This window comes from Abrus precatorius, unplaced genomic scaffold (genome assembly GCF_003935025.1).
Source record: "Abrus precatorius isolate BTA unplaced genomic scaffold, Abrus_2018 Scaffold7, whole genome shotgun sequence".
NCBI lineage: Eukaryota > Viridiplantae > Streptophyta > Magnoliopsida > Fabales > Fabaceae > Abrus > Abrus precatorius.
Window position 1 is genome coordinate 1,104,424 of NW_020874417.1, and position 109,835 is coordinate 1,214,258.

Below are 109,835 nucleotides of genomic sequence, written 5' to 3' on the forward strand. Positions count from 1 at the left end.
TTGTTTGTTCCAGAGATTTTAGTTCCTAGAAGCAAAGGAACTGGAGACCACCATCCTCAGCAACCATCATAACACTCCTGTTCACCGTCGTCAACATTCCCAACTCATTGATAGAATCTTCGTGTTTACCTTCCTTTTCCTATGAGTTAAATAATGGCATTGCTTGATATAATGCATGCAATTACAAGGATTATGCTTCTTAAGCATTATAATTTCTATCTAAGTTGTTGGGTCTAGGTTTCTTGTTTGGTTTTATGTTTTTCCCAAGTAAATTTTTCTGTTATGCTTGATTTCACTGTAGTTTTTTTAAAATGATTTTTCTTTCTCATTTTCTCTTGTTTCAAGAGAGCAAAATTAATGTAGGAGTGAGAGGCATATTCTGCGTAGTGCAGAATTCAGAGAAAGGATGGTGGAAATTTGAATGTAGAAGGCAAAGCTCCACATTATCTGAAAGTAGATTGGGATAAATGGGTGGATGAAAATGAAGATGAGGGTATGCACGTTTGAACCATGCTATTCTATTGAGCCTTTTGAATGTAAGTTATGAAAAGGTATTATATTTTTATGTGCCAACTGATTGTCTTTTATTTATCATTAGGTCTTGGTGACTTGGACTTTGGAGGGATGGATTTCTCGGTACCCAATGTGTTCCTGTGATTTTCTAAGTTTCAACTACCTCTCTTATTTATGATGTTATTTGTCCTAATTATTTTTATGCTGCAAATTTTTGGTGGGATGGATAATGATGCAATGGGTAATGATTTTGATGACAATTTGGCATTTTATGATGTCTTAATCACCTGACTATTTATCAAGAATGCTTTTAGAAGTTATTGATGGTAGTTGAACAAATTGTTGCTTGTGTTTCTCACATGTATATGGAAATATGCCTGTATCATTGGGTGGTTTACTCTTGGTGGAACACTAAATAGTTTATTTCTGTCGATGAGATGATTTTTGTTAGAGTTGTATGGACATGTTTGTGAAGTTAACATGATGCACAACCTAACTTGGAACAATCTTGCACCTTCTCATGCTGAAGTGGAGGATTACCTTATATATATTGTAAAGAGACCCTCTTAAATTTAATAAGTAGTTGCTCTAACTCGTGGTTTTATTCAGAACTGTTACAGCGTGTTTGTATCACTTTTGAAAATTAATTTTTTGTTTTCAAAAATAAAATTTAATACAATTGTGAAACATACAAGTGTTTAGTTTTTTTCCACTTATGAACATCATGTATATCCATGTCATTAAGAATGACTCTTAACAACTAATATGTCAAAAACCACACTATTTTAGTGGAGCAACACATAATTGAGTAATAGTGTAAGGAAGTGCACAAGTAACAATGTATTCATTAAACTCTATTCAGAAAGCTGTCATTTTTGTCTTGTTCATAGCCTCATTCTGGAACATAATTAGCAGGTGCACAATTGTATATCCATGGTTTTTTCAAAGGAAATCAAGCTAATAATGTACATGTGACAATGCATTTGTTTGCCTAGCTACCTAATCTTCTTGTCACGTGCTATAAAAACTCTTATTCGTTGTCCAATATATTGCGTGCATTAAACTACTATGACAATGGCGATACTTCTTATAGAACTTGTTGCTCTGACTCTAGCTAGTTTCATTACTTTTAGTCTCTTACAAAATAAACAAACCTTATTCTCTGCTTCAGAGATGTATTGATATGCACAATTGATATCAACTTCTTTTTACTAATTTAATTTATTTTATGATCACGTAAAACGTACGTCTAATCAATCTGGACAAATGACCAAATGGCAGCTCCTATACTCAGAATTGCTGTTTAACAGTTTACACAAAAAAACATTTTTCTTATGACTCTACGAATTGATAAGATGGGCTGAATGTTATATAATGGGTTTTTACCAAATTACTTTCAAAATTGTAATGGTACAAAAAGCATTTTGTTGTTTTGACCTAAAAAAACATTTTCTTGTGACATTTTTGTTGTAGAAGCCACATGATTAAATCAAAATCCTAAAATTAACAAACCAAAACTAAGGGCAAGGTATATAATTCACAGGAAGAAGCCATAAAAACGATTAAGCAAAAGCTCCACCACACAAACAAAACAAATTAAGCCACATGCCAATCACTTTAATGATGACTACCCCAATCACCAGTGACAAGAACTACGGCCTGTTTAGTTAACCTTAAAAGAAAAAATAATTCCATTTCTCTTTATGTTTTTATCCACAAGCTATTATTTGTAACTTTTAACAAAACTTGCATACTTATTACTTTTTAAAACATGTTATAATTAAAACAAATCTTTGAAAAAGCACAAACATGCTTCAGATTTAACATGACAACATTTCTAAACATATAAAGCTTGGGAGATATTTACTATTTAACAAGTAACACGTAATGCCACCATTACTTCTCACTGAAGCTATGTTTGAATTGATAGAAAGGAATGTAACAGTGGAATGAAATGGAAAAATACTAGGTTCCAATATTTGGATTGTTCAGAATAGGATGGAACGAGACCTCATGGATTGTATTTCATTCCATCCGTTAAATACCCCTTCTTTCATTCCCCTCTAATTTGGGAATATGGGATGTAACCAGCGTTTTTATATATCCCATCACAAAAATATCCAAATAATGCAATGCTTAAGTTATTCATTCTACTATATGGATCCTTTCCATACCATTCCATTTCACTCAGCAATAAATATCTAAACATAGCCTGAGGAAAAGGAATAAGTACAAATTTTCAACAGAAAAGGCATTAGAAAATGATGTTTCACAGAAGCTTTCGTGAGGTCTATAATACCAGCATTTTATGACTCTAAATGCAGAAAACTAACTGGAAACCTAAAATCAAATAATGCACAAGGAAACACAAACAGTAAATGTGCTGAATGGGCACCATTGCCTCTAAAAGCAGCAAGTGGCCCATCTGTAATTCCATATCAGTGCTCAAATCAACCTCTACCTCGCCCTGCACCTACCACGAGAAGAAAAACATTGGATGAGATTTAATCACAATATCTAAGTAATATGTTGGATGGGAGGTAAAGATGAGGAAGAGAATGAAAGTGGCCCAAACTTGTGTTTGGAAGATTTTTAAGGAGAGAAAAGAAATCCACTCCTTCCCCTCAAAGTGGAATTGGAGGTAATTATTAAATAACATGTAATTTCCCTAGGTGTGTGACATAAGATTACACAACATGAACTATACATTGGATATTTAATTTATTGACTTAAAACTTCTCTAATATCACTGAACTGCCAAATTCCTTTTCCATAAACACCAAAACAAGGAAGCGTAAGATCTTTGAGGTGAAAATAAAAGCATAATAACATAAACCTCTTTCATGTTGAATTTAGAGACAGAAACCAACAAAAGAATATATGGCATCCATGTAATACTGGGAATTTGGAATGATGTAAGGGTATGATTTACCTCTGTTTCCACCAGGCTTTCCACCAGGGCCACCCCTGCCTCGGCCTCCTTGTCCCTTAGCTCCACCTTCATCAAGGCCGCGCCCAATTCCTTTCACTTGACGTCCACCAGCACCTTCCTCCCTACCTCGTCCCCTTCCTCGTCCCACACCAGGTGGTTTTCGATCTGAAAAGGGTTACATCAGTAAAAAAATATCATAGTTGTTTCTGTAAGTGGAAAAGAGCACCCAGATAGCAACTCATGCTATATGCACAACAAAAACTAGTTCACAGTGATGAAACTTTCATTTGCTGATCTATAAAAGAAACAAGTCAGGCTTTAAAACTGTTAGGTTCAAGCACAAAACCATATGCATCTTTAACAAGCATAGTGATCTGTCTTTATTATCCCCATTGTCCCTCTCAGATCACCTAATTAATTTAAATATCAACATGAACAACCAGCAAGATGTCAAATCAAGGCTTACCAGCACGGCTCTTTGTTTCTTCCTGAACTTTGTCAATAACCTAAATCAACAGGCAGAAATGCTAGATTAGTTGATAAATGTATGTATGGTTAAGAGCTCAAGACAGTCACAAAAAGTTCTGAACCCTATTTCACTAAAAGAGTCAAAATAGACTGAGCAACCACTACACACCTCATCAGGAACCCGAAGATACTTAATGGTATTGCCACGAATGTAACACTCGGGCATTCGCCAAAATCTATCTCCATCCTAAGTTGCCAATTTCAATCAAACATTGTAAGTTGCAACAAACAACATCCAATGAGATGATAAATGAGAATGAAAACAAGGAGGGCTGTCAAAAGAACATTACCTTAGAGGTACAAATAACTTCTCGGAGATGGATGTTCATCCATGTATCACAATTAACCAAATGGCCATTATAAGTCTCCCCATTTTTCAGTTCCACCAACTGTTACAACATGTCACAAATTACAAATCAAACAGTATTCACAAGTTATGAGTAAGGTAAAAATAAAGCAAACAACTTTCTCTCACCATTGGGTGGCCTTGGGCAGTCTTGAGAAGGGAAAGGGGCAACTGCAACAAAGAGTAAACAGTTAGAAAAGGGGCAAAACAGCATGAATGCAACCCTAACGGTAACAAACCCTATTGTTATGCATGATTAGTTAAGGGGAGAATTTGAAGCCTATTGGGTATTGAGGTTTGGGGTGAAAAATTACATTTTTTGAGAAAAAGGAATGAACTTGATGAGATCTAGGTAACCATCCATTCAATCACTGTTAGTGGTGAAAGGAAAAAGCTAAAGAGAGTGAAAGAGGGTTACCATGTCGTGAATCGGTGGTTGAAGTGGGTGTGTTTTTGGTTGGTTTAAGGGAAGAATGCGAAGAGGAAGAGGCGAATGCTGCTGTGCTATCTTCCACTGTTGCCCTCTTCTCTCTTCTTCGTTTACTATTAATCACTCTCGCTCCTATTTTCCATTCCCGACTCAATATCTATTGTCAAGGACTCAACTCTACTTTTAAATTTCGTTTATCAAATCAATTATGCTAGCGTACTCCCGAGATTTCTGTGATTTTCTTTTAATTTTCAATGAAGATTAGAATATAAAATTTATTATAGTTATAATTGGAAATTTTTAAAAGTTTTGCACATAAGTTTATTTGAGTTAGTAGCTTATAAAATATATGAATACATTTTAATTACAAATAGTTATAAAAATTATAGACAAAAAATTAATATGAATCTTATTCTTATTATAATTTTTAAGAATTTATAATCTGTAATTTATTAATATTATAATTTTTTGTGAATTATCTAAATATTATTTATCAAACTAAGTTTATTGAATAAAAAATATTATATATATATATATATATATTTCATTTTAAAGAGTAAATATTGTTATTATAATAATTAAAAGTTCATCATATTAAAAAGGATTAAGTTGATAAAAAAGTAAGATTATGTTAAAGAGATAAAAAAATTAAACTTTAGAAAAATTTAAAATTCAAATCAAAATAAAATAAATATAAAAATATAAATTATTGGTAGTTATACATTAAATACTACCATAAAAAGTTAATTTAAAAAAGTAAAAACTTCAAAAGACTATACTACTTTTTTTTTTCTTAAAAGTTATAAATTCTTAAATAAATTATAAGTTGATGTTACTAAACATAACTTAATTAAAAATGCTTTTACTTAATATAACTTTAAGTATGATCGCCGATCAATGAATGGTGTTGTTTACTATCAAAATAGAACTAGAATCGATGTCAGAGTAGTTGGCTAACAAAATTAAAATGCTAAAGGTTCATTCTGATGTTTGTTATATTTATTTCCCTTTACTTAAAATAAAACATTTCGATTCTCCTCGCTGGGTCCACTCCACTAGAAAATAATATAAATATAAATGCATGTTTGATGTTATTCGAAAAACATAATATGTATGAAATCTTATTTTACTTAGTAAAATGCGTTAAAAGGGAGCCAACAAGCCGATTACGCGCACTTCACTTTCCCCGTCGCACGCATTAAGGTCATGCTTAATTTGGACCAAAAAAAGTTTTTTTATTTTGTTGACCATTTTTTAAAAATAGTTTTATAATTATAAGAATTTTACTTCATTATTTTTTATTTTAAAATTTTATTTAGAAAATAAAAAAATAAAAAGGTTAATTTATTACTTTTTATATACATTTTGAAAAAAAAAATAAGATAACATTTTCTCGTAGACTATTGGACTAAAAAATGCTGCATTGGCAATAAATTGGTTAAAATATTATACTACTTATAATCATGGATATAGTTCTCTTTATTTTTAACTTTTTAAGCATTCATGCTTCAAAGGAAACTGCATCACAGCAAAATTCATCTTAAATGTATTTAAGAAAGAAGGTAACTGGAAAATTACAATACAGAAAGGTGGAAGAGCTAAAACAACCAGAGTGAATTAATCAAGTTCCAACCATTACACTTAAAAGCGGAAAATTTGGCTTGTAAGGTACTTTTATTTATCTCAACTTCCTCTTAGATTTTAAAAAATTAGGTACTTTTATCTCAATTTATTCCGAAGTTTGACAAAACTTCAGTCTAAACTTGCAACATATTTTTTAAAATATTTTTTAACAAACTTTTAACTATTAACTAAAATTTATTAAAAATTATATAAATTTCACTTTTTCTCGCTCCTAATTTAATATTTCATCATATTTTAATAATTTTTAATAAATTTTAACTAATAATTCAAAATATATTAAAATAAATATGTTAAAAAGTACGTTGCTAGCAATCTTTATAGTCCGATATACTCTAATTTTAACTGTTAGATTATCTTTTATTTGCATTCCATATTCCTCCCTCATTTTAAAACTTTTTTTGGGGTCATTTTTAAACTTTACCAACAAAAAATATAAAAAAACTACTCCGTACAATTTTTTCCACTCCCAGATAAAATAACACCAATCCAAAACCAAAGTTCGCTAAGGAGGAAGTCTGGAGTAAAAGGAAGGCCCAGAAGTCATGCAGCTATAGCATTTTACAGCGACGCAAAGTCACGCAGAAAGACAGTCCAATAAAAAGCGCAGCACATCAAGTATGCTAATGTAAAAATACATTTCCAGGATCATTGAATTTACAGCAACGTTAGAGTACAAGTTATTTTGTACAAAATAAGTTAGATAATTCCCTTAACTTCCTAAATAACAACGGCGATTAGAATAAAAGTCCATTATTAATTACATCTGCATTGTTACTTCTGACCTCTTATGAATTTTTGTTAAGTCGACTAAATGGCGCATGGTCGGTCTGCCATGGGGACAATTCCATGGAGATTTCAGCTCAGCCAGATGCTCAAGTATCTGAAACAATTAGTGTAAGCTACAAACTCAGTCTGCAAGTGTGAAAGATATGAAATTCAATTTATATAGATTTAATTCCCAATAAACCAGAAGTGATTACCATTAAACTTTTCTACATGTGTTATTAATGAAGGGAAGGGAACAGTGCTATAAGTAATGTGTTTTACTACCTTCTGCATTTCATTTCTTCCAAGTGCATCACCAATCATAATTGATGATCGACATGCACGGGATGCTAACATTGCACGGACTCTTGAAGGGCAAATAGAATCTGAGCTGTCCAGTTTATAGCTACCAATAATGGAACATTCCATATGACCATCGCCATCAGACAGGGTAGAGATTAGCTCCTTAACATCTGTTGGAAAAATGCTTATCATTAATCAATAATCACTTCAATCCATTATTTTTTTTTCCTTAATTACAATCTTCAATCATTGCACAAGCAAGTAATCAACTCTAATTAAACAGAAACTTTAAATGGAATGATTAGGTACAACAAGCAAGAGCTCTAGACTTTCACAAGATTTATATATGTGTGTCAATCTTTAGATTAAGGCTTAGGCCCTGGCCCTAGGATATATATATATATAACTTTGGCATCATGGAAAGGACAAAATCTCAATTCAAATGGCACTAATAAGTGCATCATAATGATTTCTAGGGTGAAAAAGGTCAGGCACCACACCTTTACAAAAGGGGGGGGGGGGGGGTAACTTTTCTGAAGCTTAAAGACAATGCGAGTGTCATTTATGCATCCTAAAGCATGTTCGTGCAGAATATTGTAGATTTAACATGCATCATAAATTAGTTGAGGATGTTTCCAAATATTCAGTTACTGTTTTGAAGTACCAAAGCCTGATGGCGAAAAACCTACATTTGTTAAGATCCTAAATTGTCGTCTTGATATTACTTGCATGAGTAGCATCATATATCAACTTAAACCCATATTAACTATGCTTAGACGTCCAGCTTTGTGCAAGTCATCTCCCAATATGAATACAAAATTCAAAAAATAAAAAGGAGAATATTGGATGGAGAATTACATGTCCAATGCACACATGAATATTTTTCCTTGACCTACTGTAATCATATAAACCATCAAAATTCCTGAATCAATCACACAGATAAAATATACAAAATTCAGAGATAAACTACCTTCAATTCCAAACATAATGTTTTTACTGAAGGGGACTGACTTCAATTTATAACGGCTTCCAGGTGGTGCATTAGGATCTTCTTCCAAAGTAAATCCATTCTTCCTGAAAATGGAGATAATATAAATGCATGTAAAGATGAAAACCTAGACAAAAATAAAGCATAAGATATTGTAACTAAACATTGAATTCAAATTCAATGAAAACTTCAATAACCAGTTAGTGATACTACAAGATGGACTAGATCAAATCATGGCAAACCCTTAAGCACAAGACAATATTTCAGTGATTACGCAAAAGTTTAAATTTCTAATGTGCAGCAGCAATCATAGCATCTCACGATGATAATTAAATATACTAGCTTACAGGAAACAGCCGGTTAAATAATTCAGAATGTCCCCAGCTCAAATTTGACTGTGAATTTTGTTCATACATGTCACTTTTGTCAGCACTTCACAAATGTATCTGTTAGGTACTCTGACATGGTTAGGGCTAAAAAAGGAATTTATGTAGGCTACAACAAAGTTGCAGACATGTTAACAGCTGTAGGAAGCATTGTGGTAAAGTTAGAGGCTGCACAGGGTATAAGCGAAGTGGGAGGCAATCATTTAAGTAGTTTTGGGTTGCTATTGCCACAGGAAAGAGAAGTTTTCCTTCTCTCATTTGTTCCCTTTCACTACATTAGCCTTGTAATCAGAGCACTATTTGGGATTGATGTACATTACACTTTTGAATGTGAGATGTGAGAAGAGTAAATCTTGAATATAGAATCATACTGTAAGGAACTGGTTCAATTTTGTAAAGTAGAAGTAGAAATACTGAATGTACTTTTATTGAATGTTCTCTGTCAAGAGAAATATCCCAATCTGAGAGGAAGAATCAAGAATACAAGAATATCCAGGACTTTGAGAGCCTGGTCTCTCCCCAACAGACCAAATATTAATCCACCGCTAAAAATTCCCTTTTTCCCCCTGACCCTATTTATTCCCTGTTCTTTACATTTTTCTCAGCTAATTGGGCCTCTTTTCTTCTATTGGGCCTTCTTACATAGACTTTACTAATTGGGGATTTGGACATATTACTAACACATACATTGATGATCAAGGTTAAAAGTTATTTAATAGTCACATGATTATTTTAAAATGTTACATGTCTTAATATTTGAATCTTAACCATTCATGATTAAATCAAGTAGTTAAGATTTATCCTTCTCACTCTCATTAGAAAATCCTCTCATTAAAAAATCCAACCAAATTCTCTTAGCATTAAAACAGTGCACTAGTGCAGTATTCTGAGCACAGCTCTCATGAGGGACATGAGTGATACTGCATGTTGAGTTTTATATAGTAGAGAAAGCCATGACTGGAACATCACGCAAGGGTTTTTCAGGGTGACATTAGATCATTGCTACTGCTTAAAAAGATTCTTAAATACACATGGAAAAATAATCAATACGGTCATTTTGTAAAGTTGACCATCTGAGGCAACTTGTTACGACAATCAAATTAATCAAGTGAGAAAGTAAATAAGAGATAATGGTGCAGCATCATTTGATTCATTTCTGTACTGGCTATAGCGCACAGGAAATATAAACGGTCTGATTATTGCAGGATTGACATCAGGATCTATTTATGAAATCTTGTTTCTTGCAAGAACCTGAAATGAGTAAAATCAACATATCACCATTTAATCAATATGGCTCTAGTAATACCTGATTATGTCCATGTGCATTGAAGCAACTATTTCTTCTTCAGGGGATAACTCCAATCTTATTGGCCTACATATGCATTTTTTAATCAGTAGAATTTAGATCAGGAACAAATAAAGAGAAGAGACAAATTATGCTGTCATGTGCCATCTACACATTGTAGGAAAAGTATCATCCATTAACAGTAATTGAGCTTTAACCATCAAAGTTCCTGCTCTAAGCATACTCTGTAACTTTTTTACTTCAATGAGTCCCTTTACCTTCTCCAAAAGTTTGCATCAGATCAAGCAATGTCCTTGTACCACAATTTTGTAAGTGAACGATAATATAAACTCCTCACCTAAGCAAAGGCTGTTGGTTCAGGATAGTTGATTGTGACAGACGCTCAAAATTATACTTCTCATCAGCAGCATGCTGAAAATGATCATTCTCCATTACAAATTATGCTTTGCAAATGAAATGAAATTTAATTTTAGCAAAAGGATGCATTTAAATGAATTAATCATTCAAGGAGATGGTGGAAAAATCCAAAGATTCAATTTTCCAAAAAAATATTGGAAATTACCTGATCCACAATAAATAAATCTTGATCTAATTTACCAATGATAAATCCAAGATTGAATTGCCCAATCACCTGTTAAAACATGTTGTCTAAGTAACCCACAAGAAATTACAGTATATATGTAACCTGAAAGTGTTTGTAAAATTGAGCAGCTAAAGAATTGAATTGAATTTTAGCACAATACATTAGATATTGAACCGTGTATTCCAAGAACGAAATGACTAGGGTTTTATGGAGAGAAAAAAACCTAAGAAAGCCTATTAGGCAAACAACCAAACAGCACAGCAATAACCATTTAAAAAAATAGCATCAAGTATTGACATTTGTGCAAAGCCAAGCCTCCCATAATGAAAAGATAAAATAACTAGTAATGTCCTTATAAGTTTATAAATGGCAGTATGAAGCATAATAACGACCTTCATTCTGCTGAAGTCTTCCTTCTTGAAAAATTTTTCAAGTTCAGTAGCCGCAGCTGCCAAAGTCCTTTCTTTCTGCTCTCCAGTTTCTGATGGTGAAAGCTCCAAAGTTGCAGCAGAATAGCGACTGGAAATAATTGAGACAGAGTCAGCACATGGGTAATTTTCCTATTTCATACAAAGGCTTTTGAAATAAAAAACCTTTTGACTTCAGCTTTTCCACATCCATATTCACTGGATTGAAACAGAGAAAGCCTCTTCTCTCTCCTTTTCTTAAGATCTTGAAAAGAAAATTGCATGTTGGAGCATATCTTCCGATCAGAAGATTTAGAAGAATCTAACCGTACAGATGATGAGAGTAATGAAGGATCTGAGGCCACAACATCTGCAGTGATAGGATCATTGCTAGATGGAGTAACCAATGCTGTCTCAGCAAGAGGTGTATGGTTCTCTTGATCTAATTCCTGTAAATCAGCACATGCACATATGAAAATTGAGAGACAATAATTTATTTAATTTTCGATTTTTTTAATTAAAGAATTTTTAATGGAAAGAAAGAAGTAGTAAAATGGAAAAGAGGATTGGTCTTCTCCAAGGATAAAGGAGCATAAAAATGTACATGAATGAGGGAAAGACATTAATACTGCATTTAGCTATTTTCTTTTAATAGTATCTAAGTTTCTAAAACATAAATTTCTAGAAATGTCATTGTTAATGATAAAATGTCAAATAATTTGATAAATCAATATCAACATATGGTACAATCTCATGCTATATTATACTTCAAGAACTAAAAGTATGGATATATGAAATTTTAGCATTTCAGACTAATTTTTCGAATGTTTGACTGCAAAGCCACATACCATTTTAGTTTTAGGTTCTGTAACTGTAGAGTCAGCTCTCAAAGAAACTGAATTTTCGTTTTTGTGTATGATGTTATCAGGACTAAGTTGCTGCAAAGATTCAATCTCACTCGCACTAGCAGGTCCATCACTTTGGTCAAAACAAAATGATGACTTTGTAGTCAAGTCATGTGTTTCAGTATTTGCAGTCTTCAGTTGATGACTAGGAACTTGATTTCTAAGGACAGGCACTTCAGATAAGGTTGTACTAATGCTATCACGACTTCTTTTATTTACAGAAACAAATTTGCTTAGAGTGGACTGAACATGTCTTGAATGATTGAAAGAATATTTATTACAAGTGCCTCCACTCTCAACTGTCCTTGTGATGGAGGTAGCTTGATCAGGTATAATACTTCCAGGACATGCTGACTGTCTTTTACTCTTGTCATCCTTTGAAGTGTTGTGTGCTCTGAGTGTGAACCCCCGCCCCATTAAACTCCCATCATTCTCCCTACTTAACTCTTCTTCAACAAGTGAGTACTGATCTTCATTAATAGATTCGGAAACATTTTTGGAATCAGTAATATGTTTCTCTTTATGCTCATCCTGAGAAAGACTATCATTATTGCATTCAGTATTAAGCTCATCCAGAGTAATACTACCTTCATTGCGTTCAGTACAATGCTCTTCCTGAGGATGATTGCCATTTGGGGACGATGGCTTCATTATGATTGAAGACTTCCTATGAGAGGAACACAACTCAATGCAGTGTTCTTCAGCAGGCAGCATAAATTCATTAACAGAATAACAGATATCACTGGCAGAATAAATTTTCTGTAATCCCTCTCTCAAGGCTTGCAAAATGGCAGTTTCTTCAGAAAAAAATATTTTCCTCTTATCAGGAGTCACATTGACATCATATGCTCTCGTAGGAACTGTAAAATTTAAGATTGCAATGGGATATTGTTTGGAGTTTGCACCTTTATACAACTCATTCACAAGTTTGCTGACTTTAGGCATGTCCACCGGTCTACCATTTACAAAAAAATACTGCCTGTCCCCCAAATTGCGTCCATTACCCTGTCCAGACTTGGAAAGAAAACCTTCAACTTGGCAACTATCAGATATACATAAAGTCAGAGACTCTAAGCAGCTGAAAGTGTTCATGCCAAGTACTGTTATGATGTTATCTTTAAGAGAACCACTTCCTTGCGTCTTAAGTACCACGGACCTTACATTTTTGCCAGTGGTGTTGGTGCAGACAAAACGAACACCTTTTGCTATAAGGGCATATGCCTGAAGAAAGTTCACATCAACAAACTCAGAAAGTAACATACAACAACTAAACACTTATACACAGAAAATAAAAACTCACATTCAACAGAGAAACCAACTTGCCATATTCCCTACGTATGTTACGACTAAACTCTTTGCTTCGGACAGGTAAATTGGAGAACAACTTTTTAACAGTGACAGTGGTACCAATTTGTCGCGCAGTTTTCCTTTCACCCACAAGAACACCGGAATTGTCGAAAGTCAAGTGCGTAGCAACCGGTTCGCTCACCGTTCTCGTTTCAACGGTCAAGCTCCCCAAAGCACAGAGAGAACTCAGCGCCTCCCCTCTGAAGCCAAAAGTGGTGAGAGACTGAAGATCTTGAAATTCCGCTAACTTTGAGGTGTGGTGTTTGAGCGCAAGAACCTGCAATCATTTACCTTAAAAATGGTAAAAAAGAAGAAAAGAACCCTAAACGAATTTAAAAGGCGTTTTAAGTAACAAACACCTTGAAATTGTTAGGGGAAATGCCGCAACCGTTGTCGATGACTTGAAACAATTGTTCACCGAAGTCCTTGAGGGCGATTTCGATGCTGGTGGCGCCGGCATCCAAGCTATTTTCGACGAGTTCCTTAACAGCAGAAGAGAGATCGAGGATGACTTGACCGGCGCAGATTCTGTGAACGATGCCTTTGCCGATAGGCTTGATTACTTGAGGTTCAACCGCCATTGCTGCTTCGCCCACTCGATCGCCACAACCCCCATACAAATCCAGACACCAAATTTTACCGCCAAAACTGAAGCGGGAATCAAACTGGCAGAGAGAAACACACAGAGGGGAAATTAATTAAATACTACCGTTGGGTAGTCTGCCTGACAATACCTTAAATTAGGTTAAATTGTACATTCAGTTAATATTCCCTTTTCAATTATTTTTTATCTTAATTTATTATAATTTAAAAATATTACAAGATATCAAATTTAGTTAAAAAATATATCATAATTCAATTTTATTATCTTTAAACTAATTGATTTTTGACTCAATAAAATTTTTATTTAATTTTATATTTTTACTTTTTATTTTACCTTCAAAGAATAATAAAATATTAAATTTGACATGTTGATTATAATTTTTTAATACGTAACTATATTAATTTATGTATATTATATTTTATATAATAGGTTAACTTTGATGTAATATTTTTTAAAAAATTATGGGAATAAAATATTTTAGATGTGAAATCTTACTATTATTCAAACCTTTAAACTATTAATTTTATTACATTAGTAAATTTATAATATTTTTTTATTATGATATAAGTAATAGTTTTTATTATATTAATTCAAAATTCTATCAGTTGATTTTTATTGTACTTTTTTTATTAATTAAACATTGTATCTATGAAAAAAATAAATAGATATATATAGTTTTTTCTATAATAAAAAGTTTTATTATATGTAAGTTATTTTTAATATTTTATTAATTGTAGTTATGACTTTTTTATTGATATATGTATTAAATAAATCAATAAAATTTATATTAATAAATATGTATGATCTTGAACTATAAATAATAATTTAACTTAAACGTATGAATTTTCAGGTTCTTAGAAATTCATAATTCTTTAATTTAATATTTTATTTTAAATTTTGTATAGTCAAATCAACTAAAAATATTTTTAAATTAAAATATGAATTTGATTTTTATAATTAGCACTTATTTTTGAATTAATTCTTGAACTAAAAAAAACTCATTTTAAGTCATTGTATAAATATTTTATTATGTTTTAGTCATTTTTATTATAATATTATTAATAATAAGTATCAAAATATAACTTTTTAAAGTAGATTAATTAATAAACGAATGTTAACTTTAAACATTATTTCTTTCTAACGCAGTAAAAGGTTTTGGATATATTACCATTTTATTATTCGACTCAATTCAGTTTCATTCAATTTTTTAAAATTAGTCATAAATTATGAAGGTACAAGATGGGCAACTTAACCAATTCGGATCAAGTGAGGACATTGCATGCAATAAAATTTATGGAGACTAGTAAATAAATAAATAAATTAAAATTTTGCACCAAATATAATTAGATCAAGGTAAAAAGATTGATTTTAATTTTAATTCAAAATTTAATATAAAATCCATGTATTTTTATCAAGCAAATTCAAATAAGCTAGGTTGGATTGACATATTTTACTGGGTCAAATAAATTGTAACTTTGTTTTTTGTATACTAAGAATATTAATTTTTTAATGGATAACATTTTATGTGAATTAGATCATAAGGGTCAAAGTATGTCTTAAAGCTCAGAGCACTTGTAAATCGTTCATCAATGATGTCTTCATATCAGAAGTGAAATTTTAACCTGCATTCTTGTGCGATATGTTTGATATCTAAACCATTTTTTAGTCTATAGCAATCCCTTTAATACATTCAATCCAAAAACTGATTTCCCGTCAACATAATTAAGGAGCTTAACTATTTACTAACCATGTTAAATTTTGTTTATTAGGTTGACTTTTATATTAAAATAATATTTTAAATGCATGACTTTATCTTTATTGCCTTTATTGTTTCTGCTAAATATTGCACTTAGACAAACACTATTGAGAGTTATGACATGTACGAATCGAAGTATCTTCAAAAGTATTTAATCGTCATCAGTAACGAATATCATGGACGGATCAGACGCAAACACATCACAATAATATAATCGTCTCTCATAAACTCAATCCATGAACTAAAACTTAACCTCAGTACCCGCAGATTTATTTACTGAACACAGTAGAAAAAATAAAGCTCCGGCAAATCTTGAATGAATCCGAATAAAAACAGCATATTGACTTTGAATTCAAATAAGTAAGGTTGATATATATTAACAAACAAACACATACTGCAAATAAAAAACATAATGCCATACATGATATATACGAAAGCAGCAAATATAAGAATTATTTAATTTTATTTGATTTGATTTTAAAGAAAAAAGAAACTTGGTATTTACAAGCAGAAAGCCCAAACAGGGAAAGAATAAGGAGGGGGCCTAAAATGAAGCTCTTGTATCTGCAGAGAATTCGTCAGCAAATTCTACCAACATATGAAAAAATTTGGAGGGTTGGAAAAAAAGGGGGAGAAAACCTATGATATAATACAATAGAGGCAGAACCAGTGATGGATTTCCACATCCACTGGTAGTTACACCGTTTAGGTGATATAAGAATAATTGCCTAAGCAAGAGAAACGCTATACAGAGAGAGGTTTACATGAAATAGCTCAATGATCTCATTTTTCTTGATCCCCCTTCTCCGTAGAGGTCATTCCATTGGAGTAACTCATTCATATTTGTTGACTCTGATGACACGCTTGCACACACCTGCATAAGCATAAATTAATCAGTGCATATACATCAAACATTGTACATTATTATTATATTATTACCTTTGCAGGACACAAAAAAGGACTCTGTCAAATAAATAACTGATTTCCACCAATAATACACAAATGGCTTTTCCACCAAAATTGAAGGGGAAAAAAAATGCATTACTTAAAGGATGTTTCCCAGACTAGGTCACAAGGTAAAAATCTTATTTTCAAGGACCCCAAGTGAACACAATACTTAAAAAGAAAAGCAATGGAAATGAAATTAATATACCTGCTCATGTGCATATTTAAAATCATCCATCTTTAAAGGACGAATGTCGGCACTGCTACACAATCCAGGTAAAGGTTTGTTCTCAGACAATGCTAAGCTTCTCTCCTGAAAGACATTTCATGTCAAAATACGGAAGAGATCATCAATCCCAGGACTATTAGGCAACCACATTAAGGTGCACAGGTTCAAACTTAGTACTGAGATGAAATATTTTGCAAGAGAAACACTCAACCAAGAAAATTATATGTATGTATCAACATGTGTATATATGCATGCATGTATATCACTAACCCTCTTTTCCTTCTCCAAGATCTCTCGTATTGGGCAGTGAGCTGCTGTTACACACAGATTCTGCAATCAAAAGATAACGATGAGAATATCTCACGCAGAAGCAGATGCTCCTTCACCAGCAAACAAGAATGGAAGTGAAAGATATATAGAAAGAAAACCTTAAGGTCACTCCCTGAATATCCGTCAGTCATATTAGCTATTGCTTCAAAATCAACATCAGGTGCCAAATCTTCTTTCGCCAAAATGACTCTCAGAATTTTTTCTCTATTTGGAGCATCTGGCAAATTAACCATCAATCTAGAGAAAAAAAAAAAAAATGAAGCAAGACCATGCATTAGAATAGAGCTCATCTATAAAACTTAAAAATACAAGTTAACATCAAATACAACATGCTTACCTCCGAGGCAGCCTCCTTATAACAGCCTCATCAAGATCAAAAGGCCTGTTTGTAGCAGCAAGAACAAGTACACGCTCTTTATCTTTTGTGCGCAGACCATCCCAATTAACCATAAACTCATTCTTCATTTTACGCATAGCCTCATGCTCACTAGGGTTTTCTCGTCTCCCTAACATACTATCCACCTGCCACAATTGCCAAAATATATCAACGCAGATAATTGAAACTAAGAAATTGTTTTAAAAAAGAAATAGAATTGAAATATGTTAGTCATGGGAGTTCAAAAAGACTCCTCCTCTCCTTCTCACATAAAAAAGGACTCAATATATTCACCTAAAGATATATATGTGTGTGTGTGAATGTTCAAAACAAAGAAGGGAAGTTTAAAGGAATAAAGGGAGATAAACATATGACATGTTACAGCACCTCGTCAACAAAAATAACACTTGGAGCAATTTTGCTGGCCAGAGAAAAGACCGCCTTGACATATTTTTCTCCTTCACCAAACCACTGCAACAAACAAAACCATATTTATCCCATCAGCATAGCATAAAAGGAAATACACAACAGAACAAAAAAAGCTATTTGCAATATTAATACCTTTGAAGTAATGCTGGACATTGATATGTTAATGAAATTTGCTCCAGCTTCAGTTGCTACTGCTTTTGCAAGCATGGTTTTTCCAGTGCCAGGGGGGCCAAAAAGCAATATTCCCTTGCAAGGCTATATACAAAGTGATTAAAATGAGGTGCTACACACACAATATGATCTATTTAAAAAATGTGTTTCCACAAGTCATTTAAAGTAACTATAAAGAAAGCCAATTCACCTTTGTCAACTGTCCTTTGCAAAACAATTCAGGCCTCTGAAGAGGAAGCATGACCAATTCCTTTAATGTGTCCTTAACATTTTCTAAAGCTCCAATATCGTCAAATGTGACCCCAATATCAGTTGGTGGAATAACATCACCCAGCAGTTTTTTCTCAAATTCATTCTCAGTAACCACATCCTGAAAAAACGATTCAAAAAATACAGGTGTTAATTCCATAATTCTAACTGTAAGTGTAAATAAACCCAATGGACACTAAGTAATGAAAAATATATCCACAAGATACACGGAAAAAGGTTTATATTTGTAACAGCTTATGTTAAATTACCTTCAGTGATTTTTTCAAGTTCTTGTTCTCATTTTGAATGCCCTGTAGAATGTTAATCCCATATGTAATGCTGCACCAGGGGAAAGAAAACTAGTGTTAAAAAAATAAAATTCAAGGGCAGCTGACTTTGTTATATATTGTCGAAATTATAGGGTTGATATTGATAAAAAAAGATGAGAATGACCTTTCAGCAGATATCACAAGCTTAGAATCTTTGATAGAAGCTTCAGATGAATGCATAAAATGGTAACTAATAGCCCATCCAATGATCTTCTCCACACCTAGCAAAAGATAGGATACTATCAGTACTATGGCAGAAAATCACATCATCTCATATTTAGCAGGAAAAATAACTTCAAACATTAAATTTTAAAAAATAAATAAAACAAAAGAACCGACTTTCAGCTGTTAGAGTTTGGTCTTTGATGGAAAGAATCTCAATGTCAGGGCAATCCAATCCAATTCTGTTGAGAACCTGAATCATTAAAGGAATTTATCAGAATTTGAGAAATGGTGAGCCAAGAATATCAATATTGAAAATTTGAACTTAAGTCAGATATAGGATAGAATGGAGCTCTATATTTTTTTGAAAAAAGAAAATCAAGTAATTATTTTATTATTTACATAAAAGGTTTCTGTATCTATGATAGCATTAATCGGCCGTGTTAGAAAGGCTTGTAAGTCAAACAAAAATGGATGGAATAGTCAGGACAGGCAAGGTTGAAAAAGCCAAAAACAACAAAGAATTTTAGCCACATAAACAACTTTTAAAATGACATTAAGCATTGTTAAGCCCAGTGGGGGAAATTTTCACAAAGCAAATGCAAGTGATGCAACATATTCCAAAGGCAATAAAAACATAACCACAAACAACTGAAAAAAATTGAAACATACAGGAAAACTGCTTGTTATTAGAGGAAGTATAGAATGATAACAAGTAAAAAAGGCACATAAAATGATCAGAAGATGTTGCCAGACTCACTGAGCGAATGCTGACAATATTCGACTGAGCTTTCATAGTTTCAATATCATGTTCTAATTGCTGCTTCCAATCAGAAAGTAAAGCCTCATCCTATACAAGTTTGGAGGTAAAATGAATATATGCACTATAAATAGCAATGGAATAAATTTCAAAATAAAATTAATCTAACATCATACCTGAGGCAGCTGTATTGTCACTTTGTTCGGGAAAAGGCGACTAAGTTGCTTCATTACTTTAGGGGTTTCTTTGCTCCTATCATGCAGTCTACTAAAGTTATCCTGAAAAAAAAGAACCAAATGGTAGTAGATTGATAACTAGTTCCTTAAAGAATTCGAAACAAAACAATATTCACAATGATTCAGAAATCCATCTATCTCAAAGCCATGAAAAGAGTGAAGTTACATAAAAGGACAAGCTTTTGTAACTTCCATGCTAGAACTACACCAAGCTTTAAGTCAAGTTATGAAGAGAAATGACTGTATACCGGAAAAGCAAGATCAAGTAGTGCTGTCTGATTGCTCCCAAACTTGGTAAACAGAAGGCCACCAGGTTGGGTCTGGAAACAAAAAATATGCAGACATCAAATACATCAGTAAACTTTCCTCTAATCATGAGATTGAGATCACTACAATTAAATGCTAGCTAACAAATATAATAACAGAACAGTACCTTCTCCTTACGATTGTCCAGCAGAGTATGAGAGCCAATTACCACAACATTCTGTGGCAAGTTTTCAAATTTACTTTTCAAAACTTCATAGTTCCCAACCATCGCCTTCTCTATATCTTTAATGAACAACACTAGTGGACCACTTTTACTCTGATTAGAGGTAACCTATGTACAAAACAGAAGAGAAGGGTGCTCACTATACTACTTCAGGAATAGAGGCAACTTTTGAACAAGTATAGAGCTGGGACAACCTCAAAGATTTCATTTATTGCAACTTTATCTATGTCATCCCCTCCAGAACCATCAACACGTAATAAGTGATTTGCTGCAGTATACATCATCAATAAATCATGCATGCTTTACAGCATACTAAATGGTATATGCAGCTAAGGCAACAAAAGTTCAATCAAATACAACAAATTACCAGAACAAAAGAACCCACGATCATCTTCACAAATGCCTCCAAGATCATTGCCATCTGGAATTGATTTATCAAACCTAACCCCAATTTTTGAAGACCCGTTATCTTCAAAAGGAAGGAGAACTTTGCCCCGAGAGCCATAGCTTGGTCCCCTGCCCAAGATAGCAGAAGAATAAACTCTTAATTTCATAGAATACAAAAAATTTAATAAAATTAGATATAAAAAAACTAGCAAGAGGATAAAATATCAACATAAACAGATTATTAAAAAATGTAAAATGAAATAAATAAACAGCAAAGCTGTTTAGTTAGTCGCTCTGCATAATAGAAATAAAAAATCCCTTCAAATAGCCTCAATGCACCAGAGAAGTGCATAAAAACAATCATAACGCTGTAAATCCAGAGGTCAAGTGCATTCAGCTCCAATTAAACACAGGAGAAATGACAAAAATGCAAAATGACTAAATATCTGGAGTATTGAACTACAAGAAATGGTTTTGAAGTGAATTTTTTTCTTTTTCTATTTTGGTCCAAAATGTGAAATTTTTTGCAAGTTAAAACCTCTGAATATGATGACTGTCACTAGAATGTCATTATTCTTTATTAAAAGTTCTTAATACAATCTAAAGCCATACTAAAAGAATTTTCACGTGCATCTTCCTCAATAAAAAAGGGCTTCACAATTTTATAACTCAACAAGACCAGATCTACCTCTACTAGTCATAAACTGTAAATGTATCAGTAAGTAAAATTATTCAATAACTCAAATTACCGTGAAGGATAATTTGGTAGCGGGGAGACAGCAGAAGGAAAGTTACCAACAAATTTTACTCGATCACCTGCAAATTAAGCAAGCATCATGCCGTTAAAGCCTTAAAAATGTCACCCATCATTCATAATAGGACAAGATAATAGGAAGTAGATTTGAAGATAAGTACTCATTTCTACATCAAAAGTCACAATAGCATACCTGTTTTAAAAGTTGTTCCTTTTGATGATGCAGTAGAAACCTCTTGCTTTAGCATAGCCTGAGAACTTAACGTGGATCCACCTATTATTTCAGCATCCACACTAGAAGTTGGTTTCTTATGCTGTAATGTGGCAGTCTGGGCACTTCTCTTGGCAAACACAGATGGTCTTTCAGGCCTAGAACTTTCTTTAGCAGAATCAACCTCCTTTGACGGTGCTCCCTGAAAAACCAATTGCACAATAAGAACAATTGAGTGTACATGAATCCACAATTCCTGATTTAGCAAGAAACCATCTCAAAGGAAGTGAAAAAATATTCCCAGCAAAGACCGTGAAACAGGAAAGAGTTTTAGACTAGTAAGGCACCATTCTACAAAAAAAACTATAATAATAACAGAACAAGTATATCTAACAAAACATACACCAGGCAACGAAAGAGAATCCACAATTAGTAGCCTAGCATCAAAATGCTTCGCAAGTGCTTTGGACAAAGTCTCCTGATATATTTCCGAACCTACACAACAAAAATATAAAATTATATCACTTATCTGTTACAAAATGGGGAAAGTAGAAGCATTAAAAAATGAAGGAACCACCTGTAGGACCAGATAACAATATCCGTGGGGCCACTGATGGGAGGTCTGAAGCATATTTTCCAAAACCATTGCACTTCAAATGAATAAATGCAGAAACAATCAAAACGTTCTTCGTTGTATCACTGGAATAATACAAAACATCATAACCAAATACCCATAAATTATCTCTTCTGTCTCAAAGCAATAACTAAAAGCAATTAAACCCATCAATATAGTAATAAAGTCCACCTCAATGCATTAACAACCTGAAATTCAACATAGCAATAAAGAATATGAACGTAGCTATAGTCTGCAATGTATTTGTGACCATACTCAAGGTTCTATACAGTTCAGGTAGCAGAATCAAGATATAAATTAATAACAAAAGTTACTTGTTTGCACCTTAGATAATATGGGAAAGTTTCAAATGAGACATCAATATTCTCAGATTTGAGAATTCTTTTTTGTAAACTGTCCTTAAATGCTTCCCGTCTGGTTGATGCCAATATTGTTGGGGTATCAACATCTTTAAGGAGTTCTCTTAATTCCCGCTCTTCCAATATCTTGGAAATGCCACAACTTAGATCAAGTTCAGGACATGAGCCAGCAAGCATGCGCAGTAATGGCCTCAATTCATATGCAGCAGCAGGCATCTTCCCAACATCTGCATCCACATTGGGGTTGGTTTCTACGGGGTCAATGCTAGTACTTTCATTAACATTGTTAGCAGATGCAAGAACAGTTTTCTCAGCAGAGAAAACTCCAGCTGGTTCATCATTATTGGTGGTATCCTTCATTTCATTCTCTGGAATATCATCTGTGATGCCAGAAGGTAATGATGGAATGTCAGTGTTCTGTTCCACATTATCACCAGTGTTGGCAGGGGGTGAAAGGAGAGATAAATCTTTATGAAGATTAGATAAAGAGGCCAGTATTGATGCTCCAGCAACAGCCGAGGTGTCACCAGATCTAGCTTCAACTTGCGTTCTATTTATCGGAGCACTCTGGGCTTCTAAAATACTAACAGAAGGTATACCAGCAGCACTAATATTGTCATTCGTCAGCTGCTGAAAGATCTAATTCCATGCTAAGGAACCCATAATATATTAATGAATGAACTGTAGAAATGAAAAAATACATAGAACACATGACTAACTTATATCCTCGTAAAAGTGACCACAAATGCAGGCAAAGAAAGAAGGTAGGAGAAACAGGAACTACAGGGGAAAACAGATAAATTCTTCTTGGGGAAGCAAGTGTAAGACTAAAGGATACATAAGCATGCTTGCCAGAAGAACCAAAGACCACCTCGTCACCTCCGCTTAAAATCAGACGAGCATTCTTCCTATAAGTCTTGCCATTAACTTGAATAGAACCTTTACCTCCTGTGATTTCGAGTAATGCAACAGATGAACCTCCACGCTGTGCAGAGTTTACAACAACCACGATCAGTAATCTTAAGAAGCATGGGAATGTTTAACAGTAACTTTCTTCAGTCAGGACATTTTGTAAGAAGCATCTACCATAACTGAACAAACACTCATTTTCCTCTTAAATATCTTTCACCAAACATCAAAAATAGATTGGTCTTTTGCTTGAGAAAAGACTTATTTGACATAATAAAGCTGGAAAGCAGATGAACCGATAGTTATTTGTCTGATCATTCCAAGTTTCATATAATAAAAGAGGAAACTGTACCTCTATGTGACTCAACTTGCACAAAATATTACCAACAGTGGGATCTTTGAGCCATAAATTACAATGACGACCTTGACCAACAGTGAAGATAGGATCACTCATGGCCACGTGAGGATTCTGGAGAAGCATGAATAATAAAAAGATTAATGTCAAACCTACAATAGTATAATGAGAAATAGAACAGTTAAAAATAAGACAGAAACATAATTCAGCTCACAGTTCTACACAATTTAAGCCAACAATGAATAGAACATTTTTAAAATTATATGAGAATACTACTCAATTCAACCATTGATGTTATTTTTTACAATGACATCAAATACAATATTTGCTTTCACTAACTCCAAACCTTCTCTGCATAGTTGATGAAGCATTCTATAATCTGAAATTGAAATTACAATACAACCGCATGTTTTGTTGTGTTTCTTCCTGTCATAACATATCTACCACATAGTAGTCAATAGTGGCCGTTATCATGGTGTAGCGTTATTCCAAGTGCATAGTGTCACGTTTTAGTGTAGCAGCTGGAGTGGCACGAATCGCAGCTGTCGCAACCTCTATTTGATGCACGACTAAAATATCAAATTTATCCTTGTTTTCTTAACATTAAAGGGCTTTTAAAGGGGACAATTTTGGGATTTTGCTCCCCTTTTACATTGTCAATTTCTGCATGTTGTATCATTCAAACTCGGTACTCTTGAACCCTAAGTCCTCCCATTACCATCTTTGGCAACTTCTACTTTGTCCAACAAGCTTCATAGTAGTCAACGTCCTTTTCCAGCCAAATTTCAGTTATCTTCTTTATCTCCAGCAAAACCTACTCATTTATGATGTGATTCATTTGTGTTAGGGGCTACTTTCCAACCAAAATTTGACTATGCTCCCTATATCCAGCCAAGTTATAGTCATCTTCTTCATTTCTAATAAGACCCACACATTTTCAGGTGGGACCACACTATTTTGTTCTATTTTTCTTCTCTATTCTGTTCTGACTTATGAAAATCCTTACAAATGGTTAAAATTTGAAATCTTCAGCACATATATGTGTAGCATAATCTATATAGTGTACTTTAAATTTTTAGAACAGTGGTCATCCTGCTGTCTCCTATTCCATTATAGCATTTTTTCAATCAGCTGCTCCGTGCCGCTATCCAAGATTGACTACTATGATCTACCGAATGCACTTTGGGTGATATAGTATAAAACAAGATCTTCTCTTGTCAGCAATGCGTGGTAAGACACTCAAATTCCCAAAGTTATTAAATTCAACCTCAAAATAAAATGATATTGACTTCTTTGTTGAATTGTTATGTTAATCAGCTCCCACTAATTTGCTTCTCCTGCATGGATTCTCATAATATAAGACAATACATGTTAAGTTCTAAACAGACTAAGTCATGTAATTAGCTCTCACTATTCTACTAAAAGGAGAAAAGCGCCCCAGACAACCAAGGCCTGTCATTCCAACCTTATAAATTTGGGTTACATACTTGAATCTCCCATGAGATTAGTGCTTATTAAGCACAACATTCTTCTTGTTTGGGAGATTAAATCTGCATCCCTTACTTTAGGTGCTTTACTAGTGGGCAAGGATCCATATATTCTTTTGTTAGTTTTCTATATAGTCCTTTCTTTATGAATCATTTGTATCTCTACATCTTGAAAAACACTTGGGGTCCAGCCACCACTCCTCAACATCTCTCCACCAAACCACAGCCTTGAAAACAGCACCACCACTTCCCTCACTTGCATCTTGTGAAATAACCCTCATTCATGTCCTCTTCCATCTGCAAACGTGCTCCCCTCTGACACCTAATTCATAGTGCCACTGCCACCTACAACACTGACCCCCTATTGCTGCTGCCTGCCACCCTTGCAAACCACACCTGCACCTCCACAGTCCACACTTATCCTGAGCTGCTGCACTTAGACTGGATTCTAGCTCTGGCATATTCACAGCCCACCTCCCCCTTGGGTATATCACTATCCACACTCCCTTCCTCCTCCTCTAGCAACATTGCCATCAAGGCTGTCTGCAAACACGTGCAAAGGGGTTCACTGCCATGGTGGTGAACGGTGATCAGTTTGAACTGGAAGAGGAGTATGCTATAGATTGGTTAAAGTAGTAGAATTTTCCACCCTTTTTATTTCTTTAGCCTCTGACCAATCTGTCTCTGCCCACTCGCTTCCTTTGCTTCTTTTCACTATGATTATTTTCCATATCCTTTCCTTAATCCCCTCCCCTCAATCCTCTTCTTTCCTTTCTTTTGCACGTATGTGCAACTTGTGTGAGTGTTTAATCGAGATTAATTCAGAGGAGTATAACAGCACATGACAAAGAAAAGAGAAGCACCTTTTACAACCATCAGAAGAAGCAAAATTATTTCACCATATTTCAGTCAAGCACTTGAAGCTATAACTAGCACACAAATTTGAGTTTCCTTCCCCTTCCAAATTTCCTACATGATGATGATTTAAACTAGAAGAGGGGTTAGCCTCAAATGGTGTCACCCAGACTACTTCTTGGTTTCTACCGTCCATAATGGGATGAGCTTCCAGCAGAAGAGATCAATAGCCAAAATCAAGGTGGAGCCCTTGATAGCCAAAACACTTCTCTCCTCTAAAAAGGGCATGAAAGCTCTCTACTGTTTGGGAACATTTTCACAGTAAATTCCAAGACAATATGTCAAACAAGTTTCCTAGCTAAATTTCTGATCCTGATGTTACGTGTGCTCTTCCCTCTTTCTTATTTTTTTGACAAATTTGTGCGTCAAAATGTGCAATTACAGTGTGGTAGTTCGAATTGGGTTCTTTTTACTTTTTGGTAAAGTTCTGCTTGGGACAATAAGTTGTCTCATTGTTTATGCATGCTTCCTACATCATTTTCCCTAATAAATAATAACTAGTAAGGGAGATAGGTGTAATTTTTCAAACAACAGGGCTGTCAGCGTAGTCTAATAAATGCTAGCCTCATGTTGTAATTACCCTGCATTCAACAACACAACACAAGGCATTTAGGATACTTGAGTAGGCTTGAAGAATATAAGAGCACAGAATCACAGATATCAATACTACGGTGGAGTGGCCTGAAGCCAATATCCCATTACCCTAGCAGAGAATAGGAGCAAATGTTGCGGTTGGAATCACAACCACTATTCCAGAAAATTGTGGCCCATGCTGTTGTTGTTGGAAAATTCCCCCTCCCCTATTTAACCACTTTTTTCACACCATTAAAGTGCCTTTTGCAGTATTTTTGCCATTTTCCCATGTTTTACATCAGCAAACCTGTGTATTTCAGATTTGACAATAATGCACCTTTCATTCACGCCTGTATTTCAGAGTTTAGACCAAAAGCCACTCATACAGAATATGACCTCCACCCTTTCCAGACAATAATGAGTCCCTGCTTTCCAGGACACAGTACTCCCGCATCATTTCCAGCCAACTTTCATTTCATGGATCACAGAACAATCCTCTTTAAATCTTTGTTTTGTTTTTATTTATTGGTAGAATTTCTTTGTTGTGTCTCCTTTTTTTGTTTCTCTCAGTGTTGTGTTTAGAGAGACAGTGAAGCCTTACATGTTATGTTGTGTTTATTACTAGAAATGTCTCAATGTGCTCCTCTGTTTTTCAAAGAGGTCTCTGTATTTTTAATTTGAGAGGACTCCGCTCAGAATTTTTTCATATATGTTGAATAGTTATCAAGCTCAGATATTGGAGCATAGTGGCTGACCCCAAAAATACTATAGTGGATTAGCACACAGTGGGATGACTTCTATTCAGAAATTTTACACAGATTAAATAATTTATACTATATACATATGCATGATCAAAAATTAAATAAAAAATACTCAATTTTATGACTTCTATAATTAACAATAAAAAACATACAAGTAAATCCTTAAACAATGGAAACAAACAAGATTCAGAAGACATATTCATATTCAAATACACGATATCTTAAAAAATCAATAAAAAGCAAGGGTGGGGGTTGCACAGAGAACAGAATAAGGGAGGTTGATGGTTCAAAATTCAAAACAGAGAAAAAAATGGAGGATGGGAATCATAAAAAATAATGCACAAGATGGGTGACTGCTGGTGGCACAAAATAGACAAAACGGCAGGTGGGTATTAGTCCAAGTGTGACTGTTGCACAGTAGACAAGTATGGGAATTGGGAAAGCACATCCAATTAACCTCCCTCCCCAAAATATACTGTTTAGAGGGGGAAAATGATTTTTTTAAAAACCTCACTGTAGCATGCTATATCTGCTATTTTGGCTACTACGGCCACTATTCAAAAATGCTCTGCTTCTGAAAATTTATAGCAGCCAATGGCCTATCAGCACCATTACACTACTATAACGTCGCTATAGCACACTACTGATAATTTCCTTGACTTTTGCATTCCTGTGTGTAGGTATATGACTTTTGATTATTAATTACGAATATGTCTTTTAGTCTCAGGTGATCTTTAAATTTCTGAGCATTTACATTTGTATAGTATAAATCATTTCCCTTGTATTTATAATCTTTAGAATTGTGGTGATTCTCCGCCGCAATTTGGGATTGATAACCAATTAACCATAACCAGAATGTAGAATTTATTATATCTATCAATACACGAATATTAAAAGCACCAGACAACAGCTCCTAGGCCATCAAAATCACTAGTCTCCGAACAACAGTCAACTTCAACGATCAAAATTGACCATGCATTACACTTGCAAAACATGAAACAGAAGCACTCTAAGACATACACAACACAAGCATGCAAAATTGCAAATACTCAACTATAACAGTAAGACCAAAACCTGAGAACACTGAGAAAGGAGCTTCCCCCACGCAGTCTTGGGGCTAAATTTTGTAGGACGTTTCTTCACCCGACCAGACGACGGTGCGGCCGCCACTGTGCCGGCCACCTTCGATTTCTCCGCTGTTTCACCTAAGGTTTCCACAAATTCATAAATCCTAACAATCCAGAAACCACATGCATGCATAGAAACAACAACTCCACACAACACACGACGAAAAACAAACGAAAAAGGTTGCAACTTTCACACCTAAACACTGTGGGGGCTCCAAGACCTCGCCTTCAAGGGGCACAGAAGGAGATTTATCTGGTGACATCGCATCACAAGTATCCACAGCCTTCAACGACGCCGTATCTGGTAGATCAGAGGGTCGCACCTCCGGTTCGCCAGATTCATTTCCGGGTCCAGATTCGTTGACCGGAGCGATAATTTCCGCGGAGGGAAGGGTAGTGGATGAGGAATCCTCCGACACCTATGGCATCACAAAAAGTCGATCAACACCAACCCATCTCGAATTGAAATTGAATTTGAATACCCATATGAGGAATAAGGAAATTCACATCGAATTAGAGAGGTGGGTAGCACGAAAAAGGAGTAAAAATGGTACCTTGGATCGTTTGGTGTTAGGTGGAGAAGGAGAAGAGAGAGAGCGCTTGGAAGAAGAGGAGCTGCTGCGTCTGGTTTCGACCATGGTGGGGTTGTGGAGGGTTCTGGGGCGTGTCCTTTTCGGGCAAAGAGAGATAGGAGAGGGGAGAAACAGGTTATGACTAAGAATGATTGAGGCAGATCATGTAAATGTTGTGAAGGTTTGTGTGTCGCTGCTTTTATGTGGGGAAAATGAATGAATACAAAATAACAATAATATAATATTTTATAATAATCTCCTTTTTTTGACGATGTTTTTCCACTTTATTTATTAATTGTTGTATACTATACTAATACTATAGAGACGGGGAAAAGGGGTAGAAGGGTGTGATTTGTTAAGAGGTGGGAAAGGTGGAGTGGGGAGTAGGAAAAGGGAAAAAAAGGGTATTGGGTTTGGAGTGTGTGGGAATTGTAAATGCCAAATGGGGAATGGCATCATCGCTAATTAGTGATTAGGATTTGAGATACCAATTTGGCATTTGCAAATGGCAAAATGGAAATATTGTGGGTGGGTGGGTGGCTGTGACTGAAATTTATGCTGAAAGAAAATGGATGAGTCGACATAAGAGTTTGGACTTGAGAGTGTGTGTGAAAGGGAGGCCACATGCATCATGCATGAAGTACCCAACCCTTTTAGGATGAGATTGGTCAACGTGTTATCCAAAATTAATCTTAATTCAAACCCAACAGCACATGATGAGTAATGTTAAATCAATTCATTTTTTAAAAATCCCCTTAATAATGCTTTTCAATTAATCAAAAATAATTCTTAAAATTTCAAGATTTTAAACATTCTGTTTTTTCACACGAAAATCTTAATTTCATATCTTATACAAAATTGCTTATACGTGTGTGTGGCGCATGCGTTAATACGTAATGACACATTTATACTTAAAATAAAAACATCTTACACTTTTATGCTTTTAATTTAACCATATATGATTTTAATCTCATAATTTATTTTCAGTTATTTTTATTTTGTCTTTGTACCATCAATATTTTATTAAGGTATTTTTTTATTTATATAGTAGATGTACATCCCAAGTTTACAGAAGGTAAAATGCTGGCCAAGAAACCCAAATCAATTCACATGCTTTTTTTTTTAACAAATTCACTGACTTTTTGATCATTTAAAGAAAAATAATATTTGTTAATTATCAATATATTAAATACTTTTAATTTTATTTAATATTATTTTTATTCCTAACTTGTATAGTAAAAAAAACTAAACACCAAATTTGATCAATACGTGTATAGACTTGTTCTTACGTGTTATACTATCTTTCTACTTAATTGTAAGCTTGCGTATTTATGTAATTAATTAGTATCTTTATTTTGTATTTAGATTAAAAACATTATATTGTCGTCTAACTACATGGGTGAATTTAATATTTGTCTCAATGTATAATTGAAAATGTTAATACCTTAAAATTTAGGTTATATATGATTTAGTTTTCAAATTCTTAAAACGTATTTTTTGACTCTTAAATTTTTCGTAGTGTGCAGGATAATCCCTCTGTTAATTTATTTTCAAAATTATCCCTTGAAAACAATATACAAATTAACACTTTTAAATTTAAATTATCCCCAATTTCTAAGTTCAGATATTAAATTGCACATAATTCAAACTTCATATGGCAATAATTTGTATTTATTTCAATTGTGTTTTTAATTATTTAAGGTTATCTTTATATTATATTTATTTTAGTGAGACATATTATCAATTTATTTTTATTTAACCTCATTCAAATAAAAAGGAGGAGCGAAGAAATTCACACTAAATTTTACTTCAGTTGATTTAATAATTTGATACATATTGGGATTCATTTTTTCAGAACTCTCATTGGCAGTGTCACAATGTGGATATTCATACGTCATTATTAAATTTATATTGGGTTATATATATATATATATATATATATATATATATATATATTCATGGATTAATTAGTATTTAATCATAAAAATATATTTTGTTTTACTTTATCACAATTATTATAGTTAAAAATAGTCAATATAATGAATATAGAAACTGAATATGTATTTTAATTGTTTAAGATTATATTAAATTTTGTGAAGTTAATCTATTTAATATGAACTCTTAATTTAACAGTTATATTGATAAATTTTAATATTTTAAAAAATATTAAGTTATTCAGAATATATATATATATATATATATATATATATATATATAAAAGCGTTAATATATTATAAATGCCTCCACTTTCAAAATATAGCCTTCTGTTAATGTTTTTTCTTTACTTAAAATTCCTAAATTTCGATGGAATTATCTTCTATTTAAAACTACCAAATCAAAATATTAAGTTTCACCTAATGTTTTTAAAATGCTAAACAATATTCTATTTAAACCCTCGCACTTCCAAAATTTAAAAATAATTTTATGTTCAAATTCCGTTACAAATCTTGTAAAAAATTAAAAAAATTGGAAATTTTCTGTAAAATGAAAAACAAACAAAAAGGCCAAATTTGCACAAATTTCTACTCTTAAAAAATGCAAATTAAAACACGAGAACAAAATCACTTAAATAGGATGTTATACATAGATCTTCGTTTATATCATAGTTAGGTTAACAAGAAATAAGAGGGGAAAACACACAGAGCACAATTTTTAACACCAAATGAATGATGGGTGGAGAATTCGAGAATGTTTCAATGAATATTACAAACTAGATCCAACATCTGCAATTATTCCGACAAACTTTTTGTTTGGTCTAACGCCCAAATATATACATTATAACAGATGAAAATCAGATCCATCAAACACAAGATGCTTAACCACACCACACCCCAAGTGAATCCGATTCCACACAAAGACGCAGAAACGGGAATAAATATTCTCATGTCAAATTTTAACATGGCATAGTCACGTTCAATATTAGTGCTTATCTCTCTATTAATAAATAGTAAATAAGATTAAGCTCCACCTATTTATTGTTTACCCAGAGACAAAGAAACTTTAAATGCTATTGATAAGGTCGCTGCCTTAACACAATACCGTATAAACAAATTCAATTTTAGAAACATCTCGTACACAAAAAACAAGCACAGGAATCATCCAAGTCATACAGGGGACAGAATCAAACAGACTTCAAGTCCTAGAAAAACAATGTCACACATAAAGGTAATTTTTAAATAAAATTAAACAATAACAGCATATTCACTTTCAATGATTTGTTTATGAAATCGAATTTATTTTATATTTTTTTTAAAAAGTGGGTATTTACAAGTGAAAAGCCCAGAACAGGGCACCCCATAAAGCCCGGGGGATGAATAACGGGAGAGGGAAAGAGCAGGGAACCTAAAAAATAAGCTTTATCTGCAGTGAAATTGTCAACAAATTCTACCAAGAAAAAATTTTAGAGGTAGAACAGAGGATGGTGAGGGTTGGAGGGAGAAAAAAAAATGGAAAAACCTATGATATGATACAAATAAAGGCAGAGCCAATTATGGAATTTCCACATCAATTGGTTACACCATTTAGGTGATAGAAGAATTGCCTAACCAATAAATGCTATACACGAAGCTTTACATGAAATAGCTCAAAGATCTCATTTTTCTGGATCCACCTTCTCCATAGAGGTCATTCCATTGGAGTAGCTCATTCATATTTGTTGACTCCGATGACACACTAGCACAAACCTACACAGAGAATGTTTCCAACACTCAAATCCAGAACCACCAGGTCACAAGGCAGCAAGCAATCTTACGGTTGTGCTATGCCATGGCTCACCAACTACTCCAAATAGAATTGAATATATTATAAAGAAAAACCATGATAATGAAATAAATATACCTGCTCATGTGCATATCTAAAATCCTCCATCTTTAAGGGGCGAATATCAGCACTGCTACACAATCCAGGTAAAGGTTTGCTCTCAGACAATGCTAAGCTTCTCTCCTGAAAGACATTTCATGTCAAAGTGAGCAAGTGGTCACCAACCCTGAACTGTTTTGCATGCACATTAAAGTGCAGAGGTTCATATTTAGCACTGAACTGAAAGACTTTTGTAAAATTCAACCACACAAACACACATGAAGATTCAGAGAGAGGAGCTAATCTTGAATATACAACTATAGTGAATGGTAAATGTCTGATTTAAGTAATAATAATCTTGACCATCCATGTAAAGTTATATGTGACCAAGACTAACTCCTCACCTCTCACTAGATACACCCTCTAAACACACACACATATCACTAACCCTCTTTTCCTTCTCTAAGATCTCTCTTATCGGGCAGTGAGCTGCTGTGACGCACAGATTCTGCAATCAATGGATAACAATGAGATTATATGATGTAGAATCAGATGCTATCTTCTTCAACCACCAAGAATGGAGGTGAAAGATGTGTATAGAAATACAACCTTTAGGTCACTCCCTGAATATCCGTCAGTCATATTTGCTATTGCTTCCAAATCAACATCAGGTGCCAGGTCTTCTTTTGCTAAAATAACCCTGACAATTTTTTCTCTGTTTGGAACATCTGGCAAATTAACCATCAATCTACAATTTTTTTTTTTCAAGAAAGACCATGAATTAGCATATATCTCATTTGTAAAACATGAAATAAAAGTTTCCATCAAATATAATGTGTTTACCTTCGTGGAAGCCTCCTAATAACAGCCTCATCAAGATCAAATGGCCTGTTTGTAGCAGCAAGAACAAGTACACGTTCTTTATCTTTTGTACGTAAACCATCCCAATTAACCATAAATTCGTTCTTCATTTTTCGCATAGCCTCATGCTCACTAGGATTTTCACGTCTTCCTAACATACTATCAACCTAGCACAATTGCCAAAACAAATCAAGCAAATGTTTGAAACTCAAAATATCCACAGTAGCCACCATAAAAAAGATTACATTCAAATAAGTTAACGGGCTCTAGGCCTTCATTTCAGCCTTTTTTTTTTTTATTATTTGCACTTGTTTTAAATGTTCATTTAAGTTTTTCACTAAATAGTGCAACAAAATTGAAAATCTGAGCTGATCTAAAAGAATTGTCTGCAAGACAATAATCACACAAAACTATATACCTAGGGTATTCAGTAAACAAATCTGCTTTCCTTTTGAGCTTTTGGTTCAGATCTGTTTGGAATTTATTCCAAATCACAATTCACCAGCTCTTAAACTTAATGTATCACAAACAGTGTAGGATATACCATTGCTTCCCTCCTTCAGATACACAATTCCTTAGGTGGCTTAGCCCTTCTTTCAACCCACAATCTATTAACAAATGCTAAACCTAACATAGCATGTCAAAGCTTTCTATTATTGTCCGCATCACATTGCAAGCTATGAATGCCTTCTGCAAATATCTTTACCAAACATTCCTTCATTTGATGGGCAATACTGATCCTCTCAAACAAATCCACCCGAAATAATTTTCTTAATTTCTTTCTCAAAGGCTTGAAAACTATGGACCCAACGGAAAAATTTAATCTATTTTTGGGTTTCAGTTCTCTTCATCATCAATTGGATCTATAATTAATGGTTGAGAGTTTATGCAAGGTGTAAAGTGAATTATAACTCTTATGTAAAGCCCAGCCACCTCTACAGTAGATAATACTTATAATTTGGAAAGCCAAGGAAACTCCAATCAGATTTGTTAATTCCACCAGCAACAATTCAATTTTCACATTCATGTTCAGGAGTTTACATTGGTATCTGTGTACCAAGATATATTGAATTGGCAAGCTATCCTATTTAAAGGCACAAAAAAGCAGTTAAATGGAGGGTAACAGCAAAATGGGGTCATTTACATCGATTAAACCATTTACCATCCTCAGCTATTACAATTTTCCATGTCATGCTGACATGCCACATTAGTATGCTAGTCAATAACCACTTGTTACAAGAGCATAAAACCACCCTTTAAATAGCAAGAATGATAAAACAAATACATATACATAGATGGACATGATAAAATGGTCAACATATAAAGAGATATAGAATACTAAAAACAGAAAAAAGAACAGGAAGATATACAAATGACATGATACCAACCTCATCAACAAAAATAACACTTGGAGCAATTTTGCTGGCCAGAGAAAAGACTGCTTTGACATATTTTTCTCCTTCACCAAACCACTACAAAATAATAATAATAATCTATCCTGTCACTAAAACATAAAAGGAAATACACAGTTGAGCAAAAAAGTTTCAATAACCTTGGAAGTAATGCTGGACATTGAAATGTTAATGAAATTTGCTCCAGCTTCAGTTGCTACAGCCTTTGCAAGCATTGTTTTTCCTGTGCCAGGGGGGCCAAACAGTAATATTCCCTTGCAAGGCTATACACAAAGTAACAACAATGAGGTGCTACTCACATGGCATGATCTACAAAAAAATGTGTTCCACAAGTCATTTAAAGTAATATAATGAAAATCTTTACCTTAGTAAGCTGACCTCTAGTGAATAATTCAGGCCTCTGAAGAGGAAGCATGACCAATTCCTTCAAGGTGTCCTTCACAGTTTCTAAAGCTCCAATATCATCAAATGTGACCCCAATATCAGTGGGTGGAATAACATCACCAAGTAGTTTTTTCTCAAATTCATTCTCAGTAACCACATCCTGGAAAAACAAATTCAATTCAATTCGTGACAGTGCAAAAAAAAAGCAAATTTAAATCAGTACGGCTAAATACTTGCTCCACAAGATACGGTGCAAAAAGGTATAAATTGGAAATAGCTTTTGTTAAATTACCTTAAGTGATTTTTTCAAGTTTTTGTTCTCATTTTGAATGCCCTGTAGAATGTTTAGCCCATACTTGATGCTGCACCAATGAAAATATAGAGTTAAAAATAAATTTTGAGGGCAGATAACTTTGTTATAGTTTATTGCTTAATTTTTAGCATGGTTGACATCATGGTAATGACAAAAAATGATGAGAACAACCTTTCTGCGGATATCACAAGCTTAAAATCTATCATAGAAGCTCCAGGTGAATGCATAAAATGGTAACTTATAGCCCATCCAATGATCTTCTCCACACCTGGTAAATGGAATTGACAGGATATTGTCAGTAATATGGCAGCAAATCTCAAGATTTCAAAATTTGCAGGAAAAATAATTTCAAACATTAAACAAATGGGAACTGACTTTCAGTTGTTAGGGTTTGGTCTTTGATGCAGAGAGTCTCAAGGTCAGGGCAATCCAATCCAATTCTTCTGAGAACCTGAATTGGTAGAAGAATTTCATCAAATGTGACAAGCAAAGAAAAAATAAAAAATAAACCTGAATATACCAAAGTCAAGTCAGAGACAGGACTGACTGGAGTTTTGTATATTGTGCAAAATGAGAATAAGTGTGTCATTTATTATTTAAATAGAATGTTTATGTATCTACGATAGCAGCAGTAAGCCCCGGTAATAGCGGACTGAACGAATGATCAATTCATTCGGAAGGCTGCGATGGGCAACTTGAAAAGCAGGAAACAAAAATTAACTTTATCCATGTAAACAACTTTTAAAAAGGCACAAATTGTTGAACCCATTGGGGAAATTTTCTCAAAGCAAATTCATGTAATGCTACATATTCTGAAGTCACACAATAACTAATCTCGACCATGAACAACCACATAAATTGGAACAAAGAAAAAAGGAGAGCAGCAACAAGATAAAGCATCGAATAAGAAATGTAGAAAAGGCACATAAAAAATGATAAAGCAATGTTACAAGACTCACTGAGTGAATGCTGACAACATTTGACTGAGCTTTCATAGTTTCAATGTCGCGATCTAACTGCTGCTTCCAATCAGAAAGTAAAGTCTCATCCTGTACAAGTTTAGAAGTAGAACGGATATTTGAATAGTAAATAGTAAGTTAGCAACATGGTCAATTGTAAAATCAAATTAACATGACGTGATACCTGAGGCAGCTGTATTGTCACTTTGTTTGGAAAAAGGCGACTAAGTTGCTTCATTACTTTTGGTGTTTCTTTACTCCTATCATGCAGTCTACTAAAGTTATCCTAAACAAAAGACCAAATTGTAGATTGATAATTAATTCCTTAAGAAACCAGAAACAACCAAACTACAATGCATATATAATGTTATTGACAAATATTCAGAAATCAATCTATCTCAAAGCATAAAAAAATGAGGGTATAGACAAACACAAGCACAGTTAACTAACTTCCATGCTAGAACTTCACCATGCTTTGAATCAAAGTATGAACAATGAAGAGCAATGGATATGATTCTCATACCGGAAAAGCAAGATCAAGTAGAGCTGTCTGATTGCTTCCAAATTTGGTAAACAGGAGGCCACCAGGTTGGGTCTGGAAGCATAAAGGGGTAACCATCAAATACAAAACTATCTCTAATCATGATATAACTAAAACCAAATACTAGCTAACAAATTATCATAATGAAACAGTACCTTCTCCTTGCGATTGTCCAACTGGGTGTGAGAGCCAATCACCACAACATTCTGTGGCAAGCTTTCAAATTTACTTTTTAAATTTTCAGAGTTCCCAACCATTGCCTTCTCTATATCTTTAATGAATAAAACTAGTGCACCACTTTTACTCTGATTAGAGACAACCTACGTACAAAACAATAGAGAAAGGCAATAAATAATAAATATACCTCTTCAGAAATAGAGAAAACTTTTGGACAAGTACAGAACTGGAGCAACCTCAAAGATTTCATTGATTGCAACTTTGTCAACGTCATCCCCTCCAGAACCATCTACTCGTAGTAAATGATTTGCTGCAGGATAAATCATGAATGAATTATACATGCAAAAATTATAGCATAAAAATGTACTATTATCCAGCTAAAGAAACAGAAGTTCAATCAAATACAGCAAATTACCAGAACAGAAGAACCCACGATCATCTTCGCAAAGGCCTCCAAGATCATTGCCATCTGCAATTGATTTATCAAACCTAACCCCAATTTTTGAAGATCCGTTACCTTCAAAAGCAAGGAGAACCTTGCCCCGGGAGCCATAGCTTGGTCCCCTGTCCAATGAAAAAGAATAAAATCCATTTCTGAGAAGTAATAAAAAATTGAACTAATGGATTAAATATAGAAAGAAGTTTTTATCAGACAAAACAGAGGGAAAGAACAACTTGCAGGAGAATAATATATGGACCAACAAAACAAATAATTAAAATATGTAAATATGAATAAATAAATAAATAAACAAACAAACAAACAGTACTGTCTAGTGTTTCTGCATAAAAGAAAGTGAGATTTTTTTGAAACAGCTAATAGCAATGCACCAGAGTGAAGCCACAAACAAAACTCTCCCCAAAGTAAATTAAGATATTAAATTATTTGCATCCAGTCCCAAATAAAATACACAGGAGAATTGAAAAAAAAATTCACGATATGATGAAACATCTGAATTGAACCAAAAGAAACTGCTCCAGAGTTAAATTATTCAAAAGTTATGACTGCTGGAAATGAGGACATTTCAGTCCCTTAATGATCTACTGTTTGTAAAAAAAAAAAAAAAAAAGGCATGATGCTTTTCAAAGTCTTATTTAAGGAATGAATATGTATATCCTCCACAATATGAAATATTACAAAAATCTTACATCTCTACAATATCATATCAACATCTACTACACCAACTGTAAAAACATTACGATGTAAAATTCATCCATGACACAAATTACCTTGAAGGATAATTTGGTAGTGCTGAGACAGCAGAAGGAAAGTTACCAACAAATTTTACTCGATCACCTGCAAATGAATAAAGCATCATCTCCTTAAAGCCTTCAAAATGCTACCTAGCATACATAAAAATAACAAGAAAATGGAAGTAAATTTGCAGATAGGTGCTCATATTCTAGGAAATAACAGCTTACCTGTTTTAAGAGTAGCGCCTTTTGATGATGCAGTAGAAACCTCTTGCTTCAGAATAGACTGAGAAGTTAATGTGGATCCACCTATAATTTCAGCATCAACACTAGAAGTTGGTTTCTTATGCTGTAATGTGGCAGTCTGGGCACTTCTCTTAGGAAACACAGATGGTCTTTCAGGCCTAGAACCTTCTTTAGCTGAATCAACTTCCTTTAAAGGTGTTCCCTGAAAAATTGATAGCAAAATAAAAACAATTATGAGTAAACTAATCTTGATTTAGCAAGAAACCATCTATAGAAGCAAGCAAATAATGCCACTATAGATGAAAAGACCATGAAGTAGGAAAGATTATAGACAAGTACAGTATAGCACAATTCTGCAAAACCTCAATAATTATAACAAAAGAAGAATATCTAAGAAAACATACACCAGGCAGTGAAAGAGAATCCACAATTAGTAGCCTGGCACCAAAATGCTTTGCAAGTGCCTTGGACAAAGTCTCCTGATATATTTCCGAACCTACACAAGGATCATATTGATATCACTTCTCTATTAAAAAAAGGGGAAAGCAGAAGCATAAGGAAGAAATATGGAACTACCTGCAGGACCAGATAACAATATTCGCGGGGACACCGATGGCAGGTCTGAAGCATATTTTCCATACCCATTGCACTTCAAATGAATAAATGTCGAAGCAATCAAAACATTCTTTGTTGTATCACTGTAATAATAAAAAAAATCATAAATTATCTCTTATCTATCTCAAAGCAGTGACTACAAGCAAATCAACCAAACAACATAGCAACAAAGAATATCAATGTAGCTAAATTTTACATGTAATGGAAACCATGCTTGAGGTACTGTACAGTTCCGGTAGCATAATCAAGAGATAAATTAATAACAAGTAATACTCATTTGTACCTTAGATAATAAGGGAAAGTTTCAAATGAGACATCAATATTCTCAGCTTTGAGAATTCTCTGTAGTAAACTGTCCTTAAATGCCTGCTGTCTGGTTGATTCCAATATTATTGGGGTATCAACATCCTTAAGGAGTTCTTTTAATTCTCTTCGCTCTACCAATATCTTGGAAATGCTAGCACTTATATCAAATTCAGGACATGAGCCAGCAAGCATGCGTAGTAATGGCCTCAATTCATATGTAGCAGCAGTCATCTTCCCAACATCTGCATCCATATTGGTATCAGTTTCCATTGAGTCAAGGCTTGAATTTTCATTAACAGTAGTAGAGGAAGCAAGAACAGTTTTCTCAGCAGAAAAATCTCCAGCTGGTTCATCATTATTTGTGGTATCCTTCATTTCGTTGTCTGTAATATCATCCCCGTGGCCAGAAGGAAGTGATGAAATGTCAGTATTCTGCTGCACATTCTGTCCACCTTTGGCAGCAGGTGGAAGGAGAGATAAATCTTTATGAAGATTAGATAATGAAGCCAATATAGATGCTCCAGCTACAGTAGAAGGGTCTCCAGATCTGGTTTCAACATGCATTCCATTTATTGGAGCACCCTGGGCTTCTAAAATACTAACAGAAGAAGGTATACCAGCAGCACTAATATTATTATTCATAAGCTGCTGAAAGATCTAATTCCTAGCTAAGGAACGCATAATATATTATTTATCAATGAATAAAGTTTAGGAATGAAAAAATACAGCAGTTTACAATGTAAATACATAAAACATGTGAGAGGCATGCAATGAAGGAAGGACCGAAGGAGCAAGCAGGAACTAAAAGAGAAAGCAGATACATTCATCCCAGGGAACCATAAGTAAAGGATACGTAAGCATGTTTGCCAGAAGCACCAAACACCACTTCATCACCTCCACTTAAAATCAAACGGGCATTCTTTCGATAAGTCTTTCCATTAATGTGAATAGAACCTTTACACCCTGTGATTTCCAGTAATGCTACAGATGAACCTCCACGCTGCAAAGAGTTCATATAAAAACTGTGGTCAGTGATCTAAAATTACATAGAAATGCCTAACAGTAATTTCTATGGTTGGGACCATTCTAGGAAGCACTTACCAGAATGGATCAAAAATCTGTTCTTTTCATTAATATCTTTCAGAAATAATCTAAAATAGATCTGTTTTGCTTGAGAAATGATTTATTTTTCATAACAAAGCTGGAATCGGACGGGATCTTTAGTTATTCAGTGGGTCATTTCAAGTTTCAAAAGATTAAGTAGGAAACTCTACCTCTATGTGGCTCAACTTGCACAAAACACTACCAACTGTGGGGTCTTTAAGCCATAAATTACAATGACGACCTTGACCAACAGTGAAGATAGGATCACTCATGGACAGGTGAGGATGCTGGAGAAGCATGAATAACAAAAAGATTAATTCCAAAACTACAACAGTAAAATCAGAAATGGAAGAGTTAACAAGGAGACAGGAACATAAATCAGCTTACAGTTCTCCCCATTATAAGCCAACAACAAATAGAACATTATCCTAAACATCATGCTTTTAGCAAAATCAAATATAATTTTTCTTTTCACCAAGCAACACCAAATGATGCTTGCTGCTGTGCATCATTGATTATGCAACCTATAATCTGATAGTGATTACAACACGTGATAGAGCATAAAATAAGATTTTATCTTACTGGCAATGCACAATATGAAATTCAAATTTAACAAAGTTGCAGCATTTAACTCCAAAATAAGAGGATGTTGAGACTGCTTTGGTAGCTAATATATTAGTTAATCAGTTCCCACCAATTTGTTTCTCCTATATGGTTTGTTAGTTTTACAAATAAGCTCCAAACAGAAGTAACTAATTCATTGACTCCTCTCTCATTATTCTCCTGAAGAGTTAAGGACCTGGACAACTAAGGCCTATCATTCCAATCTTATAACTTAGGTCGCTCACACCAACCTCCCCTGAGCTCATGCTTAATATGCCACAATTCCCCTCTAGTTCAGGAATTAAGCCTCCATCCCTTGCTTAATATATTGTTGTTCTCAAACGCAAAAACTCTTCTGTGTCTGAGAAATTACACTTTTTCCACTTCTAAAAAACAATGCATGTTATGCAACAAAGCAAGGAAGATCAGCCTGGTTTTTCTAACAAGTGGGATATCAGTGTACTGGTAATAAACAATGATGTCAGGTTGTTTTTACCCTGCACTGTAGAATGCAATGCGAGGCTTTAGGAAATTTAGTCAGGTTGAAGAATTTCCGTATGCAGAAAGTATTATATATCTGTAATACTAGAATCATAATTTCAAAGGCAAGCCTTGGCACGATGCAAAGGTTTCAGGCTTGTGCCCTGGAGGCCATGGATTCAAATCCTGGAATCAGCCTCTCTGCTTCCAAGGGTAAGGCAGCATATACCTACCCTCCCTGGACCCCACTTGGTGGGAGCCTCGTTGACTGGGACACCCTTGCTCACTAGAATCATAATTTCAAAATCACAGCCACAATGTTAAGATTTTGGAAGCCTCTGCAAGAATGCAACCACAATTGCATCTGCATCATCCACTTTTACCTGCGATTTTCCATGATTTCATTGATTGCAAAGCAACCACAATTTAAAAGCTTTTCTAAATTATAAAAATGCAACACAATGGCTCACACGTCATCAAAGTCACTAACTATACTTTTGAGAAGAGTAAAAAATCCAAGGATCAGATTTGACAATGCATCCAATTCCCAGAATGCTAAACATAAGCACCCCAAGACAAGCAGCAAGCATGCAAATACTCAACTATAACAGTAAAACCAAACCTGAGAACACTGAGAAAGGAGCTTCCCCCACGCAGTCTTGGGGCTAAATTTTGTAGGGCGTTTCTTCACTCGACCAGAAGACGGTGCCGCCACCGCGCCAGCCACCATGGATTTCTCCGCTGTTTCACCTGAGGCTTCCACAAATTCATAAATCCTACCAATCCAAAAAAAACACATGCATGCATAGAAACAACAACCTCACACAACAATGACGAAAAACACACGAAAAAGGTTGCAACTTTCACACCTAAACACTGTGGGGACTCCAAGGCCTCGCCTTCAAGGGGCACAGAAAGAGATTTATCAGGTGACATCGCATCACAAGCATCCACAGCCTTCAACGAAGCCGTATCTGGCAGATCAGAAGGTCGTAGCTCCGGTTCTCCAGATTCATTACCGGGTCCAGATTCGTTGACCGGAGAGATAATTCCCGCGGAGGGAAGCGTAGTGGACGAGGAATCCTCCGACACCTACGCCATCACAAAAAATCGATCAACACCTACCCATCTTGAGATTGAATTTGAATACCCCAGATGAGGAACAAGGAAATTCACATCGAATAAGAGAGGTGGGTAGCAAGAAAAAGGAGTAAAAACGGTACCTTGGATCGTTTGGTGTTAGGTGGAGAAGGAGAAGAGAGAGAACGCTTGGAAGAAGAGGAGCTGCTGCGTCTGGTTTCGACCATGGTGGATGTGCGCGCAAAGAAAGAAGAGAAAACAAGCAAAGACCAAGGATGATTCAGGAGTCAGATCATGTAAATGTTGTGCTGTTGATTTTATACCAGGAGGAGAGAATGGATGAATAATACAAAATACGAATAACAAATTATTTAATATGGTATTTAATTTATATGATAATCACTTTAATTTTTATTTTTTTTTTCCTTTTGCCGCTTATTAACACGCAGAGAAGAAAGAGAGGGTGGAGTGTAGAGTAGGAATGGAAAATGAGGCTTTGGAGTTAGGAGGTGTGCGTGCGGTGCAACTTGCCAAATTGGAATTGCAATTTGCACACAAGCCTCCTCCGTTAGAAACTCAGATTATATTAAATGGAAATTTGGATATTTACGTGAGTAGAGAGAGAGAGAGAGAGAGAGAGTTTACTTTGGACAGAGTGTGTGTGAAAGGAAGGGACATGCAGCCAACTAGGCAGTGACTGAGCGGCGGTTCGAGGAAGAGTCGGTCAACGGATAATCTAATTTTTAATGAAGTTTATTGCAACCTATCAAACAAGTAATTTTAAATCTTCAACCCCTCGTATATTTATTATTAGTGCGATATTTTCAAAATATATAAAATTTTTAAAGTAAAATCAGCAAGTCCTCGTTATTGATGGCCACAATCCTCTGCTTTTTTTTATGCATGTTTTTGTTATAATTTACCACTGAATTTTATATTTTAAAATATTATCATGTTGTTAAATTGTAAGAAAATACTTCAATTACTTCTGATTTTTTCCTTTTAAAACTTCAAAATTAACTATTAATATTATTGAAAGTTATGTAAAAATTACAATATAAAAATTGATATAATGTAAGTATATTCCTAATAGGGAAGTGTAACTTAATCTTATTTTTATTAGTTGGATTTTTTGCCTTTTTAATCTTATTGACCATGGTTAAAATTATTATCATTTTTGTTTACTATTTTATTATTTGTTTTTGAGTCAAAGATTCATTCTGATCTTATCTCTCCATGACATCCTTTTACCCATTAGATAAGAAGAAACTTTTATCCTTGCTATGCAAAGGAAAAAGGATTGTTTTTTTTTATAAAAAAAAGGACTACTTTGTTTTTTCAAATTAGCTTTTCTTAATTTCTTTATACAAGTTTAATTCATCCGGGTGCTCCACGTTGCACAATTTTCAACAACTTTTTTAGCTGATACTTTGCCTTTTATTTATATAGTTTTTTAATTTGTAAAAAATTATACGGATAAAAAATTAAATTTAATAATTTTTTATTAACCAAATATTTAATAATATTAGTGTATTCAGATATCTTAAAATTTTTTTTTAACAAAAAATAATTATATCTATTTTTTATTGCATATAATATTATATAAAATGGAAACTTTTTTTATTTATAGCTAAATTTTGTACTTAATATACGAATAAATAATTATTTAATATTTTATATTGTATTATACTATAAACAATATTGAATACTTTATCTTATTATGTCAAACATACATTTAATAAAAATATTAATTTTTATTTAATGCTAAAAAATAGTTTATATTGTTTTAATTATTAATAAATATTAAAATAACCATAAAAATAAAAATATGGTAAATAATTTATTAAATCAATAATTTATAAGAAATAAAAAAAGAAGTCACATTTCAATGAAAAAATATTTGTAGAGAATATAAAATATCTAATAATACTAAAATTATAAAGTTATGGATAAAAAGGGTAATAAATTAATTAATTTCATTAATAATTATATATACTTAAAAAATAAAAGAAATTCCATGTGACAGTAACAGAGAAATTTATTTTTTTTTTAAGAAACATGCTATGTAACATTAATAGTGAATAAAAATTAATAATATATATTATGAAATTGAAAGAAAATAAAAGAACGAAAAATTGAATATTTTTTAATAATATTTATAAATCTAAATTTTGTAAAATATTAGATATATAGAGTAAGAATAATAATATTAAAAAATTATACTGTTTCACTTACAAATTTAAAGACTATGTCCAGTTCCTCATATCATATCAACATTTTTACTGTTTGATAAAGATTGCAATGGGTATTTCATTTGTGTATGAATTTTTATAGATTTAAGTAACCACAAATTTTCTTATTAGCAATAATAAACCACGCTCTACGCAGTTCACACACTATTTCTTTATACAAATAATAATTCTTTTTACAAAGTAAAGTTTATATAAAAAGATTAATAGTTGAAAATTAATTTTTATAAATATTTTGAGTAATTCTCTTATCCTTATTTTTGTGTGAGAATTTCTTCGGTCTAGAGAATCACAGTAATATCTGTGTTAGACACAATTATATGTCCGTAGAACACGTTCAATTACTTATTTATAAGGTTTTCAGATTTATTTTTTTTTACTAAGTGTACTTGCAGTATCTTTTGTATTTTTGACCTTTTAAAATGTAAAAATCTAAGATTAATGAAATTAAATAAAACAATAAAGTGATATATTTAAAAAAAAAATAGTGTACATAGATTAGATTTTGTATCTTTACGATTTTACGAGTTTATAATATATGTTTAAATTTTTTATTTTAACATTATATTATTTATTAATATTTATTATTTCCATGTAAAGTATATGTTTAATAAAAATAAATAAAGCTTACATAATAAAAAATAATAAATATTTATTTTATATTTTACAAATTCACTTAGAATTAGATATCTAAAAATATAGAAATATAAAAATTAAAAAAATGTATTAAAAATAATATATTAAAATTGTTGTAAAATAGCGAATAAAAAATTGTCATATAATAGAGACATTCGTAATATTTATTTTTTTGCAAATACCTCTTAGAGTTCATCTAAAACTAATTTAATACATGAAAATTCTTGCTCACTAATTTATTTTTTATAACCCATTAGATTTAGATATAAATTTTTAATACATTCTTTAAATTGTTCTTAAAGAATGGAAACTTCGTGTTGAACAAAAAATAAAAACATGGAAATTTCCTTACCGACTATGCTTTTGTCAAAAACATCATATCTTTCCAAAATTTGCCGTCACTGACTATTCTTCTTGGTCAGCAAAGCTTTGCCTATAAAAATGTCGAAGATGCATTTACCATTATTTTTTCAATGAATCGATTTTATAATACAGATATTAAAAAAAGAAAAGTTAAAACCAAGTGCTTGTTAAGTGAAAAACGAAAAAACAAAAAGAGAAGTGTATGAGCAGAGCACTAATTTAGGAGAAGCTATCGCCGTCACGTAAAATTGGGCCAATGTTATCGCACTTGGCCGACAACTTTCATTCACACCTTTTCTATGTGTTTTGGTCAATCCATTACTCATCCTGTCTCCAGACTGAAAACATTATATTTGAATGTTCATATATGCATAATTACTATAATTTAAATTTGATCAATAGTTAAAGCATATTGGGAGAAAATAATGTCACATGCATCCCTCTTAATCAAAGGTTAAAAAAGGAACCCACACTGACTCACAATCATGCAAGGTCTTGGATTAGGTCCAATCATTGTCATGTTTAATTACGTGGATCTAACACATGTGAAGACTTTGATTAAATATAATTACACAACGCCAATACAATGATTAAGCATGTGCATGGGGTGTAATACACAGCCAAAAAAAAAGACTTCAAAAACCGGAAGGACACTTTCGTAATTACATCTTTTTATCCCCGAGTCAAGTCCTATTTAAGTGTGGGCCATCTGTATTCGCACGCACTTCATTTCGTTTTGAATACAAACTGTGGAACCGAGTAATTTGCTGCTACATCGATCATCACCTAATGGTTAGGGTTCTTTCGTCGATTGTTTCCACTTTTTAAAATAAATTTGATTATCTTCTTCGCTTTGCGTCTTTATCCAATGCAATGTGAACACACAAATCTGAGTCTGCTTAACTATGATATGAGATTAGGGTTTTCCATTTGGGATATTGTTCATCGATGAATCTTTTTGTTGAGTGAGCAGAGCTATTGCGCATTACGTTCATTTGCTTCCTTCGTGATTGCAGGAGGGGCACGATTCATCAGACTACCCGAATCCCGACCTTGCTAAAACGGAAGCCTCTGTAAGCTCATCGTTTTCGTAAATCAACTAACGCTTTTTGTTTCTTGCTGGAATTCTTGACATCAATTCCACTGTATATTAACTCTGATCGTCGATGCAATTGATTTCCCTTGATGTGTCATTGTCGCTACTTTACGTTGCTAATAGTTGCGGACTTTTGTCGATCTTGCTTTTCGCTTTTTTTCAGGCTTCTTCGGGAAGTGGTGAGTTATATGCTCTACATTCTTAGAGTTGCATCTATGACTTTTAGAATATGTTTCGTCGCTGCTAATTAAAGGTTAATTTAACATGCAACATAATATATTCAGATGATTAGGATAGTTGTTGTAATTTAGTGTTGGACTTAAAATCAATGAACTAATAGAACAAAATAAACAAATAAATAAAATAGCGAAAAAAATTAAGTATCAGAAACTAACCAATTGAATTGATGAATTTGTTAATTCATTTGTGTTTGAATTTAATTTGAATTAGTAGTAATAAAATATTTTTAACATTGTATACTGTATTAACAAACAAAATAATAGTATTTTAAAATATAAGTTATCTAAATTTTTTAAATTTGCATAAACTATAAAAGATCTTGTTATATGTTTTAAAAGATAAAAAAATATTTTTTAAAAATAGTTAAATAATAGTAGTTTACATGTCGATAATATTTATAGTTTTTTATTTTAAGATAAAATATTTAAAAACATCTTTTTATGAAAAGACAATTCAACCCAATTTTTTTTTTGCAAAAATCAAAATTAAAATTTCATATCTTCAAAAAGAATATCCATTTTTCCGTTAAAGATGGAAAGGGAGAGAAAGAAATAAGAAAATTAAAATAAAATATCTTTTATTAAAAAAAAAAAACTTGTTATCGGCGCTAGCATTAATCTTTATCAATGTTAAAAAAATAGAACTATAAATTTCAGCAATCCAACTTCTCAAATTGGATATTTGAATAGAATTGAGAATGCGAGAATAAGGGAAGATCGATTTTTAAGAAATCAAATAAGAAGTTGAAGAGGAATTAAATGAACACACACAGAGAGAGAGAGAGAGAGAGGTTGAAGAATTCCTTAAGTTATATTGGTGTCCTTATTCAAATATTGGAAACCTTTGGTGTATTGAGAGATGGAGAGAAAGTTTACAATATGTGAATTTATAAACATTAATCGGAAAAATGAAGGATTGATGACTATATAAGAACAGTAATTGACACTCGTCAATAAATAAAAGTATGTTTTAAACATGGTCTCCTCAATTGATTACACTTATGCGGGTAATGAAAAGTAAAATGAAAAATGCTAACCAACGAATGCCTACATTCAATTATTAATTTTTATTTTGTAATTATTTGACTAGTGTTTTAAGAAATTAATCAGTAAGACAAAAAAATATTAATACTATATCAACTATCCTCATTGTCATAAAATTGTTTATTTGAACATTAAAGAAAAATAATAAAAGTCTCCATTTACTATTTATATATTTCATAATCTGAGGTAGGAGTTGTACAGTCGTGGAAATGTATAATAGTTTTTTTAATAATCAAATAAAAGTAACCGTTAATTTTTTTAAAAAAAGTAATAAATAGCAGACAAAATATAAAATTATATTATCGATTTTTCTTAATGACAACATAACACGTGTCAAAAATTTCCTAATAATAAATTTATAATTGTAAATGTTATAGATAGATATACACCCTGGAAGTCTAAGACATACTCAACTAATTGTTTACAAAGCATTTAAAGTCTACGCTGACTAATACTGTTTAATATTATTATTGTTATTATTTAAAGATTGCCATGTATGCATGATATGTGTCTAACTTTGAGAAAACAAAGAGCTTAATATTTACAATAAAGAAATAAAAAAGCATTCCATGCCAAGATTTGTTAAGGGCCCAAGCCGGGTTGGACACCAAACAAACCAAAACGTACAACACCATGCCCTTATATTTTGTCCCGGAACCAGACGCGATGGACTGAAGGTGAGGTGAGCCTAATATAGGAATAGAGAGTTAGGAGAATCCCTTTGTTGTCCAAGAGCATCTATACATTACTTTTTGGTCTGACAAGGGCATCTATTCTAAGACTCATCAAGAAGATGGAAGGAGCCCATGGGCCGGGGGAGTTAGTGTAGAAAATTTAGTCCACGTAAGAGGAGGGAAGGTCACTGTAATATTTTTGTTGGCCCAAGGCAGTGGTTGGCCATGGTATAGGTGGAGTGTGAGTATAGGAGGAGAATATGGATTTTTTATTTTTTTACATACTAAATTTTTTTTACACTATATATATATATATAGAGAGAGAGAGAGAGAGAATATACTATATAACAGAGATTCTTTGAACCTAATGACGACAAAAATCCGTGCTCTAAATAGAAAAACAATTTTTAGTGAATGTATATTACATTCACTAAAAATTTGACTAATTTTTAGTGAAATTTGACTAATTTTTTAAATAAATGTATATTACATTACATTGTTTTAGTGAAATTCACTAAAAATGCATGAATGCATATATTAATAATAATTTTCATTAGAGCATTTCTTCATGTGGGGGACTTGGAGAAATAATGGCGCATGATTGGATCAAATTTCTGGAGATTGGATATTCAGTGTGCCTAAAGTTTCAAGATATAGTCTATCCCTCTATTTGTTTTAAAGGGAAAAGAAAGTTGAAATTTTAATTGAAGAGGAAACGAGAAGAGTAAAAAAAAATTAAACTTTTCATCTTTGACATTTTTTTTTTAACCAAATGAAAAATAATATTTTTTTTTCATTTTCACTCAAATATAGTGTACATGAATTGCAATACTGACCAAAAAACATATGAATTGCAATCAAATAAGAATAATCGGTTCAGAATACAAAAATAATATTATTATTTTTAATATATTTTTAAGGATATATAACAGAAATAGAAATAAGAAATTTTATTAAAATTTATAATTTTAAATATATATATATATATATATATATATATATATAAACTTTTGTTGTGTATATATACACATTAAAATAATCACATATACTCTTTAAAAAAAAGCTGTGCAGAACACAATCGCTTTAAAATTGGATAAAAAAAATGTGGTATTTAATATTTTAGAAGAATGGCGCCATCCAGATTCAAACCCGTTTCAACAGCAAAAAGAGAAATGTGTTCTGCCTCCAGATTTCGCAATGTATTTTGAGAACACACGTACATACGTACGTCTGTATATATATATATATATTAAATAATGTTATAAATAATGTCAAGGACCTCAAAATCTGGGAGGGCGTTTTAGTAATTACAAATGGGTTCCGATCAAATTTAAATGGGTATCGTTCGCATTTCAATTCATTTTGAATTGAAACTGTGAAGCAGAGCAATTTGCAGCTGCATTGATCATCATCTCATGGTTAGGGTTCTTTCGTCGATTTCCTCCCCGCTTATCATTAAATCTGGTTATCTTCTTCGTTTTGTTGCTTTATCCGACACAATGTGTTTCCATACACAAATCGGAGTTTGCATATTTATGAGATTAGGGTTTTCCGAAATTTGCATCTCTCATCGATAAATTCTTTTGTTAAGTGAGCAGAGTCATTGCGCATTATACTCATTGGTTTCCTTCGTCATTGCAGGAAGGGCACGATTCACAAGACTCAAAGCAAAGCGCTGCTGATATGACAGCCTTTGTAAGTTGTTCATCGTTTTCATGGATCAACTAATGGTTTTTGTTCTCTTGCTACAATTTTTTCACGTCAATTCTGCTATTTATTAAATTTGATCTTCAATGCTATCGAATATTTTCGATGTGGCTACTTTGCGTTTCTACTCCGAGTTGGTGTACTTGGTTTTAGATTCATGATGATTTAACTAAGTTTAATAAGTTTCTGACCTTGTCTATCCTGTTTTTTCTCTTTTCAGGTGCAAAATCTTCTTCAGCAGATGGTGAGTTGTATTGTCTAGATTCTTAGAGTTGCATTTCTGCCTTCTAGAATATGTTTCACTGCTGCTAACTAGAATTGTGTTTCCAGCAAAATAGGTTCCAGACAATGTCCGACTCTATTGTAACGAAGAATATCCTTTTGCTATGTCTTTTAAGTTCTTAAAATAACCTAATCTTTAAGACTGGAATTTAAGGAAATTAGTTTTAGGCAGTGGCAATTTGTGCTTGTGATTTTTTCCTCCCTCCAGAGTGCAAGCTTTGATTAGAAGAGGTTAGTCTGGTTGGATGATAGGAGATCTAAATTGACTTACATTTTGTTAACGTATATTTTTACTTAACTATCTTGCTTGGAATCACTTTGGACATCTAGTTGGGGAATTAAATGGAACCTTCTAAGTTTGATTATGTTTAAGCTGTACTTTGGCTTTAGTTTACATTGTTTCATTTATTGTTTTTGTTGCTACTTACCAACAAACGAATGTTTGTAATTCACCGGCAACTCCACAATACCCATCAATGCTCAAACCAATCACATGATGGCATATATACACTGTTAGTATCCATTCTCTGTGTCTTCATGTAATAGCTTAAGCTTTTGGGAGGGGTAGTTAGTCCTGGAAATATGCAATAGCACTGGTGATGAATTACAGTTGCGCACAACTGCATCTTGACCCTTTTCTTGTAAACTCAATGTAACTTCCCATGCAGTTGTGCACAACTTGTGACTCATGGCTTAGTGCTATTTATGTATGGTTGTGTATATGTGATGTTATGTTACTGGCTAAGGCAGGATGGACAGTGTTTCCAAATTTATTACATGGGTATTGCAGAGTTGCCAAGTACTAAAACTGTGCAAAACATGTTTTTCTTGACACCAATGCACTTGATGATATGGGAAACCGTATAAATGAGTTGGAACAAAGCCTCAGCGACCTGAGGGCAGAGATGGGAGTGGAGTTGTCTCCATCACCTGCGGCCCCTGCTAAGCCAACAGAGGAGATGACCAAAGAAGACGGTTCAGCTTAAGTGGCATTCTGATTTCAATTGCTCATTGTTCATGTATTGCATTGCATCTGGATTGGTATTGTGCATCTAGCTTTGTCTACAGTAGTGGTTCAGAAAACAGATGTGCTCTGTAGCTATGTGTGCAACTGATCATTTGTCTAAATCTCATTGTTTTTTTACAGTTTGAGTATACACCTAAAATTTGATATTGCAATTACTTTGTTGATCCCTGCCCCTTATTACCATGCATTTTTTCAGCCTTGCTTATTTTCAAACTTTTGAAAGAAAGCTAAGGCTAAAGACACGTATGTGTGCTGTATGATGCAAGGTGTTGGTAATTTCTATTGTGGTAAAATCGTTTGTTAATTAATGCTATGTGAGTATCAGCTAAGAAATTAATAAATCGATAACTTTTATTTGAAATTATGTTAGGGTGCAATAGCAATCATAGTGGAAGTGCATTAATAACACTTTTTAATAGTTTCTTTTCCACTTTCATTCCCTAACCAGTGTTTTCTGAGTACTTGTTAAACTTGTCTCCTACAATTCCCCGTGGTACTGTCCGTTACGAACAAAGTACTTCTCTTTGACCTTTCAGCCCCTGTATAGTAATGCGCGAATTTGTGTATGAAGTTCATTCTCTTCTCAAATGTTCTTTTACAAGTTTGAAGTAAATGTTTAGATATAAACTTAAGAAAACTTGTCTCCTAGGTCGTTGTTAATGTGAAATTTTACGGGTTTGAGAATTTAGACTTTTGAAATACACACTAAAAATTCAAGTTCAAATGCATTCCAATGGCTGAGAAAATCGCTGCTTGCATATGTCATAACGAGACTCTACCACAAGGTGAAGGGCATCCACTATTAAGATTTGACTCTTCTAGTGTTTGGTCAAGGTAAGGTCTTGCCTTCTTATTTAGGATTGGGATCCAAGGAAAAATCAAAAGGAGTGTTTGAAGATGAGTTAAAATATTTTTAACTCGAAGAATCATGAAGTTATAGAGAATACTGAACACTCCTGTCATGGGAGACTTGATCTTTAAGAAATGATATTGCTAAAGGAATCAATTCAAGTAAAAATCTGTGCTTTTACCGACAATTATATATCATCACAATATTTTACAGGCTATCGTGCTTTATTCCTCATCAAAATACGCAAAGCATGTGTATAAAACATATATAGTCAACACTTGTCCATAGGCTGCAAGATTTTGCTGTTTCTATTACAACTTTTGGGGTATGAGAAGCAGCAAGAAGAGAGTAAAACCTGAACTTTTTAAGTTGATGTAAAAGAAAAGCTCTGTAAAGAGGAAGCTAGTCTTGTTCGAGTTCATGAATTTCGTTGAGGCTGAGGATTTGCTGGTGTAGAGCTGTACACAACTTTTGACAAGTTTCATCTCATTCTTGTGTTAAATTTATCTATCCAAATTGTTCAGCACTAGATTGTTGGGTACAAGCCAAACGCAATATCTTGTGTTGGTTGCATTTATCCTTCAGTGGCTAATCAATGTTGTGAGTTAGGATGATTCGATAATGGAGTTGAAGGGAGTTTTTATGCAAGAAACAGTCTAAGGGTTCAAGTTAAAAAAATTTTAGATGTTGATATTTTGGGGTGTCAGTTAGAGAGAGTAATGTACTTGAGATCCTTGTGCCGTTCACTTTATATATGTGTTGATTTCTTTGAGTTTTAGGCTTTCATCATAATATTGTTGTTAGTCGTTGGGCTAATATTGTGTGACGAGATTACGTGATGGGATTGAATGTTTTTCACTAATGTTTTAGATGACTAAACTCTGATAATTGAGGGTTAGACGCATGATATACATTGACTAATGGGAGTCCTGGAGTGCCTACTTATTCGCATCATTGAGTGATACAGGTCTTTGGTCTAAGTTAGAGTGATCTTACCCGAGGTGAGTATGGTTACTGTGGCGTATGATTTGAGATGAGATTTCTGATAGAATGACATCAAATCAGTTGCCTCCCTCCCCCAACTTGGTGCTGTTGTTAAGCAGTGCCAAGCTAATCATTGCAATTGTTTGCATAACGCTAGATCAAGCTGTTGTCGAGCAACGGTGTTGAAATAATCACTGGTTGTATATATAACGTCGAACTAGCGATTAGTTATTTTACGCTATATCACAAACAAATCTCAATCATAACAACATTGATGATTCTTTAGTGTAGAGTGCTCCCTAATACAATATTTTTCTTTTTGCTTTCTACGCCATTCTCACCAAAGACTAATCTTTCATGCTGAAACAAAATATATATTTTCACATACCAACCAATTATCATTTGCTTAAGAGACTTAGGGTATTTTAATTGCACAAATACATAGCTAGATGAAATCAGAAGTTGCTTTACTTAAAGCTGTGTCTAGAATGGAAATTTTCATAAGGGTCAGTCTAAATTTAATTTTTAAATAACGGAAAGGTTTGGATGGAACCTTTTTAAATTAATAAAAATAAATTGTCGAAATTACTAAAAAAATTATTTGAAATTTATCTTTCAATTTTTTTAGAATACAAAGTTGCTTATTAAAGTATCACAATAAATTTTGTTTATCCTTTTTGTAATTGAAATTAAAGCTGTAACCCTTCTCAAGGCATTCTTAATTTTAAATAAGATTGTATTAGTTTTGATTTTAAAAAATTAATTCATTAATAATTAATCTTATGTAATATAACTGAGTTAATCATGATTTAATCTATCTCTTTAAATCAGTAATTTTAATATCAAACACTCATTTTTCAGTTTGTTAGAGATCTTAAATTTTGTAATCCATATTTATTACTTGTTACATAGTAAGATAAACAAGAAAGGACATTACTGATTTTTTTATTTAATATAGTTACTCGCACATGACACTAAAATAAATTAAATCAGATTATGAATTACTGAAAAAAGAAGAAGAAGCGCTGTGTATTGTAAAACACTAGAACACAGGAATAAAGTATTGCAAATAACTTGCAAAAAGACTCTAAAAAAATAATTTACTTTTTTGAGTGTATATCATATTTAATTTAAAAAAGTTTCAAGCTGTAACCAAAAAAGGTTTAAAGTAAAATTTAAAATTAATGAAAGGAATAGTTTTAAAAACTAGGAAAGGCTTTTACAGAAACCAAAGCAAACAAATAAAAAGTGGCACTAAAAAGTTTTAATTAAATAGAATGAAATTGCTATCGTGTTTTTCTTTTCTTTGTGGAAAATATGTGATTTAATTTATTTTTTCAATTCAAATAGAATATATGATTTAATGGAGAAGCATCTTGATTCTAGATTGCAATTTGATGACATTATGCGTTTAAATGACTCAAAACTATCAGTGGTCGGAGAACACATTTATATATGCTTTTGTGAGTGACATAAAAGACGTTGTTATTCAAGGCCGAAGAAAAAAAGCAATGGCTAAAACTACAAGTGGTACCAAAACACATTTATTCTTTTGTGACTTGTGAGTGGCATAGAAGACAATATTCAAGAGGTGAAAAAGAAAACAGAAAAAGAAAAGAAAGAGGCAAAGAGCAATATAAAGCGGATACGAACACAGTACTCAGACAGATATTTTATGAGGAAGGTTATTCTTACGGCAAGCATTTACAAGGGTTATGATATATATATAAGGGAAAAAAAAAAGGAAAAGAAAACATAAAACAAAATAAATAACATGGTTCATATTTTATAAAGAGTTTAAATTACTTTAAAATTTGTTTCTATAATATTCTTTCCATACACGATCGAAACTGCTATAAAAACTAGGCCTCCAATTTACACACAGTTGATGGAACTACTATTCTTTCTAAGCTTTTTGTTCGAAAGATTCTCACATCTCAAGCAAATTATCCAATTGCCAAATCATTCGACCTCTCAAACCAGTGTATATCTATGTTTGTTTATCTGTTGGGTCATCACCAAAGGGAAGAAATAATGTTTTCTTTGGGGTGCATATTTAATATTTTCAAAAAAATCGCTTAAAACTTCAAATAATTTGAATCGATTAAATGAATTTATTATTTAAGACCTTACAATTAAAGGAAATCAAACGAATTATCAAGCTTTCATATGTACTTAATGTTTTATTTTAATTTTTTAACAGATAGAAACATTTTAGGATTGTTTTGTTTGGTTGCATTAAAAATTTAGATTAAGAAATACATGTTAAAAGAAAATAACTAATTTTAACGACAATTTAGTGAAATTATATATTACCATCAATGGATAGTCTTGAAATCAATCTAAGTACTGATCTAAGAGAAGCAAGAGATTGAGATTATTCTATTACAAATACAATAACCTTCATGCATTGAAGTGTAGACAATTATAGTTCCGTATAGTTTACTGGTTGAGTTAATTAGGCAAGATTACTTTAAAATGTCTCCTATTGGCGTGCTGGATACGTATTTAATGCCGGTAACATATCGGATACTCAAGTACTATCTTTATTTTAATCACTAAAAAATAATATTATCATGATATTATATATAATTTTATTTATTTATTACTTTAATATACACATTAAAATACACATCTATAACACAAAATAACATTTTTAGTTTGAAGTCAATAATCTGGACCATGCGGTTTTCGTTCGACAACAAACGTACGCGTGTTTAGTATGTAATGCCTACCGATATAATTTTAATAAAATTAGGTGCGACTTAGTATGTAATTAGATATCCTTAAATACTAGCTCAATTTTTTTTCTAAAATATGACAGTTATTTTTAGGTAAGTTTAATAATTTTTTTCTTTTTTTCCTTTTCAATTTTTATGTTTATTTCTCTATTTCCAAATATATATTTTTTATATTATTCATTTATATTAGCATATATTCATATTTTTAGTTTTTAAAATTATCGTATATGTTTCGTACTTGGGTCCAACTATCCATTTTAAATACTGATATTGTACTTGAATTCATGCAACATTGTATTGAGTGTGGTAGATGATCAATCGAAAAATTTTATATTTTATCATAATACCTAGGATTGGCCGATTGGGTATATATATATATATATATATACTAACACTAAACGAGTTGGACTACCCACAAAGTAAATGCTCTATAAAGACTTTGCCTCCGATCCTTTTAATTAACTAAGTTTACTTATAATCATTTATAACTAATTATATAATTAAGATTTAATACTTTGAATATATATGGTAGGTTTGGTCCCCTCCCTATAAATTTGTAGCTCCATCGTGGCGCACACAGTAGAAGGCTCCATATATACAAAGTTGTATGAATGTGACAGTCTTCATTCGCCGCATTTATTGGTGAAGGCTAGAGACGTATTTTCACAGGACTTCACACAAATAATGAACTCCACTAAGGCCACATATGCCAAGAAAGTTGAGTTGATACATGTTAAAGAGCAATGCATGTTTTACCAACAATATCAGACAATCCATGATAGAGCAAAGAGTAAGCATATATATAGGTATCACATAAGTAATGGTATACGTCACATGCCTACTTTTCTCTTTAAAGATGGCCATACTCCTCATTTGGCACATGTTTCCTTTCCATCACACTGTCTTAAAGGTTACATCCACTAAGCTAGTTGTGGACAAGAATGCTAACCCACTCATCAGGTTACGGATTGTTTTCATTTTGTATTCAAACAGTGTCAAATAGAATATTTCTATGAGGACACACAAATCTCGAGTGATGTTAAGCTATGTGCTCACCTAGTCATGCAAAACAGACTGTTAAAACCATAACTTTCCCTTGCACCATCAACATTTCCTAGAAATAGGAAAGAAAATTTACGACCTTACCATTATTGTCTAGCTAGAATTTTCATGTGGATAACAAGCACAACACCTATACATTCATAAAACACAAATGAGTAAAGGCACCGATATGACGTGTGCAATGAGCCTTAAGGTACTTTTCCTTGATCACATACTTGGACAGTGACACTAGTTGTTCTCCTTGTGGATAAGGATATAGCTAGGTTTGGCTCTACATTTCATTGTGATGTTTAATCCAGTCCTAACATATCCAACAGTTCATTCTATTCTTTGTAAGATATCAAGAATAACTTTAACAAAAAAATAAAAATTAATGGACGCTATGAATGATCTTTTGATGCTTGAAACTTATTTTCTTCATTGATATTTTTAGGACAAGCATCAAGTTAAATAGAGGCTTAGTTATAGAAAAGAAATGACTTAATGGCTTCACTTTCTATTAGACCACCTTCATTCAGTTTGAAAGAGTGAGGGTATACGAATATATCGTATTTTAAAAGTGCATAGAAGAATATATACATGTCCAGTCATGAACTAGAACCAGATACTTGTTTACATATATCCCACCATCTTCGGTGATATCTGATGTTACCCTGCTGCCGAATCTGAAGAATAGACATAATAACTTCCTTGTTTAACCACCAATCCAGTATCAGCGCTATAAAATCGAACCTCACATCCTTGTCCATTAGATTATTCAGAAATAAGAATACTACTATATATGTTGTGCTTTATCTTATACTTTGCACTGTATTTGTCCTTCATTCAAATGATGCAAAATTACAAGTCCCTGACATAATTGTGGGTGTTAGGAATGATATGTACTGTGGCAATCAAATTATTATGTTGAACCAGATCAGTTGTTTAATCTAATTTGACTAATATGGAACATCCTTGGGGACAACAGCACCATGTCCTAGAAATTTTCAAAATTCAAATAGCAATGGAAACGAGTGATTACTGGGGGTATCATAATAATTAAACCATAAAATTTTCACATCATGAGCACTTTGCCTAATTTTCATTGCTAATTGGCACAGTTAAGTTTTGTTAAGTTATTTTTGTCTATTAATGCATCATTTTTCATGAAGTTAAATTGTTTTCAGTGAATGTACTCAAAAAATTTATTTTTGTAGAACCCCAATTCTGAAATCAAGTAAATGTTTTATGGGGGACCACATCATAAATGGCATCAGCGTTAATTGTTTCCAATCTGGTTGCACTGACGTAGTGACAAGAGGGGAAAAGATAAAATGAAAAAAGAGAAAACGAAAAGAGAAGATTTTTTGAGAGGAGTTGTATCTGGCCATATCACTAATAGGACAAAACTTGAATAAAGTTTTTAAGGTACATATGGTATGGTACTCTCTAATAAAAAAATAATACGTGTATAATTTTTTATACCTAAAATTTGGGACCATCAAAATGAAGGATAAAGCGACTAAAAAATAATACACACATTATGTTTTTATTGAAAAATAACATTACAAGCACCAAACCAACTTTAGGCAACAATATACATATACTTATCTATATATAAACACACTAAATGCATTTCAAACCAAGTGAACAATAAGTGTTATACTCAGTACTCTTGTGAGTTCTGCTACAACTGACTCTTTTGTAGTTCTGTTCATTTCTGTAGCCATGGACGGAAAGAAATTGGAGTACAAAGGTAAGGAAGCACTGAAAGAGATAGAGAGGCTGACAATGAAAGCTTCTGAAGTTCAAGAAAGCCTTTTGAAACAGATCTTAACTCAGAATAGGGAAACTGAGTATTTGAATAAGTATATGAAGGGAGACATAAATATAACAGACATAGCAGAGTTTAAGAGGTGTGTTCCAGTCATCACCTATGAAGGAATCTTCCCATATATTCAGAGAATAGTAAATGGGGAAGACTCGTCTCTCATCACTGGTCACCCAATAACAGAAATGTTATGCAGGTAACTTCTGCTATTGCTTGTATTTTTGCTCATCTATTTCTTTACAAGTTTCTTTTCTGGTTGTGTTTTATATGTCAACAATCATAATCATACTTTATGGTATGTGCAGTTCAGGGACATCATGTGGAGAGCCTAAAATGATGCCATCAATTGCTGAAGATCTTGAACGCCGTACCTTTGTGTACAATCTTATCATGCCAATCATAAATCAGTTAATAAGAATAGTAACATCCTCACATCTTTTTATTTCTTGGCCTTGATTTTGCATGTATACACCTGTTAGTCATACCCTTTGATTGCATTTGAATTAATATTTCAATGGTCATCGGTTTTTTAAAACTCCAACATGGTTGAAGCTTAGACCTGCGTAATTTTCCTACTTAGCAACTTGATTTTTTGTGTTTAATGTTATCCCGCTTGAGTTAATGATTCTCCATTCTAAGTATATGGCCAAATGAGAAGGATAGGATGAAAAAGATATGACGTGACAATTATTATTAAGAGTAGGCGGGTGGAGGGCCCATTACCATGCATCGATTACGTTTATATTTTATAAAAAAAAAAAGGATGATTCTTTGCTCCTTATATTTGTGCGATAGGACAAAAAGGATCATAGTGCATCTTGACATGTAATGCATTTATGCATATATTCAACCGCATTAACCTTACCAAGTTACCATCTACCATGCCAAAATCAGAAACACCAAAGCATATCTAATTTACTATAGTTATATCGGTACTAGCTTGTACCTTGTATAACATTAGATAAGTTAACTTATTTGTACAATACTTTTGTTTGATAATTTTTATAATAATCACATCTATTGTAGGGATATGAGATGGATTGAGGAAGAAAGAGAACAATATAGAAAAAGAAAGTGTGATTAATAATATGATAAAAGAAGAAAAATGAAATGTGGAAGAAAAAGTAATTAATACAAATAAGATATGAAAAGTTGGCACTTTTATAATATAATTTTTTAAATCTCTTTGCGTTACACAAAAATCTTATTTCACACTTTTCTTAATTTATTTTCTTTTTATCTATTTTTCGTTGTAGTTGTAGAAATACAATTTCTCACATTAGATAGCATAAGGTAATAGACACCATTACTTAGATGAGCAATTATCATATAAAAGCTGAAGCATGCTAAGTATTTATTTTATCAATGTAACCCCTTTTCCCAATATACACTTGATCTCCAACATGAACATTGATTATATATAGGTACGTTTCTGATCTCGACGAGGGGAAGGCAATGTTCCTCTACTTTGTAAAAGCAGAAATGTCAACACCTTGTGGCTTACCTGCAAGGACAGTGTTAACAAGCTACTACAAAAGCAAGCACTTCAAGTGCCGCACACGTGACCCGTGGAACGATTTCACAAGCCCAGACCAAAGCATTCTATGCAATGACAGCAACCAAAGCATGCATTGCCAGCTACTAGCAGGTTTGGTTCATCGCCGCCAAGTCCTAAGGCTCGGTGCTGTCTTTGCCTCAGCACTTCTTCGAGCCATTTCATTCCTTGAACGTAATTGGAGGCACCTATGTGATGACATACGCAATGGTCAACTAAGTTCCTTCATAACTGACCCTGGATGCCGCTCATGCATGTCCACAGTGCTTTCATTACCTGACCCACGTCTTGCTGATGAAATCACCAAAATTTGTAGCCAAAAATCTTGGAAGGGAATTTTGTGTCAGCTTTGGCCTAAGGCTAAGTATATAGAAGCTGTGGTGACTGGGTCTATGGCTCAGTATGTTCCTGCTCTTAAGCATTATAGTGATGGGAAATTGCCTCTGGTTTGTACTATGTATGCTTCCTCGGAGTGTTACTTTGGTATTAACTTGAAACCTTTGTGTGATCCTTCGGATGTGGCTTTTACCCTCTTGCCTAACATGGGTTACTTTGAGTTCCTTCCTCTTGGACATAATGGGACTCTGTTGATGGACTTTGATGAAGAGGAACAAGTTCCCAATGATAAGCTCGTGGATTTGGTGCATGTCAAGCTTGGTTGCTTTTATGAGCTGGTCATCACTACCTTTGCTGGTGAGTTTTCTGAATTTCGAAACCTTTTTTTCTAAAAAATAACCGTCAATGTAATTGTGGACACCATATATTAAAAAATTCATTTTTCTTTATGATATCATCAACTATTGCTAAATCGTTAAAGAAGTTTAACTAACACAAACAGTTACTTGAGAAGCCTAACTTTTTCAAATGGTGTACGAATACGATATATTATAAAACATGTACTGACTGTGCTGGTGAACTAATTGGAATTAAAACGACCGACCAAGTGTTATACATTTAAAGGGTATCCTAATTAAGATTTTCCGAAATGAGAATAATTGATTTATGATAAAATTATACATGAATAATTTAATTTGAATTTATTTGAATTAATTTAAAATATTTATGTACAGTTATATTATAAAATATTTGACTGTTTCAGTTATTCTCTCGTAATATATTTCTACACATACAGATGTGGTTATGTATAAGTGAGATGATAATTATTATTATTTGAGAGACTGAAAAGGATAAACATATTTTTAATTTTATAAATAAATAATGAAAATTAAAAATTACTATAAAAATCAGACTTGTTATTTTAATTGTTTATGTAAAATATAATTACCAATATTTACTATTTTCATTTCTGAATTGAAATTGTAATTTGTTTTTCACTTAATTCAATTCTCTCTCTCTCTCTCTCTCTCTCTCTCTCTATGTAAAAGTATTTAATAATATAAATATGAAATATTAATAACACACTATTTTTAATTTTTTGTTATTAATTAAAATTTTAATTAAGAATTTTCTAACACTCCTCCTATGTATCGAAGTGAATTCGATAACATATATTATTTACACGTCAAAACGATAAAGTATCCTTGTCGTGAGTATCAGACCATTTTCTAGAAGTACATAAAGGGTTATGTACTTCAGAAGTTGAAACAACACAACCCATTTGATATTATCATTATATCCACATACTAATGCAGTTTGTTTTTATTTTTTCTTCACAATACTATCATCCCAATGTTCAGGGCTGTATAGATACCGCATTGGCGATGTGCTTCAAGTGGTTGAATTTTACAACAACGCCCCACAATTTCGATTCATCTGCAGGAGAAACGTTGTGATCAGCATCGACACTGAAAAGACGAACGAAGAGGATTTGCACAGGAGCGTGACTATGGCAAAAAAATTGTTAGAACCATATGATGCTCTCTTAGTGGAGTACACGAGTTACCCCGATACTTCTTCACTACCAGGACACTACGTATTGTACTGGGAAATTCTGCAATGCGGCACAAAGGGAGAGTCAGAGACCCCACTTGATGGAAATGTACTTGAAGAATGTTGCATTGCAGTGGAAGAGCAATTGGACTACGTATATAGACGATGCCGTAGCAATGACAAATCGGTAGGGCCACTTGAGATACGTGTGGTGGAGCCAGGAACATTTGATGCTTTGATGGACTTGTTTATTAGCCAAGGAGCTTCCATCAATCAGTACAAAACACCAAGGTGCATTAAGTCTAAGAAAGCACTCAAGTTACTCAAGTCTAAAGTTACTGCCTCCTTCTTCAGTCCTAGAGATCCCAAATGGGGCCCTAAGATGTGTTGAGACTCTTCCTTCTTCACTTTTAAATCTGGTTCTGTTATTATCATCATAAACTTTCATAATATATTCTTTAATGCACTCTTTATTATTAATTAAAATTTATTAAAACTTGTAAAATTGCCTAGTTTTATTCAACTTTATTTATAATTTTTAATAAATTTTGACTAATTAATAATAAAGAGTGTAGTAAGAAGAGTGTATTATTTTTCTACTTGTAATTATATATATTTATATAATTGCCTCATCCTTAAGTTGGTGGCAAAAGATTGAGTTTGGCTTTGATCGAATAATTTGTACTCATCATCATCTTTTCTGTAAGCAAAAGCAGAAACTCTTTTTAGCCTGATATTCTTGAATATGAGAAGTTATATGATCAAATCAAGTGTAAAAGCTAAAATGATGAACTCTAGGATTATGGAGTTAGAGGGGGAAAAGAAAGGAGGGTTTGGATAATTTAGTCGACGAATAAAAGTAAAAGGGGTCTTCTTCTCCTTTTATATCCCTTTGGTTGAATGGAACATCTCAGGAACCTAAAGATAAGAGTTCAACGTGACAGTTATGCATCAGAGAGCAAAATGCTGTAATAGGAACAAAGGAGCCCTGCCGACAATCTGATTCATGTAGTCTCGGCCATGCAAAAGCATTAGAAAAATTATTATAACATTATATAACTTTTCTTTTACAATGACGAGTGAGATGAAAGAGAGATGTGAAAAAAGATCAGTGATGTTACGGAGAGATAAAAAAAATGTGAAAAATATTTTAATTTCTATAAATTACAAAATTAGTTTTAGTCTTAAGAGATTTTTTTGTTGATTTTAATATTATAAATTTTAAAATTTTTAAAAATAGTTTATATTATTATTTACCGATAATGTGACAAATATTTAAATATGTTACATCATTTATTACTTTAAAATAGTTACTAACATGACATAGTTAGATATAAGCACATTATAAAGAGTTAAAAAATATTTGTAAAATTTATAAAATAAAAATAATATATTTTCAATTAAAATTCAATGTAGTCATATTTGTAAAAATTAAAAGAACATTTAAATTTAAAATGAATTATAAAAATGTTGTGAGAATTTATCATAAAAATAATATATATGGCTGTAAGCATTAATATGGTTTAAGAATACGTTGAGCTCTTGAATCTGATTAAGCACTTATATTGTCATTATGGACAAAGGTAACCTTTTCAGATGATAGTACTAATTGTATTAGGGACATACACAAAAAATTGTAGAAAAGTTTTTATAAAAATAAGAAAAGGGTGTAAAGTAAAATAATTGATATAAAAGTGAGAGATAAAAAAGATTATCATATAAAAATCATATAATATATTACTTTCAGTCTTTTTTTATAAGAAATTAAATAAAATATTTTCTTAGTCTTTATTATAAGAAACAAATTATAGATTTAGGATTCATTAATTATTAAATTTTTTATATCCTACTTTTATTAATATTATTAAATATACAAATTATTAACTACACCATTTAATATCATAAATTTTTAAAATAAAATTTATATTTATAAAAAATATAACTGACTTAATTACTTTATTTAATTTTAATAATTTAGTCTTTTATTTTTTATAAAAAAATAAAAAATAAAAATATTTACTGGGGGTTGAAGATAGCAAGCTGCTTGTGTCACAAAACGTTGGGGGTATGCTGACGTATTTACAGCCATCTCATACTCTCGACGTTATGTACTTTTGATGTACGCAAGAATATTATTTCCTATGTACTTGCAAGTTATCTCCACTTGTCCTCAGTTAAAAGCATGAGAATTGGGTACTATATGCATAACATAGACACATGTCGTTAACTTTGATGTATCTGCGCATTAATGATTTCATCACTCTATAAATATATTAAGACAGCTAATAATTTCATTAATTTTTAATGAAAGATTAGTTACTATAGTTAACATTAAGATATTCATGATCTAAGATGGACTATAACCAAAATTCAAATACTTAAATTATATATGAGCGATTAAAAGCTTATATAAACTTTATTTGTATTAATTTTGTTTTTTTCGATTTAAAGTTTCTATCTAATGCAAATTAGATATTGAAAATTATGTGTATGTATTAAAGAAGCTTAGGTGCATTAAATCCACTCAAACAAACCATCTCCACAATACTTTACTTCCTTCTTATCAATAATATAGTTGTCATGGTTGTCATCTCAAAGCATCTTCTAGTTCTTCAACTTCTCATTCTACAGATATTAAAGTGAATTTTTGTGTCAATCTAACCTATTAAAAGTTTTTAATGAGTCAGATTATAAAAAATATATTCATAAGCTATATAGATTTTTTTATCTGACTCACTTTACCCACTGTTTAAAACAGATTAACTCTTGATTTTTTTCTTTCTAAAAAAGTAAATATTTTTTTATGATATAAAATGTCTGAAAATTTGAAGATTAGTTAGTAACTAGCGGTATTAGTTACTAAATATAAAAAAATATGATATATTTTTAAATATTTTTATAAAATTTTAATTATTAATATTATTATTATTTTAAATTTGATGAATTAACATGTGAATCATATTACTGAATTAAGTTGAACTAGCATTTTTTTACTCTCTATATTGAGACTAACTCATGAATTAAGTCAGTCCATGCTGACATTTTTATTCTCATCTCTTCCTCATTTCTAAGCATGATAAATTTTCCAATATCAACGTTTATTTTAGAAGTTCAATAAAGGAAGCTACCAAATACATATCAAAGCTATTTACAAAAATGATATATATTAAATGCTTGATAGTAAATTACTTTTCTTTTATAAATTAAATAAGGAGAGATTAAAAATACCCTTCTCTTTCGTTAAAATCTCTCTCTTTTTTCTCTTTCTTTAAAGCAAATAGGAATTAACCCCTAAATTGATTTTTTTAAAACGAAAAGAATCAACTAATATAATATTATTATTTCCTTTTAATTAATTAGTATTGTGGAAACACATATGCCACCAATTAACACACCACACACTGATTATTCTCCTTTCATCCAAAAACTTACAAAGTTCTCAGACTTGAACATCAGTCATCTAATGTAAAGAAGAAAAACAGAACTACTTGTATGTAACACAAGCCATGCATGCGATATGTATGTAACAACGAAATTAGGAGAGATACTTACATTAATTTAATTAATGCATATCAAACCCATATATACAGTATTCACGCATCAATATACTTTAATAGATTAGTACTTTGTAACAACATTTTTCGTGATATAGCTGATCCTATTATAGAACAGCAAAAGGACAGAAGAAAAAGGCGCAAGGATTAGATACAGTAGAGACGAGTCTTAATTTCAACCATTATTGATGTAGAAAACCACAGAAGCTTATAAAACCACTCACTGCCACAGCAGAATTTTAGGTTTAAATTCAAACTTTCACCAACGTTTCATATGATCAATGATTGCTGTGGATTTTAGATCGACATATTACTTATCACATTCTTGAAGGCAGTCCAATCTGTAGTGGCTAATGTACATCACTTTATCATCAATACTTTATTGGTATTAATGTTAAAACCATAGAGACATTGAATTTTGGCAAATCCACAAGCTTTCATAAGTGTCCCACTCTTTTGAAATGTGTGCAGTCATACACTTTATCATATTGTAATAATCGTGCCTAGCATGCGCATGGCAAATTTTCAAAAGAAACGATGGATTGGGAAAGCTCCAAAAAGAGCGTTGCTTACGGAATAGAGATCACAGTAACCCAAACTGAATGACATGCGGAAGGAGAAAGAGCTTAATGTTAATTAGGTTTTATCTCTTTAGCATTTATTCATCGTTATTATAGAAAAAAAAAACCCAGTTTAAGTATTCAAAAATAATATTTTTTGAAAAAATATTACACTTTTATATCTTTAATGTAATAAATATTTTTTTAATAAAAAAGTATTATTATTAGATGCTTATACTTAATACTATGAACTATATAAGGTTGATAAATTTTTAAAAAAATTGTTTTAGAGAATCTTGATTCTTGAAAAGTGAATTTATTAAGAGATTAGCTAGAGAGCAAACTAAAAGATGATCTATTTTTTTGGGTCAAGCTTCTTGTATATCTTTCAATTAAGGCAAATGTTAACATGAACTCTTTTATGAAATTTTCAATGTAATCAAACATATTTTTTTTCAAAAAAAACGACTTTTAATGATTGATTCTTTAACCAATACTTTAAGGACACCAGCTAGCAATATCTTTTAATTAATTCAACCTTTTGTTGAAATTACAAGTCTAATGATTCATGCTAATTGTTTCTTAGACCATGGATCCAATACGAGACACAATCACAAGTACCAGAAGTACCACTAGAGACAGTACACTAATGAGGCATTTCATATACTGTAAGATAACTTTTTTTTTTTGGGGGGAGGGGGGGAGAAGAGCACGCTCAGAACACCACCACCAAACGTTATAGAATTTACGAGAATGGGCCATAACTTTCACTCAGCTTTTGTGGCATTGTTGGATATTAGTTGTGCTCTTAAAATCTTCCCACTCACACACACTCTTCACTCTTGGTCTTCCCCCGACCACTTAAAGTGCTATGCAATGTGTGACACCACTTTCCGTACTATTTGAGTTGCCAAAATAACAGAAAATAAGGGCAAAGAAGAACACAACAAGTTGAGTTTGGTAAGGCATTCTTATATGATATAGCGAATGGTGAACTAGGAGTAGGAGCATTGCATCTAACACCCAAATGATTTGATATGATATGCGCTGGCTATAAAGGATACTAATTTGTTGGGTACTTGATCAAGTTTATTATGGTTTCAACCGGAACATCTCCTTATTTCTTCAGACTAAAGTCCACATATATATATATATATATATATATATATATATATATATATATATAAATTTTCAATTAAGATCAAGTCTTATTTCGTCGGAACCTTGATAATATCATCGTTTTAGCCAACTTTCCAGCGGGGAAAAACTTTTTTAAGTTCTTCTTGAAAATGATTAAAGCCAAAGTTCATGGGGGCAAGAAAGCGATAGGAAGAATAATTAAAAGAAGGATGTAAAGTACTTTTGATAATTTCATAAATAGTTTAATAATCTATCAAAGTATTCCTTAAATTATAAAAATATATTAAAATTTAATCTTTCAAATTAGTAACCGTAGGTCATATTAAATTTTTTAACATTAAGGGTCTGTCAATTTGATTATTGACTTTAACAACTTTCAATCCTCTTTGTTTACGACTTTATGCACTAGCGTCAATTTAGTTTTATTATATTACTAGTACCAAATTTGAGAACTAAAATGAATCTAGCTGTCAAAATTAAGGATTGGTTTACTTTTTAATGATGTTAAATGCTAAATTAATTGGTACTTATTATTTTAAAAGAATATCTTATATATACTACACGATCTTTAATATAATTACAAATAAAAGCGAATAATGTGATCCCAATTACAACTACTATACGATGAAGATATGAAAATCATAAAAACCTTGATGTTGTGGACATAATTGCAACTGTTGACTGCAATTTAAGACAATTGTTAGGTGGGGTCTTCCATAAGAAAAAATCATATGTAAAGTGAAATAAGCATATTTAATTTGCTGCCAGTCGTTGCATTACAATTTGATGTTAAGGAATCTGATCATGTGGTATGCTTATGTTTTTGTTCATCGCGACAAACCATGTTGCAATACTTGAATCTATATATGAATTACATGTGATCCACTATAATTCGTTTGGCTATCTTGAAAATGCCAACTGCTTAATTATCATCTTTACAGCATCCTTCACTAGTATTATGATTTCAGGAAAATCTCGTCCACTGTTATCCTTTATACTTTTGATCCATTGGTTTACATTTTAAAAATAAAACATATATGACATGCTTTATATGTGGTATTACAATTACTTCTGATGCTATTTTTTTAATTAAAATTAACATTTTGTGTTGATAACCAACAGTATCTATTATAAGTGTTATATATAAATATATATTGGATAAAAAAGACTATAAATTCTTTATCTAAGTTTTGTGTTAACATAAGCTTTGTGGACAACTTTTTGTCTTCTCATTCTTTACAAAGTTGTGAATACTGACAATTAAAGCACTAAAGGCTTGGCATGACTCCTACAGTTTTATGATTCCAAACATGTAATATTTCGAAGTGATCGTATTCGAATTAGTGGCTTAAGTAAATAATATACATACTCATTATTTGTTTGCCATCTAACATGTGTTGGACTTTTTGGATAATAATCATAGTATTACAACATCTTTAAATGGCAACACACATTCCAAGCATGTAGTTTCTAAGACACATATATCGTGTGTATGTTTATGTCACGATGATAAGTGCCTTACAACCAGATTATAATTAATAAATATATTACTCATAATATGTGAGAAAGCCAGATAATTAAATTGCCCCAATTTTAGCTTTAGCACAAGGCTTTCTTGCTACCTAAGAATATGAAACTTTAAAGCTTACCAACTCTAATTAGTATAGGAGATTCCTATAGTATCAAATGCAATCTAAAATATCTCTAAAATTAGAGAGTTGATGACATTAAGAACGAACGCTTCTTTTGAGTTAAATACGAAGAAGGACAACAGAAAAAAAAAAAAAAGGAGAGGGGGGGGGAGGGGGGGGGGGATAAGAACATCTACCTAGCTAGTTCAATCAAACACATTAGAAGAAAAGAAAAAAAGGAAGCATAGTAAAAGAGTAGGAAAATTTAGTTTGATCGAATCTAGCAAGTTGTAAAACTAATCCTCACTGTTTCATAATATTTATTTATCTCCATTAGCAACTAAAATTGTGGATATCACTACGGTTTTGAAACAACATTATTACTATAATTAGGGTTTAGGATAAAAGTTTGTTGCATGTTTAACATGTTGTAGTGTTAAGTTAAAACTCTATTAACCTACTTAACATTTATATAATTGATAGAAGTTAACAATAGAGACTAATTATTACCTAAGCGGAACTAAAAAAAATACATAAATACAGTATTGATCAATAATTTTTTAAACTAAAAATTATAAATAAATAAATAAATATTAAAAAAAAAGTGATAGTATAATTTTTCCTTATTGATATAATAGATTAGAATTTATTATTATAGATTTTGAAAATAATAAAACCCAAAAATAAAAATTATATTGATTAAAATTATTAGGAACATATGATAAAACAGTGAAAATTTCCAAAATATAAAATAACTATAATATATAAAATAAAAAAAATAAAAGAATATAAATTTAATTAACTCACAATTAATTATTTTTTTAAAATGTGCGACTTTGTGTTCATCATTACGTCATGAAACATGCAAAGAGCAGGTCTTAACTTGTCAAGTTAAAATTAATTTTCAGTTTTTTTATTCCTTCGTCTTTATAAAATGAGTATTCTAAATATTTTAATGCTATTTTTTTTGTTAAAAGATCATTAATTAAAAATGTTCAATTACAAATAAAAATATATTAAATTACAAAAATAGTATAATACTCAACAAATAAAATAAAAAAACACGTATGTTAAAGTCTAAATAGAATTTAACAATTCTGAAACATAAGTTACATTAAAATTGTTTTTCGAGAAGTCCCGATTTCACTCAGAACTTCCTCTTTGTTTGTGGGCTGAAAACTTATACAATTAAGAAATTGCAAAAATATTAAAAAATGGACTTCACCAAATTGAGGGAATTTGCACACATATGTGCAGGCAGAAAATAGAACACGAAAATTAGTCTAAAAATATCCTTATAAAAAGTTGCTGGATATATGTACCAAGAAACTAGTCTAAGCTATTTGAGCCCAACAACATTTGAGCCCAATGGCATCAAATCCTTTTAGTTTTTTACTGAGGAAGCTCAGCTCCATAATCTTTAAGCTCAACTGCTATCAACAATTTTATCAATCATAGCACAATGAGATCCAAAGTTCATCAATTCACCTCAAAGAATCCATAGTATTTGTGGAGATAATTTAGTAGAAGAATTAAATAAGCAAGAGATTCATCTAAATCCAACCAGGAATTGCCAAAATGTACAAAAGTAAAATGTGGATTCGAAGCTCAAACTCACACTCTCATCCATGTTGAGAATGCTTGATTGCTATATTATTGCATGATTTGATTCACTAAGCTCGTTGAGTGGTGAAACTTTGCAATCTTGGCAGAATCCAAAGATCCATCAAGATCTTTTTTTGCCTTTGTTGATCTTCGATTTGGTGCAGTAAAAAAATTATATGGCATTATTAATTTTAATAAAAAAATAAGTTTTCAAAATCAACTCCATATTATTGATAAAGAAAATTGAAAGATAATTAAATCAAATATATAAGTGAACCTCATACAGAAGTATAGATTAACTAATTAACTAAGAAAATATAACCATCTTTATATATAATTTGTGAGTCCTAATTTTTAATCAAAAATATTTTTAATAATTATTTTAAAAAAAGTATTTTTATATGTTAGTTTTCTCCTTTATTGTATATGTCACATAATTTTTAATATAGTAATTAATTATTTTTTAGTACAATCTTAATATGAATTTTATATTTAATTTATTTTATAATTTAAAAAAAATATTTTTAATGATTTTTATTTAATATAGTAAAATATTAATTATTTATAAATAAAGTATTTATCAAAGCTTTTAAAATTTATTAATAATTGTAAAATATTTTTTAATTTAATAATATTTGTACAATAAAAAACTTACTAATTTATTATAATCTCCAATAGTAGCAGTGTAGAATCGGTGTTGATTTGAATCTAATATTTAATCATATAACCCTAGAACGAAAATTCTTTCTCATCTTATCCATTTAAAAGCACCTAGTCTGATGTGACAGAAAATTCAGATAAACAATAATGCTTTCATTTTATTAATATTTGAGTTAGAACTTTAGATAATTTTTTCAATAATTATTTATAAAAAATATATAATATAATAAATTTAAAAAGTAAAATAACTTATTGTTTATGTTAAAATTAACTTAACATATTAGTTAATTCAACCTCTGCAAAAATTAAATAAAAGATCATGATGTGGGCTTATTTTATTCCGTCCCTTATAAATATTTTTATCCATAAAATCATAAAAAAAAAATCTGTAAATCGTTCTGTACAACCAATTCATCAGTTGTTTATTATATTGATGGTCTATGTTTATTCTCTTAATGTTCTACTTAGATATCAAACCTGCACTGAACCAGACATATATACTGGAGCTGCAGGAGTAGAGTTCAGTCTCAGGTGTTATAATCATAATAGATTATAATTAAATTATATCAGATCCTAAATGAGTACATGCATGCATGCATGCATAGATCCAGCCATATGCAACAGTAGTGGAATGAAAAATTTTAAATAGTAGAGGCAACTATATAAATTTATTAAGACTACATACACACACGTACACATATATATAGATATTTACACATGATACATATAATATCAAGCAAAATAAAATAATTAAAATCCTGGCTAGATAGATCCCTGAAATGCACACAGGTTTTTTTTTTCATTTTTTTGGTCTATACTTCTAGTTATTAAGGTCCATAACATTTTTACATCACTGCAACATGTATTGACATATTAGAATGGGTTTTGGCAGTATTCAATTTTCACTCCAACTTTGAGAAGTTTCGACACAAGACCAGGTCTAAATGCCTCATTGTTAATCACGTGTGATTCAAAGACCCCAAAAACATCAAGGTTCTGATGGGGTCTTCCACCCGGTGGCTCCACCTCCGTCGTCTCTCAGCTTGATTATACTTCAAAATCCTACCTTGCTTAGAGCCGTCGGCAGAAATCGCCGCCGACGCCGCCGCCATGGTTGCCTCATCAACCTGATGGAGCTTATCTCCAATTGATCTCCTGAATTCATTGGCTAGAGAGCCTTCACCGGAGACATGAGGTTTCATCCTAGCCTTTGTGTTGTTATGTATCGCACTACAATAATAATAATAATAATAATAATGTGCAAAAGGTAAGATATTAGAACTATAGGGTAAGGTAGTGGGGCTTTATATAGAAATTAAAAGCCTTTTGGATTCGCCAAAAAGAAAAAGGCAAAGTGGGAAAAGCATTTGTGTGGGCTTAGGATGCCAACTAAGATAGCAGACTCCGAAGTGCTTGCTGGGCCCTCAAGATTCCTTGGATTTTTTATTTTATTTTATGACAAAGGATAACATCAGTTATACACAAAAATATTAAATATTTTTATACTATTTAGTTAATAAAGATGAAAAAGATAGAATAACAAAAATGATGCAGAAATAACAGTATATGATGCTATCATTGAATTTTTATACTTTGTGGTTACATGAATGTTATTGCTGGCGTATTTTCATATTTTCAGCGTCATGTACTTGTAAGCTAAATATGCTATTTTGATGTAGAAATTTCGTTCACAACCTGAGTTTCTCCTCTCAACCCTTTGGCGATCTAAAGGGTACATGTATTTTCCTTCATGCTTAGACAATAGCAATGTTGACACATACAAAAATTGCAGAGCAATTAAGGATGCATATAAAATTATTGAAGTAGAATGTGTTCACAAGTATCATGATTAATTATTTGGAAAGAAAAATATTCACTTAACTGAAATTCGTATATTTCAGATGAGATTTGATTCCTTAGGTAAACATCATGAAAACTGTGTTTTGAGGATGCCAACTAAGATGGACTAAAGTAAGAGGTAAAATCAACTTGTCATTTGTCAATGGAATGAACACACTTGAGGATGTCTCCTTCTGATATTTGGAATCAAAACTAAAGCACATAATTTCTTTATATGAGCTGCCAAATGTCAAAAAACAAAATATCTGATTCACAGAAAAATGGAAATTTGAAAGAGCTTATTGCTCATACGCGTAAAGAAATTGGGGGAAAAGCAAAAAGTAAATTGAGTGAATATATGCTTTGTTAAAAAGATAGAGTGAGACGCTTTTGGGTATAGATTCAAACTCGTATGAACCTTACATTTGTTTTTTGGGTTTATCTAAAAGAAAAAAGCATTTATGGTTAATTTCAAAGTGATTTTGCTTAAATTTTGGGCCATTAAACGAGGCCCGTGGCCCAGCATTTCTACTGTCTTCTTTTCTTTTCTCTATTGACATTACTTGGAGCATTGGTTATAGTCTTTCTCTTATTAATTCTGTGATATCCAGCGCATCTGGTGTAGTGGTATCATAGTACCCTCCCACGGTACTGACCGGGGTTCGATTCCCCGGATGCGCAAATTCTCTTTTTGTCTCAAAAACCCTCCAATTAATTGAGTTATCATTTTCACCCTCGAAGTAACCATTTCCTGTTCATTTTCCTCAATAGGTTCAGTTCAGCTGCCTAAGATCCACTACTTGCTGGACCTGCAACTTTACTGAGTATATACACTTTTTGCTCTGTCTTTTGATCAGATGAGGAATTAGACAACCATTACTGCTTAATTCAAGACCATGACTGTGTATTTTTCTTTCTATATTAAAATGAAGTATGGCTAATTCATTAAAGGCCCATCATTTTTTAAAGGGAACTATCTCCTCGCCCTCTTATATTAGAAATATTTGAACAATTTGTGATGGAATTCATAATTGCATCTCATTAGATTTGACTTGTCATGACAACATATCTAGCCCAAACCAATACATATCTCTACCTTAGATGTGAAAAAGTGAGCGTCTTTATTTGTCTTCGATTGAAAATTTAGTTATATATAATTAATGTTTTTTAATTAAATATGAATATATGCTTGTTTTTTCTCTTTACATATCTTTTCACTTTATTACCTTACATATATTGTCACTTTAAAGTTTAGAATTCCTCTGCCTTGATGACACATTCTTATACAGGTAGATCTTCCTGGGACTTGAACCCGTTGTAGCACAAAGATTCTGGAAATCTAACACAATACATTACTTTATAAACTAAACAAGTAAATAACAAGAACAGCAATTTCCATTGCATACAACATAAAAAAGAACACGGGAAAGGAAGCAACAGAAAATTTCATGAACTTCCTGTAATAAAAACATCTTAAATGACCATCTTTGAACTTTTAAAACAACACTAGAACACCAGCATGAAATGACTCCTCCCTAGTTACTATTTATCATGGCAATGACCTTAGACCAAGCTGGTCTTGCTGTAATATCAGCCACCCATGCACTCACGTGGGGTCGTGATTCAAACAGCTTCTTGCTTTCAGTGTTCATCAACGAATGAATGGGAGGAATGTGATGCAGATCCGCCAAAGAGAAGCAGTCACCACCCAAGTATTTGGACTCGGACAATCTTTTCTCATAGACATCAAGAACAGTACCTAATTTCCCCTCATTCTCTTCCACAGCTGCTGGATCCGTAGGAATCCCAAACATAGGCTTAAATCGAAGCTCCCACGAAAGTTTTGAAGCTGGTTGATCGAAGTTTTGGCTCTCTACTTCCAACCACAACCTTATTATTGCCATCTTCTTGGAATCATTGCTTATCAATTCGGTCCCCTTATCAGCATACTCGTGAGCAATATATTGACTGATTGCCCTCGATTCTGCATTTCAAATTGTTATTTAAATTATCCTTAAAATACAAACTTAACCATAGTTATCTCACTACCATTGAATAATGCATGCGAGTTGGCCATCCTAATATGACTTACCAAACAGCTTCAGATCCCCATCTTCAAAAGCTGGAACTTTACCAAATGGCTGAGTTAAATTTAAAAAATAAAAAATAAAAAATAAAAAATTGAAAGTTAGCTAAGAAAATTAAAGTATGGTTGGGACAAGAAGGAAAATTAAACTTGATAAAGTAAGGAGCATCATGATGGAAATGTTTTGTTGTAATGCTTACATTAAGAGAAATGAAGGGTTCCTTTTTGTGTTCACCATTTTTCATGTCAATGTGAACAAACTCGAATTCCAGTTCCTTCTCATAGAGGGTAGCAGTAACTCGCATGACGGCTGGTGAAAGGGGGGTTCCATGAACTTTAATTGTTGCCATGATTGAGTTTGAGCAGATCTGAAAATTATGGTATGAAGTGACAATAGAAAGGATGGTTCTGAGTCCCTAAAGTGAGGCTTGTGATTAGTATATAACGTTGGCATGCAGTTACTTTACTAGAATGTGTTGATAGTGGGAATGCACATGGGAACACTATTTTTCTCATTTGATCCATAATTTTAGTATAAATTTTGACTAAGAAAGAAGAACACACGATGTGGATGCTTAATTATAACTAATTAAAGCTTTGGAACCTGAAAATAAGTAAATCGGGGACAAGTACCCTTTTTTTTAGTAAGTACCATATTTTGATTTATTGACCGCTCTTGTTTTTTTTGTTTTCTTCTTATTGTTCTTTTTTGGGGTTTTAACATTTAAAAATCAATTTTAAGTGTTCTTAATGAAAATGAAGCAACCAGCCAATGGGACGTATGAACCTTCGTATAAAGACGATTATTGGAATATCGGTCCCCTCAACATTCTGCATTATTGGTGCCTATTTTGCGACTAATTATATTAGGCTATTTATTTATTTAAATATTTAGTTAATATATATTTTTACGTTAATATATATTATTCTGGTGTGATATGATAATTCAAGTGAATTGATGGGTTTCATGTAAGGAAACAATTCGGAAAGAAAAAGCTTAAGACATATTTATACTTGTGAAGTAAGGAATATGTAATACACTTGAGACTTGAAATTTCTCTTCCCTTGTATAGGTATTTGTGTTGCCCTCTTATTAAAGTTCTTATCACTATGTCAATTCATTTAGTTAGTTTGAAAGTTTTTATTAAATAGATCAAATTTTATATAAAAATAAAATAAAATATATAAAAATATTTACTAAAATTAAATGAAAGATTCAGATTAAGTATAAGAGTTTTTAAACTTATACTAGTATGAATTTTTTTTTTTATAAATATTTCAATTATATAAAATTTAATATATATAATTAAAAATTAATATAAGAAGATTCATTGTTTGATCGATGAATTTTATATTTTATAAAAAATTATTAAATTGTATAATTATGTGTTAATAATTTTGATTAATTGTTAATATTTTTTTGAAATATCTAAATTTATCAGTACTTTACGAAGTATATGTGTACTTATTTGCTAACATTTATATGTAAACGGATAGTCACGAATATGTTTTAACTTTAAGTTTATATTATTTTTTAAAAAATATTTTAAACGAAATAGAATTGAATAATTTTTATATAAATTTATTTAAATTGAGCACTATTGAGCATTTTTTAAGTTATACTGGCATGGAATCATTATCCTGGTTGTGATTAAAGATAACTTTTTTTAGTCTAAATGATTCTTCACTGTTGTAATTTTAAAATGATTCTTTTTTAATGTTTAATTTTGATGAAATAAGTTATTTTAACTTATTAAAGAACCATCAGCTTCTTTTTTATCTTAATTTTTCCTAACTTAAAAAAGCTTCTCTAAAATTTACCAAAATTAGGCAAATGTTACAGTCATTAGTTGAATTTGTAAGAGTAACTTAACAAGCAAAATTTGTAGTCGATTGACGTTTGATAATAAGAAAAATTGAGGCCGGTAACACATATATGTTAACATATTTTTCACGTGTTACTAAGAGAGTGCTCTAAATAAAAGAGCAGAGTAATTAAAACACTAATATTATAGTCAATTTACTCATTGGCTAATTTGGAGTGCATATTGCTCCTAAACTGAGCGTTAATAGTCTTGTCTAGTTGTCTACTGCAAGAGCGTTTTTGTCTCTGTAAGGTCATATGGCAGATCTCCATTTTTTATTCTTGTGTTTTTCTCTCAGTTTGCCCACTCATACTCATTATATGGGTGCCACCAGTGTCACTATTGTTAAAAGTCAGCAAAATAAGCTTCTCTAACTGAGAAAGTTTGAACTCGCTTGACAAAAGGTTAAAGTTTTACATTTTAAATTTAAATTAAATCTAAATATTGTTAGCCTGAGCATCAGGTTGAGCCTACAAAAAATGCAAAAGGTTACACTTTATATGTTTTGAATTTTTTTTTTCAAGTCCAAATTTAATTCAAACTTTTGATTAGAGGACATTTTGAGTTGATTTTTGTTGTTTTATCATGAAGTTGAGGCCAGATTCAAAGTATGTATCCAGCACCAACTAAATAAATTGCAGTTTAACTAGGAAAATGTTAATTAATTTGCACGCAAGAGAAAATTAAAAATCGATTTCATGTTCCATACTCTAGTAATTCGAAGCTTACCAAGTTTCAACACCCAAAACCACGATTATAGTAGCCACTGGCTAGATACTACAATAAAGTGAACTAAACCTCACAAAACACAAATTAAACTCTCACTTCTGACTCTGACCAAAAGTCATGGCTCCCACAACCTTGTTGAAAGCAGGCCTAGAAGAGATATCCTCCCACCAAGCCTTCACACTGGGACGTTCATTGATCATTGAAGCCAAAGGGGTCTGCATAAAATAGTGAGTTTCTGAGATATGGCTAAGATCAGCAAGGCTATAAAAGTCACCAGCAAGGTACTTGGTGCTGCTCAGCTTTGCTTCGTACACATCAAGCACATTCTTCAGCTTCTCAACGTTTGTGTCAATCACTGACTTGTTGGGTTCTTTGCCTTCAAAAGGAGCCACAAAGTATTCATAGATGATGGGTGACACAGCTGACTCATAGTGATGAGACTCTACCTCAGTCCACACCTTCACCAGTGCGGCTTCTTTGGGTTCCTTGTGCCTAATCAGATCAGGTCCTGCTTCCTTGAATTTTTCAGCTACATATGCTGTAATGGCTCTAGACTCTTGTCATGCAAAGCCACACAAAGATATATATCATAAAAAGATTCAAAAAGTTGTTAAGTGTATAGCCATACAATTTGTTGAACATGCATTGCTTGATAAATCTGAAAACTTGTATGCATCTAGCTGGAGTATATATGTTTAGTCAATAAAAGGGGTCATGCAGAGTGAAAAAAATTGATGAAAAGAAGAACGGAAGCATACCAAAGAGAGTGAGATCACCATCTTCAAGTACTGGAACCAAACCAAAGGGCTGATGTATCAAAAAAGTTAAAAAAGAGAAAGAAAAGTTGGTTGTGAAAAAACTTACGAAGATGAGAGTGTAAAGATGGAGCAAGCAATAAAAGTAGAAGTGCTTACGTTCTTGGAGAGAAAAGGAGGTTGCTTATGCTCTGCAGTGAACACATTAACTGGAATAAGTTCAAAATCAACCTCTTTCTCATGAAGACAGATCATGGCACGGGTGGTATTTGTGGACATGGCAAGACCATAGAGCTTAAGTGCCATTTGTTTTCTTTTACGTTTCTTAATGAAACACAGAATGAGCAATTCTATTGCTAAAGCTAAAGCTGTGAGAACTGTGAATGAGTTAGAAATATGTTACCAAACAGGTCCATTTATGAAAGTTGTGAGTGAGAGTGCAGTGAGTGTCTGTGAGAGGCTTGACTTGTCGTTTTGCCATGTCGTGCCTAAATTTCACCTCTACCCTCTACCGTTTGCGTGAAAACTTGAGTCTCTGATTTTGACATGTTACTGTCAGACGTGGTCCCCAAACTCCATTTTTGTTTTCACTGCCATGGCAATACAACAGTGTTAAATAAGAATTAAAAATTATAAAAATACAAAAAAATTAAATTAAAAGTAAAAAAAGTAAAATTTACGTATTTTAAATAAATTTTAATTAATAATTAAAAGTGTGTAAAAAACTATAATTTCATAATTTTTTGATAATGTTAACTATTTATACATTTTATAAATATAGGTGTTTAAATATTTGGAAGGAGAACAATGTTAATAATAATCTTAGAAAGATATTAATAAAAAGAAATATAATATTTATCCGTGTAAGTTATTTCAATGGAACATACAGGAAATACCGGTAATTTAATATGGTTGAGCAGGACAGCAAATTAAGATTTCTATTGCCTTTAGAAGTTGATGGGTAGTCAAAATTCACAATGACTCGGTTGAAATCCGAGGATCTTCTAAATGGACGTATAGATACTTTCATTAGTTTATTAATCGTGTTTTCCCAGAAGATACAATAAAAAATAATTCTAAACATTTCTAATTGCTTTTTTAATAACTATCCCAATTATTAATAAAAATAGTAATATATATTTTTAAGCTATCGAATTCAGGTATACTTTATTTGCATTGTCCTTAATTTAAATACTAGAATTATTGTGTTTAAAAAATGCTTTTTGAAAGGTTACAAAAATGTTTACATAATACCCAGATAGGTTATTTGAGAATGTATTACCCATCTTAATTAGAAATTAAGTGGGCAACTTGTTATTATGTCAGTGGATTTGTTTTCGCCAGCTTATTCTGCATCAGCCATGCATCGAAAAGGTAAAATTAATCGGATCTACCATTTTTTATGGCATTGGAAAAATAAATCCAGTATAATTATAGATGCAGAGAAGAAATAAAATAGGAGATACACCTGTTAATAGAGAATACAGAGAGAAAAAACTCTAATAAAAAATTACTGATGCTCCCCAGTCAAACACAACTTTCAGAGCATAATTTCAGAGGAATTTTAGGATTTTTTTATGAGGACTGCCGCAAGAAAACTTTAATTAGTATTATCAGTTTGGTGCAATTTTTCATTTTTTACAGAAAGTTTTTAACGTAAAATATTATAAAAGAAATAATTTAATTGAAATTTTCATTTAATTATTTTGTTTTATTTTTATAAAGATTAATGTGCAATTTTTACTTTTTAGTAATTTTGGTTCAAATTTAGTCCTTTATTTTTTAATTATAATATAAATAATTAAATTAGATGAATAAGTTTTTTTCAAAAACTTATTCATCTAATTTTTCTGTAAACTCAAATTTAACAGAATTTAATTTTCATACCTCAAAAAAGTGATATTAAGAAAATTTTATGATAAATAATTATAAATTCTTCTACTCTTTTGTTGATACAAATTCTTCTAATTATTAAATAAAAAAGTATTTAATGTTTTATATTTTAAACGTAATCATAAATGAATATTTTTATTTAATACTTTGTAACTTAATAGAAAAATGATTAAAAGAATATACGAAAGCTATTTTACAATTAAAAAGTTCTCCTAAGCTATAAACAGAAAGTGATGACGGTAATGATGCGCCACTTCAGTTTCAACCCCGAAGTTTTTCAGTACTTAAATTGTTCAACCTTCATTAATTTAACACCTTCGTGAACATCAGATCATGCATACCTAACTGGACTGCAATACTAATGCACAACTCGAATAAATGATGAGATAGCTCTGCTTTCAGAAAATCTTAAAATTTATCATTTTAAAATTAGTTAACTAATTATAAAAAATAAAGGGTTCAATATTACTTCGCCTATCTCTAAAAAACATTTACATAAAGAATCCCAATCAAATGCTGAAACGCCAGCACTGATATCATGGCTGAGTCTCATGGGCTATTTCTGGAGTTAGAAAGTTATGATATTCAAGCTGAGTCATCTCTCCACCGCGCAGGGGGTCAAACTGACAAAGATAGAAGCTGCACAGCACAATCAACTGCAGATCATTAACGTCCACGTAACATTGACGTCCACTTAACAGCAAACATAAAGCATACAAGGAAAGCATGCATACACAACCGGAGGAATAGTTTAAAAGATTCATTAAAATATTTCCTAAATTAGGTAAAATATCAATTTAGTCTTTAATTTATATAATCATTGATTATTTTTAACAAATTAAATTGCATATTAAGTGTTAATTGGACATAATATGTAATATTTAATAATTGTGTAAAAAATGTTTAATAAATTAATTTAGTCTCTATGAGTTATTTAGAAACTAGATTGCGAAATTTTAAAGAAAATAAACTTTAAATGTGTCTTCATGTCATTATTAAATGTTATGCATTATGTTCAACTAACACTTAATATGTTAAAACAGAATTTTTGTTAAAATAACTAATGTCTAAATGATAACATAAATTAAAATTATTGATCATTATATATATTAATAATTAAAATGATTAATACGTTAAAGGTTAAAAATGATATTTTACTTATTTTAAGAACTATTTTGCAAATCCTAAAAATAATATGAACAAAAATAATAGTTTACTCGAGTGTCTAATTTCTAGGGAGGCATGAGATGCAATGCAACAAAATAGTTAAGTGGACGACCAAGGGACATGGATTTTAAGCTATCTTAAGTTAAATTTAGTATACTATTGGTGTTTATCTTTAAGAAAAAACAAATAAGTGTGATAGCGTCACCCAACTTCCAATTCCCTTGTTCATGACTTGACCTTTCTTCAAAATGTAAATTCAGTAATACTATTAGTATGTACAGTAAATATAAGAATACTATATTAATCTCAGATGACGTGCATCTAAGAATTTGGTTAAATTTCAAGGAAAGATGGTTACGTGAAGAAATAGAACCACACATCATTCAAAACATACGGCATCTAAGAAAAATAAAATTGCCATCAACTTCACCTAAGAGAAACTCATAAAATGCGATTTTCTAAAATATCACCTTCCATCCATGCCAAGAATTATGACTGTATTCTGCTGGTGACCGAATGCAACAGAGTAATGAGAGCCCTCACGCAAATGAAACTGAGCACGTGACCACTCTGAATTGAAATACTTAGGTAACACTCCTACGAGTGCAAAGTTAAAACAAGATTATCAAGGGTAACAAGAATCGATAATTATTCTGTGACAGAGCCAAATATCATGAAAAACAATATATAGATTGCTAAACTGAAACAATAAAGTACTCCATTGGTCATCAGCCTTCAGTCTTAAACAATTAAGCCAATAAAATAAGGAGAAACTCAAACACGTGGGAAAAGAAATAAGCTATAATTTTGGTTAAAACAGCCAAGCAAGGGAAATCTAATATGCTGTAGCTTTTTTTATAACAACTCAGATTAAATTTTGTTGACCTCATTTAAAGATTGGTCAACACTCATCCAGGGGAAGAGTTGTATCTTCTATCTAAAACGCATCAGTACATCATAAATTCAGAACTGAGCTGCTTCATATAAGATATATGTTAACAAAGGACCATTTAAAATCTTCAATTGACAGTAGCGTAATAATTCCTCCTTTTCTTACGCAACTTCAATTCTCAGGTGAAAGACATTGGGACAGATGATTCAGCCTAGGGTGTTTAGCTTTCTGTTTGAGATCTCTAGAACAACAGCTTGAAGCCAAAAAGGCAAAAACCATTTTGGAAGAAATCGGACAGTTTTGTTTGGTAACTTCAAAACTGTTGCACAGAATCTATTCCTCTGAAAATGGAAAAGCAGCAAGAGTTCCTTTACCATTGCAAAATCTGATTTGGCCTGCACAAAAATCTTAAATTTCCTAATTCAATTTATTATGAATGCTCCATTTGAGTTAGAAAAATGATTTCTGCGCCCTTTTGGCTAATTTGACAACACAAAGCAATTACATGAAATCAATGTCACGCACTGCAAGTTGCGTATAACAAAAGCAAGAAAAAACGAATGCTCTTCAAAATACACAGTTCGCTCGGTGCCATTGATTTAACATTCTTGTCTATTCATCATCTATTACAATTTAAAAACTTTTATACAGCGTCTTATTAATCAATAAAATTGCATATTCATACACAATAACAGCAAACGAAAATATATACTCAAATCAGAACAAACATTAAAAAAGAAAAAACCTTTAAATCTAATGAATGAGAGAGCTGAGCTAAATGGTGTAATGGCAGCATCAGAATTGGACGCATTTGGTTGCTTTTCATGCCCCATGCCGCTAGAATTAACGTCAAGACTGAAAACATGGACGGTGCCCTTGTCACTGGAGACTGCTAACCACTGAGCAGTAGAAGAGAATGCCAAACAGTAGATTTCTGCTGCAGTTGCACCCCTTCTTACCTGAGTTTAAATTTCAATAAATTTATACTCGAGTTGAGAAAGGAACAGAAAGAGCATGAATTATCCATATTAAATTCAATTTTCAAAGGAGACAAACAAAACATGGTAATAGAGAATAGCTAATAATGAATACATCAATATCTAACTTATTAGATAAATGAGCATAAGGCATGCCTTTTACTATTAGCCTAATCATTAATCAATCACTCTAATTATTGTACTTCCCAACACAATTAACCTCAATCAAGCACAGTAACGTTATGTTCAAAGATCGCATACTTCCTGAAGCAGAGTTCCATGGGCCGTATCGAAAACCCGAATGATGGTGCCCTTGGTACTGGCGGTGGCGAGGAACTTGCCATCAAGTGTGAGGGAGAAACAAGCAATCCCCGAGTCATGAGCCGAAACGAAACTCGTTTTCTTCCGCTCAAAGTGATCCAATCGTATCTGACCCATGCACAAGCCGGGGCATGCAAGAACCACCGAATCGACCACCTGCGAAACCGCGCAGAGTCCCTTGGGATTCGCCAGGGTCTCCATCTGATGCAGCAGCTTGAAGTTCGTGAAATCGTACACGAATACTTTCATCTCGAGGGCAACGACGATGCGGTCGCGGCGGAGACGGACGCCGCGGACGGCGGAGGGGAAGCAGAGCTCGCCGAAGCACCTGCCCTTGTGGTCGTCCCAGAGGATGACCTTGTTCGGAGGGAACTGAGGATGGGAACCGGCGCCGACTAGAGCAAGTATGTTAGAGCAGAAGAGCATCTCGACGTGAGCGAATCCGCCGCCGGCGAACTCTCGGCGGAAGAGCTCGTGGAGGGGGTGGGTGTTGTAGACTCGAAAGCTGGTGTCGGCGGCGGAGGAGACGGCGAAGCAAGCTTGGTCTTGGTTGAATGAGAGTGTAAGGAGTGAGGGAGGAGATTCCGGCGAAGGAGTTTGAGAGCGGGGAATCATTGTGGAATCAAAATCGAAGGATTGGGATTGATCATAGAGAAAGGTAGGGTTAGGGTTTGGGCAATAAGAGAGTGAAGTGGCCATTCAGAAATAGCATAAGCGATTAGCATGCCACTTCAGTTACACGAGGATTCTCCCGCCACCAGTGTTCGTTGCCGTGAATTCGAAACTACCCGAGGGCAATTTCGTCCTTTATCATTGTTTAGATTTGTAAGCCAGAAAGTTTTTTATCATAATCATTTATTGTGTTTAAATTAAAAATCCGATTGTTGGTGGGCTCCCTCACGGGCCTCGCTCCTAGAGCCCATGGATATTTTGTAAGAGAAGCTCCAACTCATTGTTTTACAAAAGCTGAAAAGATGACGCAAAAACAAACGCCGTTGCCGGGGATCGAACCCGGGTCGTCCGCGTGACAGGCGGAAATACTCACCACTATACTACAACGACTTGATGTCTTAAACATCTATAGAATACTTTAAGATTAATGAGTTCCGCTTTGCATCACTTTCTTTTAGTTCAACGGAAATAATTTAACGAAAAACTAATACCTAGCAGAAGTGTTCATAAAACAAGTTTATCCTTATTCTACTTATAAAAAAAAATAGATTCTTTAAATTATTTATTTCCGCTCCTACGATTAAATTTTCTTATTTTCACGAGTCATGAGTTACTAAAGAAATTGGCAGAGAAATAATTATAAAATTAATCTATGGCTTTTAAATGATTTTTAATTTATTTTATATATATACACACACCTATCTGAAGCATAATTCATGTAAATTTTATTTTCAATTTTTTACAAACAGGCTACAAATCAGTTTTTAAAATTAAAATTTCAATCTGATCTATTTAACTAAAAATCAGTATCTGCTCAAACTAGGGAAGTAACTATTGTAGACAAACAAAAGCCACACTAGGACAAACGAAAACTAAGGCATCATAGTAGATACACCCAAAAACTAAATAAGGTCAAATCAGAAGCAAGAAAAGTTGACAAGCTGTGACTAAACAGCAAGCAAAGGCTGGTTTAGCCTTTGGTTGGAAGGCCAGTCAATATCAGCTATTGATCAACAAGAAACAAGTGCCATGGCTAAACGGGTGTGCAAGTGAACAATATAAATGAAAGAGAAATGATTTTTGATAATTAAATTAGGTGAACTTTTTCATAGATCTTTTAATGAACTTTGTGGTAACCATAGACGAGAGAAATCCAATCACAAAATCCATTTGAAAATCAATCATGGAAAGGAAACAATTTTGAAATTCATTGGAAGTGTATTGCTGAGTAAAAGTTTTGCATGTCAAACAAAATCAGACGCGGATACTTTGTCCCAAGTAGGTATATTCATATTCTTATACAAGCTTTGTGTCATTGAAGTGCAAGAAAGGCAAGCGGCAACACACGAAATCTGTAAACAATGTTGCTTAGTTGTTGACAGAATCTGAAAGCTGGAAAGCAACCTCTTCAATTAATTTCAAATAATTAACCTCTTTGGTTTGAAAAGGTGCAATTATTGTCATAATGAAAGCATAGACACCAAAAGAACATTGTTACTCTGACAGTGTAGTGGCGTGTTCCTTAACGTTGGTGCATCTGAACCGGCAATTCCTAGCCAGGTTCGTGGAGACTAGTCCAAAACGATGCAGACAGTTTAAGATAGCAACAAATAAACCCTTGTATTCATGCTTGATTAAGATGACGAAAATATTTTTAAGGAAAATGTTAATTTGAGTTTGAGGAATTAATAATAATAAAACTTTATTAAAAAAGTATTTATTTTATTTTTATAACTTTAATGTAATACATATGTATTTTTAATATATAAAAATTATCTTTTTATATGTTTAAACTCAGTTTTAAGAGTTCAAAAAATAAAATTAAAATTAAAATTTTAATTAGACACTTTGAGCATGAAAATTTAACTTTTATCCATTTATGGGTAGGTCTCTGAATTATTATTATTATTTTTGTAGCCCATATCAATGAAAAAAATTACTCATATGGAGTATGAAGGGCTTCATACACAATAAATATAAACAAACTATTCTATTCTTATTAAACATGACTGTTTGACTGACAATTTGGATATGAATATCCCAAATTATGATCCCACAGGAGACTATTAGCTGCTCATGGAAAAGAGATCTAAAGAAGTCAAAGATACTCAAGGGACACTAAATTCTTTGATACCATTCTTTCATTATTTTTTAGTCGAGCTAGTAATATATTTTTTATATTGATTAAAATTTATTAAAAATTAAATAAGTCATACTTTTTTTATTTTTAATTTAATGTGGTAGATAGAGCATGGCTAGCATTCATATTATTTGATTTTTGTTTCGTTCATCTCAATCATATAAAAATTGAATTTAAGATTAAGATTATAAATAATTTCATTACTTTATAAGAAAAAGCTTATATAATATTTTAATTTTTTAAAAAATCATAATTTTCACATTTCATTTCTATTTTCTCAAACAAGTCTCTAAAAAAATATTATTATTTTTATATCATTTTTCTATGTATATTAATAATTTGCTAGTTTTATTTAGCATGTATCGATGCCACATTCAATTTTACTAATATAATATAACTGATGCAAATAATATATAACGTGACATTTATACTTTTATTTCTTTCATATTTTTATATTTTAATTTTAGAAATTTTAATTTTATAAACTAATAAAAATTATATTGACTAGACAAGAGACGTGTGACATTGTTTGAGTGAAGTTTGATAACCTTTGACGATTCCAAAGGTTGAAAAATGTGGTTGCAAGCAGCAGCAAGCAAAACGTGAAAGCAGTAAATTGAGAAGAAGAACTAATAATGTGATCATAGCAAATTGGGCACATAATGGGAAGCTAATGACATGTGACAAATACCTCTTTTTTGTTATTTGTTTCTTTCTCGTGAAAATCGATGGACTTGCGTAATTATCTAAGTTTATAATAGTATTATATTTTTTTTGGGTAAAATAATAGTATTATATTTGCATAAGCAGTATTTTTATTTTTATTTTTAATCATATTTAAATTTCAACTACATTTATTAAATCAGTTTTATTTTTTATGGCCGGTCAAAAAGTTCAATAAAGTGGACATAATTTCTCTCAACATAACTTTGATTTTTAGTTTTTAAATTTTAACATTACAAATTATTGGACTTACACATAAGGTGACCTCTATTTTGTATTTTGTATTTTTATTTTTATTTCCTTGCTTCGTATTGTGCATATCAATAGAAAATTATTTTTTATTCTCATTTTTCTTTTAATATAATTCATTCCTGTATTATGAATTTGAGTTATCACTTTTAAATGTATGGACATCCTGCTGTATTCTCATTTTTCTTGTGACACATGTTTTTTCTATTATTTAACAGTTATTTTATATTTATAAAATATGTAATTATTGACTTTCAAGTGTTTCTTTTAATGTTAGTTCTTTATGAAAGCTTAACTTCCTTGTTTTTTTTTAATTTTATATTACTTTTTTCATTCTAAATCTCAATTAGCTATACTCTTAATTTTTTTAAAGTTTATCTTTTTTCTTTATAAATTAATTATGCTTTTAATTTTAAATATTATTTATTTTAATTTTTTTAAAAATTGTACTTAAATAAATTTAAAATATCCTTACAATACATAAAATACTTGCTAATGTTAAAAATATTTGTAAGTTATTGCAAAGCTTTTACTGTTTCAAATTCAATTGATCGGTAGCATTTCAATATGATTCATTTGTAATAGAATATAGTTATTGCAATAAATATTTAACTTTAGCAAATATAGTTAAAATGTAAGAGTAAAGTTTCATGCTAACATACAAATGAAAAGGACCGAGTTCAGATTTTTATCACTTTAAAAGATAAGTATTTAATTTTGTAACTCAAGTGTATCAACAGTTACAAAATAAATACTATAAAAAAAAGTCCATCTAAAAAACTCCTATACATTGCTAATTGAAAGTAGAAAAATTGATTAGTAAAACTTAAAATTGATGACAAATTGAAAAATGGAAACCTATTTTTTGGTTTAACATAATATGTTTAAATAATATGCATTATCTAACAACTTTTTCAAATTTGGATAATTTCTGTCCCATAAACAAATTATATTTCATTACTTCTGAATTTTTTTACCACAAAATTTAAATAAATTACATATGTACCATACGCGTATTCAACACGTTTACGAAAGAAGCATATATAGTAAAATGTCACGATTACCAGTCACTAAGATAACTTTACTAATAAATAAATTTGAGTTAGATGATACAAATATTTGACTGATAAAAACATTAATGGAAAGAAATTGTCAGTTTGGAAGAAAATGAGTCTTGAATTCACACCTAAAAATTGTAAACTTTATGAAAAGAAGGAACTTGATTACTATGAAAATGTGGATTTACGAGAGAGAAGTTTTAAAATTAATCAAACAATTTTTTTAATTTAATATGTATTTCAAATCATTCTAAATATAGAATAATAAATTTATTTATTTTACTTTCCCTCTTCATGTGAATCAATAAGATATACATTTCTCCTCTCTATCAAAATGTCTCCCTTTCTTTTTCATTTGAACTAAATGGTGTGTAACTAAAAATTATTCTTGTGTTAAATAAGAAAGAATTTGTATATTTTATGAATAAATTCGAAATAAAGTAGTCATTGGATTATTTGAATATTTCATGATAAAATATATGACTTCACCTTACATTTCGTCGAACTAGAAAGGAATAAGAAAAGGTAACTATTAGATGATTAAACAATGAAACAAAAAATATTTATATACAATCTCACTTATGGTATTAATTTTTTTATGCTAGCTAAGATAATGAAACTAATTTAAGATAGCCTGTGTTACTCCACGGTCTTCCTTTTTCTTTTATTAATTTATATATATATATATCCCTCCATATGATCCATAACATTCCTAATGTTCTTCACCGTACTACTCACGAAGCGCTCTTGTTGCTCTCTGGTCGGTGATCACTATATTTGATCTTGTCATGTGTACGTGTGACTTGCATGTAACTTGACAAAGAGAAAAATATTCACTGATTAAATATCTGTGCAACTCTTTTTGAGCTTGTTCATAATATATAGCCTAATTGTGAAGATGTCTTCTGAAGTAGGATTAGTGGGTATGGAGAACAATGGAAACAATATTGAAAACACAGAGCAGAACAATCATCATGGGCTCACGGGGAAGAAGCTTTCATGGAAAAAGTTGCCAAGAAATGATTCTCTGGACATGGAATCTCGTAGCTTCCCTAAATCCTCTCATGCCTCTAAAGTATATATATTATATATTTCATCTTCCATCTTTCCCAAGTGTAAATCCAACGTTAATGTTTGTATAAATATTAACATGGTTGATTTTTTTTTTATATTATATTATATAATGGTTTTTAGGGGCCATCGATGTCGGTGATTATGCATCTAGCGTTTCAAAGCATCGGAATTGTCTACGGAGACATAGGAACATCACCTTTGTATGTGTATGCAAGTACCTTCACGCATGGCATAAAGCACAACGATGACATTTTGGGTGTTCTTTCTTTGATCTTTTATACCATCACTCTCATTCCTCTTGTTAAGTACGTATTCATTGTCTTACGAGCCAATGATAACGGCGATGGTACGCACCGGCATATTCAACCCTCTCTTTCTTTTCTTTTAATATTTTACTGTATTATGTTTTAAGATATCAGCCACAAAGTTAAGAACCATTTACAAATAAGTATCTTTTGTATATAAAAGATATATTTTTTAATAAATTGTTTAAACGTATATCCATTTTTTTAAATTGGCTAAGAAATGGGAAAGGTAGACATGAAAATTATTAAAATTAACAGTTTGTGGTTAATCTAGACACTTACAAAGAAGGAAATTAAAACATGAAATACCATGTGGTATTATGAGTTTTCATGCAAAATTTGACATGTAATAATATTAATTTATAATTTGTATTGAACATATTTTAGGAGGGACTTTCGCTTTGTACTCTTTGATATGCCGTTATGCCAAAGTGGGACTTACTCCAAATCAACAACTTGAAGATGCAGAAGTGTCAAATTATCAATTGGAATTGCCCAATAATAACCGGATAAAGAGAGCCTCAAGGCTTAAGTCTAAGCTTGAGAAAAGCTACTTTGCTAAGCTCTTCCTCTTGCTAGTTACAATGCTTGGCACTTCTATGGTCATTGGGGATGGTGTTCTCACTCCTTGCATCTCCGGTTATTCTAATTTTATTTTCTTGTTTATGTCATACAATTTGTTTCTTTGATACTAATACCATTAATTTTTTTACTGTATTTATTTTTTCATTTGTCTCAAGAGCATTCTTTGAACATATGGAATAAATAATATTTCATGTGATTTTCAGTTTTATCTGCTGTGGGAGGGATCAAGGAAGCTGCTTCTTCAGTAACTGAGGGTAGGTATATACAATACAAGTTAATAGAACAGAAATATTGAAAGAAAATAATATGAAAAACGCAGGCCTCTGAACAAAGATATAATTGTATTGTTTTTTCCGTTGGATGGATATGGTAATAAAACAATAACTACTGTTATTAGAGGAACAAGGAAAATGCATATATCTATTTTTATAATACAGTTTTTTAATGTGCTGCTTTGTAAAGTTTTCTCAAAATTTGAAGTACCAGGTGTTACAATAGATACTCTGGTTTTAAGGCATAGCAGGTGAGGAACGGTGTTATATGATAATGATTAATACAAATTTGTTTGATTATACGCAGGTGAGGTTGTTGGAATATCCATAGGAATCCTGATATGCCTTTTCATGGTTCAAAGATTCGGAACTGATAGAGTAGGATACAGTTTTGCCCCTATCATATGTGTGTGGTTCACCTTTATCGGAGGCATTGGTCTGTACAATTTTATCAAATATGATCCAACAGTGGTGAAAGCAATAAATCCAAAATATATTGTAGATTATTTTAGAAGGAACAAGAAAGATGCTTGGATTTCTCTTGGTGGGGTTGTGCTGGCCATAACAGGTTCATATTTGTTTTCTATTTTGTGTATATACATAACACTAAGTGAAACCTAATAAAATTAGTTTAAACCACGTTTCAACATAAAAGTTATAATTTGCAGCGTTGAAAAGTGGATTCGACACATAACCGAACACGGTTTTAATCATTCTTAGGCTTTTGCTGGTCATCACTCTAAAATTGCAGGAACTGAAGCACTATTTGCCGATGTCGGACATTTCACAGTTCGGTCCATACAAATAAGCATGTGCTCTGTAACATACCCTGCTCTTGTACTTGCCTACACTGGACAAGCTTCCTTTCTTCGCAAAAACAACCAGCATGTTCCCGACACTTTCTACAAGTCCATACCTCGTAATTTAATTTAACCACTTCAATTCAAAACTATCAAGAAAAGAAATTAAATTAAGCAGATTTGTGTTATAGTTAATGATGGCTTCATATTTTTTGTAGATCCTTTATATTGGCCAATGTTTGTTGTTGCTGTTATGGCATCCATCATAGCTTCTCAAGCCATGATCTCTGGAACTTTCTCCATTATTCAACAATCTCTCTCGCTAGGATGTTTTCCTCGGGTGAAAATAGTGCATACATCAGCCAAGTATGAAGGACAAGTTTACATCCCCGAAATCAATTTTATTCTCATGATTGCATGTGTTGCAGTCACAGCTGGATTTAAAAACACCACAAAAATTGGGAATGCTTATGGTAACTTGCTTAATCCTTTCAACCCTCCGATTTTAGTCTTGTGTAACCATCTAAATTGGGCATTGTTAATAAGTTAAAAAAAAATATTTATGGGCATTGAAGATTCTAATGCATGAATTTGTGCATCCAGGGATAGCAGTGGTGTTCGTGATGACACTTACATCTGCTTTGCTAGTGCTAATAATGATCATGATATGGAAGACCCACATACTTTTGGTTATCAGTTATGTGCTTATCATTGGTTCAGTTGAGCTTGTGTATTTAAGCTCAGTGCTATACAAATTCAAAGAAGGAGGGTATCTTCCTCTTGCCTTTGCTGCAGTGCTAATGACCATCATGTACATTTGGAATGATGTGTATCGAAGGAAGTACTATTACGAATTGGATCACAAGATTTCCCCAGAGAAGCTTAAGGAGATAGCTACTGGCACAAACATAGTAAGAATGCATGGCCTTGCCATGTTCTATTCTGAACTTGTTCAAGGCATACCACCCATTTTCAAGCATTATGTGGAAAATGTTCCTGCACTGCATTCTGTACTTGTCTTTGTGTCCATCAAATCATTGCCTATCAGCAAAGTTCCTATGGAAGAGAGGTTTCTTTTTCGCCATGTGGAACATGAAGAACTCAATGTGTTCAGGTGTGTTGCTAGATATGGATACACTGATGTAAGGAATGAGAATGAGCCTTTTGAGAATTTACTGATTGAAAGGCTAAAGGCATTTGTTGCTGGTGAATCTTTTGCATCCCAGAGAGCAGTGCTAAAGGATGAAAAAATTGAAGAAAAAATGAATGGTGGGGGTGATGATGAGTATGATGGGGTAGAAGAAAGTGGTGACAAAGAGAAAGTGGTGGTAGAGAGTGTTGAGAAAGAGGTGGAGGCAATTGAAAAAGCAGTGAGGGCAGGCATCGTTCACTTGATTGGTGAAAGTGATGTGGTTGCTTGCAAAGGAGCAAGCATAGGGAAACGGATTCTCATAGATTATGCTTATAATTTTCTGAAAAAGAACTTGAGGCAAAGTGATAAAGTTTTTTATGTTCCTCATAAGCGTATGGTCAAAGTGGGAATGACTTATGAACTTTAGAGAGAATAGAACAGTGCGTAAATAATCAGAAGAAGAAACAGTGATAACCGTGGAGAATGCTTATTTGGTGGTGCATAGTTTTACTTTTACATTTCGCTATGAAAATTGCAAGAAAAGATAAAGATTTCGAAGTTGTTAACGTCTTATGTTGTCAAAGTCTCTTTCGATTTGTATTTGTTACAAAATAAAGTTGAGAAAGTTATTAGATCCTCTTAATTAATTATTAAAAAAAATAATTGTCTCTGTGTTATTCTTCTAGAAAAAGTTAAAACTGATAATCATTTTAAAATAGAAGGAATATTTTCTGTCTGCCTTGAAATTAGAAATAAAAATGTTTGGCTTTGATAAACAGGTGCATGAAAATTTAATAATCTATATATCTAATGCAAAGCTATAATTTTTTTTAGTTGAAATTACTTTCTGTTTCTTTAATTATATACAAATTATTGTTGAATAAAGAGTTTCTAAAATAAATAGGAAACTACAATACAATTTCAAAATCTTAAGATAATAAGTATGTGATTTATTTTTTTATATACTTCTAACTTGTTGATATCTCATTTTATATGAAACTCAATTGTTATAACACAATATTTTACTTATTTTTAAAAAAATTTCACCTTTTAAATAACGTTGAGAATTTCTTTTAGTTCTTCTCTACATATATTTTTAAAATGTTAAGAACTTGAGATAGTGTTCGTGTGTGTTTAAACTTCTTTGTGGGTGTATTATTTTCTAGCTTAACGTTACTCAGAAGAAATACATACCTCAAGCCAGTATTATATATAATTTTCATAATGACCTTTTCGACTTCGGTGGTGGGAGTTTTGAAAATTTTTTCAAAGATAAAAAATAATCAAATCATCAGAATAACAAAAAAGAAAGAAAGGGACTCACAATTAATTATATTAAAGTGAGAAGGTTTCCCGACCCAATAACTCAGTAAGGGTTATATATATATATATATATATATATATATATATATATATATATATATATATATATATATATATAATTGCAACTGGCCGGTGTATAAAAGTTGTCTTAGATACAAACTTATTATTATTTTATTAACTAGTAGTTTTACATTTTATATGAATACTATTAAATTGAAATGTTTTTTAAATAAAAAAATAAACCTTATTATATGATTATTTTTAAATTCGATAAATTTTATAAATTAGAAATTAAATATTTGTATTAATAATAGAGATTTTATCATATAAAAGTAAATTAAATTAAAGTGAGGAATTTTTAAAATTTTAAAAATTATAAAAAATAAATTTCGAATTAAAATTAAATTAAAAAAAATAATGTTTAATATATAAAAAAAGACAATAAATGGGTAATCCCATTTCATATATACAAGTAGGAATTTTGGAGCATATATATTGAATTTAAGACAGTATGCATACTAGCGTATTTCACATTTAGAGAAATTTAATGGGATGGCAAAATCATCAAATTGAAGAGGTTTCATAACTCAAGGTATAGGACAAGGCTCCTTTGCAATGGGAGGAGTTCAATGAAATTCACCATCTTTATTTGTCTCTAGTGGCGTTTTTACTTTCATCATTTATTTTACTTTAGATCATATACTATATATTAATTACATTACTTGAATTCTTTCAATAAACCTTATTAAAAAGAAGAGAAGTCACTAACGCTACAAATTATGGTGAACGTAATATAATTACACATCGAGTTATGAGCCTGGGTTCCCTGGCTCTGTTGAGGGGTGACCAAGACATGACCCAACACATTTCTTTAAGTCATGTATCGTTATAAAAAAGTCATGTATCTTTATTTACAGCATGTATATATGATCCTTTAATTTTCATTTCATTTTGTTCTAGACTTAGTATGATACAACTCATTTTGCATTCTTCCTAGGATCTTAGGTGATTGTCTTTTTCATCAATATTATAGCTTGTAGTTTTTCAATTGTTTTTAATTTATAGCAAAATAAATAGTATTCCAAAAAAGACAAAGGTAATGTTTTTTTATTTTTTTAATTTCTTGAATTTTTATGTAATAATCATTTCAACCAAAGAAAATTATAACTGGACCAAGATTCTATAAAATAAAATTAATGAGTACTTGATACAAATAATAGAGCAATGTATACATTAAAAGAATTTCTTTTAAGTTTATTTTTTTCTTGTATCCAACTGTTGATATTTCAAGTGGTTTTCGAAGAATTAAAAACATGAGTTTAATGTCTGATAAGTATCTTTGTTTTTCTTCAATTTGAAAAGAGAATTTATTCTCATATAGTAGTTAATTAAAATAAAATGGTACCAGAGACAACGTACTTATTTTTTTTTTCCTAATTTAACTTATAATTTGTATTCAAATTCTCGTTTTTAGCGATATCCTTAACATATACCAGCTTTAGAAAGCAAACAGGACAGTGTCTTGCATCTCATTGTCTCTTGTTTCTAAATAACCTGTACATAGACAAAAACTTCCAACAGACTTAGACACAGAATCATCCTAACTTGTTTGAAGATGATCCAATTTTCTTTTAATATATTAAACGTGTCAGGTTCATCGAGACCCAGCAATCACCGGAGTTCAAACCCAATACGACAAAAGTATTATGGGAGGTAGAGCCAGTAATATGTGGTCCCAGGACTTTGCTAGCTAGGGTTTTGAATCTCAACAACGTTGCCTATGAACATATCTTGCTGCCCAAATATAATGGATACTGGATTAGTGATGAAGATTCCGACAAAAGTTAAGTAATAGAGTCAAACATCAGCCACGTAGACAAACTGGCTTGTCTTTAATGTTGTTTTCCATTTTTATTAGATATGTGTTTTCTGCACATTTATATATCAGTCAAGAAGAATAAATCAGTAAGCAGTTGATTTAATTCCCTGGCTAATTAATGGGTTAGCTAGGGTACTTACTGAAAAATATTGCTTTTAAAAATCAGACTTAGAAGTAAAGTGGTAAAAATATTAGTTTAAAATTTAATAATTTAATTTAAGGGTTTGGACGATACTTGACTGGTTTCTAATATAACTAGTTAAACCAATCCATTAAAATATTGTGTGTGTGATTAAATGGCATATATTTCAAGAAAAATGAACCGCTTCTCGTTGTTTTTTGAATGAAAGAAACTCTTAAATTCCATCTCGCGCCTTTTTTCTTTACTTCACTTTCTGTCCTTCAAGATCAAACACTGTATAATGAATTCTCTTATCCTTCAGTGATCAAATATAAAGTTTATAATGAGGTGAGCGTAATTAACTACCATATTGTTCTTCGTGCCGTAATTAATAATATATCCAAAGTGTGATTAAAATCTTTAGTTAATTAATATATGTTAGTTTTATATATAAAGTGTCTAGTATCTCTTAAATAACATTATGGACTCTAATTTTGTAAATAAAAAAAATTATATTAACCTCGACATTTATAATTGAGTTTAAGTATTCCTGAGTGATTAATTTTTATTAAAAAATATATTCATTATACTAAATTTATAAAATATAATAAATAATTTTTTAAAATTTAGTTCCTTAACTTGAAATTAACATTTTTATATAAAAAAATTAATGTTATGAGATATTTATCTCATTAACTAAGTTCATGTGTCTTTATCCAAACTAGTTGAGGCTCAAAACAACTTATAAATAATAAGGGTTCAAAATTATAATCTATGTGATTGAGAAGTTGTTACTAGAAAATGAAAAGAAAAATAAGAAAAATGTTTTTTTAAGAAAAAAATATTCTTATCTATTTCCTCTTCAATTAATTTAAATTTCAAAAATTTTCCCTTTCGAAGATAGAGTGATAAAATGAAACAATTAAAACAATAACAGACTTGGACATAAGCAAAACAATTTAAACAAAGCAAAAGTAGTTTTTAAATATTTTGGATTTCAAATCCGAACAAAAAAGGGAAACAATTTTTACACGATTAGATTTGGAAATAAGCAAAAGGATTTGACAAAACAAAAACATTTAGCTATAGATCATAGTTATGTTAACCGCATAAAATAAATCATAAAAAATAGTCATATGATATATCTGAATTCATATGCACGACAAAAGCATGTTTTCGTCTGATGAATCCACCATATTTCTTACTTAGGGTATAAAACAATCGACTTTTTGGAATGGGGAAATAATGACTTGCATCTCGATAAGCATGTTATTAAGCTGTTTTGGTGTATTTACTATGATTAGCGTGCTATTACATTTTGGTTCTCTAATGCTCCCAGCACTCCATTAATTACTCCAAAGTCTAGCTCCAAGCATAGGGTAAAGATTTCTTTTCCATTCTCACATTTTCAAAATCTCTTGCAAAGGATTAACCTAGGCAGAGGTACTCATCCTTTTGGTACTCGTGGCTGAACTTTAGAACAGTGGAGGCTGCGAACCAAGATGCAACCTTAGCTAATGTTCAAATTAAGATATGCAAATTCCCAATTTACAAGAAGATGATGTGGGAGTACAATTAAGTGTAAAAAGTTAGCTAATTAATTAAGATCTTCAAATTCCCAATTTTCAGGACAAGATGATGCATGAGGTAGTGTCAATTGCTCATGACTTCTGGAATTAGAGCTTATTATTATAGGACACACAAATACAAAGATTAGTTATAATTAATTAACTCACATGACTCTCAAGCTACTATATATTTCTTAATCTAGTATCAAACTCAGTAATTTAAATAAAGTCTAAAACACTCACATCATATCATATATCAAATGTGGGAACAAGATCAACAAGAAGCAGCAGTTTGACCTATGAATCACATTGAACAAAGGCTATTAATTGGGGTACAAGAGGAGGTTAAACTTGCCTAATTATATGGTTTGATAAGTGTTGTTAGCTTTATTTTGATTGGCTCTCTCCCCTTCCAATTCCCTATACTTATGCAAATACCTTTTAAGAGGCTCAGCGTAGTCATCAAACCCTAGGGTAGCCAAGGCCCAGCAAATATCATCTCCATTCACTGTCTTGCGCTTCTCCTTGTGACACTTGTCAGAGGCTTCACCGGTGACAAAGCTAATGAACTCAGACACACATTCTTGCATGGTTTCTTTAGCTTCCTTTGAGATTTTAGCGTTTGGAGGGAGGATTTGCTTCATGATCCTCCCCACATTAGCTATTGGAAGCAACCGATCTTGCTCTTTAATCACTCCATCTTGCGCAGAACTGTCACTTGTAGTCGCAGCTGTGAAATTGTACTTAAAGCCTTCTCTCTCTGAGACTTTCCCCATATTCTCACTCATCTGTATACTTTAATCCTCTCAAACACAGACACGTTGCTCTCAGCTGTGCTCAAGTACCCAATATATATATATATATATATATTCCTTCTAATTTTTAAATAATTTTGTTTCATTCGCTCTTTATTATTATTTTATAAAATTAATGATCAACCAACTTTTTAATAAGTTTATCTTTAATAATCAATATTTATTTGATAAAAATAAGTAAAATAATTAATATAATGTATTAAATAAAATACTAAATTTTATAAAATTTAAAATAACAGTTATTTTTGTAATTTGTATAAAAAACTTAAATATAAAAAAAATGAAAATCTCTCTCACTCTGATATTAAAATTTTTTTTTTTACATTTCTATGTACACGTAGAGTTTTATTAATTTCAACTTTTAAATTTTTATTTAAATATTTATAAATAAAAAATATATAGTTATCTTGCTTAAAGAATAAAGTGAAGCAAATTAAAGTTATGTGTATGGTAGTGTGTAGTTATCTACATTGATGATATGGCAGAAGATGAAGAAGAAGAGTGGGTGGGTTTTATAAGGGGACACAGTGGCAGGCAATTCCCTCTGATGCTGTGAGTTAGGTTTATATCTTTTGATGTAACCTCATATTATGTATATATGTGGAACTCATAGCTAATTAATTAACTTGCAAAGATCCTTAAAGAAATTGACTCTAAACTTATCAATTATGGAGATAGTGGTCCCCTCACCCCACCCCAATCCTTTCCTTTTATATCTTAATCTCTTAATTAATGCTGTCCATAATTTTGAACTAAGTACAGTAAATAATGCTGTAAATTATTTCAACTTGTGGACAATATGAGTGCACGTTGCACCATGTTGTTCAACAACACTATTACACGTATTACCAAATACCTAATTAAAAACAAAATTAACTCATTGTTTTTAGAATAAACTCTATTGTTGGATTACCCACTACTTACTATAGTTACGCACGCACATAAGAATATCTTGTTGTACGTGTTATATTAGTAATAATTAGTATATTTTCTGCTAATCATTAAGTTATTTTAAAATTAATAATTAAATATATTTAACATAATTACTTTAAATTTAATAAATTTAAAAGATAAACATAATAATTATTAATAACATTAATTGGATTAAATAAAATTTTAGTTTCGTTTATTCAAATTAAGTTCACCTCTAAATCTCATTTAGTAACTATCAAAGAAATATAACATATTAGCAAAAAAAAAAAAAAAGAAATATAACAAAGGTGTGAGTTCTTATTTATTTGTATAAACTAATAAAATAAAAAATATTTAAAAATTAAATTAAATATAATATAATCATTTCATATTTTTATTTAATTATATATATATTTATATTTATATAAATTATTGATACAATATACTTTTATTGATCATATATTAATGAAGTTTTAAGATGAAATGTGACTAATTAAAATTTTAGAAATTATAATTAGCATATAAATTAAAGTATGATGACTAAAAATATAATTAAATTAATTATGTATTTAATTACTAATTTATTTAAAAAATTTAAAGTTTATTGACACTCATATGAGTGTAAGTTCATTATCTATCTTATTTAAAAGTATATTATAACCTTATTTAATAGACTTTATGGTAAAGTATAACTTCAAATAAAATTTTTAATTAAGATAGAAACTTTAAAAACTATTAAATTATATGTTAACTAAAAAAAACGTATACTAAATATAAATTAAATTTAAATATTTGATTTTTGAAAGTCAGTTAGACTCGAGCCTTAAAAAGTCTACGTTAACTCTACTCATATTCACACCTAGCTCACAGAATTTGATGAGATAAAATTTGTCACAGCAACCTTTTTGCCTGTACAGACAATTTTATTTTGATGCTTTTTTTAAGCTGTAAGAGTATCTGTGAGTTAAATTGAAGTAACCAATACTAAGTACATACATTATTTTGATTCCATGTATATAAATAAATTATTTATTTCTATTGGACTAAAACCTCTTAACAATCTATAATTTTAATTGTTTATGAAATTTGTAATAATAATTTATTGATTTAATAAACCTTTTGCTTATTTAATTACATAACTTACGTGTAACTCCAACACTCATTTTGATAAGCAACATGTAATATTGCTACAAATCCTTGCTAAAGTTTCATAACTTATACCATAAGACATAATAAATATACACAAATACCGTACTTACAATGGATTTTGCTAGAGATTTGAATTTCAGCAAAAGCACTTCATGCAGTACTTTCACAGACATAGGCCCCACGTTAAAAAGAAAAAAAGAATTGAAAAAAAATTCAAATCACTACTAAAATTAAAAATAACGTTAGAAATATATATATATATATATAAGAGAAAAGACGAGCGATATATTTATCATGAATTGTACCATATTATGCTGGAAATCAACCCCTTGACTGTTCCATCAAAATATGAATAATATCAACTTCCCATTGCATGCTTAAGATATGTTAATTGTTAAATGTCACTCTTACGTAATATTAATGCAACAAAGGGTCAGCATATGTAGAACTGAAATTTACTTTTTCTTCAATAAATAAAACATTATTTTTTCTAGTTCACTTTCCTCCTCTTGTCCCTTAATTAACGTCCAAAATTATACATACTATAATTTTTTTAAATGTGGTATTGATCCTTTTCAGATCCAAAATATATAATCAAATTAATTCATGAGGTGCATATTAATTGACGAGTCCACATCTCAATCATGATTCTTCAACATTTTTCTTTGAGGGGGTGGAATCCCTTTTACATTCTACATACCTGAAAGTGACACAAGTTCTGACTTCCATTAATAAGAAGGCATGCTCTTAAAACATTCGGTCGCTCCTAGATTACCATTTACTAAAGGGAATGTATTATTTAGTTGTGAGTCAACACTATTGTCCAATTTAAATACATTTTTTTTATAAATATTTATAAAATAAAATAATAAACTATTCTCATCTAAATTAAAGTTAATTTACATTCTCTTATTCTTTTAGAAATTATTTAATTTATTTAAATTTTTTTAAAATTGAAATGTATTATTTAAACTTATAAAAAAGATTCATTTACTTTTTAAAATTTTCTTCTCTTTTAAATATTTATCCAAACTAAACCTATACCTAGATGCTTATATTTTTTACATGAAGTATGACTTCGAAGCTCCTTAATCTCAGAACCAATACTCGGATAAATACTATCAAAAGGAAACAGAAGAGGGAATAATTTGTTTCAAGCTCTGAAGTATAAACATTTCCTCTGAAAGAAACTCCGACAAAAGTTTATATTGATGTGTTTTTCAAACATATCTATATAAAACTGAATCTAAAAAGCTGAACACAGCTTGCAATTTAATTAGCATGTTCATGGACGTAACTTTATATGATCTTATCCATGTTAATAATAATAATAATAATAATTAGCAGATTCACAATAACTACACTAGCATCATCATCATGGAAGTATATATTTGGAAGCATATATATTTTAATTTACCTTACAGAAAGCTCATTATTTGTGAGGAAATAATGTAGATTTACGTACTAAACAAGCCATATAAACTAATATGACCTAGAATAAATTAAAGCAGAAGGAGGAGAAACTGATAATAAAGTTTATAGATTAGGGTATCATCAGTAAGTTGCTTTGCTTAGACTTCTATATAGTTTAGTTAGGCTCAAAGAGTTGACAGAGATAAATAAAATAACAAAATTTTAGGAAGCATCCCAGATAAAATAAATAAAAAGGAGAGGCCTTCGTTTGACAACCCTAACCTATAAACACCATTTTTTTATATAAAAAAAAATTGTGTATATATTTTTCTTCCCGTATATATATTCCGGCATAACTTATTTCTTTCTTCTCTCTCTGAAGAAAATAATAGTGTACTTTGATACCTTATACATAATACAAAAATCCCAATTGATTTAAACTATTACACAATAATGCATTGGTTTAACTTTACATCGTTGATCTGTGCAGTAATAACGTGGGATTGTGTAGGGATGAATTATTTTTTTTTTAAAAAAAATAGTGTAATAAATAGTAGTAAAGATAAAAAAAAGGGCACAATAATAATTTTCTGAATAGTAATATTTTTAAAATATAAAGTGAAAGTATGCGAAGTGCGATTATGGATGCCTTTTGGAGTTATTCAAATTAAAAATCCACACAAAGAAGTTTTATTGCTGTGGAATATTGTATTCCATCTAGTCAAGGGCAAAGGTAGAGAGTACTATTTTACTATTAAAATCAAACAGAGAGATTTTTCATTTAATTGTACCTCTCGACGTGAAATCACTGTTAGGGGAACGTGGTGTGTGGTCCTGTGACTGGTCCTTTATATTTCTTTAAATTAACAATAAAAAAGTTGTGCTTATATGCAGGACATGAATATTTATAATATTGAGAAGCAGACAATCCAAAAAAACATACTTATGGCTCCCACTTGTGAGGATTAGTGGATATAATTGTTATTATTAAGAAATCACCGGATTTAATAGCATAATTTGCTATGTTTAGACTTAGGTAATATCTTAACATTTTTAATTTTTCAATTGGGCTCTTCAATTTGTGAAAGCTTTTTGTACCTTAGTTTAAATACGTGTTTACACATGTTTTGTCTTGGGCAGAAGTTTATAATTACTGTAATTTTTCTTTTAGTGATCATTTCATAAACATCAAAATTTATAAAATTTGGCTTTATGTAAAGTAATTCCCAAATGTTCAAGAGCCATTTGAAATACAAGACTTGCAACTAAATCATATTTAAATGGAGTAACTAAAATAGAAATAAATCAGACCTATATAGTGAATGAGTTATAGACTAAGATTTTATATGAGATTCTTTAACACAACTTGGAACAATAAACAAGTATAAACTTGAAAGTGGGTATAGGCACATGACAGAGAAAGAGACTTTTGTTTTGGATACAGAATTGGGAAAGTGACATTGACAAATCTAAAAATATTATTATAAAGCTTTATGATGAACCTAGAAGAAATTCATACATTCCAAATCTTTTCTCATTTCAAGCTGACCTTCCTTCCCACTTTAACTAAGATTCTTAGTTCTCAATCTCTAACTAGTTCCCACTCATTTGTAGTGGACATCTTTGCTTATACGATCCATTCTTATTAGAGTTCGTTTTTCACATTAATTAAAAGTTTTTTAACATATTTTTATTTAACTTTTTAAATAAACTTTTTAGTTTAAGATTACATATTGAACATTAAATAAATATTTTTAAAATATGTGATTGAGAGACCTAAGTATAAAAAGTGATCGTTTAAGTTAATTAACGATTCAAAATTTTAAAATTAACTTAGATATTTTTTAGTATTTAAAAAGTTTACAGTTTATTTTAATTATTTTCTAACCGTGATGGTGTAATATTCTGTTAGTTAAATTATTACTTAACGATAATTTACCTAATGATAAAGACTATCTTAAGACCTTTTAAAAGTTACGAGAATAGATATTAATTTTAAAAAATAAAATATTAAAATCATATAAAATTATATTCGATCTATAAGACAACGAATGGCATGTTTAAACTTCGATGAAAATTAAAAGAAATTACATTATTATTTGAAAAATCTGTTACTAAACAACACATTACTGAAAAGTATTATTACTTTCGTCGGCCAAAATTTGCTTCTAATTTCATCCTTACATAGTGATCACTATATATATAATCGATCAGTACAGTCATAGGCTCCATGCAAGGGGAAAAAAAAGATTAAGACCTTATTTAGTATGACTTTTATTTTTAGAAAAAATTCATTTAAAAAAGACATTAAAAGTTGATTTATACATTTTCCAAGTGATTTATATTATGAAAGAAAGAAGATATATTTATAATGTATTTGGATTGAATTATTTTATTTTGTAAAAAAGATGTTAAAGATATTATCCAAAAATTAAATTTTAATACAACAAGTAAATTTTTAAGACAAGTAAAATATAAAAAATGATAAGGGCCAATTTGCTCTTCAATTAGTTTTAAGAGAGAATAATTGTTTGAATTTCATTAAAACTATTTTGATTATATTGTTAATTGACATATGACATCATAACACCCTGGTTTTATGTTTAAAATTGAATATTGGGTGCATACAATTTGCAGAATTAAACATCTTAAAGTGACACAACAGTTAAATTAGATAAATATTTAACTATTTTTTTATTTTTAATTAATTAATTATTTTAAATAAAAACACCCAATTTAAGTAAAATTATAATTATATCTTTATAGAAGAAGAAAATTAATATAAAAATTTAATAATTTATTATATAAATTAAAATAAACTTATGCTCTTTATATTTTATTACCTAAACTTTTACTCTTCTAAATATTTATTCATAAATATATCTAAATTAAATCATAGTCAAATGCAATAAATTAATAATATTTTATATAATTTATTATAAAAATTAATTTTTATATATTTTAAAAATAATTTAAATAAAATTATTTCATATAATGACATTTTTTGTTTTGGGCTTTTGATTTATTTGGAGCAAAGTCCATTGAGTTATGTTTGCTGGCAAATGAATCACTAAAGAATTAGGTACAGCCCACACTAATTACAGGGCCATTTAAGTGGACCCAAGGTAAGTGGATATCCTTTTGTAATTTCTATGTTCAGCTTCGATATTCATTCTCGACTTTTCGTTCTTCTGCTTCGTCTTCAGTAAAATCAAGACTACAAAATCTACAGAGTATAAAAGTGAAGCATCAGAATCTATTTATGTTTAATCAAATAGAAACCAGGCAACAGAGCTATGTGAGTAGTTGTAATGTTTTCCTGTAAGTAGTTCTTTCTCTTCACTTCCGTCCATTATAATTTTTAATAATAATTTCTTTTTTTATTATTATAATTAATGAATGTGCAGTTTTTTATTTTTGATAAATTTTAGTTTAAATTTATTTCATTAAATTTTAAAGAATTTTCTTAATATTAGTTTTTTAAACTAATTTTATGCAATTAAAATGAGAAAAATTTATTAAAAAATAAACTATTTTAACTAATTTAAATCAATTGAATCAGTTTGATTTGGATTATGATAAAGTGTATTAGGTTAATCAAATCTAATGAACACCCAGCTGATATATATAAAAATATTAGAATGGTCCATATATTCTCTTAATAATATATACTTTAAAAAGAAGTGACACGAATAGATAAATCAACAGTATTGTTCATCCATTGGTTTACGCTTAAGAAGCGACCAAATGCTTAAAATAAATTAGGTTTATATTACATGCATTATTAATTCAACTAGTCGAAACATTTCCATATCAAAACATATACTAACTATATGTATCTCTTATCGTTTAATATATAAAACAAAACAAAAATCGTCGAAGAACTATAAGATATGCTCACGGGAAAGAGTAATCCAAGGTTGTCCCCTACGTTGGTTTTATCCATAGAGCTCCTTTGTCAATGTCATGTAACAACATTATCAATTCAAAATTATGAATAATCAAAAAACCGAAATTCTGTGGAATGTCACTGTAACTAGGGTTTACATATGTTAATTTAATCAAGAAAAAGTGTGGGATATAACTTCTATAAATTTAAGCTTATGTCCTTATGTTGGTGTAAGTATGCAAGCATCATCAAATATATCGATCTCTGTATCGATAATTTCTACGATGTCTTTTTCGTCAATTATATTACTAATTTTATTGACTGGAAATTTGAAGTTTAGCTCGTTTCATATTCTACTTAATTCTGTGTCCTTTTTTCCAAAATATATTTTAAAATTTGACATTAGGCGTGTGGGAGCAGCAGAACTCAACATAAACAAAAGACATAAGATAACTTTGCTATGTGGGATTATGACTGCTTCAAACAAAGGTTATATATATGGGGAGAAAATTGAATTAATGCCTTTGTACGAGTTAGTCATGTAGAAATGATATTCATTTGAAGATCATAGGATGCTCATAGTTAATGTCAAAGTGGCATAGAAGCAAAGTTGATCTTGATTAAATCGGCAGCAACATCTATTTTGTCTTTACTAACTACTTTATCTGTTTATTTTGTTAATTTGAAGATACTAATTATTTGGCGTCTTTCCTTTGACTCTTTCGATCGAATGAGACGCCTAGAGTCGGCTATCATCATAGTCGCTTTCTCTTATTCTATATAAAAATATCTTTCAGATTAATTGATACTAACATCTTAGGCACAGCGGTATACTGTTGTGATGTAATTTTTTTTAATATTAGCACTGTATTTTTTAGAATAATTTATTAATAAAAATTTATCAAAAATCATAAAAATCATGTGTTTTTCTTCTAAGTTAATAAATCTTGTTTGTATTTTTATAAATTTCAATATATTTTTGTTAATAATTAAAGTTTGGGAGTTAATTCGAAAGTAAGGAATTTAAAAGGCAAAGGAAGAGAAGAAAAGAGAAAAAGAAAGAAGACTAATAAAAAATTCAAATTAAAAGAACTTAAAACTATGAGATTAGAAAAGTTTATAAAATTCTCATCTTTTAATTAAAAGCTTTCAAACAAAGATTATAATTAAATAATCACTAAAAAGTAGAGTCAAGAGTGGTTCTATTACAAATATATATATATATGAAAGGAAGTGACCAGACAAGGAACTATTTTGCAAAAGAAGGGGGAAAAAAATGAAAGACGATAATCATCCTGAAATGATATGCAGGAAATTGATGTCTAACCTCAACCCTGTATAAATTATTTACCCCAAAGAAACGTTCCTTATCCTTTTTTTTCTATCACATTTTATTTCACTATTATTAATAAAAGATTAAGCGCTCAAATTACAAAACTATAAAAATCCAAGACAATTATATTAAATTTATTTATCTGCCTAACTATGGTTGTTTCAGTTTATATTCAGAAATTAGCTAAAGTCCATTATGTCAGGAACCTGAAACTTTTCTTCATAATATAGCCAACTCTTGTTTGTTCATCTTGTAGCATAATTTGTTTGAATGCAAAGCAACACTAAATATCTTTAGTATTTAAATAATATCCTATACTAAAACCTTGTTGAAAAATTGATTAAGAGAGGAAGACTTCATGGCACAAACAATCAGTCACAAATTTATTAAAATTGGTCCAAGAAATTAATAAATAACTTGTTAGTTAATTTCATTATTTTGCTTAAAAAACACATTCATATACTAACCATTAATTGTTAGAATATATATATATATATATATATATATATATATATATATATATATTATCGTGGTTATATTTTAAAATATCTTAAATTATTTTTCAAATTCTTGACATATGTGCACTTCATTGTAATACATCTAATTAGATGATATTAACTTATAAATTTATTCTCTTTTATTTCACTTCCCTTTTTATGCCTTGAATCGCATAGTTTTAACAAGAGAAAATATTTTCATGGAAATGTAACAATATTGCAAACAAAAGTCATGTACTAACAATTTAACATTAAAATATTCTTCATTAATATACTTTTTGGTTTAACAAAAATCAAATCATTAATAGATACTATATATTTCTACACTAATAAAATGATAAATTATACTAACATATAATTTTGATAATATGAAAAATTAATATAAAATATTAATATATCTAGTATAATACATTTTATCATTAATATAAAAATTAACATAATATTTGGTGTAATAGTGTACTTTTCATTAAATAAAAATTC

At 31.3% G+C, this 109,835-nt stretch overlaps 11 protein-coding genes and 2 non-coding genes across 22 annotated transcripts; 4 read left to right on the plus strand and 9 right to left on the minus strand.

Moving 5' to 3' along the window:
* Positions 1-2,354: 2,354 nt before the first annotated feature.
* On the minus strand, positions 2,355-4,920 carry LOC113872904 (probable U6 snRNA-associated Sm-like protein LSm4). The gene is made up of 7 exons (XM_027510785.1): positions 4,738-4,920; positions 4,449-4,490; positions 4,264-4,362; positions 4,083-4,160; positions 3,912-3,951; positions 3,446-3,610; positions 2,355-2,986 (listed from the first exon to the last, which is right to left on the minus strand). Exons 1-7 carry the CDS (start codon positions 4,738-4,740, stop codon positions 2,964-2,966), a joined length of 450 nt encoding a protein of 149 aa, XP_027366586.1. The 5' UTR covers positions 4,741-4,920; the 3' UTR covers positions 2,355-2,963.
* Positions 4,921-7,013: 2,093 nt separating this feature from the next.
* On the minus strand, positions 7,014-14,105 carry LOC113872306 (DNA mismatch repair protein PMS1). 4 transcript variants are annotated; one of them, XM_027509756.1, is made up of 11 exons: positions 13,743-14,058; positions 13,337-13,660; positions 11,980-13,257; positions 11,318-11,580; positions 11,117-11,243; positions 10,704-10,772; positions 10,479-10,552; positions 10,142-10,207; positions 8,432-8,535; positions 7,444-7,631; positions 7,016-7,273 (listed from the first exon to the last, which is right to left on the minus strand). In XM_027509756.1, exons 1-11 carry the CDS (start codon positions 13,962-13,964, stop codon positions 7,151-7,153), a joined length of 2,838 nt encoding a protein of 945 aa, XP_027365557.1. In that variant the 5' UTR covers positions 13,965-14,058; the 3' UTR covers positions 7,016-7,150. The 4 variants fall into 4 exon arrangements, 2 of the variants coding, with proteins under 2 accessions (XP_027365558.1, XP_027365557.1); XR_003505865.1 differs by lacking the exon at positions 7,016-7,273 and adding an exon at positions 8,151-8,260 and having other exon boundaries at positions 7,517-7,631; XM_027509757.1 differs by lacking the exon at positions 10,704-10,772 and having other exon boundaries at positions 7,014-7,305; positions 13,743-14,105.
* Positions 14,106-16,102: 1,997 nt separating this feature from the next.
* On the minus strand, positions 16,103-44,117 carry LOC113871597. 7 transcript variants are annotated; one of them, XM_027508691.1, is made up of 28 exons: positions 43,707-44,093; positions 43,353-43,575; positions 43,199-43,233; positions 28,869-28,961; positions 24,056-24,172; positions 23,633-23,779; positions 22,760-23,433; positions 22,379-22,500; positions 22,205-22,296; positions 21,784-22,003; positions 21,586-21,652; positions 20,817-20,965; positions 20,644-20,717; positions 20,393-20,557; positions 20,208-20,279; positions 19,900-20,001; positions 19,724-19,813; positions 19,141-19,216; positions 18,926-19,022; positions 18,742-18,811; positions 18,414-18,593; positions 18,185-18,307; positions 18,011-18,094; positions 17,585-17,769; positions 17,346-17,484; positions 17,188-17,247; positions 16,897-17,001; positions 16,103-16,617 (listed from the first exon to the last, which is right to left on the minus strand). In XM_027508691.1, exons 1-28 carry the CDS (start codon positions 43,788-43,790, stop codon positions 16,504-16,506), a joined length of 3,759 nt encoding a protein of 1,252 aa, XP_027364492.1. In that variant the 5' UTR covers positions 43,791-44,093; the 3' UTR covers positions 16,103-16,503. The 7 variants fall into 7 exon arrangements, with proteins under 7 accessions (XP_027364492.1, XP_027364491.1, XP_027364494.1 ...); XM_027508690.1 differs by lacking the exons at positions 43,199-43,233; positions 43,353-43,575; positions 43,707-44,093 and adding exons at positions 29,118-29,340; positions 29,476-29,667 and having other exon boundaries at positions 28,869-28,999; XM_027508693.1 differs by lacking the exons at positions 43,199-43,233; positions 43,353-43,575; positions 43,707-44,093 and adding exons at positions 29,118-29,340; positions 29,476-29,665 and having other exon boundaries at positions 16,148-16,617; positions 22,229-22,296; positions 28,869-28,999.
* Positions 44,118-51,209: 7,092 nt separating this feature from the next.
* LOC113872082 (heat shock factor-binding protein-like) lies at positions 51,210-53,072 on the plus strand. Its single transcript, XM_027509333.1, has 5 exons — positions 51,210-51,282; positions 51,506-51,559; positions 51,792-51,815; positions 51,902-51,944; positions 52,697-53,072. The coding sequence occupies exons 1-5, from the start codon at positions 51,280-51,282 to the stop codon at positions 52,837-52,839; spliced, it is 267 nt and encodes an 88-aa protein (XP_027365134.1). The 5' UTR covers positions 51,210-51,279; the 3' UTR covers positions 52,840-53,072.
* A 7,082-nt stretch (positions 53,073-60,154) lies between these two features.
* On the plus strand, positions 60,155-64,163 carry LOC113873824 (putative indole-3-acetic acid-amido synthetase GH3.9). Its single transcript, XM_027512156.1, has 4 exons — positions 60,155-60,523; positions 60,633-60,734; positions 61,752-62,575; positions 63,580-64,163. The coding sequence occupies exons 1-4, from the start codon at positions 60,225-60,227 to the stop codon at positions 64,161-64,163; spliced, it is 1,809 nt and encodes a 602-aa protein (XP_027367957.1). The 5' UTR covers positions 60,155-60,224.
* Positions 64,164-73,801: 9,638 nt separating this feature from the next.
* Positions 73,802-74,176, minus strand: LOC113872083. Its single transcript, XM_027509334.1, has one exon. The coding sequence runs from the start codon at positions 74,122-74,124 to the stop codon at positions 73,882-73,884; it is 243 nt and encodes an 80-aa protein (XP_027365135.1). The 5' UTR covers positions 74,125-74,176; the 3' UTR covers positions 73,802-73,881.
* Positions 74,177-75,336: 1,160 nt separating this feature from the next.
* On the minus strand, positions 75,337-77,245 carry LOC113873825 (glutathione S-transferase-like). The gene is made up of 4 exons (XM_027512158.1): positions 77,048-77,245; positions 76,854-76,902; positions 76,305-76,745; positions 75,337-75,512 (listed from the first exon to the last, which is right to left on the minus strand). Exons 1-4 carry the CDS (start codon positions 77,195-77,197, stop codon positions 75,337-75,339), a joined length of 816 nt encoding a protein of 271 aa, XP_027367959.1. The 5' UTR covers positions 77,198-77,245.
* Positions 75,372-75,442, plus strand: TRNAG-CCC. The gene has a single exon. It is a non-coding gene; the product is annotated as a tRNA-Gly (tRNA).
* A 2,288-nt stretch (positions 77,246-79,533) lies between the features above and the next one.
* On the minus strand, positions 79,534-80,502 carry LOC113873648 (glutathione S-transferase F13-like). Its single transcript, XM_027511861.1, has 3 exons — positions 80,356-80,502; positions 80,200-80,248; positions 79,534-79,997 (listed from the first exon to the last, which is right to left on the minus strand). Exons 1-3 carry the CDS (start codon positions 80,500-80,502, stop codon positions 79,534-79,536), a joined length of 660 nt encoding a protein of 219 aa, XP_027367662.1.
* Positions 80,503-82,625: 2,123 nt separating this feature from the next.
* Positions 82,626-86,145, minus strand: LOC113873826 (autophagy-related protein 18a-like). The gene is made up of 4 exons (XM_027512159.1): positions 85,387-86,145; positions 84,894-85,107; positions 83,727-83,853; positions 82,626-82,728 (listed from the first exon to the last, which is right to left on the minus strand). Exons 1-4 carry the CDS (start codon positions 86,143-86,145, stop codon positions 82,626-82,628), a joined length of 1,203 nt encoding a protein of 400 aa, XP_027367960.1.
* A 291-nt stretch (positions 86,146-86,436) lies between these two features.
* TRNAD-GUC lies at positions 86,437-86,508 on the minus strand. The gene has a single exon. It is a non-coding gene; the product is annotated as a tRNA-Asp (tRNA).
* Positions 86,509-91,033: 4,525 nt separating this feature from the next.
* Positions 91,034-94,909, plus strand: LOC113873151 (potassium transporter 5-like). Its single transcript, XM_027511151.1, has 8 exons — positions 91,034-91,363; positions 91,483-91,708; positions 92,055-92,306; positions 92,456-92,506; positions 92,832-93,092; positions 93,276-93,443; positions 93,543-93,797; positions 93,928-94,909. Exons 1-8 carry the CDS (start codon positions 91,187-91,189, stop codon positions 94,881-94,883), a joined length of 2,346 nt encoding a protein of 781 aa, XP_027366952.1. The 5' UTR covers positions 91,034-91,186; the 3' UTR covers positions 94,884-94,909.
* A 4,797-nt stretch (positions 94,910-99,706) lies between these two features.
* On the minus strand, positions 99,707-100,135 carry LOC113873835 (nuclear transcription factor Y subunit B-5). The gene has a single exon (XM_027512176.1). It carries the CDS (start codon positions 100,133-100,135, stop codon positions 99,707-99,709), a length of 429 nt encoding a protein of 142 aa, XP_027367977.1.
* Between the last annotated feature and the right edge of the window lie 9,700 nt (positions 100,136-109,835).

Bases quoted from the DNA above. Each gene is read 5' to 3' on its own strand.
- LOC113873835 (XM_027512176.1), bottom strand. From the start codon at position 100,135: ATGAGTGAGAATATGGGGAAAGTCTCAGAGAGAGAAGGCTTTAAGTAC.
- LOC113872306 (XM_027509756.1), bottom strand. From the start codon at position 13,964: ATGGCGGTTGAACCTCAAGTAATCAAGCCTATCGGCAAAGGCATCGTT. The intron at 13,258-13,336 runs GTGAGTTTTTAT...AACTTTCTTCAG, and splicing joins AGTTGGTTTCTCTGTTGAAT to GCATATGCCCTTATAGCAAA. The intron at 8,536-10,141 runs GTATTACTAGAG...CTCCATTTTCAG, and splicing joins ATGCACATGGACATAATCAG to GAAGAATGGATTTACTTTGG.
- LOC113871597 (XM_027508689.1), bottom strand. From the start codon at position 43,790: ATGGTCGAAACCAGACGCAGCAGCTCCTCTTCTTCCAAGCGTTCTCTC. The intron at 39,872-39,951 runs GTAGTTCCATAT...ATCCTTGTGTAG, and splicing joins ATTGTTATCTGGTCCTGCAG to GTTCGGAAATATATCAGGAG. The intron at 33,436-33,739 runs GTTAGTGATATG...AATGTCTTTCAG, and splicing joins TCTTAGAGAAGGAAAAGAGG to GAGAGAAGCTTAGCATTGTC.
- LOC113872083 (XM_027509334.1), bottom strand. From the start codon at position 74,124: ATGAAACCTCATGTCTCCGGTGAAGGCTCTCTAGCCAATGAATTCAGG.
- LOC113873826 (XM_027512159.1), bottom strand. From the start codon at position 86,145: ATGGCCACTTCACTCTCTTATTGCCCAAACCCTAACCCTACCTTTCTC. The intron at 85,108-85,386 runs GTATGCGATCTT...ATTTAAACTCAG, and splicing joins ATGGAACTCTGCTTCAGGAA to GTAAGAAGGGGTGCAACTGC. The intron at 83,854-84,893 runs GTTTTTTCTTTT...TTGCACTCGTAG, and splicing joins CTCATTCATTAGATTTAAAG to GAGTGTTACCTAAGTATTTC.
- LOC113873825 (XM_027512158.1), bottom strand. From the start codon at position 77,197: ATGGCAACAATTAAAGTTCATGGAACCCCCCTTTCACCAGCCGTCATG. The intron at 76,903-77,047 runs GTAAGCATTACA...AATTTAACTCAG, and splicing joins AACCCTTCATTTCTCTTAAT to CCATTTGGTAAAGTTCCAGC. The intron at 76,746-76,853 runs GTAAGTCATATT...TTTGAAATGCAG, and splicing joins TGGGGATCTGAAGCTGTTTG to AATCGAGGGCAATCAGTCAA.
- LOC113873151 (XM_027511151.1), top strand. From the start codon at position 91,187: ATGTCTTCTGAAGTAGGATTAGTGGGTATGGAGAACAATGGAAACAAT. The intron at 91,709-92,054 runs GTACGCACCGGC...AACATATTTTAG, and splicing joins AGCCAATGATAACGGCGATG to GAGGGACTTTCGCTTTGTAC. The intron at 93,444-93,542 runs GTAATTTAATTT...TATTTTTTGTAG, and splicing joins TTTCTACAAGTCCATACCTC to ATCCTTTATATTGGCCAATG.
- LOC113873648 (XM_027511861.1), bottom strand. From the start codon at position 80,502: ATGGCACTTAAGCTCTATGGTCTTGCCATGTCCACAAATACCACCCGT. The intron at 80,249-80,355 runs GTAAGCACTTCT...TTGATACATCAG, and splicing joins CTCCTTTTCTCTCCAAGAAC to CCCTTTGGTTTGGTTCCAGT. The intron at 79,998-80,199 runs GTATGCTTCCGT...TTGCATGACAAG, and splicing joins TGGTGATCTCACTCTCTTTG to AGTCTAGAGCCATTACAGCA.
- LOC113873824 (XM_027512156.1), top strand. From the start codon at position 60,225: ATGGACGGAAAGAAATTGGAGTACAAAGGTAAGGAAGCACTGAAAGAG. The intron at 60,524-60,632 runs GTAACTTCTGCT...TGGTATGTGCAG, and splicing joins ATAACAGAAATGTTATGCAG to TTCAGGGACATCATGTGGAG. The intron at 62,576-63,579 runs GTGAGTTTTCTG...CCCAATGTTCAG, and splicing joins GGTCATCACTACCTTTGCTG to GGCTGTATAGATACCGCATT.
- LOC113872904 (XM_027510785.1), bottom strand. The intron at 4,363-4,448 runs GTGAGAGAAAGT...ATGTTGTAACAG, and splicing joins CTGCCCAAGGCCACCCAATG to TTGGTGGAACTGAAAAATGG. The intron at 3,611-3,911 runs GTAAGCCTTGAT...AACCCTTTTCAG, and splicing joins AGAAACAAAGAGCCGTGCTG to ATCGAAAACCACCTGGTGTG.
- LOC113872082 (XM_027509333.1), top strand. The intron at 51,560-51,791 runs GTAAGTTGTTCA...TTCTCTTTTCAG, and splicing joins CTGCTGATATGACAGCCTTT to GTGCAAAATCTTCTTCAGCA. The intron at 51,816-51,901 runs GTGAGTTGTATT...TTGTGTTTCCAG, and splicing joins AAAATCTTCTTCAGCAGATG to CAAAATAGGTTCCAGACAAT.